The following is a 144,179-nucleotide window of genomic DNA, read 5'->3' on the forward strand; positions in this document are numbered from 1 at the left end:
TGAATGGTAAATTGAATAATGTCCCCTGCTCCCCACACCCTGAAAATGTCCAAATCTCTGCAACCTGTGAATATGATACTTGCTTCATTATAGCAAAGACTTTTCAGATGACATTATAGTAAGGATCATAGAACATAGAGATTATTCTATATTATTCCAGTGGCTCCAGTATTACTGAAAAGATTCTTGGAAGGAAAAGAGGGTAGGAGTAACAGTGGAAGAGAGAGAGAGAAGTGAAAGCTTTTGAAAGATAGTCTGTTGCTATCTTTGCAGATGGAGGAAGCAGACACAAGCCAGGAATGTGGGTGCCACTGTTTTCTGTTACTGTAACAAATACTTAAAAACAATTGAAAAGATGGAAAGGGTTCTATTGGCTCACAGTTTAGAGGCTTCACTCCACAGTTGGCTGAATCTATTACTTAGGGTCCATGGTGAAACAGTATCGTGGCAGTGACAAATGCTGCTTAACTCATGGTGGCCAGGAAGAGGGAGAGGGAAGAGACAAGGCACATGTTTCTAGAGAATGCTCCCAGGGACCTTCTTCTTTCCCACATACTACTTTTGCCACCTCCTAATAACGCCATCACTTATGGGCTTAACCCACTGATCAGGCTGGAGCCCCCAGGCTCCAATCACTTCCCCAAAGTCCATCAACTGGTACCTAAGCCCACCATGCCTGGCCCTCTGGGGGACAGGTCAACCTGTAAAAGCTGGAGAAGGGGAAAACAAATATTCTCTTTTGAAGCCCCCAGAAGGAATGCAGCCTGGCAATATGTAAATTCCATAGAATGAGAGTAATAGGGGTTTTATTCTATTTTATTTATTTATTTATTTTTAGTTTTGTTTTTTTGAGACAGGGTTTCTCTGTGTAGCTTTGGAGCCTATCCTGGCACTCGCTCTGTAGACCAGGCTGGCCTCAAACTCACAGAGATCCTCCTGCCTCTGCCTCCTGAGTGCTGGGATTAAAGGTGTGGCCACCACCACCCAGCAGTAATGAGGTTTTTGGTCCGTGAAATTTGTGGTAATTTGTTATTGCAGCAATACAAAACTAATACAGCCACTTTCCTATTTCCTGTTGGCTTATGTTGAAAATATCCTTGGATAAAGGTAAGGTTGTCATCATCTGTTTTGTTGGTATATTCTATTTATCTATTTTAAAGTGGTGTGTGTGTGTGTGTGTGTGTGTGTGTGTGTGTGTGTGTGTGTGTTCATATACGTGGAAGTCAGAGGATAACCTTAGGTGGCATTCCTCAGGAATACTAGCTACCTGCTTTTGAAGACAGCATCCATTATTATCTCCGGCCTTGGTGGGCCTGTTTGTATCGATTCAGTGTTAGAATAACAAGATTGAGCCACCACACTTAGCTTTTTAGGTGGGTTCTGGGGATGGAGGTCCTCATCTGTGTGCTCTTTCCCTGCTCAGCCCATGCTCTACATTTACAGTTATCAGCCCTCTCTTCAGTTGTGCCCTGATTCTCAGGGCCTTAGCAGGAGCTGCTTTCTCTTGTCCTTGACGCCAGAGCAATCCTGCAGACATGATACTTACATTGAACAGCTGCAGAGAAAGGGATTTGCAGAAATGACTCTCAGCTGTTTCCACTGCTCCAAGGGGCCCTTTTGGTATTCACTAATCGATTTTATGCCTAAAACATCCCTTCTTAAGCCTAAGCTATGAATTCCTTGCCCACATTTCTATTCTTTTTCTGTAAGTTACTACTCTTCTCACCGGATCATCAGAGTACAGCAAAATAATTCAGTCCCTAATATAGTTGATTTTATTTATTCATGCATTTATTTATTATTTTTACACAGAATGCTTTCATGTAAGTGACTTGATGGACTCTTCCTAGTTCAGTGTTTGGCAAGTGGAAGGTTAATTAATGAGTATGCTCCTTGTACTTGAGAAAACATATTTTTGTTCCTTGCATAAAACTCTCATGATCCATGGTACATGCAGAAGTGTACAGCTCCACACACTCCAAATTCCTATATGGACTCCTGCTCATTTCCACACATCGTATTCAGCAACCCTTGCCAGTTAACATAGTAGAAGAGGCATCTTTATTCATGCCGAAAAGACAGCCTTTTTTTTTTTTTTTTGTAAATTCTGTCTATGAAAAGATCCCAGATGTTTCTAATTCCTTGGTGCCCTAAAAAGGAAATTTATAAGTAGATATTGTGGGCCTCCAACGAGATCTCAAACCTGGTCTTGGGTATTCCAACCTAAGGCTGGAAGAAGCTTGAGTCTGGAACTTTGTCTTCTGCCAGCTGCCCTGCAGCTTGATGTCGATCATTTCCTAAATCTCCTCTGTGAGCCTGGAGGCTAGAGCTGACACCAAATCCTACTGCGTCCCCAAAGTACACCAGGAGCCTCTAGGATCTGCATCCCATGGGCTGCAGCCAAATCAATGCCTGAGGCTGAGTTTAGTCTGTGTCAGCTTGCCTTTGGAGACTGTGTTCACTGCGAAGTTCTAAGAGAGGTCTTGGCAGTTGAAAAAAATGAACAATGCCTTTATGATGACTCTTGTGCGCTTAATACCGAACTGGGTTCCCTACGGGCGCGCAGTAAAGACCTGTTGCTGATGGATGGGCGACGACACCCCATCACACTCTATTTTCTGTTTTGAAACAGCTTTATTAGACATGTCCAGAATCCCGTTCTCTGCCCTTATTTTTTGTTGGACTAAAAGAGGCAAGCAATGTTGTCGATCCTAGAAGCCGAGAAAGATGGCTCCCCCAGCATCCTCACAGGCTTCACTTTAAATGAGTCCTAGCAAACATAGACCTAGGGGCCCTCTACACTGTGCACACTTTCCTGGGGCCCCAAACTGTATAAGCTCTCAGCCATGATGTGCTCTTTCTGAGCTGGAAGGGAGATTTACTGAGCTTTCTGACTCCCAACAGGTAAACTGGGCAGAGTTGCGGTTTGTTCTGTAAAGCAGTTTCTAGTGCGGGGTAAAGTAAGTCCCAGCATTTAACGCAAAGAACATCTTGTGGCAAAGAGAGAAGAGGTGAAAAGGAGGCTTTGGAAGGCTTGGGTCCCAGTGCTGTTGTTCAATGTACCAGTCACCTGATGCTGGACCGGCTGCTGTAGCCTGCACTTTGTTCACCCATCTTAGTGACTTTTCTATTGCTGTTGAAATACCCCGTCAAAAGCAGCTGAAAGAAGAAAGGGTTCATTTTGGTTCAAGGCATCCCTTCAACCCTTGAGCCAAAATAAATCCTTCTGCCCTTCAATTGCTTCTTGTCAGGTATTTGTCTGGAGAGATGAGGAAAGTAACCAACAGGTAACTCCATATATATAACTGATTGTTAGTTATACAACTTTGTGTGTATAACTGTAACTTACAAGGACTGATGGGAGCCTTAAGGATCTAAGAATACTGTCTGAATTTTAGTGGCTACAAAGGCTTGGTTTTTGCAGGCTGGCACATCTTGTTTTGACCCTTCTAATACAGAGCATCCTGTTTCATACTTACACATGGTCCAACTCTGTGAGCACATACTGGCTCAAGGATATTTTGAGTTAACGTAAAACTGAAATTACAAGCTGGTTGTTTACTTTTTGAAATTTGTTATTTCAGTGCTTTGTTTATTTTAAAGTCCGAGTCTCATTATGTAGTCCAGGGTGGACTCAAATTAATGATCCTCCTGCTTCAGCCTCCAGAGTACTAGGATTACTGGTGTGTGCCACTAGGCCCACCAGCCTTTAAATGACCAGGAGCAGGTGAAATTAACTTTGATAACATAATTTTACTTAGCTCCAGTATGTCAAAGTGTTATCCTTACAACATGGACTCAATGTAGGAATTATTAAAGAAATATTTACTTTTTTGGTATTACCCCCCGTGAAATCCATTTTCTGTTCTATATCTAAATCACATCTCAATTCAGATAAGGGTTTTTTTTGCCAGATGTACTGAATGGGTATTTGGAAATCATGAAATTTACAATTGAAGTTGGGTCTGGTGACAAAAGCCTATGTCAGCTCCTCAGAAGGCTGAGGCAGGAGGATTGTAATTGCCAACCCCAACCACAGAGTGAGTTCAAAGCCAGCCTGGGCAACTTAGAGAGACCCTGTGTCAAAATTAAAAAGTCAAAACTAAGGCTGGGGCTGTCGCTCAATGGCTGAGTGGTGGTCTAGCATGTGAGGCTCTGAGGTCAATTCCTTCTACTGGGGGCAAATTTATTGCTGAAAAATCAACTAATATATTGAAGTCTTTTTTTTCTTTGAACATGCCTAAACTGGATGGTGGTGGTGCATGCCTTTATTCCCAGCACTCAGGAAGCGAGGCAGGTGAGTTTGATGCCAGTCTGGTCTACAGAGGAAGTTCCAAGACAGGCTCCAAAGCCACAGATAAACTGTCTCAAAAAAAAACAAAAAACAAAAACCAAAAAAAAAAAAACCAAAAAAAGTATCAAAAAATGACTAAACACTTTCTAATAATTAAATATTGCCATAATAATTAAATTATGCCTTAAATTTAAATTTACTATGATAAGATAAAGATAATTCAGTGCCTCAAAGGCACTGACCACATTCCTGGTGCTCACATGATGAGCTCAATTGCCACAGATATCAAGGTGCTGAATTAGACAGTGCAGCTTAGAGCAGCATGAATTTGATGCTGAGATTCTAGCTCAGATGCACTTTCTAGGCAGATGTTGAGGTGCTGGTTAGAGATGTAGTGCTCAGGTTTGGGGATCTATTTTTAAAAAGTATTGATACCCCAGTCGTCCTGAGTTTATGGGATTGAATGTGCTGGTTAGAAATGTCATGCTCAGATTTGGGAATCTACTAAAAAGTATTGATATCTGAGTCGCCTTGAGTTTATGGGATTGAGTTTGAGCGTGCCCACGCTAAGCATGTGTATTATCCAGGGTTCTCCAGAGCAGCAGTTCTCAACTTGTGGGTTGAATGACCCTTTCACAGGGGTCACATATCAGATGCCCTGTATATCACATATGATACTGGAGTTTCCTTTAGCAGTTTGGCCACAAATCAGCACATAAAGACATATATTAATTTATAAACTGTTGGCTGATGACTAGGGCTTCTTATTGGCTAGCTCTGTCTTAATTATTAACCCAAAACTACTAATCAAGGTTATTTCTACATGGCCTTACCTTACCAGAGAACACCTGGCATGTCCTGTCTTCCTGGTCTCTACATGGTGTCTCCTCACAGTCTCTCTCTGCCTACTTTTCACATAATTCTCCTTGTCTACTAGTCTTGCCTATCTTCCTGCCTCTATTGGCCAAACAGTGTTTTATTCATTAACCAATAAGAGAAACATATATACAGAACAATGTCCCTGATCACACATGTTTAAATTAGGAGTCATAACAGTAGCAAATTACAGTTATGAAGTAGCAATGAAATAATTTTATTTTGGGGGGGTCACCACAACATGAGGAAGTATGATAAAGGGTCACAGCATTAGGAAGGTTGAGAACCACTGAGCTGGAGGAACAGAAGTGATAGAATGACTGTATTACAGAGGGGAGTTGGATTAGCTCATATGACATAATCTAGGTGGTCCAACAATGGCTGTCTGTATACTGGAGAGACTGAACAGCCTGTTGCTTCTCGGTCCATGATGTTGGATGCTGCAGCAATTCCAACCTGACAAGAGAGGCCTGGGGGCTCCCTGGAGAGCTGTTGGTATTCATACTGGGAAAGCCAGAGAAGCTGGGTTCTGATGACAGTGAAGGATGGAATCAGCATTAGTGGCAACGTCACCATCAGCAGCAGCAGCATCAACAGCAGCTTTAGCATCATTATCATTAAGATCATCATCATCACCATCATCATTAGCAGCAGCTGAAAGCAATAGACTAGATGCACACATCAGCAAGGAGTAAAGACAGGTGGGCAAAAGCAGCTATACTTTTCTCTCAGATCTATTTATGTCTGTGCTTCTGTGGGAAGGTGCTACCCACTCTGGGAAAAGTCTTCCCTCTACAGCTAATCTTTCTAGAAAGTTCCTTCACAAACCAGTCCAGAGATGTTTCTCTCAGTTGATCCCAAATCCAATCATGTTGTCAACTAAGATTAATTGTCATATCATGAGTATTAAAAAAAGATTTACAGATGATTCTAATTAGCAGAAAGTGAGTTGGGGTTAATTCATAGCAAAATAATAATTTCTATTGACTAAGCAAACTATGGAACCATAAGCAAGGAGTAATTGTGACAAAAGAATTCTGTACCTTAAAGAATCTCCTGTCTCAGAGCTACAGACTTTTAAAATAGTGTGTGTGTGTGTGTGTGTGTGTGTGTGTGTGTGTGTGTAGGCCAGAGGTTAGGTATCTTCCATAGTTACATCTTATTTTTTGAGACGGTGTCTCTCACTGTACTAGGAGTTGACAAGTGAGCCCCTGGGATCCTGCTGTCTTTGCCTTTCCAGAGACTTTTTGCATGGGTCCAGTAGGATCTGAACTCAGGTCTTCATTGTGTAGTAATCTCCCCAGCCCAGTATTCGAGTTCCTACCAAATACGAGACCTGCATGAGTATCTTCTGAGCTGCTTTATTATATAAATGGAGTATTTAACTGTGGTCCGAATTGAGCCATACGTGCTTGCATCTCTTCCCATGAACATACTGTAGCCACTTCAGCTCAAGATGTGCGGAGATGCCTTTAGTTCTGTCCTAATGTTTTTGCCTATACTTTTCTTTGTGAACCCCATGATCCTAGTGAGATCGTGCATGTCAAATTTTCAGCACAGAATTTCCTGCCAACACATATTGACAGTACGGTTGATCAGCCTAATTGGTTTTGGCTGCATGTCTGATGTCACTGCAGTTACAACATTCTGGCTGAGCTAATTTGGGTGGGTTCCATAAAGATATTTTGGTTCTGTATTTGAATCTGCGAACTGGCTGTTTATATACCTGTCCTAGTTATCAGTGTGTAGGCATTTGCATTTCTTTGTTAGTTTGCTGCTTTTATTTTCAGAAACCTGACAAAACTTCACCAGCTCAATCCAAAAAAATAAAACATGAAACAAAACAAAACAAAAAACTCAATAGTGCATCTACAAGGCTTCAGACACTGTACTATGTTTGACTGCAATTAGGATTCATCATTTTTTTTTCTTTTTTTTGCCATCTTCAGTTGTTGTAGTCACTGTTTTGAAAACCATCATTATTTCATATTTAGGCTCAGTAGAAAAGAAGGTCATGATTGATTAATCATGTCTGCCATACATATGAGAGGAGCGGGCAGGGTCCTGTCCACAAGATAGTTGCTACTGGTGCTAGGAGCTAGTGATACAAAGATAATTATCAGTCATTTCAGCAGGGGAGATAGAATAAAAAAAAAAGGAAATCATGTGATAAGTTCCATGACATTGGTTTATAGAAAATGACATCTGGAAGAAAAAGCGATTTATAAATCCTGGGTGAGGGCAGTGGTGTGTGGGATCAGGAGAATACAAAACAATTGACACAAGGGTAATATTGCTCTGGGAAGCACCTGTACCCTTCCTAAGAGACTTCTGAGGAGCAGGGCTTGGGCAGAAGGCAGAGAAGTTGGCTCAGCCAGCATCTACACAGAGAGCTTAGGGGTCTGCAGGTGGGTGCAGCCAACTGACCTCCCAGAGTGCCAGTGTGGCCACAAAACCAGAGACTTGTTTATTAAACTGGAAAGCTGCTATTCTTGGTGCCAGCTCTCACCCTGCCCTTTAGAAAAAAGGAGAGAAGCCAGCTAGCCAGGTCTAAAAATACTTAGAACTGACAACTAGCTCTGGGCAGAGAGCGCCTGGAGCCGTTTGGGAAGAACTGAGTTGGGCAGGCACAGTGCATCATTGGGCTCACATGAGAGTGCAGAGCACACACCTCATGTCATCATTCCTTACAATTGAAAATATTTTGTAATATGAATGGCAAGACCCCCGAAAAAGCATTTCCTTGTTCTTTCCAAGGCAGGATCTTACTAGGCTGGCCTTGCACTCTGTAGCTGAGGATGACCTTGAACTTCTGATCCTTCTATTTCTGTGCTGGGATTACAGGTGTGCACACGACCGTGTCTTATTGATGCAGCATTGGGGATGGAGCCTAGGGCTTTGTGTATGCTGGGGAGTCACTCTTCCATCAGAATCGCACCCGTTCTGAACTAGTGTGTACATCTAGTACTTGGACACTTGGACCCTCACGATATCCCCTAGGGTGAGTTATATAATCTTGCCATTTATGAGGGAGCTGAGTTTTAAAGACAGGGAACTTGGGTCTAGTCTGCCTGAGACAGGTTAATGGTTTGGAATGTTCTTCAGGTGACCTTTGATCTCCACCCCTCTTCTCTGGCGGCTGATTTGCTTGGTGCTGTTTTCCTAGTTGTTAGCAAGCCATTTTCTCTCATGGTCTCCAGGGAACATTTTGATCATTGGGCCTCTCCGCAAAACCTGTCAGTGGTGACATGACTTAGAGCTTCTGTTGGATACGTGTGTCTCAAGCTCAGATGGGCACAATGAGGCCTGCTTTACTTGCAGGGATAGTGGCCCCTGCCACTGGCCAGCAGGAGACAGACAAGTGTCAGTCACATTGCTCGCAGCTTGTCTGAGCAGAAGATGATGTTACCCAGGGATCAATGGCACATCTGTCAGGGCCAGGTGCTTTCTATCTGAGGATCATGCCAACGTGTTTATAGGCTTTATCTTAGGTTTGTTTGTTTGGGCTTTGGTTTTTGAAGACAGGGTCTCTCTGTGTAGCCCCAGCTGTCCTGGAACTCCATCTGTAGACCAGACTGGCCACCAACTCAGAGCAGAGATCCACCTGCCTCTGCCTCCCAAACGCTGGGATGAAAGGCTTGCACGGCTGCTGCTGCTGCCACCAACGACTGCTGTCACCACCACAGCCTCCAGGCAATAGGATTTGTCTTTATTCCTGCCTGTCTGATTTGCCCCACTCACACACTGGGCTCCTGGAAGATTGAAAGATTATAGGAATATACTCAATGAGGATTCAATCTGAGCTTATTATATCCTCCTGCTGACACAGTTACTGGGTGTGTGCGCTCATTTTTTGTCCTGAATTTTAACTGCAGAGTGTCTCAGGAGACACAGAAGATAAAGGGTGGTAAGTTCCTGGCTGCCCTCTTGAAGGCTTCCCAATCCAAATTATATTTCTTTGGTTGTGATTTTCTTTTCTTACAGTTTTCCGATTTTCTGCTTTTTCTCCCCTCCTGAGCCACCTCAGATTTCATGTGGAAGAGCCTTGGGGCACATTAATAAGTAAGTAGCATCAAGCATATGCTCAAAAATTATGATAGTCATTCCTTAGTTTAAAAATAAAAAACCTGAGAGCCTGGCGATGGTGGTGCACACCTTTAATTCCAGCACTTGGGAGGCAGAGGCAGGCGGATCTCTGTGAGTTCGAAACCAGCCTGGTCTACAAGAGCTAGTTCCAGGACAGCCTTCAAAGCCACAGAGAAACTCTGTCTCGAAAAACCAAAACAACAACAACAACAAAAAACAAAACCAAAAAAACAAAAATAAACCTGCCAGCTACCACACAGTTCTTCGTGTGTGTGTGTGTGTGTGTGTGTGTGTGTGTGTGTGTGTGTGTGTGTGTGTGTTTGTTAGTCGTGGTGGTGGTGGTGTGTCAATAAAGCTAGTAACAACAGGCCGAAGTCTCTGGGTAAGTCCTGTTTAAATGTCTCCTGTGGCATGGTCCTACCACAGCTGGGCCCATGTTACCACAGGGGATCATGGGAATCACATGCTGAACTATGAGGGCCATGCTGAGCTGGTACTGACCTTTGCTGGCCCTGACCCTCATTGGTCACTGCAGGAGAGTTGTCCTTACACTCAGAAGAGATGGTCCCACCCCTTACCATGGGCATGGGAGAGCTGGCCTGATGGCATGGGCGTAGAAGAGCTGGCTCTATCCCTTGCCTGAGGAGGATGGTCCCAGCAACCTGTACTGACCAAATCAGCCACCACCCAGACCTGCATCCAGGTCTTTGAGTTGGCCCACCTCAGCATCAGTCCCATCTTCTGGAGCATGTGAAGAGACTGGCCCTGAAGAACCATAGCCACAGGATCTCCTTGAGTTGGGACAACATCAGGATATGTCCAAGAGGAGTTTCAGTGAGAGTCCAGCACTGATGATACACCAGAAGCCAGAGGCATTGAACCTCACCAACAACTATTTGAAAGGATTAGGAGGTGTGGCCTTGTTGGGGGTGCACATTGAGGTTTAAAAAGCTCAAGCCCAGCCTAGTGGCTCTCTCTTCCTGATGCCTATGGATTCAGATAAAGAACTCTTAGATACTTTTTTAGCACCGTCTGCCTGTGTGCCACCATGCTTTCTGCCATGCTGATAATGGATTAAACCTCTGAAACTGTAAACAAACCTCAGGTAAATGCTCTCCTTTATAAGAGTTGCTTATGGTGTCTCTTTATAGCAATAGAAGATTGACTAAGACAGACCACATCCTGCCCTGGTATCTTTCTGCTCTATGCTGAGTGGTGAGCATGACTTCAACTGGTTGGTGCACATTGTATCCTTGGAATACCTTTTGTCTAGAAAATACTCACTTAGGCCCAAAGTAATCTACACTGATTAACGGCAAATTGTCTAAGTGAATTCTCCAAGAGACCCCATGTCACTGGGGAACCCTCAGTGCAGCAGCCTCTGAACAACGGGGTGAGAGGGGCTGGAGATGGGAGAAGAGGGCACATAGATCCTAGGCCTGGGCGCAAAAGCTCCCAGGGAGCTGCCTGGTTTGGGGTGCAAGTTTTGCCCTGAGTTCTCCTCGCACAAGCTCTGCTTCGATATTTGACTCTTTGGCTTTCTGCAAATCAACTACTCAGAGCTGGGTGCTGGGGTATGACTCAGCAGAAAAGATGAGAGCCCAGGTCAGCCTGTTCTAGAAAGGGAGAGAGCCATGCCACACAGAAAGTCCAAAAGTGAGTTCTCCAAAGTGTTGGCTAAATGAGGGGAAAGAATGCAGACATCTCTCATAACCCTGAGATGTGTCAGCAGCTGTAAAATAATAGCATTTCTTAGTTACTTCTGCTGTTTCTCTCTTGAGAAGGGGCAAACCTTCCAAATAAAAATAATTTAATCTCAAGTAGCTCCAGGTCACCTCAGGACGTTTGAGTGACTAACAGATAAGCACGAGTTGGAAATATCCACTAAGCAGCAGCCCGTCACTCAGCATGTCTGCTCTCTTGGCATCTTCAAGTGATTTTATCTACTGAGAAAATGTGTTTTCCCATGGAAAGACATGAGGCCAACGGGGTAGCAATGGGGAGCGGTGTTCATGACCTTGGTATTTCTCGCCACACCCCTGGTTTCAGTGTCCTTTTTCCTATTGTGCTTTATTCTCTCTCTCTCTCTCTCTCTCTCTCTCTCTCTCTGTGTGTGTGTGTGTGAAGTGTGTGAATATATATATATATATATATATATATATATATATATGTTCATGTGTGTGCGCACATGTTTTGTGCATGCATATATGGAGGCCAGAAACTGATGTAGGTGTCTTCCTCTATCGTTCTCCACCTTACCTTCTGAGACAGGCTCTCCTGCTGAACATGGAGCTCACATATTCAGCAAGACTAGCAGGTCAGTGAGCTTCAGGAATCCCCATCTCCCCATCTGCCTCATCATGCTAAGACTACAGGTCTACACCACCATATCTGGCTTTTTTCCCTGGGTACTAGGGGTCCAAACTCAGGTACATAGAATCACTTTACTGACTGAGCCTCTTTTTTTCTTGATTTCCTCCCCTTCTTATTTCTGTCTTAAAATACCTTTAAAATCAGATTTAAACCTCCAAGAGAAAAAGTTTGTTTCCATTTGGCAGCTTATCCCTTCCTATGTGTGAGATAAAAGACAAAAAGTCCAAAAAGGCTTCTGGGTGTCAAGTAGCTGTTTGTCCATGCTGCATGAATGAGTTAAGTGCGAAAAAATAAGACAGATACAGATTAAATTTCACTAAAATCTCACACATTGTTTTAAAGTGTTGGGTAAATATGTCTGGTGCCAAATCTGATTTGGGCTTAAGAGAAAATTCAGGAATGTTGAGTAAAGGAGGAATCGTCCAGAAAAAGTGCATCTAGTCGTCTCCACCAGGGTCTGTGGGATCAGAATTCCTTCCTGGGATGACCAAAGCTAGGCAGTACTGAAAATGAATTGATGGGGACAGAGCAATGGCTCAGCTGGTAAGACCACTGGCTTCTCTTCTCTCCTGGGTTCCATTCCCAGTACCACATGGTGGTTCACAACCTTCTTTAACTCCAATCTCAGAGGAATTGGATGCCCTCCTCTGGCTTCCAGGAATGCCAGGTAGGTATGTGGTACACAGACAGACAGACATGCAGGCAAAACATCCATATACACAAAAATTTTTTTTTCAGAGAAAAAAAAATTGTCAGGGACACAGGCTGGGAGTACTGGAAGACACACTGCTCTCCAAACACCATGTAAGCCAGGCAGCCTATCTGTGGGAACATTCTGGTCACATTAGCAGAATAGACCTTCAGGAAGATACTTAGCCTTCTGTCCACAAATGACAGAAGATGAGATCCAGTCCCCATTGTTCTCATAGAATTTTTCTGGTGGTCCAACCATTGGCATGGAGCCCTTAGCAGGAATGTAACAGGCACCTCTTCTACTTTGCACCTCTCTGCCTTACCTCTGTTAATCCATTATGTCTGCTAGTAGAAGCCAGCTGCCTAGACTTAGCAAGGCTCTTGGAATTATCCTGGCCCTTGTCCCTACTTCAGGTCACATCATCTAACCAGCTTTCTGAAATCCCACCCGCAACCTTGCTTGCCCTCAGTTCATGTTCCAGGGAACATAGCATGAGATTCCTGGAACCCACACTAGCCCCTGGCATCATCTTTGAGACAGATATGTGTAGATTTCCATGATCAAGCTTCTTTCTGCTTTCATATCTCTTGACAACATGTTCTACTTTCTCCCCAACATTTCTTCATAGCCACTAGGACCTCCAGTGGGGGAAACTGTCAGCCAGCTCCTAGCTGGGGTATCTTGGGGGAAGTAACAGAGCTGCCCTGTACTTCTGTTTCTTCCTTTGTAAAGTTTGGGTGACGACCACCATTCATGGATGGTGGAGAATGAGTGTCTTAGGGTTTTATTGCTGTGAAGAGACCCCATGACCATGGTGACATTTAATTGGGTCTAGCTTACAGTTCAGAGGTTTAGTCAGTTATTATCATGGCACGAAGCATGGTGGCATGAAGACAGACATGGTACTGGACAGATAGTTGGGAGTTCTACATTCAGATCTGCAGGCAGCAGGAAGAGAGTGACACTGAGCCTGGCTTGAGCTTCTGAAATCCCAAGGCCCATTGCTAGTGACTTTCTCCAACAAGGCCACACATAATAGTGCTACTCCCTGTGAGCCTATGGGGGCTGTTTTTGTTCAAACCACTACAATGAGATAAGTGAACACATGTGCAAGCAGAAGCAGTTATAGACTGTCTTGGATTTTTTCACCTCCATTCTTGTGCAGCAACTCTGTCCCTCGACATCCTTCCCACTCTTTCTGGTCCACCCCTGTTCACCTTGAACTTTGCACTACTCCATCAATGCCACCCTCAGTAGTTCTCATCCAGAAGTTTTGTAGTGTGGGGAATCAGCATTTTTGGAGACCATATTGTATCACATGTGCCTATATTCCAGTGTGTCCCCACCCCAGACCAATCTGAGGGCAGAACTACCTTCTCAGTTTCTTTACACCCTGTAGCCAACACATATTTGAGAATGTAAAGAAAGAATAAAATTAATTGACCTTGCTACTTTATCGTTATTTCTTTTATATATGCATAAACAATTACTCTTTTCCAAATGAGCCTCAGGGAGGATATTTACCATTCTGCAAGAACCATTTTGACATCTGAAGAGGCTCCCTGTTCTAGAATTCAAAATGACCGTGTACTTCAAAATGTCATTGCAAGGTTGCTGGGGTGATTAGGTTTGCCTTTGGCTCATGCCTCTTTCTTTCTCTACCTATTTCCTGGTTCCATCACTGTCTGCTCTTCACTTAGCCTATGCTCCTCCAGGGTGCAGAGGGCAGCTGCAGGAATGAGCTCCAAGTTTAGGTCTCACGCACTTGTGTCTGGATGCAGGGTGGTATCTCAGGGAAGAGGGGATTTCTCCCACCCAGGGCCAGCTGTGGCAGCATTTCATATTTGACATGGCTGAAGGATTCCATCATTCGAGTTAGCCATGGCTTATTAAAATGCTTGGGCTGGCTGGAGATGTATTCCCACATCTGTTCAGCCTATAGGACTGTGGAAACAGACTAAAGTGTCTTTTCCCAGTGTGCCTGGTTCATCCATGGCCTTGTGGGATTGGAGAGAGGAGGAAGCTGTATGTGGAAGACACAGGAATATGTCAGAGAACTTAGAGCCTGAAATTAACTTTGGAGACCATGCTGTTTTGCTCAGCTTTCCCTATCATGCAAGAAATAAACACTCCCCCCAAAGCAAAACAAAACAACCTCAAACTCTCCTCTTGTCATTTTTGCATGTTATAAAAAGTTGATTTTAAGAAATTTTAAGCATATGTTTACCATTTAATTAGCAATGCATGATATTTACTTTCCATCAATTATATAACAAAAGTATGATTTTTAACAAGAATATTCACAAAGTATATGGTTCATCCCACTGTTTGAGAAAGTATTTGTAGTGATATATTATTTATGATTTATTAAAGCTTGCCTGATGATTCAGAAAGCAAAGTCAACCACAAACTATAGAAGCCAGGCACATACTTTTAATCCCAGCAGTGAGAAGCTAGGAGGTGGTGGTACTCACTTTTAATCCTAGGATTCAGGATTAAGAGATAAACGGATCTCTGTGAGTCCAAGGCCACCCAGATCTACACAAGAGTGAATCAGTCTAAAAGAGAATTATAGCTCACACCTTTAATCCCAACATTAGGGAAGTATGTAAGTTAGAAGCAAGGTCTCAGAAGGTATTGCTTCACCAGCTACACTGGGGAGAGGTAGCAGTTTGAGACTTGGTGAAGAGCTTGTGCATGGATCCGCCCTTTCAGTCTGAGGTAGTAGTAAGAGCTAGTGGCTGGCTGCTTTGCAAAAACCCTACCTTTATGAACAAGTGTTCAAAATCCCCACATTTTGCACTCAAGATCAGCTGGTTAAGAGCTGGAGTTTTGAGTACATTGCTAAGTGCTGACAAAGGAGATTTAGGTCACTGGCCACTTATTTCTTCTAAGCAGCCTCCTGGAACAGGCTGCAGCTCCATTGCCTGCAATGGAAGATGCAATCTGTATGTAAACTGTTTCCCACACTTAACGTTCTGAGATAGTGGAGGTAGTTTGAAGTGCAACCAAGATTTTTGACCAGATAAATGAAATTTAGAGATTAGGCTCAGAAAACTTACAAGTGAGAAAGCAACCATTATTTTTAGGTTGCTTGAAGAGTTCCTGTCCCTTATTTGTAGACATAAAATATCGTCTTGCTTGGGACCGTGAACCTAGATGCCATGTTGTGAGGGAGCTCCACAGCTGGCAAGGAACTAACCCTTGGCATAGTGGCCCCTGAAGAATTGAACACTGTGGAGGAAGCTAGAAGTCAACACCTCACCCCCCAGATCACATCTTGACTGCAGCCTGTGAGTAACCAAGCTCTTAACCCACTAAAATAATGTAAGACCCACTAAAATAATGTAAGATAATCAACATTGTCTTAATCCACTAAAGAATGTGTTTCAGTAAATAATTAATGTACACCAATACATCCTTGTGAAACTTCAGTCAGTGTCTCTGTTCCTCATGCTCTGATCCTCAGTCAATGGGTATGTACTACCTAGAAATACAGCTTGATTCAAAATCATTCAAAACTCTGCTGGTAGCATGGGCACTTCAACAACAAATCACTCATGTGAATCACCAGTGTGCTCATCTCTGCCTGAAACCATCACATAAGTGCATACAGAAAGCACATAAGGAAGCAATCAAGCTGTTGTGTTTGCTACAAAGACAAAATCGGTTCCTTGTGGTTGGTTTTTAGAAGATGCCACCAGGCAGAGGCTGGAAGATCATGAGTTCAAGACCAACTTGAGTTACATATTGAGATCTTTTCTTCACCATGATGACAACAGTAATAGCAACAACAGACAACAAAAGGTTAAGAGTAAGAAAGGTGTCACTGCCACTTTCCTGTTGTGAACTCAGGTGACAAGGGAAGGGATGAGATTGCATTCAGTTAACAGCCAGGAATAGAGAGTGGAGGATCTTGGGAAAGCCTTGGTGAGTGGGAAAGGGTTGGAGGAGGCAAAATAGTCCTTCTGTTCAATTTCAATTGGCCAGAAACAGTCACATGGCCACAGAATGTTGCAAAAGATGCTGGGAGATGTAGTTGAGTACTGTTTACAAAGAGGAGGAGGAGACAGATTCTTGTCAACAGGGTAGTGTCAGCCACTGGATTACACTTCAGTTCAATTATGTGAAGTTGAATCAAGCATTTACAATGCAGGGGTCTTTACAAGCAGCATCACAGGTCAAACAAGCTGGGGAAAGGCCTGCCCCAGTTGGAGACATCACAGTCCAGCAGGGAGAGGTTTGGAAGTGAAAGCTGAGGCTGTCAACCGCTGTCCCTGTGTGGAAAACAGCAGCTGTTACAGACTGTTCTACTCCTGGGCAGGACGGTACATGATAATTCTAGAGAGGTTTTATTCCCAAAGCCAGGGGCCCACAGAACTGCTAATTTTAAGGAGTTCTTTGTTGGAAATCATGAACATGACGGACCTCTCCATCCCCTGGTAAAGGACTGTGACTTGGAATTTCCAGGTGGCTAGAGTGGGGACCCATTAAACCAGTGTTCCAAACCCTGAGCAGCCCCTGCTTACAGGAATGGCAGCCTCAAAGGTGTTTACAGTGTTGTTTTTTTTTTCCTTTGGCATAAGTTAGGAAGTCAGGATGTAAGTGGAACAAGATGTTCAGAAAAATAACTTGCTGCTATAATCAAGTCCAGAGTAAATAAAGTGATGTGTACCCAGTGGCCCACAAAGTCCTTCTAGTTGCATACCTTGGGAATCTTTGGATGATGTGTACCTCTGTGAGAGTGTTTACTGCAACACTTTGTCATAGCAAAACCTGGGAAATGGACATCACAAATGTTCACCAGTGGTAGGATAAAGTATGGTCTTGTCCACAATGGAATATTACACAGCAGTGAATGTGTGTAAATGATAGCTTTAAGCTTTAATGAGTGGATCTCTAAAATATAATATTGAGTGAGAACCACAAGTCACATAGAAATGGATATGGATGAGTTAGTTTTTGCAGAGTTCAAGAGTATGAACAAGAGAATGCTTGGTGCTTAGGGGTGTCTGGGTGGTGCTTGTGTGGGTAGATGAAGACTAGGGTGGTACTACTATGTGTGCTAGAGGTCAGTTGGAGGTGTATGGTGAATAGGTCTGGCTTCTGTCCCTCTGTTTCTGACTTTTCAGCCTCATAAATATCCCTGGTCCTCCTGTTCCTCCTGCCTCTGTTAACCTCTGCAGCACTCTAGCAGGAGTGAAATTGAAAAGATAGGGAGACAGGGAAGGAGAGGTGGTATGTGTGTGTGTATGTACCTGTGTGTGTGTGTGTGTGTGTGTGTGTGTGTGTGTGTGTGTGTGTGTGTGGTGTGGTGTGTGTGTGTGTGTGTGTGTGTGTGTGTGTGTGTGTGTGTGTGTGTGTGTGTGTGATGGTTTGAGTAGGAAAAGAATTCAAGCTTCCCGGCTCTGCCCACAGACCTCAAACTAGAAACAAACAGACTGGATGTGTCTGCACACTGGACAGTGTCGAGCAGTTACTGTTGGTCCCTCCCTGGGCAAAGCAGTTCTTGCGTTTCCTCTCATTCCGTCCTCATAGCAGCCTTGCAAGTGCACACATCTGTTCTCCTTTTACAGATGAGGAGAGGCACAGATAGTTGCAGGATTCACTCAAGGCCACTCTTGTGAGAATGGAAACTGTGGTCATGAGTCTATGAATACCTAGGTACAGGATCCCGGAAATCTGTCTGGAATGCAACTTCATCTAAACTATTGCCCCTGGAATATCCTCATTTCAGCTTGACAACAACCTTCCCCATTTTGATTTACTTGAAAATTTTGCTCTAGGCTGTACTAGGTGGAGAATACATGAAATATGCAGGGCCTTACACGTTCAACTTTGCTCTAGAAGCCTACTCCCCTGAGAAGGTGGGTTGGTGCTTGAAGACATGGTCAACTTGGCAAATATGGCACACATTAGCCCATGGGCAGGACATACTATTACACAGTCCTAATGAAATTTGGATCTGCAGCATTCAAACAAGCCATCCAAGGCAGTGAGTTTCCTTGGCATTTTGTTGGCAGAAAGGGCCTGGAAGACACAGAAAAATTTCTATCATCATGATGTATTGAGCTAATTTCATCTTGTACAAAGTTAGCTGCAGTTGAAAGGTTGGGCAAGATAGCTCTTGATTAAATGAAAATTGTGTATGATGAGCACATAAATTATGTAGTGGAGCAGCAGAAGAATCAGGGAGAACTCTCATGTGTGCTGTCGCCAAACCAGTTTAGCTTGCAGCAAGAACCCTGCTTTCCCTGGCTTGGGGTGTAAGTACTACACTGTCAGGTGTTTCTTTGGAGGAAGACTGTAGTTGGAGGTTAGGTTTTGGAATTGGGCTTTAGCAGCTTTGTTTAGTGTCATGGCCATTCTTAGTGTGCTGTGTGTCTGTTAATGTACATGGTATGCAAGTGTGCAGAGGCCTGAGGTCAACTGTACCTCAGGAGCCAACCACCTTACTGGCCTAGAGCTCCCTTGCTAATAAGTAAGGCAGGATGGCTGACCAGTGAACCGCAGGAATCTGCCTATCTCTGCCTCCTAGTGCTGGAACTGCAAACACACACCACCATGCCCAGCTTTTCCTCCATTCCAGGCACGGAACTCCAGTCCTCATGCTTACAAGGCAAGCAGTTTATCAAACTGAGTCATCACTCCAGCATTCATTTTCAGTCTGACAGTTGTACACCTTTGCTTCATGCTTGTTATGCTGTAGAGCACTTTCCCTGCCATGCACACACCCAAGTGTTTGGTGTCTGCATCTGAGTTCTGGTTATTTGCTTGGTGTGACAGCCTTCACATTGCCCTCTCTACCCTCACCCGTACACCAGTATTCCCCAGACTACAGCACTTGGCTCAGGCATTTGGAATGGAGGCTTAGTTACTGCCAGCCTGAAGGACTGGCATGAACTCTGCAGATGAGGCTTTTAAGACTTTTAGGCTGTTGAGATGTCTCTTTGCTAGGAGTTCAGACTCCTCTAAGAGACAAGATGGAGAAGAAATGCCCTTGAATTAATGACTTGCATTTGCTCTTGGGAGCAAGCAAGGTCCCTCTTCAGGAGTCTGCGGCCCTCAATGAGATTTTTCTGGAGTGATTTTCTGCTTTGGCCCAACCCCCTGCCCCTCCTCCTTCCCCAATCAGATGACTAGACTTATCAGAATTTTGCCAAGACTTATTGATTCTTGGAAACAACAAAATATACCCCTGTTGCCAGTAACATGGTTCTGTTGGGAACCTCCCCTTCTCCAAGCACAATCATCCATGCCCAGCACAAATCTCAGTGGGGAACTCCAAGTCCTTGAGCCTTAGGCTCCAGCAGAAAGAGTGTCTGTTCATGACTGTGACTGTACACTGGCTTTGGAGATATGGTTTCCTAGGGAAAATGGCACTTTTTCTTACACTTGGTTTGTTGAAGAACAGAGAAGAAGGGAAAGATGCTAAGGGCTGAGAGGTGCTGTGCAGGATGCTGAGTTACTCTGTCTCTGCCTCTTAGACTGGGAGATGTTTTGGGAACCAAGTCAAGACAGAGGAATAGGAGAGAGCACACAGGGAACAGGGGCCCAAAATGAAAGCAAAACCAAAGACACAATAAGCCACAAAGAAACACTGTGTTTGTTGTTCCTGAGCTTCTGTTACATCATCACATACATTATTAATCCCACATTAATTATCATTATTAATAATAATTATTATTTATTAATTAATTATTTAATTATTAAATTAATTAATAATTAATTATTAATCCCACAAATTATTAATCGAGCATTATTAATCCCACAAATCTGAACTTTCTTTAAGGGAAATACTGTAAAACTTGGTTTCACACACAAAATTAAAGAAAATATTGTATAACATCACCTTTAGACAGTGCACAAGGCATACATGAAACATATAAATAATTTTCTCAAGTAGACTTGGGTTTCAGCTCCAAGATGTATGTATGCAAAGACTTGTAGGAGGAGTTTTCCTGTCCTGATCACCTGCTCCACATCCTGGAAGCTGCTTTAAAATTACCACACAGAAACTTAATAATTTATAAGTGTTTGGCCAATAGCTCAGGCTTATTATTAACTAGCTCTTACAACTTTTAACCCATTTCTATTAATCCATGTATTTCCCCAAAACTCATGGCCTTTACCTCTATACCATTTTGTGTGTCTAACTCATTTTCCATCTGGCTGGCATTTTCCTTGAATCTGCCCTTCTTCTTCCCATCATTCTCAGTTTGACTTTCCCACCTAACTTTATCCTGTTCAGCTCTTGGCCAGTCAGTTTGTTTATTTAACCAACACAGCAACATACATTCACACAGTATTAAGGGATATTCCACAGCAAAGATTCCCAACTCAGAGTGACAACAGCAGAGGGGACCTTGTTGCAGAAGGTACTTTTATGGGATGGGGCTTCTGCCTTTGGCCATTTGAATTACTTTGTGGAATCCTGTAACATTCAAGTCCCATGTTTGGTCTGTTTCTGTTTCCTGCTGTGTTTATTGAATTGCCAGCGAAGCTGGGGAGATGGCTCCATTGTGAAGTGCCTGCTATATAAGCTTGAGGACCTGCTTTCAGATCCCCAGCACCCACTCACAAAGCCAGACAGAGTGGTGTATGCTCATAACCCAGAATGGGGAGGTGAAGCAGGATGGAGCCAGGACTTCTGAAGCTTGCTGGCCAGCCAATCCAGCTAATTATGAGCTCCAAGTTCAATGATAAACCCTGATGCAAGAGCTAAGGCGGTGAGCTATAGAGGGAGATACTTGACCTCACTCTCTGGCCACCACATAGATGCATCCCACACACTCTCCATACACACGAGCAAGTATTTGAATAACACAATGTGTGTAATTCTGCTGGGCCCTCTTCCGTTTCTGTCTCTCTTCTTGTGCATGTATATATAAAAAAAATCTGTGTGTAGATGAGGAGATGGGTTTGTGGAAACAAGTAAAAGAGAAGCCAGTCTTCTGTCAAGTTAATGTTTGTTTTTAAATCAGCATGCAATATAATGGGTTTCATTTCATTTTGACATTTTTCTTTTTTGAGACAGGGTTTCTCTGTAGCTTTGGAGGCTGTCCTGGAACTCGATTTGTAAACCAGGTTGGCCTCGAACTCACAGAGATCTTCCTGCCTCTGCCTCTCAAGTGCTGGAATTAAAGGTGTGTGCCACCACCGCCCAGCAATTTCGGCATTTTTATTTATACTTATTTTCTCAATATGGTTTCACTTTGAAGCCCTGGCTATATTGGACTCACTATGGAGATCAGACTGTCCTCAAACTCATAGAGATCCATCTGCCTCTGCCACCCGAGTGTGCCATTATGCCAGTCTTTATACATTATTATATATTAATTAATTAATTATTATATATTATATAATTGTTATATATTAATATATATTAGTATATATATTAATAATCTAGAGTGAAACGGAATAAAACCCAGCATTTCTGGACTCCAGAGCATCTTAACTCAATGGTGCATGCGAACCTACAAATGTTATCCTAGCACAGATGCATAGGATAGGGTGGGATAGGGACTGGAAATCTGTGAGTCTAAAAAGCTCCTGGGTGCTGCTGCTGCTCTAGGTTAGAGGTTCCTATGAGTTGGAAGGCTTTGAGCAAGTCAAGAAGTGTATTCTGGGGATGGCTCCCAGCCATTTATGGTGTGGAAAAGCTCCCCAGTTTTAGGCTTGAGAACCATAATCTCACAACGGGAAAGGATAGAGCTGCAGGGGTTTGGGAGGACCCACTGAGATGGAGCTTCACTACACTGAGCGAAAGTGACAGGGGTGTGAGAAGGGTCACCTTTGTGTGGCATTGGCAGAAGGACTTCCAGTGTTTCTTGGAGGGTACAGGGCAACTTGTCATGGCCTCTTTGGAGGCATCCGATTATATCACCCTGTGGCTTCAGAGAGCTCTCTGCTAACTCAAATCAAGGACTTCTGGGGATATCAAGTTCTTGGATAAGGACATTCTAAGTTAAGTCCCCACTGTGTATTCTTCACACCTCTGGTTCTTTCTTAGAGGTGATCCTGAGAGATGATTTTTAGACTCTAAAGACTTCACTGGGCCGAGAATGTAGCTCAGTTGATAGAATGCTTGCTCAGTGTACTGCAAAGAGTGCTGGGTTCTTCTTCTATCACTGCATAAAATCAGGCATAGTGTTGCATGCTTGTAATGCCAGGACCTGGGAGCTAGAAACAGAAGGATCAGAAATTCAAGGCCATACTGGGCTACATGAAATCCTGCCATTCAAAAAGAAAGAAAAATAGATATGGTCTTCTCTTTTCTCCTCAAAATGACATCCTATTCTAGATCAGTGGGGTAGCAGAGTTGTCAGTCTACAGAAGAGGAAATCACAGCTAAGACTGTCAACAGAGATCTTCACAAACTCTAACATAATAGGGTTCGAATAGGAGAAGGAAACAAATACAATATAGAAAATTCAACCGATGTGGCTGGATGGGGGTCAGTTTGTAGTCATGAAACTTTAGCCTAATTTCTTTGGTGTGTGACCTATAATTAGATTTCTCAAATACTCTGACATGTGACTTGTCAACTGTCATTGGTGTGTGGGCATACATACATGTTACCTCATGCATGTGGAGGACACAGGACAACTTTGTGGAGTCAGCTCCCTCCTTCTGCCTTTACCTAGGTTCAAGGGATGGGCTTTCATGGCAGGTGCCTTTATCTTTGAGCTTCCTTATAAGCTCCAAACTGTCATTTTTATTCTTAACATCCATTTCCAGAATCAACCCGATGTTACAATAGCTTTTATTTGCTGGCTGGGTCTAAAGCAGTTTCTTTGGAAGCCATAAATTATTCTTTCCTTTTCAACCACATCCTTGGGCCCCATTAGGCATTCTGATTTTGATTGCTCTGTCACTCCATGAACTGGGATATTAGGCTGTTCTTCCAGGAATTATCGTTGTATTTTACCAATAAGGGCCAGGATGACTTTTAGCAAGGAGCCTTAGAAAGATTTGCATGTTGAGCCCTCCTGGCTCCTATGAATGTAACTGAGTGGCCAGCCCACGTGATGCATGAAATGAGCATAGACTCCTCATTTCATCCTCCTCTCAGCAGGTAGCTTACATCACCATCAGTTGCTGCTCTGGGGACCCTTGGCAAGCTCAGGACCATCGAAAGGAAAGTAGGTAGAAGGGAAAATGACAAGAGATGCTTAACAAGAATAGAGTGGCATACTGCAAGTGGGGTGGTGGTCAAATCCCATAATTGGGCAGATAAAGGAGAAAGCCATGCTTGTTTGTAAATGTTTCATATTTACATGCTCATACAGCTCATATTTTCATCCCTTATTTTTGAGACTCTTGTGCAGCTAAGCTCATGCAGCTACAGATAGAAATGTAGACATGCCTGTGTGTTTTTCTTTAATACTGCATTCTGCACATCCAAATAATTAAAGGAACTTTTCCTAACGCTCATCTGAGGCATCTGTTGCATCTGTGAGATGACTTTCGTTTTTATCCATCTGCATATTCACTGCCTTGGGAGGGACTGGTTCCCCAGAATGGACTGTCTGAGCTTCGGGAGATCCCATTGGCTTGGGTTATGGGTTCCACTCTTTGATAGACCTGCTGCCACGCCCCCAAGGTAAAGGTGGGTGAATGGGAGCCATAGTCAGGAAGTGTTGCTGCACCATTGTAACAAGGTCAGTGCTATGAAGCATCTGATACAGAGCAAGTGCTCGGGAACTGGTGTCCATCTGTTACATCAGAATGTCAATCAAGTGTGTGCGCCTTTGGAGTTCCTCTATTTGGAATTCATTGACCCTGGAACTCTGTGTAGGCATCTGCTCTGCCAACTTTCTGGAGAAGCCCCACAGTGGTAACAGTAGTCTTCTTTTATTGTCATGGCTCTATTCACATCAAACCCTTTATCCCTGCCTGGTCTGGTCCCTGAAACATGTATCTAGATAATGCCTGCTTTCCCTACCTAGACTGGAAGCATCTGATGGCATGAATTTTAAGAGCTTTGCATCCTGCTATGTTTTCAGCATCTTTCATACCTCCTGTGATGAAGCTTGTGTTTGATAATAGATTTCCAATGAATGAATAACTTTCTTGGGCCACAGAGGTGAGAAATACAAATTTGGATGATACACTATTCTAATCTCTGAGAGAATGGTTCTGGCACGTCCTCTGAAATTTGTGACCCATTTTCTTAGACTAGTTCCCCTGCCCCATATTTCTTTCCTTAAACTCATGCCCACATAAACCAACTCAATTTTCCTATTGTCATTTCAAGATCTACTTGACTCTAAGAACATATCAACACCCCAAACAGTAACAGTAACGTCTCTGGTTATAATAGACTCAACATCTTGCTGCATTTCTTCCTCTGCTGATTTGCAGAAAATCACAGTGATGAGAAAGGCATTTTTAAAAAGTGTGAGTGGGACTCATGCAGGTTTGTTGAGAGCAGTTCTGCTTCCTGGCCAAGTCACCTTGGCTACAGAAAGAAGACAAAGCAAGCCTTTGTGTGTTCCCTGAAGAGCGCCTGTCTTTCTGCCTCTGCCTACTCATTCCCTGCCCTGCCCCCCTCCTCACTATTCTCCTTCCGGAATCTTCTACTGTCTGATATTGTCAGACTGCCTTTAAGACACTTGGTCCCAGGGTGAATGGGTCTGGGCTCAGATGGGGGGTGGTGCACATATGAGAGGATAGAGACCAGTAGTGATTGATGGGGTGATATGGGACTGGATACATCTGATTTCTCACTTCCCTCCACAAAATAGCATAGTTGCCTTTGTCTGAATTTTCGACGTGGGTATCCCAAGGCTGTTTTTCATAGGATCTCCAAGACCCCAGTGAGATAAAGCAACTAAGGAGCTTAATGTCATATCTCCTTAACAGAGACGCGCAACAAAGGGAGGAGAACCTGATGCCTCATTTTCATGTTCCTGGATGATTTCCTCTGGACACTCTTGTCCATTGAACAGTTGGTTTGGGGTCCCTTTGGGATGAGTGTACAATGGTGTTGCCAAAGTCCTGCACATGGAACATCATCACAATTTTAATCTAAAGGATCATAAAGTCATATTTCTATGTTTGTAGGTTTTGGGTGCAACATTAAATCTTGCCGCTTTGATGAAGTGAGGAAGGGCCAATTTGTTCAACACATCTCAAGGCAATTAGTTTGAGAATATTCTGTCGCACAGGGAACTTCATGAGTGCAGATTTGAGTGGAGAATTTAATCTTCCTTAAATACATACTGCAGTTGAAACTGAGTTAATGAGTGTTACCTGGTAGGGAGATCCTGCGTGAGACTCAGTTAAGAGTGACTATAATTAGTGATTGTTGGTCCTTGCCAATTGAAATCCTCTGGTATTCCCAGAGAACTCAGAAGTGCTTAAAACAGTCTGTCCTTCCAAGAACCTTGACAACATTTCCTCAGCGATCTTGTTAACACAGTTAATTAACAGTTAGAACAATAGCCACAGAACTTTGTTACCAGCCAGGCTATTCCCAGCACTTGGCCATGTGAAATGCAGGTGAAAGAGTGGTACCCCACATTAGAGGAAGCCACTATAGGTCTGAGGAGAGATCTGGTACTAGGGAGATTTCCAGAGACCTACAAGGATGACGCGATCTGACAATCCAGGCAATGGTGGAGAGGATAACCTAAACACCCTTCCCTAAAATGAGACTGATGACTACTTTATATGCCATCCTAGAGCCCTCATCCAGTGGCTGATGGAAGCAGAGGCAGACATCCACAGATATACACTGAACTGAACTCTGGAACTTAGTTGCAGAGAGGGAGGAATGAAGATCAAAGGGGTCGGTACCAGGCTGGTGAAACCCATAGAAACAGTCCTGAACAAAGGGGAACACAGTGACCCCAGATGCTGTCTGGGAGGCCAGTATACGACTAATCCAGACCCCTGAACATGGATATCAACAAGGAGACCTCTGCACTCTAGGGGGCCCCTGGTGGTGGATTAGTATTTTTCCCTGGTGTAAGATGGGACTTTGAGAGCCCATCCCACATGTAGGGATGCACTCCTGCCCTGGACACATGCAAAAGGGCCTAGGCCCAGCCCAGGAAGATGTGGTGGACTTTGTGGAGCCCCTGTGGAGGGCCCTACCCTGCCTGGGGAGTGGAGGGTGGATGGGATGAGGGGTAAGTGGGGGGGGGTTAGGAGGGGTGTGGGGAGAGAGAGGGAGAAGGGATTGACATGTGAAACAAGCTTGTTCCTAATTTGAACTAATAAAAATAAGAGTGGTACCCCATCAACGTATCTGGCTAGGAACAAGCTGGGGAAGTCTTAATAGTTACTCCAAGCATCTCAGCCATCTTCTGTTCCAGATGGCTTCATTTGTCCTATGAAACTGTTTTCACTTGTCTTATCTCTAATGTGTTCCTCTTGATCCTGAATAAGCCATTAGCTAGAGGTTTATGGCTTTTGAGGAGCACTGTTCTCAACAACTGAGTGTGAGTGTCCTGTCTGTGGATATATGGACCTTCTGGACTGAACATATTAATTAACTGGATGAAAGCAGTTACAGAGGGGGTGTTTGTGTTCAGTATCCTAGTGCGTTCCATTACAGACAGCTTTGTTTGTGACAGCTTACTGAAAAACACAGAAGGTGGGAATAAAAGACTCAAGAAGGACATTTGGGGTGAACTGCGGGATGTATAAACATGTGTCTCTGGGAACCTTGTAGAAATCTCCTAGGCTGCAGTCAGGACTGTGGCCGGTGTGTGTCTTTGTTTCCAGGGTCTCATGTTTGTCTCTTTCCTGGACTTGATTCAGGTTTGCTGGGCCGGGACTGGGTCCACCAGATAGATAGATGCCTTTGCCATTCCACTGCTCAAATGCACTCAAGCCTTGCCAGCTCCTTGGGGAAATTCTGAGCTCCTCTGCAGCTGGGTTCTCTCTGTCACAGGATAGTGGCTGGGGAAGGAGGCCCTGCAGCAGCGGAACAGCCGGATTCTAATGAAGTGGACATAACCATTGTGAAAGCTGTAAAAGGGGAGACAGAAAGAGCAGAGAGGGGGAGGAGGGAGGATTAAAGGTGGATTTGAATTTGCCTTGTCTTTTCTTCTTTCGGGAAGGTACTCAAAAAGGGAGGACTACATGGGGTGTTCTAATAGAAGTCCTCTGAGAATTTGAATGCAAATTCTACATTTTCTGGCCCTTCCCCAGACCAGCTACCTCAGATAACCTGGAGCTGGGGGCCAGCAGCCTGTGCTTAAACAAGCCCTTTTGATGATTCTTTAGCAAAAGTTGTCCTGAGGCATATCTCTCTCTCTCTCTCTCTCTCTCTCTCTCTCTCTCTCTCTCTCTCTCTCTCTCTCTGTGTGTGTGTGTGTGTGTGTGTGTGTGTGTGTATGTATGTGTGTATGTATGTATGTAGGGGTGTGCGTGTGGATGGGTAGATATGATGGACTGCAGAATAAGGCCGTGAATTCCTCCCATTTGGCATGTACCTTCAAGAAGAGAGGAGTCTGCACCTCCATCATTTGAATCTGGCCTTGACCGTCTGTTGACCTCAGCAAATATGACGAGAACAAGAGGCTTATGAAATGAATGTTCATGCATCGAGGCTTGCCCTCTTTTTGCTCTTGGGAAGCCTGGATCATGGCCATGTGAATGACACAGGCTCACCTCTATCACCCAAGCTGATGTCAATACAAGGCCAGACTTATTGGAGAAACCACTATCTAAGATCTGTATCCAACCACGGGTGAGCCCACACAGTCTGGAGAAACCACTCATTTCACACACAGAAACAGGATGAGTAGCATTATTTAATTCCTGAGCTGTGGGTGTAATACATGAACATATTGTAAAAATTGCCCCTTTGTTGGATACTTTTCTTGGGAAACATTCCTGGGAAGAAGCTGTAAGTGAGAGTTTAAGATTATGACTTCTTAGGTTTAGTGTTTGCCTTACACGATTCCCAGATGGGATTTGTTAGCTTTCTGCTCCTCTCATCTGCTGAATGGGCAGCTAGAGTCCAGAGGTATTAGCGTGGTCATGAGGCCTAAGGGAGCTGATGAGCTGACAGTTCTTTGCACTGTAACTAGCTGGCAGTAGATACTCTACACTTCTTTAAAAATGCTATTGTATTCATTGATTTATTTGTGTGTGTATGTGTGTGTGTGTGTGTGTGTGTGTGTGTGTGTGTATGTATGTGTGTGTGTGTATATGCACGAATGCATGCACACAGGAGTGTGTTCTTGTGTATAGGTAGAGGATAATTTGTGAGAGTCAGAGTTCTTTCCTTCTACCACATTGTTCCTGGGGTTTGAACTCAGGTTGTTGGAGTTGGTGGCTAGCATCTTTACCCATTGAGCCATCTCACTGGGTGACTGTCCACAGTGTTCATCATCATGTGTCTGTGGACATGATCATGCTTTTAATCACTTGCTAGACATTTGAGAATATATGCTTTTTTGTAGGTCAGGGTTGGGTTATGCAAATTGTATTGTACTCTGGTACTCATTCACCTTTTATCTTGGGATAATGGGTTTAATCAGGGAAATGAATAGTGAAGTCAGCTTACAACAGGGGTAAGGAAGGAGTTATAATAGAGGAAGGAAGGCTTGGCCAGTAGGATGGGTAGATTTTCTCCTCCAGCTACCTGGAAATCAAAGACACAATAATGTTCATATATTCCCTTCATCCTATAGAAGAGGAAGCTAGTCCCCGCAGGGAACATGTTGTTGGTTCTTAGAACAGCAAGTATGTTTCCCAGATGTTTCTTCTCCAGCTTGGCCTACCCTATCCCCTCCTCTTCCTCCCTTACAGAGCTGTCATCCCTCTACCAGAACCTAGGGGCAGTGAATTGCAACTTGTTCCTCTAACCTGCTAAAATCCACAAACTTTATCGAAAGATCAAGAATGATGACAGAGCCTGGAAACATGGTTGTGACTAGAAGAGAGCTTTGTCAGTCAAATGCTGTTGTGTCGGAATTTCCAAAGATGACTTCAAAGCTTTCTAGTGGGAAAAAGATACTTTCCATGGCTTTATCCTGCCTCATGTGGGTGGCTCACTCAATTCTCTTATGTTAGCCCCTTGGCCATTTTGAATGTTGTGTTCACCCCTCCTGTAAAGAGACATTTAAAGGAGATAGGCCCTCAAACTCCTGGTGACATCTTAACAAGAGTTACAAATACCCAGCAATGCTGTTCTTGTTGGGCCCTCTGTCCTGGATTTCTTTACTTGGGCCTGGCTGGTCTCCCACAGGCCCTGGTTTAATGATTAACTTATTATAAATGGCTTTCCCAGCCAGATCTCTGTATGGCTGGAAGCTAATCTCTAGAGTTGATAAAGACATTATAGTTTTTCTATAAAACCATTCCATTGATAGGGGCTACCAATGCAGAGTCCTGGCAGCTCCTGTTGTGTGTCTACTAGAGTCTCCTTGGGTTGGCACCAGTTCTTCTACAGGGCTTTACTCACCAGCTCCCCTCATCACAAAGAACACTAAATCAGACTAACTGATTGCCAAGGAGCTCTTGGATTTTCCATTTTCTCTTAAAGTGGTCAATCCTTCCTTTCTATGGAGCACAGAATCATCTTTAAAACTAAAATCAAGCACAAGCAGACAAAAACAACAGCTTGCTTTTTTAAGTTGAAAATTCATGTAATATATTCTGATCTCTTTCCTCCCAGATCCCCCCACCTTCCCACCCACTCAACTCTATGCCTTCCCTCAAAAAATCAGAGTACAACAAAACCAATACACACACACACACACACACACACACACACACACACACACACACACACGTGTTCATGCATACAAACAAAACCCATAAAAACACAAAATCAGTAATCGTAAGAATTTTTTAAAAGCCCAAGCAAAACAATATGAAACAAAAATTCTACCAAAACATTATTGAGTTTGTTTACTGTTGATTATCTACTGTTGGGCATGGGACCTTCCCTTAAGTGTGGTTACTATACCCAGGGAGATGCCCTTGTAAAAAAAAAAAAAAATTCCTTTGTAAGTGGTCATCAGTTGGAGACAGCTCCTTGGTTAGGGGTGGGAGATTATATCTACTTCTCCCTCTCAGTGCTAGGAACACATATGGCTTGAGCCTATGCAGGCCCTGTGCATACTGCCACAGTCTCTGTGAATTCAAATGTATATCATTCCTGCTGTATTTAGAAGATGCTGTTTCCTTGTTGTCTTCTATCCTCTCTGGCTCTTAAAACGTTTCTGCTTCCTCTTCCACATAGCTTCCAGATCAATGAGGGGAAGGGTTTGATAAAAACACCCTACTGAGTTCCAAAGTCTATCACTCTTTTGCACATTGTGGGTCTTTGTATTGGTTCCCATCTACTGCAAGAGATGGGATGCTTCTCTGAGAAGCATCTGAGGCAAGCTTCTCTGATGATGGCTGAGTGAGACACTGATTTATGAGTATAGCAAAATATCATTAGGAGTCCATTTATTGCTATATTCTTTTAGCCAAACAGGAGTTTTTGGTTTTCTTCTCTAGGCCCATGGCCTATCTAGTCTCAGGTTGTTGGCCACAGGAGTAGTGTCAGGTATGGGTTCTGGCTTCTGGAGCTTAAATGCAATCAGATAGTGGTTGGTTACTTCAACAATATTTGTGCCACTATTGCACCAGCATATCATGTAGGCAGGCCACTGTTATAGATTGCAGGGTTTATAGTTGGGTTGTTGTTTACTTTTCCTTCTCTGGTAACATGCCGAGTACCTTTCAGTACCAGGAACACTAGTTAGTAGGGGTGAAGGCTCTATCTAGTTAAGTAACAGCTTGACATCTCTGTGTTCAGTGTGTTGTGTAGGTTTTGTCTTAGCAATAGGGCTTCATGTACAAAACCCTAGGTCGGGGCCTAGCCCTCCACATAAAACTGGATATGGCGTATACCTTAAACTTGCTACCTAGAGAATTCTAGGCCAGCCTGGGCTACATGATATCCTGTCTCAAAACAACCACCACCACAACAAAGAATAAAATGGACTTGAAATTTAGGAATTCTTCTGGTTATCACTAGTCTCAGATTCAGCAGTCCTAAGATCCTGAAGAATTTCAGTCTGGCATGTCAGACACATCTTGTGCATGAGCCAAAACAGAGGGCCCCAAGTGGCTCTTCAGGACCCCAGCCCTCATGAGTAATTGATTCTGGTCCTGGGACTTACTGCTCCAAATTTGTTCTGTCAAGCCTGAAGCCAGTCACATGCAGGAGACTCCAGGGTCTTCCAGCCCCTCTTATTCCATGGTCATCCTGTCTCCATACCTAGGTTGTCTATTTCTCCATTGAGAACCCCAACAAGGAGGCTGCACCTTATTTGTCCCTTATTTGGGGCTTGGATTCAATTTTTCCCCAAGAAAGGTCCATTTTCTTTCAAAGTGGATGGGTTTCTTGGACAGATGGTGTTTCGGTTTCCTGACTGCTTAGATGCAGCCCAGAGACCTCACTGGGTGCTGAGGCCGGGAGAATGAGTCAAAGGGGCTTGGATAGAAGTAGACAGCTACTTGGAAGTTGCCAGAATAGCCCAGGTGAGAGGTGCTGTTGTAGGTTAGGGTGGGAAGGAGTCTGAGAATGCTGTAGGAGTAAAAAGGAACAAAAGATTGGAATTGGGCCTGGGAATGAGACATAAAGTTAGTCATGCCTTCCTGAGTGTCAAGTCAAGCCTTTCCTGGGTGCTGAGTCATGGGTTGGGTGCTGAGTCATGGGCTGGGTGCTGAGTCATGGGCTTAGTGCAGAGTCATGACTTCCTGGACACCGAATCATTCAGACACCATTTCACGGAGATGGAAGCCCCAGGGAATGGCAAAGCAGAGTTGGCAAGTTGTGTGGTGTGTATGTGTGTGTATGTGTGTGTGTATGAATTTGTGTGATTGAGATGTATGCATATTGCTTTAACTAAAAGTGAGAAAATAGATTTTTTTCATTTATATAGTCCTAAAATATTAATATTTGGACATGTCTGAGAGGAATGAAGAGACAGATTTCTTTAAAATATTTTTGACAAAGTGTTTTATCATGTATATATATTTATCATGTATAACATGTTGTTTTCATATATGTATTTATTGTAGCACGGCTCTCTCAAGCAAATATATGTGTTACCTCACAGACATATATATATATATATATATATATATATATATATATATATATATTTTTTTTTTTTTTTTTTGTGGTGAGAATATTCAGACATGCTGTTAACTGTGGTCACCACACTGGACAATAGACATCTTAAACCTACCCCTCTAACTGAAAATTTGTGTTCATTAACCAATGCTTTCTGACTCATTTCCTAGAAGACCCCTGTGACTACTCTCCATGTCTGCATGTGTGGGGTCAAAGAAGAATCCAGCCTTTTTGTGCCTGATTTATCTCATCTCAGGGTAGCATAAGGTCATCCAGGGTCATCTTTGTCAAGGAGGAGATGGCTTTGTCATCTTTTATGCCTGGTCTTTGTGTGTGTTGCCAGTCTTTGGTAGTTTCTGTGTGTTTTTCCTGTGTGTCCTCACTGCACTGCAGGCAGGTATTATTAACATTAGAGGGGAAATGAGACTCAGAGAGGGAGGTAAAGGCTCTGAATAGATGTTATCATAGCTCCCTTTTGGGTACCATTTATTTGCTGAGTACCCAGTTAGGCTGATACATTTCTAGATGTCATAGGACACCGAGCTGAATCTGGTACATGGGCAGGATGGGTGTGATGCTTTTTCCTGCTCATATCTGTGGGCTGTTTTCACACTGGGTGGGCAGGGTAGAACCAGTTGAGCTGTAACAACTTGGCGCAGTCCCAGCACTGCCATGGGGGATTGTCTTAGTTACATTTCTATTTCTGTGAAGAGACACCATAACCAAGGAAACGCTTCTAAAGAAAGGATTTAACTGGGGGCTTGCTTACAGTTTTTGGGGGGGTTAGTCTGTGATTATCATGGCAGGAAGCAGACAGGTATGGCCCTGGAGCAGTAACTAAGGGCTTTACATTCTGATCCACAGGCAGCAGGAAGAGAGACACACTAGGCATGACTTGGGCTTTTGAAATCTCAAAGCCCACCCCCAGTGACACAGTTCCTCCAACAAGGTCACACCTACTCTTACAGGGCCATTCCTCCTAATCCTTCTCAAACAATTCCACTAACTGGGGACCAAGCATTCATACATATGAGCCTACAGGGACCAGTCTCATTCAAATCACCACAGGGATTGAGGGCATGACTTGTAGCTTCTATCAGTAGTGATGCAAGTTTTGATGGCTTAGACCCCAAGAGCATCTGTACCAGTGGTCAGTAGGTGCTCAGAGGTTCCCATTCCATCTCTCAGGTAGGGTTCTCTCTCTCTCTCTCTCTCTCTCTCTCTGGACAGTCTTGAACTTGCCCTTGAGCTCAAGCTCCCTAAATTTCAGGCGGCTTGGGGCCTGGCTCCCTAATCAATCTTGGATTTGACATTCATCTTCTTCACTTTGACCCTTTCCTTTTGGCTGCTAATCTAAAGCCCCCACTCAAGAAGGGCTGGGCAAAGTCTAGCAGTGAACGGAATTCATTCATGGTTGTTGTAAAGGACCAGAGGGGACAGCAACCACTGAGTTCTGTGGTACTGAAGTGATATGTTCATGAGTGGCTCTCAAACAGTCCTTCTCATTAGGGTAATAAAAGACAGGGTTTTGTAGCCATTTGTCAGTTATGATAGTGGTGTTATCAAGGCCCCAAGGTTGTCTCTGAGCACCTTGCAATTTCTGTTGCTGAAATGTCTCCTGGATAATGCCTTTTCTGTCTTTGTATTTTATTAGCCTGAGGAATCCAGTCCCTTCCCCTTCCCCTCCCTAGTTTCCAACCTCAGAAAACTCTTGGATATCAGAAGAGGAGTCACTCTGGATCTCTTCTTTAGACCTCACCATTTAGTCTTTATTTTAGGCAGTTTATTTCCATTATACATATATGTAATATACATGCAAAGACTGTAAAATCTGACTTTATAAGAACAGATAATGGTTTGATGTCTTAAGATGGAAGAATGAGAATTAAGAAATGCAATATTCTGATGTTACAGTTTTCATATAGGGAAATGGTGGCAAAGGAAGGGGAGATGTGTCAGGCGTTGGTGGCACACACCTTTAATCCCAGCACTTGGGAGGCAGAAGCAGGCAGATCTCTCTGAGTTTGAGGCCAGCCTGGTTTACAGAGTGAGTTCCAGGACAGGCTCCAAAGCTACAGAGAAACACTGTCTTGAAAAAAGCCAAAAATTTAGAAAGAAAAGAAGAAAGGTAGGGGAAATGTGTGATTCAAGACTCCCCCAGCTGGTAAGTGGATCCAATGCCAGATCCTCCTTAGCCCATTAGCTCCTCCATTTTCTGCCACTTCGTAGTTTACTATTGGCTGCAATCCCTCTGTATTAACTGTTGCCATCATTTTTAATATGGACTGTGTCACTTCTCCCAAAATCTTAGGGCCAGGCACGTTTCAGATTTCAGTTTCTTTTTCAGATTTTTAGTATTTCCGTATGCATAATGAGACACTTTGCAATTGTGACACAAGTCTAAGTATCAGTTGGTTGATATATATATATATATATATATATATATATATATATGATAAAATATTTCTTAGTGTGACCTGTCATTGTAAGGTCAACTGTAATACTTTTCACTAGTGATATTATGTTGGTTGGTAATCAAAAAGTTTTGGAGTTCAGCATATTTTGCATTACATATTTTTGGATTAGGGATATTCAACTAATCATTAGTAACCCCTCATCCTAAGAGAATATATCAAGATACAAAGGGGATACCCCAAACTGCAGATCATACTGAGCCCTGGATAGACACACTGTGGTACTTCAGCTGCTGATCTGATAAAGAGATGACTAATGGGTGACTAGCAGACCCTGCATGGATATGCTGGACAAAAGGATCATTCACATTCCAGATGAGACACAGCTGGACGGCGCAAGATCTCATCCTGGAACCAAGAACGGCAGGCAATTTAAAACCTGTGAATTATTTATTTCTGGAATTTTCCATCTAATGTATTCAGACCACAGCTGACCAAGGATAGCTAACACTATTGGGGATTGTCTGACATTGGCCACAGCCCAGTCCAGCCCAAAAAGGCTTGCAGCCTGACCCTGGATGCCCTGGTCCGGGCCAACAAGGCAGAGCAGGTCGCAGGGCCCGATTCTGTTCCGTGCAGGTCCATGTGTGAATTCAGCTGGTCCTCATGGCTACCTGTGACAAAGGCATTTCTGTTGTCCTATAATATAGAAACAAGACCCAAGAACATAAAAAAAAGTTAGCCTGTGTCACCCATCTCAGAATGACAGGACCAGGACTTGGACCCATGATATACTTGACCCTGTGAGGCTGCTGACTCAGGATAGCCAGGGTTCTAGAACCTCCATCTGTTTTGAAGAAGAATTTGGCATTTCAGGAATAACGTAGTACATCTGGATTTTGGAAAAGCTGACCTACAGGAGATTAAGACACTTGCTTGTGTTCCCGATTATTTCTGCCAAATGTAGGTGCAGTGTGCTCTGTACACTTAATCATTTTTGAGATGGAGAATCTGCAGTCCGTTCATTGCTTTCCCTGAAGTAGACTCAGCCATGCAATCCTGCCCTGCCCAGTAATTTAGAAGAATAGCAGTAATGACGACAACCAGAGCCAGCCAGATCCTCAGGGAGAGTCCTGGGAGGCAAACTATAATTATCTCAATTAGCCTCTGAGGGGAACGTCATTTTACAACCTGTGCTCTGCCACAGAACAGAGTGTTAATAATGTCTCTTTCTTGGGAAGGTGTGGCTTGCAGGCAGAGCCTCCTGGCTAGAACTTACTTAGGGAGCTCTAAGTATCTCAGGGTAGTGATGATGATAGAGGGGCCCTCCAAACTTCTGAGAGTTTCCATGCTAGAGATGGAAAGGTTTAGGCTTTCCCATAAATTAATCCCATAAATTAGGTTTTCCCTAAATTGAATTAAGAAGCAAGCAGTCTTTGCCTCAAATCAACAGTTGCCAGGTTGTGGCAAATTTCTAGTGATTTTTCTGGAGAGGGTTCTTGATCCCCCCATGGCTAGATGCTGAGGGTAGATGGGTAGCCTCAACAGCCGAAGGAGCTTTTCTACTTAAAGGCCCATGGTAGGGCAAATTTCAAATTGACACACAGCAAAATTACAAACACAGAAGGCATATGCTGAATTCCGGCTCTGCGGTGAAGCAGATGTATGCTTAACTCCAGGCTTGGCCACTGGTTGATTGTGTTGTTCGGTCTGAGTTACCTAATCATGCATGCCATGTGATCTAAAGGATTTGCCAATACTATATTGAAAGCCCTTACCACAGGTTAGTTGGCTTCCTCCTGCACTAGCCTGTCCTTTAGGGTAACCACAGGTCCCACATGTAGTTTTTGTTCAAGAATGGGCGATACTGTAAAAACATATGTGTGTGTGTGTGTGTGTGTGTGTGTGTGTGTGTGTGTGTAACAACAAATAATGAAGAAAGAGACCATGAATTTGAAAGAGAGCAGGGAGGGGGGTACTGGAGGGCTTAGAGAGAAGAAAGAGAAGGGGAAAATGATGTAATTATATTATAATCTCAAAAATAAAAGAAGTAAAAAAAAAAAATACTAGAAACAAGCAGGACAGATTTTGTCCCAACCACTGTTTACAAAGAAGAGAGGCTCTAATTTGAACTGTGTTTGACTCTAATTATAAAGCAAGAAAATGGAAGAACAAAAACAGACTACTGAGTAAGGAAAGGAGGATTGAAAAAGAGTAAGTGGATACCCATAATCCCAATACCTGGGAGGTGGAGGCAGGAGAATTAGGAGCCCAAGGCTAGGCTAGGTTGAACTGTCTGTGATGACAGAAAGAGAAGGGATAGGTGAGTGGGGAGAGAGGAGCAGTGATATACATTCAAATATATTCCTAAAAACATAAATACATCCTGCTCAGTCTGTATAATGCTACTTGTATGTCTGTGTTTTCAGGCTGACCATTAGGTATTGGATAACCAAATAGCGTGCTCTCCCCTGGGAAGACTATTTCTCCTGCATTTCTTAGTTGCCTGTAATTCTTTGTGTAGAGTTGAGGCTTTATGGGATTTCCCTCATCCACTTCAGCATGTCTATTGGTGTTGTCCTTGTTTGGCTTGTGTTTAGGCAGACATGTGGTGGGACTTTATGGGTGTAGCTTCTGACATTCCTAGGAGAGACAATCTCATAGCAGACCTCCTGATCTTCTGGTTCTTAAAACCCCACTATGCCCTCTTCCACAATGTTCCCTGAACCTTGAGTGCAGGAATGTTTTGTAGATGTGTCCTTGGTACTACTGGGTTCCACAACTCTGCTTTTGATTGGTTGTGGTTTCCTATAATGTTCTCCGTAGGATGTAAAGAGAATTTTCCTTGTTGACTGGTAAGAGCTACCCTCTTTTTTCTTGGTTTTGTGGTTTTTGGTTTTTTGAGATGGGGTTTCTCTGTATAGTTCTGGCTGTTCTAGAACTCACTCTGTAGACCAAAATGACCTCAAACTCAGAGATCCACCAGCCTCTGCCTCCTAAGTGCTGGGATTAAAGGCGTGTACCACCACCACCCAGCATAAGAACTACACTTACCAGTGGGTATAACGTCCTACTTTTAACACATGCCAAATGCTTCTGTGTTGTCAAAGGCTCAGCTCCCTGACCTATAAAATAGAGATGAGTGTTTTTCTCTTAGTTATATACCCTTCTGTGATTGGTGCTGTAAACATTGTAACACCATGTACCACTGGAATTTGTCTTGCACCATAATAGCCATACTTCTTAATATGTGCAAATATTGTTGGTATATTGGGTGAAAAAAAATGGACAAAACATTCCAAATTCTCAAATGTAGAAGCAACAGAAGACAGCTCCCAATTACCGCAGAAGGGAGAGAGATAAGGGTATCTTCAAAGAGTGAACCACCTGTGCAAGGCAGGGTTGAGTTAAGAAGCATAGCAGCCAGTGGTGGTGGTGTGTCAGGGCTCATAGAAATGGCTCCGCTTCATCTTGACTTAAGGTCAGGGAGTTCAAATCCACTATTGCTCTCTCAAAGTCAAACAACAGGCTATTTGGCCTAAGAAGTAACTAATGGATGTTTTACCTTGACAACAGGATATTTAGCCTAAGGTATGGCTTTTGTGTATCTTGACTCGACAACAGGATACTTGATGTGGTGTGGTTACTTGATGTTTTGGGTATTGAGAAGGTAATTATGTTTGCTTGTTCTTTGTATCATGTTAAAGAAGTTTTTTTTCCCCCTTCCCTCACTTTTGATTGGGGTTTATAAAAACTGTGTGTAATAAATTTGAGGCTTTTTTACAGTATTCGTTAGAGTGCCCTCCCAACTCTATCTCTTGTCTCTTGCCTATTTCTTTCCTCAATCCACACTCCCCCTCTCAGGAATGAACCAGGCAAGTCCTTGGATCCAACAAAAGCCCCCGAAACAATGTGGGCTACGACAGGACAGTGGCACATTGCCTTTAATCCCAGCACTTGGGAGGCAGAGGCAGGCGGATCTCTGGGAGTTCGAGGCCAGCCTGGTCTACAAAGTGAGTTCCAGGACAGCCAGGACTGTCCTTCTCTTACACAGAGAAGCCCTATCTTGAAAAGCAAACAAACAAACAAACAAAAAGAAGCAAAGCAGTCTTAAAGCTTGAGACTGGGCCCGTGAGGGGCTTTGAATTCACATCTTAGACAATAGGAGAGTTGGAGTTATGAGGTCAGTTTTTCTTACTGAGGTGGAATACTTAGCATGATGTGGGGTCACTGGGATAGAGAGGGTGGTGGGGCTTCTAGAAAGAATCCTAAGAGCAGTGCCAAGCACAAAGCAGGGACAAGTTTTCTGGTCTAGTTACTACGGATAGAATCAGTCTAAAGGGGCTGGGTGGAAGAAGTCCTAACATCAAGGCTACTCAAGAAAACCCTCAAGCTAATTGGAAAAATGATGGTAACTCCCACACGATCACTTACCTGATCAGACAATATTTAGAGGACTTTACTTTTAGAGCTTTAGAGGTTCTAAAAATAATCAGATTAAAATTAGAAAATGAAATATCACAGTGATATCTATTAGAAAGGCATACGATACCAAATAAAATCAGCATGGAGATCCAGGACCATCTGTGGTGATATCTTGTTTATATTTTAACAAATAAAGCTTGCCTGAAGATCAGAGGGTGGAGCTAGCCACTAGCTAACCATAGAGGTCTGGAGTCTGTACAGACAGACAGGAAGTAAGATGGCTGGGCAGAGAGAGGAATATAGGTGGGGAGGAGACAGGAACTTAGTCTCTTTTCAGTCTGAGGATTTCGTAGAGGTAAGAGCTCTAGTGTGTGGCTGCTTTGCTTCTCTGATCTTTCAACTTTCACTCCCTCATATTTGACTCTGGGTTTTTTATTATTAAGACCGATTAGAACTCATGCTACAACCATCTGTGCTGAGTGCAGATACTTCCTGAACTATGATGAGGTTAGTTATGCCAAAGAACTCACTGTAAGCTCAAAATACAGTGTGTTAGAAATGTCTTTCATCACCTGACCTACATAACCACTGCAGCTTAGCCTAGCTCATCCTGAGTGTGCTCAGAACCTCTCATTAGAGTATCGTTGGGCGAAATCACCTAGTGCAAAGTTCATTTTATAACAAAATCAGGATGGTTATGTTTCAGTTCCTGAACTCTCATCATTTTGAAAGAGTCTAAATCAGAAATTGTCTATATAAACATATGAGGCTTTCTACTTTCATTTCTGGTGCTGTGATAAAATACACTGTCAAAAGCAACTTAGGAGAGGACCAGGTTCATTCAGTTTACAATTCTAGGTGACAATCCATTATTGTGGGGAGGTCAAGGCAGGAACTTAAGGCATTGCATCCATAGCCAAGAGCAGAGAGAGAATAAACGAATCCTTTCTTGCTTGCTTTCGGTATCTGTCTCTATTCTTATATAGTGTATATAGCATATGCCTGGGGAATGTTGCCACCCATAATGGGCTGTGTCTTTCTGCATCGATTAACCATTAAGACAACCTTCCACAGACATGTCTTTGACATGGCCATTGGTCGACCTGATCTAGAGAATTCCTCATTATGACTCTTATCCCAGGTGATGTTAGTTAGTTAGTTAATTAAAACTAACTAGCACAAGGAGAAGCCAGTGTGTACCTGGACGTCTGGACAGAGATGTGGGTGGTCATCGTCATGATGGATGCTTGTGAGGGGCCAGGCTAGATTGTCAAGAGCAATGTATCCAGGTCTTAAGGGCAGAGTGAAAACTCTGGGAAGCACAACGAATCATTAATAGCATCTATATACATCAACAGTACACTAAAACAAAATAATACAGCATCGGAGCAAGTAGAATGAAATGGTCATTCATAGGAGAAAGAGTTGGGGACTGAAGTTGAATAAATGAGAGGAGCAGAGCTTGTATGGTTACATTTTGGGAAGTGAGATTGTTAGGGTTACATGCCTCAGCACCTTATGTTAAAATACATGTGTGACCAAAGCCGCCACTCTGAGGTGAGGGAATCCCCTTTTGTCTGTTTGTTTATATAGTCACTTTCTTGAGGTCTGACAGGATGCCACATATTTTTATTTTGTATGGATGGATGTTTTGCCTGCAATTATGTCTATGCATCACATGAATTCAGTGTCTGCAGAGGCCAGAGGGGAGCACTGCACTCCTGGAAAGAGTTACAGTTGTGAGCTGCCATGTGGGTGCTGGGAAATTGAACCCAGGTCCTCTGGAAGAACAGCCAGTGCTCTCATCCTCTGAGCCATCTCTCAGGTCCCATGCCCACATATTTTTAAGAAGTGAATTTTAGTAATAATCTCATATAGTGCTGATAGGGTTTTCAGAGCTCACTCCTGGCGTTGGCTAGGTAGGACTACCACCTACGGAAATGAGTTAGTGGGAGTATTTCTAGAACATGAGGAAGACTGAGGCGCAGGTGGCTGAAGTGACTGGGAAGTTTCAGCCCTGTGACTCAGACCTGTATCTCCTGGTCCAGTCCAAGGTCCCAGCAAGCATCACAAGTGGGAAGTGAGTGCTTCTATGAGGACAATGGAGCAAAATGTTACTGGGATTGGGCCACATGCACTTTTTTAAAATTGCTTTTGTTTTCTTTAGCTATTGTTTTTGTTGTTGAAGAAATTTTGCTGTCTGCACTAAATCCCAAGTCAGTGGTTAGCTAACAACATGCTGTAATTGTTTCAATGCAACCATTAGGAGTTATTTTTAATTTATAAGCATCCTTATATAATTTTATTTCAAAAAATAACTTCTGCCCCAGGGTAACTCTACTTTATTCTTTTGCCTGTCAATAATCATGTACTTCAAGTTTTCAGAAGATTTTTCTAGATTTTTTCCCCTCTAAGAAACTGAAAGTTGAATTTCTTTCTGGAGCAAGGAAAAGAGAATGCATCCATAACTGAGCTAGGATCCTGGTGATGGAAATTGGGGAAGATGGGGCCAGTTTAGCCAACTCAGAGCATGTGTCTCTTGTGGTTGGGGGAGGGGGTCAAAAATAGTTCACTCTGCCTCCACAACATGGTGTTCCATGTTTAGACACAGCTGGACTCTCCAGGCCGGAAGCTAAGTCCCTGGAGGGACAGTGCTCTTAATACTGCAGACATAACGTGAAATCTGAACAGTTGGGCAGGCTCTAAGTTTGCTTGAGAATTTTCTTCCTAAGTGGAGCTCAGCTTCTAGGACAGTCCCATCAAAGACGAATTCCTGCTTGTTCTCTAACTCATTCCCAAGGGACTTCTCTTGCAGGCTCGTTGGTGTTCTTGGTAGTGGGACAACAGATTTATTCAAGGTTGCCTGGCTTTGAAGTAACAGTACCAGAATAAACCACCTGTTTTTAGTTGCTGACTAAACATATGGAGCTTAACCTGTTCCTGATAATTTGATGTTTGTTGGCTGCAGAAAGCATCTCTGATGTGTGGGTTATGATCATAACAGAAGATAAAGACTAGTCCAAACACCTCTCTCCAGCTCACAGATATCTCCAAACCTCATTCCTTTGGGGTTCTCCTGCATACCACTAGGCAGGCATGATGGGTTAGTCTCAGTGACACCTTTTAAAAATTTAAATAACTTTCTTTTTATTTAGTTTGCATGCCAACTGAAGTTTCCCCTCCCTCTTCTCCTCCCAGTTCCCGCCCCTCTTCCCATCTACTCCCTCCCCCTCCACTTGTCCTCCATCTCCATTCAGAAAGGGGAAGGCCTCCCATGGGCTTGAACAAAGCAGGCTCAGTGACACAGTGATTTGATGATTGGTGACCATGATGATTAATACTGGCTATCAAGTTGACTAGATCCGGACTGAACTAAGAACATCCGGATGTTGAAAGACACACCCTCAATGTGAGCGGTACCTTTTGGTGATAGTTCAGATATAAGCACATCCAAACTTTTGCTTACCTTGTCCTGCTTGCCTTTATGTCTTGTTGACAAGTTCATCTACTCTGCTTGCAGGGTCATATACTTATTGCGCCTGCTGCCACCATCCTTCACTAGCATCAGAGCCTGGCCATGTTGACTTTCCAACATGAACTGAAGACCCGTGGCTCTCCAGGAGTCAGACAGGCCCTTGGTGCCAGGTTTGGACTGCTGTGGCACCCAGCTTAGTGGAATGAGAGCATCTATTGATTCTTGTCCCCTCCAATGAGAAGATAGCCATTGTTGCCTCATGTCTTGCATGAAAATGTCCTTATGCAGCACAGTGCCATGTGTAATGAATAAATACAATGAAAAAATTTTAAAAAATGACGAAGAATTTCAAGGTGGTAGCCACAGAACATCAACCCCTAAATATGGGGTCCTACCTGACTGCATTTTTACATATCTATGAAGCCCTGCCTTATCATGGCACAGAGACATGTGGCCTTCAGCTCTCCTTTCCAACTTCATTTCCTTATCGGCAGGTGAGCATAAAAATCCAGGCTTCCAAGATGGCAGCATAGATACAAGGAAGTCACATGGCTAGAGAGAGTTGATAACCTTGTTTCAAGTCCTGACATCATGCTTTGTATTCTTTCCACATTTTGTTTGCAGCTGGTGGGTTCTGGCTGCATCAGAGCCAGTCTGAGTCCCTTTGGTGAGCAGAGCTGACTGAGGGCTCAGAGGTCTGGCAGGATCTCCAGGTCACAGACACTCCCATTCCCATTTCTCCATTTCCTTTGACGAAGAATGACCAACAGCTCAAAGGACATTTCAGTTGGTGGGTCAGTCTCGAAGGACCACTGTTTAGAGTACATTGGGTACCTCAAAAGTGATGGTGATCTCCTCCTCACCTTTCTTTGCCTTCAGGAAAGTGGTTCTGCACTGCAGGGTGAGGCTCCAAGAAGTCACAGCCATGGCAGATGCTCCATGACATTTGAACAGTACCTCAGATTGTCTATGAGGAAATACCCAGGTCTTCACAGTTTCTCAGGTCGCAAACCATCACCACACACAGCTCAAGCCATGCAGCTCAAGCCACACAGCTGTGATGCCACCCTTCCTGAGACACTATGAGTATCCCCTTTGTTGGGTGAAGAAAAAATGACCCAGAGAAGTGAGAGGGCCTTCTTGGTGAAACACAGTTAGACCTTCGCACATGTGCAGTGGTGTGATTGTGTGTGTGTGATGCCCATAGACACAAACAAACACATCAATGAATATATGAATAAATAAGTCCATTAGTTAATGAGTGAATTAAAAGCTGGATATGACAAGGTAAACATACAATCCCAAAGCTTAGGAAGCAGAAGTAGGAGCCATCATGTTTGATGGCTCTATAGTCAAGCTGAATCTGCAATTCGTGTCTCAAAAAAAAAAAACAAAAAACAAAAACCGAAAAACCAACAACAACAACAACAGGGAAGATGGGATGCACTGAACATGATCAAAGTACACTATGTGCATGCATGACATGGTCAAAGAATAAATAAAAAACATTAAAAAAACAAAACCAAGTTGGATGGCACACACGGTTGACTTTTTTGCCTCCACAGGCACTCACACACACAGCCACAGACACGCAGACATGAATCTTAAGTGTGTTCTCAGTACAGTGGCTTGACCATCTCCATTATTCATAAAAGCTGTCAATACCCAGAAACCCTCACCTTCCTGTTGTGATGCCTGAACAGAATCAGAAAACTGGGGCCAGATGCCCTGCTCATCACTGCCAGTGCCCGTCCACATCTAGCTGTCAGTCCCTTCTGTGTTCTATCTGGGTCCCCAGTCTGTCCCAATGACAGTACCACACCTCTTCAGGTGACCATAAGCATAGGAATGTGGAACAACAGGGTCTTAGGCCCAGCGAATTCAGTAGCCAACAGCAGAGACTATCCCTACAGCTGTGAGATGTGCTTCAGGCATGGAGCTTCCAACCCAGTCTTTCCGGGCAGAAGGCTGTTCCCATGTTTCCTGTGACAGATGCGACCCTATCTTTGATCCCTCTTTCCAAAAAAAGTTTCATGCTCCTTTCTTCAAGCCCTTTGTTCCCAGCATAGCTCCGTGAGGAATCTGAAGAAAGGCTGTGGGAAGCTATGTGGATATAATCCCTGGTTGGGGAAGCAGCTGCCCCTCCAGCTGGGTCCAGGTGGTGAGGATACAAGATGTGGCGGGTTGGGCTAGGCTCCACAAAGCCAGGCTCTGTGGGCCGCCATCATTATCATTGCAGACAGCCTTCGGAACAACGGAAACCTCCACGCCCTCAACTCCCCAGAAGAGGGAGAGCAGGATGGGTGCACCACCTCCCTTCTCAGGATGTTTTTAATAATGCAGACCAGCCCACACAGGGAAGCAAGACCTTGGGAAGCACACAGCCCTCCCCTGCAGGGCTATGGTGCAGGGCTATTCTTCCAGCCGGGTTCCCTAGTTTGTATGAATTACAGAGATCCTCATTGCTGCGTGTATAACAGACTTCTGTGTGATGGTCTGGGTGTGATGTGTAGTTGATACTGGGAGGAGTGTGTCTTTCTTGGCTGTATCTCTGGTGTTGTTTTTGTTCTTGGATGGACTCTTTGTTCTATGACAGAGAGTACCTACAGACGCTCCAAGATAACAGATCTGGCAGGAGACACTTCCTGGTGCAATCTAGATTGCTTCTCATAGCACTGTAGTCCACGATCCGATGGTACATATGATGGCAACAAGGAGTCTCAACTCAGGTGACCCTGTTTTCTGGCACTATTGTCTCCCTATCACCCAAGCAAGGGGTTCTTGCTCCCTTCTGGTATCCACTGCATATCTGTGCTCACGTGAGCACTGGGTGAGGGTGAGCTAGCATGCATGTCATGTGTGATAGGTCACCTATGAGATGCCGCACACACATGAGGTGATAAACCGGTTAGCAGATATAAAATAGGAGAGCCAGGACTACACAGAGAAACTCTGTCCTGAAAATCCAAACCAAACCAAACCAAAAAAGGCAGAGGTAGATGGAGGACACCAGGGAATCAAAGTCTTCTAAATACAACAGGACTGGAGCACATATGAACTCAGAGAGTGTGGCAGCATGCACCGGGCCTACATGGGTCTGGACCAGAAGTGGTCCTAGAGCTGAAAGGAGAAGTGGACTCAAGTCCCCATCCCTAACTCAGAAGCTATCTCCAATTGATAGCCATTTGCAAGTAAATAATTAGTTTTTTTCTCTAAGAAAATCTCACTGGGAAAATAAGCCACTCTTAAGGGTAGGCCCGATGCCCAAAAGTAGATAACCACCAGAAAACGAACTCCACAGCATCATTGGAGGTTCTTTGTCTCATATTAAGTCAGGGCAATTCTTTTTCTACTGTACAGATCCTTTGTATATATATCATGGCTTCCAGTTTTGGATTTTTATAGGATTCTTGAGTGTGAATATGTGTGTCCCTATATCTATATGTGTTTCTTTTATTTCTTGGGCTTTTTCTTGTTTGGTTGTTTCATCCTATTCCAATTTGTTTGTTTTTGATGTATCTTAGTTTATTATTATTCCTTAGGTGCCTGTTTGCTTTCTAATGAGAGACAGAAGGGGCATGGATCTAGATGGGAGGTGAGGTGGGGAGGAACTGGAAGAGCAAGGGGATGGGAAACTGTGGTGGTTTGAGAGAAAATAGCCCCCAAAGGGAATGGAACTATTAGGAGGTGTAGTCTTGTGGGAGGCGGGCTTTGAGGTCTCATATATGCTCAAGCTACACCCATTGAGTCAGACCACTTCCTGTTGCCTGCAGATCAAGATGTATTAACTCTCATCTCCTTCTCCAGCACATGTTTGCCTGCGTGTCCCGCCATGATGATAATGGGATGAACCTCTGAAATGGTCAGCCACACAATTAAATGTTTTCCTTTATAAAAGTTGCTGTGGTCATGGTGTTTCTTCACAGCAATAGATAGCCTAACTAGATGAAACCATAATCAGAATCTATTGTATGAAAAAAATCTATTGTCAATAATAATAATTTAAAAAGACACACTCAGGGCATTAGTGAGACACACCTTTATGTGTGTGTGTTTGTGTGTGTGTTTGTGTGTGTGTGTGTGTGTGTGTATGCTTGCAAAGATTAGCTGAATGGAAAAGATATTCCTGAACCTGAGTGGCACTATTCCATGGGCTGAGGTGTCAGACTGACTAGAGAAGAGAAAAAAGAAAGTTAGCCAAGCATCAATGTTCTTCCTCTGAGGTGTAAGTGGTTAGCCTCTGACCTTTGTGCCTTCCTGCCGTGGGGATGACATTCTCATCGTGAGACTCTCCTTACTTAAGTTTCCTATCAGGTGTTCTGCCCCAGTGATGAGAAAAGGAAATAATACAGAAGGACAGCAGCTTGAGATCCTATGGCCTTGGTGCAAGCAGACCGGAGTTCAAATCCTACTACCATCATTTCTTATTCATAGCTATGTCTACTTCTCTTTTTTTCTGTACTATCAGATGTGGATGGACACTCATGAGGACTGATCAGATGTGGATGGACACTCATGAGGACTGATCAGATGTGGATGGACACTCATGAGGACTGATCAGATGTGGATGGACACTCATGAGGACTGATCAGATGTGGATGGACACTCATGAGGACTGATCAGATGTGGATGGACACTCATGAGGATGGAGTGAGATTGGGAAGGAACTGGAGTTTTGTGGATCATGTCTCAGCTCCTCAGAATGCAGTAAGATCAACACTAATGGAGTGTTTATTGTAAATGCAGATTCTCAGGCCTTACCCCTGGATTTCTGAGACAGAATCATTTTACACGATTCCCAAGTGATTTGTGTTCAGATTGATGTCAGGAAAAGTGTTGATACAGGAGATCTCTTTGAAGAATTAACTCATATTTTGGAATCCATCATAGAGGTTCATATTTAAAGACTTCTGAGCTCAGAGTGGTACAGTGTGCCTAGAATTGTTGGGGAGGTTGAGGCAGCAGGGTCATGGGTTGGAGTTTGTGTAGCACGTTCTAAGCCAGCCTGAGCTACACAGTGAGACATTGTTTCAAAAAACTATAATATGGAATATAGGACAGTATAATATAAAATATTGTGTCCTGGCCAGTGATGGCTTTGAAGTGTTTCTTCAGGCTGCAAGTGAATCTCTTTCTTTGCCTGGGTTCATAGAGGCCTCCCAACCCTTGTTCTTATATGGAACCCACCCTACTCCTGTTCTCCATTTGTGCACATACAGTTCATTTTCAAGGATGCTCATCTCAGTAGGAAGGTCATTTGGGGACAAAACCAATTCTAATGCAGGTAAACAAGAGCTTTGAGTTTTCATGGAACATTTGAGTCAAGTGTTTTAAATGCTGGATGCTTCTTTCAGACCTCAAAAAAAAAGTGATTTCTTGGCTAGGGGTGGGGCTTAGTTGATAGAGTGTTTGCTTAGCATGCGTGAAGCCCTGGGTTCAAACCCAGCATTTAATGCACCAGGTATAAATGTACATTCTTGTCATCCCAGCACTTAGGAGGTAGGAATGAGAGGATCAGAACTTCAAGGTCATCTTTGGTTGCATAGGAAGTTTGAGACCAGCCTGGGAGATGTCTCTTTTAAATATTTGCTGAGTTTCTTTCTTTCTTCCTTTTTTTCTTTTTTTCTTTCTCTCCGCTGCCTCCTTCTGTATTCTTGTTTGAATGTGTGTGTATATGTTTGCACATGTGTGGAGCGACCCAAGGTTGATATCAGGTGTCTTTTTCTATAACTTTTACCTCATTCATTGACACAGGATCTCTCCATTGATCTTAGAATTTGATGATGGAGTTAGTCAAGCTAGGAAGTTTGCTGCAGGAGTCCCCAAATGCTCGTTGAGACACTGGAATTATAAGCAGGCCACCATACCCGCCATCATTTATCTGGGTATCTGAAATCCAATCTTCATGGTTACTGTTCGTGTAGCAAGAACTTTGACCACTGAGCCACCTCTCTAGCTCTCTCTTGCAGGTTTTATTTTACTCCTTGTCTTTAGTGAGAGTCATGTCAACCAGAGTCCTTGTACCTTGTCTTATGGCTTTAGCACAAAAGATCCACCAAAAGAGTAGAGCCAAAAAATAGCCAGGGAACTCATATTTTCAATCAACTACTCATTGCCCATTGTTTCTCTTTTTTCACCTGTCCATTATTGCTAATTATTCAAATATTTGTTAGGCAGTTATTATGTACTTGACTATTCTAAGGTTGCTACAGAATCCCCTTCTGCAGAGGGCTTCCCCAACAGGAAAGTAAAGCTTCTCTACTTAGGGCTGCACCAGAACTCCTTGGAGGGCTCCAAGGACTCAAGAGTTGAGGGGCCTCTCCCCTGAGCCTTCTAGTTGGTTAAGTGTTGGGCCTCCCAGGTGCTGCTGCTGCCCCAGGACTGACTTTGAGAACCATTGGTACAAACTCAGGAAAGACAATATTAGACATGCTAGTGCAGTTCAGGGAGGGGGTTTAGTACAGGGATAGGACCATCCATGTCTGAAGGCTCTTTTCAAAGAGACAGGCTTCACATAGAAGGATGCTTCAGGGGAGGCATCCCACGAGCCTAGAAATTCAGTGGGAGGAGAGGGAGGAGGAAGTTCCAGGCAAGAAAAGCTGTGTGGAGAATTAGAGGCAGGAAGACACATGACTGCTGCACTGGATTTAAGTGTAATTTCTAGATTAGTTACTTTCCTGTCGTTATGATAAAATGCCTCGGCAAATATCAGATTAGGGGAGAAAGGGTTTATTTTGGCTTACTGTTCTACAAGGATAGAGTCCACAATAGCTGGGAAGGCATGACAATAGTCAGAAAATCATGGCTCCAGGAGTGGAAAACTGGGTGATCACAATTTCATCCACACACAGGAAGTAGCAGACAGAGGGAGAGGGAAGAGGGAGAGGAAGAGGGAAAAGGAAAGAGAGAAGGAGAGGGGGAGGGGGAGGGAGAGGGAGAGGGAGACAGAGGGAGAAGGAGAGGGAGAGAGAGGGGGGGAGAGAGAGAGGGGGAGAAGGAGAGGGAGAGAGAGAGAGAGAGAGAGAGAGAGAGAGAGAGAGAGAGAGAGAGAGAGAGAGGGGGAGAGAGAACAGGAAGTTGGGTGGGGGCATAAACCTTTAAAACACTTTCTTCAGCAAGAATTTACCTCTTAATGGTTCCTTCCCCTCCCCAAAAGCATCATCAACTAGGGACCAAGTGTTTAAATACATGAGCCCACAGGAGACGTTTCTCACCCAAACCATTAGAAGAGAAGAGCAAACAAGTGGCTTAAATCCAGCAAAAACTTTTACTAAAGAAATCTCAAAGCAAGCATCCGTGCAGTTGGGCGGCTGCTTTGCCATGTTTGCAAAGTGATTTCTAGCCTCAGTCTCACACAATAGCTGCTTGAGTTCTATCAGGTTGCCCCAGTTTCAGAAAATGAAGGGCAGAAGTAAGGGGGAATGGTTAGTCCTTCTGGCTGAGTCAGCATTCCCAAAGGAGACTTGTCCAAAGCCTCACCCAGTAAGACTGCTTATACTCAAGTCGAAAGAGGTCTTCTAGCAGATCCTATTGCAGCCTTGAAATCCAGGAGAATGGATGCTCGGAAAACTGCCACGGTACACTTGGAGGGACATCAAATTCTTGGCATTTCTAGAACCTAAGGTGCCAGGGGCAGGTGGCAGAAGGAACTTGGTGCCAGTTCAAAAATCAGCAGCAGCTAGGGAAGGGTGGCAAGGCCTGAACCTCAGGATGGAAGAGGGGAGGTACCAACTGAGTCACACTGGGAACCTGCCTGGCACTGGGGTGCCGCAGGTCTTCATTCTGTCACGGTCTTCTTTTCTCTCTTTTCGCTTTTCTTCTCTGCTTTGCTTTCTCTCTCCTTCCCTCTCCTGCTCTCACCTTGCGGGGTATGTGGGGTGGGGTAAGGCAGAAGGAAAAGAGGAGACAGGAGCCCAGCCTGGCCTGAGTAAGGGTGAGCTTGAGAGTGACAGGGAATGACACGGAGAGTTACCGCTGGGAGACTGGTTGGAGGAAAGAGAGATCACTGCATAAGGTGGCAAGCATAGGCTGGAGCTCAGTCTACTGGGAAGATCTTTAAATCGCATCTTAATTTTATACTCTTGGCTCCTGGGCTAAAAGTTATCACATAAAATTCACTGCTGCCTCCATGGGTGAGCTCTGAGGAGTTGCTCCCTGGTGTGTCACAGTGCCCCATGTGAAATCCTAAAAGAGTCCTTTCTCCCTGTGAAGTAGGCTGCAGGAGTCTGTAGGTTTCTTCCCCATAGCAGAATTTACAGAACCTGCCTGACTTCCTTTGTCTGGGCATCCAGGAAATGTGGAGACAAATGGGTTGATTCTTGTGTGTTTTTGCTTTGGCTTTCTGTCTCTCTCAGTATGCTAATTGCTCTACTGGCTCTGTTTGTGCACATGGAACACCATAGGAAACCCAGTTGTGCTAAATGTGCTAGAAGAGGTGTGCAGGGTAGCTGAGGGGGAGGCAGTTTTCAGCAAGGGTTACTCAAGAGGGGCGGGTGCAGTCAATGTGAGCTGGAGAAGTGTGGATGGGCCCAGAAGTAGCTTGTTGTGTGGTATGTCTGTTGACTGTATCACTTTCCCAGGGGGATTGAAGCAGGTGTCCTGGTGCCTATGTGTGCATTTTGCATGTATGTATGTATGTATGTATGTATGTATGTATGTATGTATGTATGTATATGCTTATGATGTGTGTATATGGCACATATGTGTTTGTGGGTTGTGTGTGTTTGTGTGTATATGTGTCACAACTGGGAAGGAAGTTTGCTGGATGGGTTTCATTCTCATCCTCATGGCTGGACACTTCAGGCTTCAAACAAACACACATTGCCAATGTTTCCTGGTTTAGTTATTAACTTGAGACCAGAATTATGACTCAAGGGATTGATGCCAGTGTTTTTTGAAGTCTGCCTTCCTTCCTTCCTTCCTTCCTTCCTTCCTTCCTTCCTTCCTTCCTTCCTCCCTTCCTTTCTTTCTTCTTTCCTTCTTTGCATCTATCTATCTATCTATCTATCTATCTATCTATCTATCTATCTATCTATATCTATCTATCTATCTATCTACCTACCTACCTATCTACCTACCTACCTACGTATCTCTACACTTGACCAAGTGAGACCTACATATATTCTAAATTAGTGACAACACTGCTTTGAAGGGTAGATTCTGGTCACCTTTAGGTAATACTCTATTATGAGGTCTTGTTAGAGACCATACTTTGCCCTGAAAAGTGACTTCGATATTGAGGTTTTGATAATTTTCAAGTTTATCTGCTGAGGTGATGGATGTACAAAGAATGTTTGGTTGTATGTAAAGTAGACTTACTACTCTCTCTCTCTCTCTCTCTCTCTCTCTCTCTCTCTCTCTCTGTGTGTGTGTGTGTTGTGTGTGTGTGTGGAGAGAGAGAGAGAAGAGAGAGAGAGAGAGAGAGAGAGAGAGAGAGAGAGAGACTGATGGTTTCTCATGGCTAAACCTGCCTGTCTCTCCTATTTCACTCTACCCATCACTGACTCTTTAATCAACCACCAAACCAACTAACCAACCAGCCAAGCAGTCATGCTTCAGGGCATCTCTGTTTGATTTTTCTCTGCATTTTATGCCGACTATCCAGTGCTAAAGAAATATGGGGAAAATAGAATTTTTTCTCCTATAGAGCTCTGGTGCCTAGTTGCTTCTAGGTCTGAATTATATTTACATTTTTATCTTGGCCATATATCTGTCATTTCCCTCCTTTTAACAACCACTCACTCATCCCTTGTCTGTTCATTCAATACCACTTGATAGATGCATCTTCTCTGTTCTGGACTCTGCTGATGTTGGAGAGAGGAAAAGAGACAGAATTTCTGCCTTTGTGCCGCTTATCCTAAGCTAGTTCTTCTTAGTGGACAAAGCCATTAGCATTTTGGCATGTTAATGATTTTTGTGCTGGTTCATGGTTACAGGGCAGCCAGACTAATAGATCCCACTCTCCCTGCATCGACCTCTCTTCCCATTGCACAGAAAAAAAAATGCCCTCTCCCTTTCCCACGTCCAAGGGGTGCCTGTTGTTTAGACAATGAATGGTAGATGGGCTCTTCCAATGTTCCTTTCAAACCTGCAGTGTAGTAGACTGTTTCCCAGGCACCCTGGCATCCAGAATGGATTAGTGTGCCAGGGCAGTCATAACAAAGCAAATCAGAGTTGGTGGCTTAAGCAACAACAGTTTGTTTTCTCCCTGTCGTAGAGGCTGAGTGTCCTGGGTTGTGGCATCAGCAGAATTGGTTTCTGGAGAGGCTTCTGGGCATGAACAATGGTCACCTTCTTTCTCACTGTGCCCTCATATGGCCTTTCTAGCCTCATGTTTCTGACCCCATTTCATCTCAATTGCTTACGTGTTCTACCTATAAAAATAGTTATGTTCATAGTTAGGGCTTCAAAATATCAACATTAGGGAGCACGACTCAGTCCATGGAGCAGGGCAAGGTGTGCAATCTAACACCATCTAGCACACATACCTACTCCAGATCTGGATGCTGATGTGAACAAGGTGAGGCAATCCTACCTGCAGGTGTTCAAGCATGGTGATAGGGAGAGGTGGTGCTTGTAGGGCACTAAGTGTTCAGTGTCTGTTTTATAGTGTACGTGCCCACTAATGGAAAAAGCAGCCGCTGACCTTCCCAATGGCACAGCCATGGAGTGGCTCAGGGTCTCTCTCATCTGCTGTTCCTTCTGTACCATCAATCCTTCTCTCTGTGTTCTTCCTGCAGGCCCCATGCACTATCTAATACTCCCTTTTTATACTAAATGAGCTAGTTACAATAAATAATAATAACCAAATAATTTAAAAATTAATAATAAATATTAATAAACTTTTTCCCTCGAAATGAGCTGTGGATTCGGTGTTCTGCAACAGGGAGAAGCTTCCTAAGTACAGTGTTTCAAATGGTATGTTCTGTGTTCTGAGAAACATGTCATTGTATAATTTTGTCATTGTACAAATATCATAAAGCACATTAATGCAAACATGATATTGTCATGTTATGGTGTTGATATGTTTCAGTTGATATTGAAACAATAAATAGCAGATAAAATAGTAAAAAAAGTATGGTAAAGATACAAAAAGACATAAAAGAATGTCACCCTTGATGATGAAGTTTTCTGAAGTTGTTCCTGGTGAGTTTGAGTGATGAGTGAGGGACCTTTCTGTGCCCTGAGGTAGACTATCAATGCTGTGCCCTTTGCCTGTACTAAATTCATTTTATAGCATTTCCCTTTAATAGCAAATCAACCTTAGTTTACTGTAATTTTTTTTACTTCATACACAACTAAAATATTGATATACTGTAGATGGTAGTAAACGTTTTAATCTTGTGGGCTACTGTGAAGCATGTGGTCTGTCCTGGCTTTAGCAGTATCATCATGCAGATGGCTGTGTCATTGCATGTGGTGGATTCTAGGCAGAGTCTGGCACAGGACTTTATGGACACTCAGGAAAGAATCTCCTCTGTTCAGGTGCATCCATCTCCTGACTTTGGTATTATTGTGTTCACGTGCAAACACCTCCAGAGTTTGGGTACCACTGTGTTCCCATGCATCCACCTCCTGACTTTGGGTACCACTGTGTTCCCATGCATCCTTCTCCTGACTTTGGGTACCACACCACAGCACTTTGATGATGGCATCTCTTTTGCTGAGAAGACTCTTTGCTTGATAGATCTAGCAAAGACTCAACAACTGCTGGCTTAGTGTCCAGTAGCCTTTGTGAGTCATTAGCCAATGAAATATCATCACTAGAAGCTTATCCTGTTAGTATGAACTAAGATTTAGGATGAGTGGGTGTCCAGTCTTGGCTCTGTCTCTCTAGCATCTTATCTCCAATCTACTACTTTTGCCCTATGGGCCACACTTTCCTTAATATTAAAATCAGAATTAACCCTAGAGGTCTTGCTTAGCATTTCCCAATGCCTGCATAGTGGTTCTCCATTGCAAGCCAAAACACACTGATCTACTGGTAGGGAGGAGGGACATACTCCCAAGGATGTGCTCCTGTCACAGGGATGGATGTGGCCCCATCACTTCAGACACAGAAGTGGAGATTACTGTTTCGTGCTGTTTTATGCTAAGGAAGGAATTGATAGGGGAAAAGGCTACAATGAAAGCAGCTTCCCAAAGTGTGCTCTTCAGTGAAATAACCCTGTGCCAGTCTTCACAGAGAGGGTTCCAACAGGAAGCCATGTTGGGAAATGCTGCATACTCCATCGCATTCTTGAATCTTGGGGGTTCACAGTGACTTCAGCAGGATGAAGGCTCCCAGGAAACAGCTAGTGAGGAAGCATTTTAAGCAAACCTTTTCGTGAATGCATCTGACCATTTGACCCTTTGTCATCCATACAGCACCTGCTAGCATCAGGGGTAACACCACTTGTGGGTGGGGGTGGGTGGGGGGGTGGAGGCGGATACTGATCTGGGGTCATCTCAAAGCTTTGCATAATAAGGGTAGGACTTGAAAGATTCCATGCACAGCATTGTCTTTTTGTAGCTTCCTGTATTTTTAACTGAGGCAGAAGTCCCTGATTGTTCCCAGCAGCAGGAGGCAAGGATGGCTGGCTGAACTCCTGGTGGCCACATGGGACTGTTGCTGATATCAGTGGTGAGTCATGTGCTGTGCGGCCACATTTGGTACATGAGCCTTAGACGTGAGTCACAGGCATATGGAAACCTTATTCATCTCTACCTTCCTTTGGTCCCTAATCCTTTGTAATGCCTCCTTTTATGACATAACTTCAGAGGAATTACACTCAGGCAGCAAAATGACGTAATTAATTTAACTCGGTTTCAATTAAAGTCTTCCAGTAGTGTGACATCTGACTGTGTCAATTTCACAAGGATGATGGCAGCAGGTGGCTAGACCTGTCCAGGCGTGAGTGATTGTGCATAGACTCGTGTGCGTGAGCACATGCCAACTCAGAGGTTTGCTGGCTACTTTTATTCCCAACCTTAGTCTTGAGTACCTGGAGGTTTCCTGAAACAAATACTTGGCCAGTAATTTCCTTGCCTGGCTATTAACTTGGGACTGGACTGTAGACTACCAGCCTACTCTGGTGCTTCCTATTACAACTACTCTCTTCATAACTACATCTACTCTTCATTTCAAACAAATCCCAATGTTGGTGGGCAGCTGTGAGAGAGTCATTGTCATCTGGAGTCATAGCTAGCAGGTTAGTCTGCTAGAGGGCCTTTTTAGGGTGCAGGGTGTCTCAGCATTCCTGTATTAACACAGGAACAAAGGCTCATTCAGTGAAACATTTATGGAGCATCTGCTCATTCCTTAGGTGCCATGTGACCTTCAGTGATTGAGATTTGGTTATGACCAGACATGGGACTTCAGTGGGAGAATAGTAGAACCAGGTAGGCTTTGTAGTGGGAGGCATAGGACAGTGTTCAGGTGGAGTACATGTGTGTATATGGGGTAGTTCTAGCTGGACTATGGTTTGCGGAGGGGTTTTAAAAACTTAAAAAATTAAATTTAGCAATTTATTTGGTGTGTGTGTGCTGAACCATCTTGCTGCCTGCTACGCACACACACACACACACACACACACACACACACACACACATATTCCATAGCCATTTGAAACTAAGTTGCCCACATTGTGACTCTTTGCCCATATAATAGGCATAATCTCCATCCCCAGATTCCATTAAAAAATGAACACATCTATATCAATTAATATCTAGTTCTTATCTGCCTTTCTACAAGTCTTCAAAACGCCTGATATAATGTTCTTTACCTCAAGAAAGTCCTTCCCACACAACGTTTTTTATCTGATGTGCCTTTTAGATACTTTCCATTTAAGAAAACTTAAATGTATTTCTTCTCTGTTTAAGCCACCTGGAGTCTCTTCCTGTCACCGATAGATCTGGCCTGGTGCATATAACTTTCCATAATGCCCGGAAAAGTGAGCTTTCTTGCACTCTAGAGTGTGAGGATGGGCTGGCAGTCAGACTGCCTGTGATGGATGGAATGCCACAGCTAGCCGGTAGTGTGGGGTCAGCTACTTAACCACGGGGAGAATCTAATTCCTGAATTACAAGACCACATAATGATAATGGTGTCTGTTGCTTAAAATCATGATGAAGATGAAATGAGTTGGTGCTCTGAAAGGGCTGAGGACACCATTCAGATATAGTCTTTAACTGTGACATAGCCTCTTCTTGGTACAATTTCCCAGCTCCTTGCTCCTTATGTAACTTGTTCCTTTGGAAAGCTGACCCATGATCCATTTTCCACTGAAGGGTGACAGTAGCAGCTATTCTTTGTGAATGGTGCTCAGGGTTCTTGTAAGGAAAGAGTAGTACATTCTGTAGATGATATATGCTGGGACAACATTGCTACGATGTAGCCCACTGCAGTGTGCTTGTCCAACACGGGTGAGGTGCTGTGTTCCATCCCAACATGAAAACCAAAGTGTAACAGCAACAAAAAAAAATCTCCAAACTTCAAACCTATCAGTGTCCCCAATGTGCTTGGCCTAGACACCAACATGTCACTGTGTCATTACCATTCTACACAGGAAGAAACTGAGGCTCGCAGGTAGTCCCTTGCTTGTGTTCATGCAGCCAGTGAATAGGAGCACCGGGGTTAAAGCCTCATTCTGGCTGCTTAGAAAATCCCTTCCAGTAAGTCCTGTTAAACTCTCCTCTCTAGGAAAGAAGGGTCTAGTGTATTTGGCTAATTACTCCCCAAGTCATCTATTAAAAAGCATTGATTTAGAAGGACTTTTCCACTGTGGACAGGAAAACTGGGATCCAACCAGATACCACCAAAAGACAAGGAAAAGGTCATTCCCAAGAACACTTGATTGGCTTTATCAGCTGCAGCATCTCAGCTTCTGGAAATCACACTGACCATTTGGAGGGGTTAGTGTTGCTGGGTCACCAGATCACCTCAAACCCATGGAGAAGTCTGAGCAAAGGAGAGGAGTGAGTGAGGCTTTTAGCTCTCTCTGGGAGCTAGTTCGGTTTTCAGAGAGTTCATGGCACTGGGCTCCAAAGGAAATGCAGGCCTTCTTAGGGAGAAGTGAGCATAAAGAACTCACTTCATCTACAGTGGTGGATCTATCTGAACTTGCAGGTTTCAGCCTGAAGATGAGTTTTCTTTTGATTCTAATCTATTTTAGGTTTTACAGGGGAAAACTAGAAAATACAAAAGAACAAAAAATAATTTTCTTACAGAATCTATTCCCCCTCTCTTTTATTTTATTTTATTTTATTTACTCTTTAGACAGGGTCTCTCTGTGTAGCCCTGGCTGTTTTGGAACTTGCTATGTAGACCAGGTTGGCCTCAAACTTACAGAGCTCATCCTGCCTCTGCCTCCTGAGTGCTGGGATGAATGGCGTGTGGCGTTATTCCACGCCCACCCGTCTTCTTATAATTGCTAATCTTGTAATGTGGTGTCTAGCAAGCAAATAACTATAAGACTCAGAGTCAGCCCAGGTACTGGGGTTGGTGGTTTGAATGAGAATGGCCCCCATAAGCTCATGTGGGATTGTGCTTTATTACTTGGTCCCTATGAAGGGACCAGCTCCCCTTTCGGCAGTCATAGCGGCCGAACATGTGCTTGTATGACCTTGTCCTGGACACTAGAAAGTCAGATGCCTGCCTCGTGACAAGGAACCAATCAGAAGTTAGCTGGTGGCGCTATGCTTTACGACCCTGGGTGTACTTTATGGACAAGCACACAGCAATGACGCAAAGCATAGCAACCACCCTGGGAGGGCCTATAGGCCATAACAACCAGTTGGCCAATCAACACAGGGCAAGCCCTCCAAGGCTGGAGGCACAACAATAGTGAGCCTGTACATACCCCTAGACACTCCCCTTATGCTACCCTATAAGATCTCGGTCCTGTGGCTTCTCAGAGTCTTTGCTAGCCATTCGCCATGACGGGTGGGTGAAAGACCCAAGCTAACATGGGGTTAGCTCGTTAAATTACAATAAAGCCTCATGCAGTTTGCAGCAAGCTCTCGAATCCGCCTGGTGATTGGGGTGACCGCGGTGGTGGCCTGGGACCCTGGATACCTGAGTTTTCCGGGGGTCTAACACCTAGTTGGAGGAACTGTTTAGAAAGGGTTAGGAGGTATGGCCTTGTTGGAGGAGGTGTGTCACTTGGGGTAGACTTTGAGGTTTCAAAAGCCTATGCTGTTCCCAATGTGTCTGTCTGCCTTGAGGTTGCTGTTTCAAGAGGGAGCTCTCAGCTACTGCTCTAGTGTTATAACTGCCTGGCTGCTTCCATCTTCCCCACCATGACGGTCATGGACACTAACCCTCTAAAACCATAAGGCCAATAAAGTCTTTGTTCTATAAGTTGCCTTGGTCATGGTGTTTTATCACAGCAATTTAAAAGTAACCAAGCCACACAGCTTCACTTCTAGACTGTTTAAAGTTTCTTTTTAATAAGCTAAATTATTTTTTCCACAATATATTTTTTACAGATACCCTAAACCACTGTTTCTCAACCTTCCTAATGACCCTTTAATACAGTTCCTCATGCTATGGTGACCCCAACCATAAAATTATTTTTGTTGTCAATTCGTAACTGCACTTTTGCTACTGTTATGAATTACAATTTAAATATCTGATATGTAGGATATCTGATATGGGACTTCTGTGAAAGGGTCATTTGATCCCAAAGGGGTCATGGCCCACATATTGAGAGCCACTGCCCTAAACAGAAGCAGAAAACACGGGGGCTGCCCCAAGTGATACAAGACCTGAGATGAGAGCCTGGCTACTATTTCCCTTCCATTTGTCAAAAGACAAAATCAAAAGATTTAAAGATCTAAGTTGGCTTTCTGTCATAATTCCAGAATCAGGTAGGTTTCAGAAGCAGAATAGCTTCAACAGAGTCAGATTTGCAGTGTGGCTAGGAAGCAATTATGGGATAGACATTGGAAACAAGGAAGAGATCCGTTACAGATCAACATGCCGTTTTAGAACATGATTTGAACAACTGGCCACCTGTCATTGATTGAAACTTGGCTTCTGTGATTGGCTGGGACTCAATTATTTGTTACGAAAGTATACACTTGAGCCAAAAATTCAGTTAGCATGTAAATTAAATCAGATTATAGTTCGTCTCTGAAGATCTCCTGTATGAGGCTTCCCAGCACATACTTAGTTAATTTAATACCTCCCAACCCTCATCTTTCTCCCCTGAAACCCTCCATTCTTGTGGAATGTGATTTGGGAAGCCTTGCCATCATCTAACACCCATTTCTTCAAAATTAATTTCAGCATATGTTTAAAAATTGAAGAGAAAAAAGACAGTCTGAACTAAGACAGTCTGAATGAGGAATTTACTAAATAACTAAGCATTGACACACTCATTAAGTGTGTCGCATGTGGAACCCTGACAAAAGATGGATTGGGAAGCAGTTAACAACGGGAAACTCAACGCTGTTGTGGCAAGTTTTCTCTAAATCCCAACCCATTCTACAATTAAAAGTTTATTCTAAAAAGGGTCTATTCCATGACATAATATTTTCTAGTATGGGAAAGGATTTAAAAAAATTCAGCCTGGTCCTCTCTGGTCATACATGGAGCCTAGAGGGATTTAAAATACTGTGAGGAGAGTCTAGACATGAATTTATATAATCCATGTCTCACTTCACCAGCTTGAAGTACAGTAGAAAGTCACATCTCTAAAAATATACATATTAAGGACTCTCATGTCCCATAGGCTGGCCAGAGAATATTGCTCTTCCATGCCTTTGGCCCTGGCTGGATTCTGTCCTCAAGAGCCATGTGACCTGTGGCCTAGAAATCACAGTGAGTCTAGGAGACATGGGCAGAGGTCACGTCCTCCATGGTGCCTGCTTAGCTTATTGCCAGGCCTGGTGCCTAACAGCCTGAACTCTTTGAACTACCCACATCTCCAGACTATGAACGAATTCATGGCCAAGTCTACCATGTGTTCTTAGGGTTTGGGAAGTAAAACTGGTCACACAGCTTATGGATAGGGGCCCCTCAGAGAAGTGGCCAAAGGTGCTTTGACCAGAAGTAGTAAATGCCTTTGGTTCTGTCTAGTTTCTTTCTGGTTTTATCTATTATAATCCTAGTAATGACACTAGTAATCTTTGGACCTTGTGTCTTAATTTTATCATCTCCCCTCATTTATATAGTTAATCCACACTCAACATAGTCCTGCTATAATCTAGCTACCTGGGGTGCTTTTGATGTTCCTGTGAAAGACCCCTGCCCCTTAGCCCTTTCTTTCTCAAGTTTGTCTCCTCTTCCTCCTGTCAGCGGCTTCCCCGATCCCCACCCCCGGCGGCCTTCCCCCGCCACCCGCGGCACGCCCGGCACGAGAACAAGCACCAGGTGGGCCGGCCCGAGAACGAGCACCAGGTGGGCTGGCCCGAGATCGAGCACCGGGTGGGCCGGCACGAGGGCGAGCACCAGGTGGGTCGGCACGAGAACAAACACCAAGTGAGCCGGCCTGGAGCCCTGCCCCTGAGCCCCCGCCCGATGAGAAACACTCCGTCCCAAGGTCTCCGCCCCCAAGGTCAGCCATCTGGACGCGGAGGGAGGGGGAATTGAGTCTGTTGTACCAGACACCAGACCTTGAGAATATGCTGATCTGGAATGGCTCTGTGTCTCATTTGAACCATCCAATAGAAATGATTCTGTATTTCGCCTCATTTGAAAGACTCTATGTTTCACCTCATTTGAATAACTCTGTACTTTGCCTCATTTGAATAACCCTGTATAGCGCCTCATATACATTGACCAATGGGAATAGCTCTGTACAATGCCTCATTAGAATTATCCAATAGAATCCCTGCTCCTAGCTTGCGCCTTTTTCCCTATATAAGGACCCCTTTCCCTTGGCTCGGGGCGCTTAGCCATACAGAAGCTAAGTCGCCCCGGGTACCCGCGTCTCCAATAAAGCCTCTTGCTTTTGCATCCAAGTTCGTGGCCTCGCTGATTCCTGGGTGCGGGGACTCCTTCTATGAAAGTACCTCTTCGGGGGGTCTTTCACCTGTAAGGCCACAAAGTTATCTAGAGTGGAGACTACCCACTTCTATTCCCCAATTTCAGCCCATCTCCTAAATGATTTTAGGGTCTAAACTCTTAAAGGGGTGGGGGTGGGACTGGGGTTAGTAGCCTTGAAGGCCTTTGAGGATAGACCCTCCCTCATAGCTTTGAACCCCTCCTCTTTCCCTTGTAACAGCAGAAAGGAGAATATTGCAGTTCTCTCTTTATAGGCCTCCTGCTCAAAAGAACAGTATATCTCTGGCCCTGGGTGGAGACACAGATATTCCAATCTGTTCTAAAGATTGGAATATTATGTGCTTTAGAGTTTCTATTGCTGTGATAAAACACATGACCAAAAACAACTTTGAGGGGCTTGGTATTTCACTTTATCTCTTATAAGTCCATCACTGTAGAAGCCAGGCCAGGAACTCTGGGCAAGAACCTGAAGGAAGGAACAGGAGCAGAGACCGTGGAGGAATACTGCTTATTGACTTGCTCCTCGTGGCTTGCTCAACCTGCTTTCTTATAGCACCCAGGGCCACCTTCCCAGAGGTCATAAGCTAGAATCATCAGTCAAGAAAATGCCCCAGAAGCTTGTCCACAGGCCAGTCTGGGGTGGGGTAGGGTGGGGTGGGGGTGGGGTTCTCAGTTGAGATCCCCTCTTCCAAATGATTCTTTACTGTGTCAAGTTGACATAAAACTAGCCAGCACACATACTACTGTCTTCTTTCTTAAATTAACCGAGCTGGGCCTGTCAATCACCTGGCTAGGAGCCCGCCCCCTAGGAAAGCCGTTTCACCTGAAGACACTAAGGAAGAATAATTACAAGATGAAATCTTGTACTTAGGCTTCTCAGAGACCCCTTCCACCCTGCAGAAGCTTACGGAGCTTTCCGAGTGGCAGGACTGTTAAGCATGTATGGACTCAGAAAGATCTTTTCGTCCTCTTCTTCCTACTTCTCTTAATAAGGGCCCAAACACTAAGAGTGCTCTCCTTGACACTCAGGATATCTTTACTCTTAGGCCTAACTCAAAGGCACGGCTTCCTCTCTTCTTTCTCTCCATCTCCTTTCTTCCGGCAGCTGCTAAGGTTTACAGCTTGCATGGTGTTAAGTCTCAAACCCTGGGACAAAAGGCGAGGTACCTGTTAAACATATCAAAGTGAACCTGACCACCAGACTCTCCCATCATCCCTCATTCCCCACCTCTCCAGCCCAGGGGTCAGGCTGGCCTTCCCTATATTCTTCGAGATTTTGGTTATATGCTGCTCTTTCACACTCCCTCCCCTGCACCTCCTCCCTCCACACACACTTTATGGCTGAGGGTTTTGTCTACTCTGAACTCTCCCAGATGTCTCTGCCTCTGGTTATGCTCTCCTTTTTATCTATAGTAAACTTTCTTTTTCACCACACCTAGGACCGGCCAAGTCCTTTCCTTTTTTTTTTTTTTTTTTTTAATTCACCTGTTTTGTTGCTTTTCTTTCGAAGTCTAATAAAATTGTCCTGGAACTTGCTTCCAAGTCCATTTCTAAACTCTTATGAGACTGAGAACCTATGAAAGGAAACCCCAGTTTCCCTAGGAGCATTTTCTCCCTAAATTTCAACCGTATCCATTTCCTGCTCTAGCCTGAGTGGTATTCATCCCTTGTCTTGCCCCAGAGCACTGTTCTGTTCTTCTGTGGATGGAGAATGGCACTGTGCTGGGTGACTATGTGACAACCTGGAGACACTTGGCTAGGTCTCACATGACAGAAGAAGAAGCAGGGTGGTGAGACAGGCTGCTCCTTACACTGGCATGGTTAGTGCTAATGGCACAGTTAGAAAATCTAGAATCACAATGAGGGATCGTCTAGATCAGGTTCTGGGCATGTCTGAGGGAGGTTGTCTTGATTATATTAATTGACGAGGGACGACCTAGCTCATTGTGGGTGGCTCTGATCTTGGAGAATTTAAGAGTGAGCTGAGTGTGGATAAGCATGTGTGTGTTTATTTCTCTCTGCCCTTGACTGTGGGTTTGAGATGACCAGCTGTCATGAGTTCCTCCTGCTTTAACTTCTCTGCTATGGTGGACTATATCCTGGAATTGTGAGCTAAAGCAAATGCTTCCCCCCTGAAGCTGTCTTTTGTTAGGGTGTTTTTATCACAGCAACAGGAATGAAATCAGGACAGTCCGGCTGCATTCTAATCTGCTCTACAGTGTAGACTGGCGATTACTCACTATTGTCGCCTTCCTCCTTCCTCCCTCCCTTCTTTCCTCCCTCCCTTCCTTCCTTCCTTCCTTCCTTCCTTCCTTCCTTCCTTCCTTCCTTCCTTCCTCTCTCCCTCTCCTTCCTCTCTCCCCCTTCCTTCCTCCCTTCCTTCCTCAAGTTTTTGAGACAGGGTTTTTCTGTGTAGCCCTGACTGTCCTGTAACTCACTCTGAAGACCAGGCTGGCCTCGAACTCACAGAAATCCACCTGCATCTAACTCCTGAGTTCTGGGATTAAAGGCGTTGAAAGGTTCAGGTATTATGCTGGCCTGCCCCTGTTACCTGGTTGAACAGGCAATACCCTGGTCAGCCCAGGGTTCCATGGGAACTAAGTCTGCACGCAGGTGCAGAGGACCCCTTTAAAAGATAGGCCCCTGCCCATTTACTCTCTCTGTGCGCTCTGTTCCCGCTCTCTGTCCCCTCTCTCTGTTTCCCCCGCTCTGTCTCTCTATGGCGACCGGCTGTGTCGGTCAGCCATTTACCCTGTTCCTCTTCTTAGTCTCCCCATTCTGCCGGGCCTTATAATAAACTTATAGTCAATATGTCTGTCTCAGCATTTCTCTTTTCTTCTTTTTAAACAAAACAATAACAGGCGTGCCTTTCTTAAGAGCTAATCCAGTTGGGCCTGCCAGTCACTTGGGATCTTAGGTTCCTATTTCATCTTCCTGAATCACATTTTTCTCACCTGCAAAGTGGGATGTGCCGGTGAATCCCAAGGCAATGCTGGGGCAGACTCCTGCAGGGTCCCTGAGAGGACTCAGCCCACAGAAGCAGGGTGATCCTTTGGGGCTGGGTGGGGAGAGAAGCCTTGCTCTGCTCCTCTGTGTTAGTCCTTCTCCTACTCAGGTCTACCTGAGCCCTGGCTATGCATCATCGCTCTGCTTTTTCCCCAAAGCTCGTTCTGAGTTTGGGAGACTGCATGGTTTTGTTTTCCAAACTTAATTCCTTTCATTCTTCCTCTCCAAAGAAATCAAAAGGAATCACTCCCAGGGCCTTCCCAAGGAAGCGGAGAGCTTGTGGTCCAGGAGGCTCAATCCTTCTAGAAACATTCTTCTTCTTCCTTCCTTCCCCACCCCGTCCCACCTTTCAATGCACCCAAGTGTTCATTGTTCTTAAATGTCAGAGAGATGGGGGGAGGGGAGAGAGAGAGAGAGAGAGAGAGAGAGAGAGAGAGAGAGAGAGAGAGAGAGAGATCTTTTTGCTTCTGAATGTCACATTATGGTGAAGGGAAACAGCAAGAACAAATAGCTGAATTAAAGCCTGGCCCCTTTTTTTTTTTTTTCTCTTCCTGGCCTTATTTAGGTTTCCAGTCTGGGCCTCTCTTTGCTCTCTGGTCTCCCTCCGGTTTCTCTCCCCGGGCTGGCATTGAAATGTCAAATACAGCAGTTTGCAGCTGAAAGGGGGTCCCTGGTGGGAACAGAATGCCCTTCTAACCCTCAGGCCTAGGCTGTTCCTTCTAGCGCTTCTCTTTGCTTTTCTCTTTCTTGTGGGCTGGCTTTCACCCACAGATGTTGTTTGGAATGGAGGATGGGGGCCGGGGGAGAAAGGCTTTGCACCTGGGAGTGTGAAGGAGGCGGGTCTCACACCCTGGGCTCCTTCTTAGCGTTTCTCTAGCCCCTTGTCTGAATTGAAAGAGATGTTTCCCTGGAGTATTTGCATCCCTCTCCCCCCACCCCAGAAGCTCTTGATATTCAAAATGCCTGGTTAGTCCCTCTCCCTGAAGGGCTTCTGCCCAGGCTGGAGATAGTCAGCGGAAAGCAGAGGAATTAGGAATGGCTTATTAAGAATGTGTAAGGCAACAGGATATTTTGCAATACCGGAGTTGCTAATGGTGTGGAGAACAGATGTTTTCTTAAGTTTCTGAGGGAGAGATAGTAAATTGATCAAGTCCTTCCAGGAGGCTTTTTGGTTAGATAGATTGGCACTCTTAGAAAAAATGTGCAAGTGTCCCTAGCTGGGTGTAGTGGTATGCACTTAATTTTAGTACTAGGAAGGCAAAGGCAAGTGGGTCTCTGAGTTCTAGGCCAGCCTGGTCTACATAGTGAGTTCCAGGATAGAGAGGGACATGTAGAGATCCCTGTCTCAAGGAAAACAAGCAAGCAAACAAACAAACAATGCAAAAATCACAGCAATTCCACTTGTATAGATATTTTTTCCCTAAGAAAATAATTACCCAAGAATGTGAAGAGTTTTGCCAAAGACTGTCTGCCCCAGTAGATGTTTGTAACATGGCTTGATTACAAGCATCCCAATTCTCAGTAGAGGATTTAAACAATATGATGGCATACTGTCTGATGAAGTAGTATGTAAAGGCTGGAGAGGTGGCTCAGTGGCTAAGAGCACTGGCTATTCTACCAGAGGACTCAGGTTCAATCCCAGAATCCACCTGGTAGCTCACAACCATGTATAACTGCAGTATCTGATGTTCTCATCTGGCCTTTACAGGTACCAGGCAGGACAGTGTTCCACAACCATAGTGTTAGACCCCCGGAAAACTCAGGTATCCGGGGTCCCAGGCCACCACCGAGGTCACCCCAATCACCAGGCAGATTCGAGAGCTTGCTGCAAACTGCATGAGGCTTTATTGTAATTTAACGAGCTAACCCCATGTTAGCTTGGGTCTTTCACCCACCCGCCGTGGCAGATGGCTCGCAAAGACTCTGAGAAGCCACAGGACCGAGATCTTATAGGGTAGCATAAGGGGAGTGTCTAGGGGTATGCACAGGCTCACTATTGTTGTGCCTCCAGCCTTGGAGGGCTTGCCCTGTGTTGATTGGCCAACTGGTTGTTATGGCCTATAGGCCCTCCCAGGGTGGTTGCTATGCTTTGCGTCATTGCTGTGTGCTTGTCCATAAAGTACACCCAGGGTCGTAAAGCATAGCGCCACCAGCTAACTTCTGATTGGTTCCTTGTCATGAGGCAGGCATCTGACTTTCTAGTGTCCAGGACAAGGTCATACAAGCACGTGTTCGGCTGCTATGACTGCCTTGAAAGGGGAGCTGGTCCCTTCAATAGATGTAGGCAAAATATCCACACACTTTAAAAAAAATGTTAATGTAGCATTGTATCTGCTGATGGGGAAGATGTGCGCACAGTAGCTAATGGAATATACCAGGTTATCAAATTAATAGTTCTTAGAAACAGAGATTACATTTGAATAAAAAATGTCTGTGTTTGTGTCTGGGTGGTAGAATTCTGATTAATGTTGACTGGCTGTCTTCTTTAGAATTCCTAGCAGTTTGAATATCTTTTATATTCACAAATATTCAAGTTATAATAAAATTAGTAATTATCATTTCCTAAGAATGCAAGCTAGCTTTTGCCATTAACCCCATCTTTTCTCTATGCTTTGCAAATAAAAATTTCCTAGTAATTAAAATGTGTACTTCCTAACAGGAAACTAGAGTATAATTGTTTCGGATCCCCAGAGAAACAAAATATTTAATTCCTAAGAAACTGCAAAATACAGCAGAAGATCTTTGTCATTTCTAGTCCCATATTATTTACACCAGACCCTTTCCATTAAGATTGCCAGACATCAGACAGGTGGTAGTGGTGCATGCCTTTAATCCTAGCACTTGGGAGGCAGATCTCTGAGTTTGAGGCCAGCCTGGTCTACAGAGAAAGTCCCAGGTCAGCCAGGGCTACACAGAGAAACCCTATCCCAACCCCCCAACTCCCTGCCCCCCAAAAGCCAAAACCCAAAAGAACATTGTGGGCCATCACTGCCTTGCTTCAAGCTGGCCCTGTATCACCTGCCTCTGCTCTACCCAGACTTGCTTTGCATGGGACCAAACTCCCCCTGGCCTCAATGTCATTTTACATCATCCAAGCTTCCCCTTCCTGACATCACTTCTAGAGCTGTTGGATTTTATGATTCTGCTCTTGCAATCTGTGCTGGTTAGGTTTTTTTTGTCAAATTGACACAAGCTAGGATCATCTAGAAAGAAGGAAACTCAATTGAGAAAATGCCTATAGGCTAGTCTGGGGCTGGCGGGGAGGGCTTTTCTTGTTTAATGGTTCATGTGGAAAGGCCATACCACTGTGGTTGCTGTCAGCCCTGGACTGGTGGAAAGGTAGCTGAACATAAGCCTGGAAATCAAGGCTGTGCTTCACTTCCTGCCTCCCAGCTTCTTTTAGTTCCTTCCTCAGGGCTTGCTTGAGCTCCTGTCTCCAGGCTAGCTTCAATTCTTGCCTCCGGGCTTGCTTCAGCTCTTGCCTCCTGTTCCTGCCTCTCTTGAATTCCTGCCTTGACTTCCTTCATTGATGGACGGTGATAGGACATGTAAGCCAAATAAAACCCTTTCCTCGCCAAGTTGCTTTTGGTCGTGATTTTTTTCACAGCAATAGAAAGTAAACTAGGAAACAGTCAAAACTGGGTCTTACCTTGTCTGGCCTGTAAACCCTGGGCTTTGGCTGTGACCTCCAATGAAGGTAAGTCCTGACTAATTTTTGTCAAATATATAAGCTGGTTTTCCTTGGGAAAATGGGTTGATACACTTTGATTTTCTTTTCTTTTTCTTCCTTCCTCCCTTTTTATTTTCTCTTCTTCCTCCTCCTTTTTTTTTCTTTTTCGTTTTTCTTTTTGACAGTGTTTCTATCACAGGTTGGCTTTGAGCTTACGAAGTAGCTAAGAATGACCTTGAATGTCTGATCTTCCTACTAAGTGCTGAGATTGCATAACTGTGCCACAGTGTCATGTGACACTTGGGATTGAACACAAAGCTAGACAAGCTGGGTTTCCAGCCCCTGACTTACTTGTATTTCCAAGTTTTCCTCAGGTAGGAGTTGGGGAATATACTTCTGTGTATCTTCATCTTATTGATTGTTGAGTAAAGTACTGTTTGGCCAATGAGGCTGCAAGTTAGATGGGACTAGGAGTCAAAGAGGATTCTGGGAAATATAGTAGAGAAGTGGTGATCCAGGCAGGAAGTGACATAGCAAGGAGACTCATTTAAGCAAGGACAAACAGGAAGTGGTCCCCCCCCCCCCCCCCCGCTGTTCCTCCAGCGGTGATGTGATCCACCGGCAAGGAGGGACGCCAATGGAAGGTGTCTGATAAGATAAGTCTTATAAAATATATAGATTTATGATAATTAAGAGTGAGCTAGCAGATGAGAAATCCTAGTCATTGGCCAAGCAGCATTTGTACTTAATACAAGTCTCTCTGTGCATTAATTGGGGCCCTAACTCTGGCGGGCAGCTGGCGTAAAGCACACACGTGGCGGTGGGACTCAGTGGCTTTTGGTGGAAAGATTTATCGTAACAGGTAGGAGTGAGTGGAGAAGGAAAAGGAAGACACTGAGAGTCTTCCAGAAGTAGGAGGCTAGGGAGAATGGGGTGATTTATGGAGTCATGCTCTTCCCAGTCTTTGAGGTTGGGTAGCCTACAGACTACCAAACTACTACTACTCTCTCTCATAACTGGAGAGAGAGAAAGTGGGGAAAGGCCATTTGTAATTGTGCTTGCTCTTCAGCTGGGGTGAGTATGTAGAGATCACTGCTGCCATGCTGCCCTGACCAGGCCCCAGTAATCACCTTCATGGAACTGTGAGTATATATGTGGATACCTTTTGGTCAACTTCTTTTTGTTGGGGAAATGCTCCCTATGAGTCATGGAATGGAATTATTAATCAATCAATGAATCCTGCAAGAGATTAATTTAATCTCTTGCAAGGCCCTTTGAAGCCATGAGCAGGGCTTATGATGACTGAAAAGCTCCATCAGTCTCAAGAGGGTCTTCCTACACCAGCCCTGATACTTACCTACCAATCTAGAACCAGGTCAATACAGTGAGGATAGGGCTGGAGTGAGGGGCTACTGCCTCCCTGGCAAAGAGCAGCCTTGGGGAAATAAAAGCCAACTAGGTAACAAGACATAGGGCATGGCCATGACCCCTTAAGTGTTAATAGAAGCCACTCTAATAAGCACTAGAAGGGCTTTTGAGCATCTGTGAACTGTCCAGGGAACTGTTCTATTCCCATGAATTAGAAACACTTTCCAAGACTAAGATGTGGTCTGAAAGTTTCAAGGATTTCTTTCTTTCTTTTTTTTTTTTTTTGTGTTTTTTTCTTCTGATTCCTTATGTTTTTTAGGTCTTTATAATACTACATGGTTGGGGGAAGTCCAGGTTTTTGGGGAACCCAGATTACAAATTACATACATTTGTATATAGTATGTGGATTTGCCTGGTGATATGTTTCATATTTATAATGGGGACTGTTACACCAACCTACATGGGCTGTGGGCTCAAAGGGTTCCTTTTGATGTGGTACTGAGCCACCCTTTCAGCTCTCTGTCCTTTCTTCTCATTGTCACAACACAAATAGCTGCTTTTGCTCTTTCCTCCAAGAGGTCCTTCACATCTCCATCTTTGTCCTGGCTTGGGCCCTTCCTCTGTCTGAAACATGATTTCCCTGCTTGTTCTCTTTCTAGTACAGTGATACTTCTCCATGGTGTGGCCATGCTTCTGCTATTTCCCTTCATCATACTCTTCCTGTTTGGGAGAAAGCTTCCCTTCCTCCTCTTCCTCCCTTCTTCCTCCTCCTTCTTCCATCTTTCTTCCTTTCCTCCTTCCCTTCTTTTCTCCTCCCCCCCAAGCAAGGGCTCATATATCCCTGACTGGCCTTGAACTTGCTATGTAGCTGAGGGAACCCTAAACCCCTAATCTTTCTGCCTCCACCTCCCAGGTGCTGGGATTACACCCACTGAGCTATATTCCCAGCTCCCTCCCTTTCCCCTCTCTCCCTCTCCCCCTCCCTCCCTTCCTCCATCCCTTTCTCTCTCCCTCTCTCCTTCCTGATAAGGTCTTACTACGTAGCCCAGGCTGGCCTCAAACTCCCAGATTATAGGTGTGTGCCACTGCCCTGAAGGGAAAGCTTTCCTGGTAACTGTCCTTTACACTCTGAACTTCTTGATGGCATGGGGACTATGTAGCAGAATGACTATTGGTCTTTTTGTTTCTCCATTCTGAGATTCCTAAATTCCATCGATCATAATTAGTCAGTCACATGCTTATAAATAATTCTGATTCCCTGTCTTCTGCTCTCCCAGATCATTTCCATGGACAAGAGGCTATGCACTACACTACACTACACTACACTAAAGTTTTCTGTACTATAGGGAACTGCGAATAGTTGAAGTCAGTACAAGGTGGTGACCCAGGGGGTAGACTAACCAGCATATCCAGTTATCTTCTATGGTTCTTTCAAAATTCTCCATGGTTTTTCATGGGATTAGAGACATGTTTAAGGTCCTATTGGCAGGACACAAACTGCCTACTAGAGTCAGTGTCCCTAAACAACTGATCAGTGTTTAAGAGCTGTTAAGATTACTCACTCTTTTTGGGCTTAGTGATTTCTTTTTTAAATGCATTTGCTTTTATGAGCATTGATTGGTGTTTTATCTGCATGTATGTCTGTGTGAGGGTGTCAGATCCTCTAAAATTGGAGTTAGAGACTGTTGTAAGCTGCCATGTGGGTGCTGGGAATTGAGCCTGGGTCTTCTAGAAGAACAGTCAATACTCTTAACCACTGAGTCATCTCTCCAGTCCGACTTAGTAATTTCTTAATGTCACAAATACAGTGATTCTACTTTTAAGAGATGCAAGGAACTTACTATGTGTGAATTTCTTAAATGTCAGGCTTATGCCTAAGGTCTCATTCTGTCTTAAGCACCACCACTTGACAGGGGTACTAGAAATCTTTATGATCCAGATGAACAGATTGGGTTAAAGATGCTTAGGGTTGTAAGACTAGTCTAGTGAGCCTGTGATTGACACCCATGTCCCTTCCATCTGAGGCTTACTATTGTCCTGTGACAAGGTTATCACTATTGGGTTTCTGTGAGTAGCCTTGGCTGGCCTGGAACTCACTCTATAGACAAGGTTGGCCTCCTACCTTCTGAGTGCTGGGATTAAATGCATGTGCCAGTGCCCAATTTACTGATCACTATTTTAAGAAGGAATTTGCATCATTCAGTCTTCTAGAAACCATGTGGTTTGTAATGTGCTGAGTTGTACTGAGGATAAGAGACTGGAGACCCCTCTCCCCGACTCTATCCCTCTGAACTCCAAAGTTCATGAATATTGGTAGGAAGAGGCTCCTTCTAGCATAGTCCCAGTGGGAATGACCTAGACGCTTGTGGACAGCACTGCAAACTTCCAGGAGCAGAAACTCTAGGAAGGATGCCTTGAATGCATATGTTTTCAAGATTCATCCAGGTGATTTGGGGGAACTCTCTCCCAAGCATAAATACTTAGTCTGTGGGTTTAGATAGGTCCAAATGGGCATCCTGGTTACACTGTGTGATATTGGGCAAGTTAATTCAGCTCTTGAAGACCTGCTTTCCTCATTTGAAAAATGAGGATAATTATAGTTGTGGGGAGTGAAGGAGCTAATCCATGAGAAGTGCTTGGCACTGGGCCTGGCACCGGCTGTGTTCCCAGTAAATGTCACCTATTCATATATTTCGCTGACTCTGAGATCTTCTTTCTTTCTTTTTTTTCATATTAACATCTCTGAAATCAGCGTGCTTCTTAAAATTGATGGCACGTCATGGTCTCAATTGGAGGCATTTTTTTCCTTTTAGTGGGCTCTAAAACAATAGTGTTTCTGAAAGTAGATGCTGTTCCATCTTGGCAAAACATGGGGTGCATTGGGGTACAGTATTGTCAATCATAAGGGAGCTGGAATTTGGGGAATCCCATGTCTGTCTACACTGTGGTGTCCCTCTTCCCTGAGATCTCCCACTACAGGGGTGAGTCAATGAAAGTGACAATTGAGGTGGACAGGCATGTCCCATTCTGGTGGGAACCTCCAAACTACAGGTCTGTCTTCTTAGCTGACCTTTCCTGGTCTTGCTCTGGCTTCCTATTGGAACACTAACCCCGCTAGGGCAGATTTTTTTTTAGTTACTCTCCCCACTAGGCCCCATTTCTTGTTGGCTTCCTTCTCAGAGAAGATTGGAGAAGACACTCGGATTCCAGAAGGACCTAGTGAGTCTCTCCTATGAAGTTCCCCCCCAAATAGCAAGTCAGGAAGAAATCTATCCCCCTCTGACCTCCCTGCTTTGTTCTTTTTCTGCTCAGCCATATGATCAAAATGAGATTTGGCAGCGAGATAGCCATGGGGGAGGGAGGTTTTGCTTCTTGTATTTAAGGTGAACCTATAGGAAAGAATCGGCTTAATGAATGGTTTGTTTCCTTTGCAAAAGAACCATCTGGGTTTAGATTTCATATTTACTATTTAAAACCCTTTCAATTAGACCCTTGGGGTTTCTCAGGCCTGCCTTGGGGGGGGGGGGCTCCCTTCTTCTTTCCCAAAGCCTGGGACAAATGTTTGTTTTTCTCACATATTCATCAAGGCTAGGGCTTCAGAAAGCACAGAGGCCTCCGTATTGACATGGGAAGCCGGAGCCTGCCTGTGGAGTGTTCAGCTGAGAACAGTATTTGGCAGGCTTGCTTCCTGCCCCATGCTGCCATTCAGCCATTCACCATGGAGAGCTTTGGAGTGGCGGGTAAGGGGGTTGGCATATTGGCAGAGGATCTCACTGGAAGCTCTCAAGTTTTAGAGAAGGGGCTTTCTCATGGTGTCTCCCCCGCCCCCACCCCCACTCCCCAGTGTATCAATCAGTTTCAAGAAAACACTAGTGAGGAAAAGAGAGTGTGTTTTATCAGAAAAGGTAATTACAAAGGCCACCAGCTCGCTTTTGTAGCTTTTGTTCTTGCAGGCGCCTTGGTCAGAACACTGGGGCTGCCCAAACGCAGCTCTGCTTGCAGGGACCTGCTCTCCTGTGGTTCCAGGAGGAGTGAAGAGAGAGGGAAGAGTGCTGGGGGCGGCGAGGGGTGTGTGTGTGAACAGAGTCTTGGCTTTGCAATCTTTGGCCACATACTCCACTTTCTGCAGTATGACAATGGCGTTCCGCAAGTCTCGGTAGATCTAGTTGTTAATGTGTCAACAAGGGGTAACCAGTCCCTTTCACAGAACTGTAAAATTTAAGTAGGAGCGTCAGGGTCTGCTGGGCACCTCACTGGTGCTCTGTAAACACGAATCTCTGCTTTCAAGTCCCCTGCACTCTGTATCTAATACCATTTCAATGTAAGTTTTGGAATGGTAGTTAAGGCAGGGGAAGGAGGAATATTAAGAGCAGAATAACTTCACAGAATAAGCCCAGCTTGTTTAGACACCACGTGTGCTCGTGTGCTGGGGGCGGGAGGGGGGGCGGAGGCTGCAGGTTTGGTAGCTAGGTGTTATTTTGTCTTTGGAAGTCACCGATGGAAACTTTGGACCTGCTGCCCTGACACATAGCTCTAGGGAGCTGTGAAGGGTAGGGTTAAAGGACCCTTGCTAGAGTGAAGTGTTATATATGCCTTCCTGACAGCTGCGAGAAATGTTGGTTTGACAGGGGCCGGTGATGGGGGCGGAGGCACATGCAATTGGAATCGAGAAGGGGAAGGCAGGTCCCACGTGGGTTGCAGACCCTACCTACTGTTGTCAGAGAGATTGTATTCCTGTATTGGAAAGTGCTTGTTTGGTGTGGATTGAAAAAGCATGGAAGGGTAGAAAATGGTCTGGATAAAAACGTTGGCCCAACTGAAGGATGGCATACATGGCTTTGACCCTAATATAGTGAGTTGGATTTATAGAAATACCATTATAGTGAGACTAGCTTTTGGAGGCTGCAGAAGAGGGAATATAAAGAGTTTCTAATATGCAAATGAGTCTAGGTGTGAAGCACCTACAATTTTAAAAAAATTACACACACACACACACACACACGCACGCACACACACACACACAATCTCATCCATCATTTTATTAATGGGTGGGTCCCCGGAGCTGTTTTGAGACTTATCAGTGAGCAAATTAATTAAGCTCTCAAAAGGTGATGCAGAAGCAGCATCCACGGGCGTCTTGGCCTTTGACAAGGGGCACGCTGCTCTGGGTCTAATTGTCAGAGTAATTATTTTTCCCCCTGCAAATTACCTGTAGCAAATGCAGCCCAGTGCTTTTGTGTGCTTTTAATTATCTCCAGGGTCTGAGAGTGAGGGCTGTGTGGGATATGTGTTTGTGAAATATTTAAGCTTGTGTAGGTGTTAAACTACCTATTAATCCTTCCTGGCTGGATTCATTTATTTGAAACAAATCATGATGGTTGGACAGCTGCTTAGGGCATGGGGTTCCAATGAAGGGTACTTATTTTCATGATATGTGGGTTTTGTCAGGGATATTAACAAAACACAGCCAGCCATTCTCCAACTGTGCTTGTGTGCTGCTTGCAAGAAAGGCTTTTGTGGGCATTGCTGTAGTAATCGACATTAACCAGACATTGCAAAATATAGGCCAAGGAGCAAAGAGAACAGCTAAAGAGAAGCAAGAACTATGAGGTGGAAATAGAATCAGTTGTGTTAAAAAAAAAAATTGAGGCACAGTGCTATAAGGAAAACAATTCAGGAGCAAAGTTAGGATCTCTGATTTATCAAGCACTTTATTCATTTTAGTAGATTGTTGGTGCACCTAATGTATTCCAAACTATGATCTTGGTATGGGGATATGCAGTCAATGATTGCCATGGAAACAGATATGCATCTTTCAAATGGCTCAGAAGCTAAAGTGCAATGAGAGGGGAATACAAATGGAGGGAGGTGGTCCAAATATCTGATAAGTAGATGTCCACTGGATGACGAGTGGTGTGAGTGTGTATGTGCATCCGCTGGGGCACACAGCTGTGGTACTGGTGGCCATGAGGTAGATAGGTGGTTGGTGTATATGTTTGTTGGCATCACTGATTGTAGTATAGATAATAAAAACCCAGTGGCAGATATTGGGGTACAAGTTGAAGATCAGAAAAGCAAAACAGCCAAGCCAAGAGTGTTTAACCTCTACCAAGACTGGGGAGATCCTATCCTCATTGAGGCTGGAGACTAATTATCCAAAGCTGAATGCCTTCTCTGAGACCCTGGTCCTATCTTATATACCTCTCTAGTGCTGGGACTAAATGTGTAAGCTCTGTTTCTCTTTTAGACTGATTCACTCTCATGTAGCCCAAGGGTGGCCTTGAACTCACAAAGATCCATCTGCCTCTGTCTCTTGGGTCCTGGGATTAAAGGTGTGTGCCACCACTGCCTGGCCTTTATGGCCCTGGCTAACTTTGCATTCTGTTCTCCAGGCAGGCTTTATTAGGTCATAAACAATATATCACCACAACTGATGGAGTGTGTTAAACAACAGGAATAGTCTCATTGTTCTGCAGGCTGAGGTTGAAGTCATGTCAGTGAGGTTGATCTCTTCTGAGGCTTCGTTCTATAGATGGCTGTCATCTTCTCCCTGCATCATTCCTCTGTGTGTGTCTGGGTCCTGATTTCTTCTTGTAAAAATACCAGTCATGTTGGATTAGTGACTCCATTTAAACTCAGCTGCCTCTTTAAAGGCTCTGTCTCCAAGAGATATAGGGCATCCGGGGATGAGGGCCCTGATACATGAATGTGGGAATGTAATTCATGCCTTGGTTTCCTGCAAAAATAATCAAATACAGTTTCCAAGTCTCAAAATTGTGTGTTATACAGATATGACAACACACATTGTGATCCAAGTACTGGGGGTTAGGCAGAGGGATAGTGAATTCAAGACCAGTCTGGCTTAAAGCATGAATTCCAGACCAACTAAGGCCACATATGATTCTCACTCAAAGGTGCTGGAGAGAAGAAGACTCAGCAGTTAAGAGCACTGGTTATTCTCCCAGGGGAGCCAGGTTCAATTCCCAGAACTCATATGGCAGCTTACACCTGTCTATAATTCCAGTTCCAGGGCTTCTGACACCCTCACAGAGACAGACATACATGCAGGCAAAACACTAATGATCATAAAATAAAAATAAATTTTAAAAAATTCTGGCTAAAAAACAAAGGCAAATAAATGATTAAATAGAATACTAATAATAAACATAATTTTAGAAAGAGTTTAAAGAAATTTAATCCTATTCACTAGTAATTTCTCTGATTTTTTTAAAGGTTTATTTATTTGTTATGTATATAGTGTTCTGTCTACATGCATCCCTGCATGCTAGAAGAGGGCACCAGATCTCATTACAAATGGTTTGTGAACCACCATGTAGTTGCTGGGAATTGAACTCAGGATATCTGGAAGAGCAGCCAGGGCTCTTAACCTCTGAGCCATCTCTCCAGCCCTCCTCTGATTTTTTTAAATATTATTTTTAACCTTTGGTAGTGCTGGGACGTATACCCAGGGCATGCCAGGAAAGTACTTTACTAGTGAGCTACGTCATTGGTAATTTTCAGCTTTCCTAGAAAAGTACCATAGAGAAAAGAGCCAGATGAGCCCACCCAACCCAGGACTCTGAGAAGCACACACCTTGATATGTAGATGATAAACTCACAATGGTTCTTTATCAGATTTAAAGGGGCAGTAGTGGAGACCATATGCTATGAAAGTACTACAGGAGTCAAACTGTTCACCTTAAAATGAGTGACATCGTGAGGCATGCTTTTCACTCCAACAAAACAACTTCAAAACCTCAAAGGCAGCCACTGACAGAATTCTGGAAACTAGCATGAAGTCTGCAGCCTTGGTCTATGGGCAAGCTCTGATAGTCCATGAGGGCAAGTCAGAGCTCACACACTACATGGCGCCAAAGCCTCAGAGCTGAATCCTTATTAGGTCCAGCAGCCACAAGACAATGTAGGTGCTAGGTTGTTAAATGTAAGGATCTAAACTCTTACAAAGGCTGTTTAATTATATTCTTAATTAATGAATTATATTAAAAATAAATACATCATAAATGAATTTCAGAGGCTGGCAAGGTGGCTCAGTGGGTAAAGGATGATCTCTGCCAAGACTGAAGACAGGAGTTCAATACCTGGGTCTCACTTGATGGAAACTGAAATCCACCTCCAGCAAGTTGTCTTCTGCACCAACACACACAGAGAAACACTTACACATGGTAAGTAAGTGAATAAATGGAAGATAAAATAGCATAAATGGCAGCAAAATAGAAATAAGGACTGGGCTATCACTCTAGTGGAGTGTTTTCGGAACTGTACACACCCGGGTTTCAAGCCCCTGCTTCCCTGGGACAAAATAAAATAGCAACAGTGAAAAACAAAAGAAACAAAACTGTCTGAGAACTTTTAGCTGATGTGGTGGCATACACCTGGACTGCTAGGAATTGGGAAACTGAGGCAGGAGGATTGCAAGATTATGATTCTGAATTCAGCCAGGGATACTCTACAAAGGACTCCTCTGTGTCAGGGAAGGAAAAAGGTAGGTTTTTTGTTTTGTTTTGTTTTTTTGTTTGTTTTTTTTTTTAAGGCAAAAGCACCAAGTGGAAAATAGGAAGACATTTTTTATTGTCAGGTTGAATATCTTACAGAAGAAACTGTGAAATTACCAAATGTTGTAGTGTTATATAGACACCTGTGCCAGGTCTTATCTCAAAGGAATTAGACCCATTTCGGAGGCAGGGAGACTGAGGCTGAGAGACTTTCATAAGCAATTAGGGACAAACTCAGGGTCTGTTCCCAGGCCTGGTGCTTGACGGTTATACTCCTCTCATACATTCTGCAACCCGTGAAAGCATGTATTAATCAACTGTTGTTCACAGTGTAAGAAGTTAATGGTATTTTTTGTCTTTTGCAGTCTTAATCAATCTATGTCAGAGATGATTAAAAGATAGATCAAGAATTTATTAAGAGATTGTACATTTATTATAGGAACGATGCAATCTGTGTCCTTGAACTTCAGAGCCAGAAACATCAAAACTATTAATAAAACTTAAACAAAACATCCAATCACTTAAGAAGTAAGATGCTAAAAATCACCAATGTCTTTGTTGTTTATATAAAAAACAATAAAAGGAGACTATGCATTTTAAAAAGGAGTAGCCAGAGAGAAAATGATATATGTAAATAATTTAAATATTGCAAACAGAGAATAAAAATACTACCAACTCCCGCCCCCTATCCCTTGTCAGGGCTTAGGGAGCTGTCACAGAAAAGGTGGAAATAATGTAAGAGTCTAGGGTGGGCAGGCGTTGCTTACTGGGTATGCCCTGGCTACTGCAATGATGATCTCACAGCCCTTGGGGTGACCCGAACAACATCAAGTTAGCCAAAATTCCTCCGTAGATGGGGTTGATGATCTCCAAGCCTTGTACCGCTTACTGAGAAGCAAGCTGCTGGGGGTCGGGGAGGGGTCTGTAGCCACAGGTAGATTTCGAAGTTCCAGTGGATGGGCCTGCACCGATGCGGTACGGGCAGCACTGGTTAGACTTACTGGGTTATAGAAACAAACAAACAAAACAGCATAGAAAAGAAAACACAGAAAATATGGAGTTAGGAGGAGGAAGTACTGGAGAGGATATGGGAAGGCGTAGGAGGGGTGGGAATGGGGCTTGTATGTGATCATATTTCATTGTATACGTGTGTGAAATTCTCGAAGAATAAAAAAAAAACGAGAGGAACAAAACAGATGAAGTATCAAGAAAACAAGCAATAGGACTATACCTCAGAGAGAGGGAAGGAGAATATGACTGCAGAACACCCCAGTTTAGAATACAGAGAAAACCCAGGTGCTGCAGTTTGAATGAAAAATGACCCCCAGAGGCTCGTGTGTTCGAAGGCTTGGCGGCCAGGGGTGGCGCTGTTGGAGCCTTGCTGGAGGAAGTAAGTCACTGGGAGTGGTTTTGAGGCTTTTATAGCCTGGCCTATTTCCTGCTCTCTCTCCGTGCTTCCTGACTTTGGGCCAGCACCATTTGCCTTCTTCATCCGCCTCCATGAACTCCATCTCTCAGACCTGTAAATTAAAACGAACCCTTTCTTCCCCAAGTTGCTTTTGGTCAGTATATTTTACCATAGTGATAGTGTAACTGACAAATCTAAGAGCTGGTTTTCTGGTTGACCTTTTGGGAATAAAACTAACAGAGAAAAAAAAAAAGACGAGAAATTCAGGAAAAGGGAGTGATAATAACCACAGATTGGGTGTACATTTTAGTCTATAAAAGAACAGTTGCTAAGGAAGGATGGAATGTGTTGATGAAATGGGTGCTTTGTTGGAGACTTTGAAATTGTTCTGAGTTGATAAACTCTCTAGCAAACTAATATACAAGAAAGAAAACTAAAAATAGTTAAAGGATTAAGTCTAAAATATATACCAGGGCCAGATAAATTTCTGGTGAGTTATTTTAAGTTTTTAGAGAAAAACTCGTTTCTCTGCTGAAGAAAATAATGGAATAAACCCAAGTTCATAGAGTGGTGCAATCCTGATCTTAAGCTTTCACAGTAACACAAACTGGAAAATTATAAATAAGCATGTTGTATGGATATGCATGCAAACTTTCAGATCAGACTAAATTAGAAATTGGGATTCATATGAATTTGAGGACAGTTTTGTGTGGGGTTTTCTCTTATCACTTACACTATTAAGTCCCCTGAGGACTTGGTAAGAGCAGCCTATGCTGAAACACAATTGGTAAAACTTAATTCACTCACTTATGAACTTAACAGGCTATTCTCACAAGCATACTAATAATACCATTCATGAGTAAGCCCAAGCAAGAGTTGGATGGAATGTTGGAGAAAGAGTACATTAGCAAGAAAACTCATGCAATACTTAGGGGGGATGCTCCAAGAAATTCGTGGAAGCTTTGAGACAAAAATGCCCAGACTTTATTGACAGATAGAAAAGGAGATTCAGATGATGGGGACACACACCACATATCACTTACAGGATATAATGACATAAGGGTCTTAGTGATCACAGGTTTCATAAATCTCAGTCAAAATTCCCAGAATGACTCCGTGTGTGTGTGTGTGTGTGTGTGTGTGTGTGTGTGTGTGTGTGTGTGTGTAAAGTTGACAAAATGAGTCTACAGTCAAGGCCTGTGGGTTAGATGGGAATAAAAGAGTGATGATTGGCTATGAAATGTGTAAAACCACATTAATAAAATAGTAGGGCTGGGATATAGCTTAGTTGGTAGAGTGCTTGCCTAGCATGCTTGAAGCCTTGGATTGGATTCCTAAGCATCACGTGAAACCTGGTGTAGTGTCCCATGCCTGTAATCCCAGGACTTGGGAGGTACAGGCAGGAGGACCAACATTATCCTCCAACTACAGAGTGAGTTCAAGGCCAGTTCTCAAAACTGAAACAATAACCCAGTGATCCTTGGAGGGGCTGACTGGTCCTTAAGCATCTGCAGGAACTCAGTGCACACACAAGTGGTCCTCACAGCATGGGGAAGAGAGGGATCTTTCCAAATGGCATCAGCTCTTGAGGGAAACTTAAACCAAAGCCTCTTCTGACTTCAAACACCAAAGAAAATTCCAGATGGAGTGGAGATTGGAATGCAATTTGTGATTAAGCACATGCAAGTTAAAATGAAACCCCCCCCACATTAGCAGAGGTCTGACTGAAAAGGCATTGGATTTGGCCAGTGAGGTAAGGAAAAGAACCCCTAGACTCTTGCCATGGATTTAGAATGAATGATAATAGGTTCTAGAGAGGAGAGTAGTATTTGCTAAAAAACTAAAATAATATGTTCAAATCTTATGGAAGTCCAACAACTTCCATGTTTAGCATCTGACACACAGATATAGAGACAAAAACTTACTCATTATTTTATTGTAGTCACTTATAGCAAAATGGGCCTAATCATTGGGAATTTGTTAATCATCACATAGTTTTTAAAATGAAATATTATAAAGCCAACAAATGACACATTTGAAGACTAATGATAGTAAGATATTGAAAAAAACAATGTAAAATAAGGACGTTGAATATTATGTGTGTACAAATACATGTTAGAATTTGGACTAAAATATGTAAAATTACAAAGCATTACAAATAAATATAGGAAAATACCATTGGTGCCACATACAGTGAGGTTATGGGATTTTTATGTATTTCCCAAACATTTCTTTTTCACACAGGGTCTCTCAATAGTCCTGGCTGGCCTGCAGCTTGCTATGTAGACCAGGCTGCCCCCCAACTCACAGACATCCTCCTGCCTCTGCAGTCTGGGATCTCTGTGCCTGCTATTTCTCAAATTTTCTACATTGAAAATGAAGCACTTTGGTGAATAGAAAAAGATTTAAAAAGCAGCACCCTCATGGCAGGGTGATGATGGCACACATTTTTAATCCCAGCACTTGGGAGGCACAGGCAGACAGATCTCTGAGTTCAAGGTCAGCCTGGTCTACAGAGTGAGTTCCAGGACAGCCAGGGCTACACAGAGAAATCCTGTTTTGAAAAACCAAAAACCAAACTAAAATCAAAGCACATCATCAAATGAAATGATAAAAGGAGTTAAAGTTTAAAAACTGACACTAAAAACAAAGTGAAGAAAGACATAAATGCTAACTCTTCAGGGATGGGCATGAACTTTGAAGGCAAACAAGCAGTAGAGGAATAAACCTAAACTGTTTAAAAGCAAAACACAATTAAAAAGCTATCAACACATTAAAAAAACCCCTGCACTTTTAAAAAATTAACAAGGCCAAAATAAGCAAGATAAGCAACCTTGAGTATAAAAGAGCAGGCAGAAGGCAATGCTCTCAAGAAATCAAAGGTATACCTAGTAAAACTGCAAGGAGTTATTCTGCTGTCAAAAAATACAGACATGTACCAAGTAACTGAGAATGAAAAGCTGAACACACCATGCCCAGTTTTATGAAGAATGAAAGTGGAGCGGATGGACAGATGGATAGCAGTTTATGCTGACTGAAGTGAGACCAGTGTCTTTGGTGGTGGTCTATGGATTTGGCTCACAGCAAGTCCTACTTTACGAAAGTAATTATGGTATCTACCGAACAAGGAATGCTGCTGCTAAGGGAGGCAAAATTTGCCACCCTGGCTTATTTCTGTGGGTTTTGTGGGTTTGGAAAGTCTACTTGTAGAGCCCTGCCGTGACATTCAGTTAGAGGGCCAAGAAGAGCAGGAACTGGCCCTTGCTGGCTGGCAGGAAAGTGAGGTTCCCGTGGGCTTGTCTATCAGCTTCCCTGCTGATAAACAATGCTGGCCGCACCTGGTTCCTGGTGCAACTGGCTCATTGTGAAAGCCCGCGTGGGTGGCAGTGGCTGGGAGAAGTGGCAGCTATGATATGCACGCTTGGTATGCTCTTCGATGCCAGGTCTGAATCATCATTTGGAAGTCATTGCCACCCACGGGATCCTACAAACTGTAACGTTTATGAGAACAACCAGCTGCAACTCTTGATGAGAGGCTGGTTCTCATTTTGATGGTCAGAGGCTATGCCCATTGTCCTAGCAATACAAAAACCAATGGCCAGTGCTTTAGATAGAATCTAACATGATTTCCAGGGTGAAGATCGCCAGCCTGAGTGGGGACTTGGCCTTTGTTTCTTTTCTTATTACTGTGACAAGCGCAATTTAAGGACAGTTTTATTTTGGCTCATGGTTCTGACTTACAGTCCATCATAGAAGTCATAGCTGCAGAAACCTGAGGTCACGTTACATCCACAGTGACGAAGCCTATGAATGCTGATTGTAATCAGCTCATTTTCTTCTTTTCATTCAGAATGGGATCCCAGCCTAGGGAATGTTGCGACCCACAGTTGACTTAATCAAGACAATCCCCATAGGCATACTGTGAGGTATTTCTAAAGCTTGACAAGTTAGTATACTAACCACCACAAAACAAAAATCTCTGTAGCTGTGGTTTGGTTCTCCATAAAGGTGTGTTGTGTATACTCAGCTTTAGATGCTTGGTTTAAGGAGAGATGATGCCATATCCATAGCTGGATAAGGGCCCTAGCTGACCTCCAGTTACCTCTGAACAGTGCTGCCCTGAGGACCCCAGGCAAATCTACTGAGAAGCCTTGTTTGGTCATGGTTTCCACCATGCAGGATCCATTATATGAATATAGATACTGAAGGGCACTTAATGTAGATACTTGTCGGGCTCCAGGTGCCAGGACATCTCTACAAATAGCAGCTATTGTGCTTATGAATATGGGTATGAGTTTCAGGTGACCTGGGCTCAAATCATCGGTCTACTGTTGGCCAAAGTGTATGGTGGCAGCTTGCTAATGTCTATGTCCTTGTTTCTTTCGTGTACTGGGTGTCCATTGGAGTGTGGACACATATGCTTTGGATCAAGATAACCAGAGAGTTGCCATGAAGCTTAAGTGAGGAAACATGTGGTGAGAACAAGGACTGTCTACAATTTCCTAGTGCCTCATTCCTTCAATGGCATGGGGGATAGCTGAGGCTGCGCCTCTCCTGCAGAGGTGGGTGATCTCTGCCAGACTTCCCCTTAGCGGTGCAGGGACAGCAAACCTGTGCACCTCTTCTGGCTTTTCCACATGAGTTCTAAGGGTTGAACTCAGGTAACTGAGTCATTTCCCAGCCCCATTTGCCTTTACTGGAATAAAAGAGAAGCTGAGGGGAAAGGCTATTTAGTATTACTTGTCTCCTGTTTTATTCTCTGGAAGCTTAGTAAAGTTTGATCTCAGTGCTTCCTGCCTGATTTAGAGGGGTTTAACTCTTTGCCACTGGTCTCTGTCCCTGGTCACCCTCAGCTCCCAGGCACCTCACCTACCTGCCTGTCCTCCATCCTGTTCCAAAGAGGAGGAATGTCTGCCAGTAGCAAATCCTGTATTGTGGTCAGGGTAAACCCGCATGAAAATATACAGAGGCATCACACAAGGTGCTAGGATCGATTTGGCTGTCTGCCCTGCTTTCATCTAAGACAACCTGATTTCCTGCAGGCCAGGGAAGAGGGCTAGGCCGTGTTTGTTTTATTGTAGTTTTGGTCTTTTGTTGCTGGTGTTTCCCTCCAGCCACAAATCTCTTGGATGGATTTCAGCATACCTGGCCTGTTATGTCAGACCTCACCTCCACACTGTGGGGCCAATGGTGAACTTCCAGGTAGCCGACTTACTATTCTACCACCAGGTAAGTCTTCATCTCTTACCAGCACACTGTGGTGGGAATAAGTTCTTTTCTACTTTAAGGCTATATTTGCTTGGATAGGAAAAGATGGATATTTTCCTCCTATATCTATGAATGTTTCCAGTGGGAATGAATGGAGGAGGTCTTCCTTTTGCAGCAGAAGTGTGTTGCTTGTGTGTACTCACAGAGACACTCCCCACTCCACTCTATCTGGCTTGCATAGTTTAAGGTCTCAGATGCTGCTCAGAATTCATTGCATCTTTTTGTTCAGTATAGACAGTTCGGTGGTCAGTGAACAAACGCCTGTGGGAAGTCCGGGCAATGATGCGTGAGTTCAAGATGGTTTCTAGGTTCTAAATTCAGAGACACGAATACTAGTCTTGTGCTGGTCACTCAAGTCACGTGTCTTGAGTTCTTGAAATACTCTAGGGCTCGGCTGAGCACAGTGATCTCTGGCTCTACTGAAAAGACTTGCTTTCCTAGTTTCTTCTGGAAGTGGGGATGTGCTTTTGCGTTTGATCTGGGTTATAATCCGGCTTCTTCTGAGTTTGGAACTCTGGACTTTTGATCAAACAGCCATCAGTGGAGCCTGTCCATTAACCTTGTACATTAACTTAGGAAAAGGGCTCAGATACAAGAGGCAATTTTGCACAGTATGAGCCCAGTACAGGCAAGGCCTGATCTGGCATGGTGCCCATCTGGCAATTCCCTTAGTGTCCTGCAACACTGAGGCAGAACAACCGCTGATGATAAGGCCAGAGGAGAGGTCCAGGACTCTTGTGTGTGCAAGGCGAGCGAGCACTGTCAACCACTGAGCTGCATTCCTAGCCCCAAAGCAACTTCAGAAAGAAAATGAAAAGATCATTCTCAGCACCCTCCCATGGGACTCCTTAATCAGGGTTGTGCTTCCAGAGCAATGGACTGCTGTTGTTGGGTAATTAGTATCCTGGGCACAGCCAAGATGAGGGCACAGTGAGTGCCTTTGTTTCAGACTCATAAATTTCAACACAGGTTGGAAGGAACAAAAGTCCAATTCACGTAGGAGACACCCCCTATGGGATCGTGTGGATAGAGCCAAGGGAGAGACTCCCTGGCAGCTCCAAGGGTGAGTGGTGAACAGGCAGCTCAGGCAGTAGAAGGACGTGGAGGATGTTCAGGGCCTGGCTGGCATGGCAAACTGACTCTAGGAGGCAGAACCTGGCCAGTGCAGTGTGGCTGGGGGTTGAGACCATTCTTTGCCTTGGCAATGCCATCTTCTGAGAGATCTCAGGAAGTCTCCTCTACAATGAACCCCAACTGTATTTGTAATTTTTCTTATTGCAGAAACCAGATGCCCTACAAAAAAACAAGGTGAGGCTTGGCTATAGGAGTTTGCAACAGTTGGGTAGATAAGGAAGTGGGCCTGTACCCCATATCCCCTGGGATTCACTTCCCCCAGATAGGTTCTACCTTCCTTCTAAACATTCCACAACCTCCCTAACAGTACCACCACCTGGAGTCAAATGTTCGAATTTGTGAGCCTGTGGAAGATTTCTTACAATATGTACTCTACACAGGGAATTTCCTTTTGGACCAGTATACGTTCAAAGTCCATGTGAGTGCCAGTGGGACAGCTCAACGGGTAAAGATACTGGCCACCAAGCCTGATGAGCTGAGTTTGATCCTCAGGAACCACAAGGTAGAAGATGAGAACTAAATCCCATAAGTTGACCTGACTTCCATGTGTGTAATATAGCACATGCGGGTGTGTGCATGCAAGAGTGTGTATGTATACAAATAAATATAAATTTAAAACATTTTAAAAAGTTATTAAGAATCTGCATATGGCATACAATGTTTCGTCTGTTCTTTGGGGGGAGGTCATATGACCAGAACTAATATGTGTAAGTCCTTTTTTGGCATGTTTATGTGCCTGTGGTGTTTGTACATGTGTAAATTCTTGTTTGCATATGTGTATGTTAGTGTAAATGTGTGCTTGTGTGTGCATGTGTGTGTGCACATGAGTGTTGGCCCAAGGTTGATATCAAGTGTTTCTTGATCACTTACCATCATTGAGACAGGGTCTCTCATTTGAACCCAGAGCTCACCTATATGACTAGTCTAGCCATCTAGCTTGTTCTGGGGGTCCTGTCTTGCCCTTTCAAGCTCTGGAATTACAGGCGTGCCACTCTATCTCCCTAGCATTTCCATGGCTTCTAGGGCTCTGAACTCTAGCACTTTATCATGAGTCATCTGCTAAGCCCCTATTGGTCCTTCTGATGTGTGATTGGTCTGTGATGTGTGATGTGATAGATATTTTATTTACACTAACAGGAGGAAAAGGCCAGTCAAGCCAGACCTGCTGCTGTTCGTGCTTCTGTCTTCAAGGGCAAGTGGTGACAGTTCCTATCAGCAGGGTGCTGAACATTCACTTTGGGTTTGTTAGAGCAAGAAGAAAGCATGCCTGAGGTGCCAGAGGGCGAGAACCAGAGTGAGGGACCTTTTGTTTAGAAAAAAAAAAAAATTAGCACATTTGTGCCCGTAGAAGTGTAGGAATCAGGGTGGAATGGGAACTTGTTCAGGAGCTAGTTTGTAGGAATGTGGAAAGTAAGGTTCTAGGCTGTGTGTCTGTGTGTAGGACAAAAGGGAATGCATTTCTTTTGAGACTGGAGGTCATCATGTATCCAAGGCTGGCCTCAAGAACTGGCAGTGTGGCTGAGAGTGACCTTGAACTCCTGATCCTCCTGCCTCTACCTCCAGAGTGCTGGGATTATAGGAGTGCACTACCAACTTGAGTTTTATGTGATGTCAGGGATTGAACCCAGGGCCTTGTGCATGCTAGGCAAGTGCTCTAGCAACTGTGCAACACCCCCAGCTCACAAATATTGGAATGTGAATTTCATATGTCAGGAAATGTGATTAGGGATTTGTCTTTCAATTCTTATAAAATTTAAAAGCTGTTCAAATTATACTCCCAAAACACGGGACAGCAGCTGGATGTGAGCTGGTGGCCACAGTGTGCTAACCCCTGCTTACCTTGCACCATGAAGTCGCTTATCAGACACTTGTGAGGAGGTGAAAGGGGCTAGCAGTGAGCACCAGTGAGGAGGGCAGTGCTGAGTGCTGATAAGGTAAAGGGTCACTGTGGCTGCTTTCCCTGGGAAGTATTTACTGAGATTTACATAAGAACTCTCCAGACAAATTAGCATGTGCTGTCCTTGTTCTGACAGGCCTTAATCAAGTATCCATTTCCTCAGACAAATCACATGCCCCTCTTGGCCTCTCTTGATGCATGTTCATGAGTGTGTACGTGCATGCATTTGTGTGTCAAAAAGGTCTCATAAGTCATCTTTGAGTTTTGTTTTTTTTTCTGAAACACTCAAGATTCAATAGAAACTTTTTTTTTTTAGGCAAATTTCCCTGTTCAAGTTTGTTCTTGCTTCTTGCTCTGTTCCCTTGTCACAGATTCTGTGGGTCACCTTCTCCTCCGCACTCCTTAAGACATCTGTCTGTCTGTCTGTCTGTCTGTCTGTCTGCATGTGCACATGGAGATGTGAGTTGAGGAATCAAAATTGGGTCATCAGGCTTGGTGTCGTTCCTCGTGAGCCATCCCATCTCATCCACCCTCTCACTTTGACTCTGCATCTTTAAACATTCTTTGTTTTAAGGTTCATTGATGTTGTGTTTAGAAGCATGGGGGGGGGCAGGCAATTGAAACATCTCGGATAAGAAAAGAGAACAAGAGGTGGAGGGTAGGCGGCTGTTCTTTGTGTGGATGTGTAAAGCTACACGCCTCAACCATCTGGTGAAAAGGTTTTTTCCTGGTTTCTTTTCCTTGTGTTTTTTATGCTTTTTGAGAGACAAATGTAAGGTTCTCATGCCCCCATCCTTTTTTCTTTCTAAGATAAAAATAATAGGAACTCATTTTTATAGAGATTAATGAAATCTCCTCTTCTCTTATTGGCAACATGAGGTTTCACCAGATCTCTGATCTCACACTGAATGAAAAGTGAAGACCAACAATGGAGGCAGAGGCTGGGGGCTTGAACCCAATTTGGATTAGCATGCACAGCAGCAGGTATTCAGAAGTGAATGGCAGGACCCGGCTTTGGAGTTGGTACTTAGCATCAGCCCCCAGGACCAGGCTATTGTTCCACTCTGATCCTAGGCATGTTACCAGGAGCCTGAGCCTCATGATCGGATGCTCAGGGGTGACAGGCGGGCATCAAGCTGTCAGCCAGGTGGCTGAGACATGCTACCAGGCAATAGCCAGGGCAGACACTGAGCCGGGAACCTTAGAGAGAACTAAGTTATGAAGCCTGTGTCCTCTCCAAGTCTCCAGTTTCTCCTGTGAACTTGTACCTATTATGTTTGTGTTCCAGCCTAGAGAAACAGGACAGTATGGTGACACATTTGGGCATCTTCTTGCTTCTTTTTGGGTAACCACAGGACCGGAGCACTTCCTGTTTCCTATCCCTTATCAGTCTCCATTTCTTGTCATTATTTCCTAACATTTTTAGGGGGTAGTTGGCACATCTGCTGACACTTGTGTTTTCCCTCTTCCACCCCAGTGTCATGCTTTGTTACTTAGCACAGTCAGTCCTATGACTCCCAGAGTTCCCTAGAGTTCTTACACAAATAGCTGGGTGGACTCTGATGCTATATTTCCAGTGGGTTCAACAACGGTGTGAGCTGCAGGAGACAGTGAACCATGCCTGGTTTACCTCATTTTCAGACACTGTGCCGGCCTCACCCCGTTTTCAGTTGAGCAAAAGGCTGAGATTGTATTTCATCATTTGAAATTGCTAGCCAAAGACCGCCATGATGGCCCAGTGGGTAAAGGTGCTTAGTACACGAGCCTGATGGCCTGGAGCTTGTCTTTGTAAAGGTAGAAGGCAAGAACCAACTCCATGGAGTTGTCCTCTGACCTCTGAGTGTGTATCCTGACATGTGCTCCCCCCTCTCATCACATTAGTGCTAGTGCGCATGCCCAGTGACTTTCCCCAGAGACCAGGGAATGATAGCTCTTCAGCACTTGCAACCCTCACCAAAACTTGATGTTACTTGTTTGAGCTGCCACAGAGGTTCACAGGCGCCAGGAGAGAGATCTAAGAGAAAACTAGCAGCATAGCAGAGACAGACGAGGTGCATGTTCCCAACACCCTCTTTGATGCTGGACAGTGGCCGCTGCCACTGCTCCTACTTAGTCCTGTGACCCCAAAGGGAATTGAGGCAGCTCTAAGGAGGCTTCCTGTAAGTTGTGATGCTCAGCAGCTTGGCCTGGTTAAATGCATTTACCCTGTGATACTTTCAGCCTGACTTACTAGGATGCAGCCTCGGTGCAAGTCAAGGGGTTTTTGTGCTACTGGCTCCCAAGAGAAGCGCTTTCCACAGGCTGGGGTCTCAGGCTGAGCCTCTGAAGGCAGAGTAGATTGAGAGGAAGAAGATGGAAGACAAGGCTGAGGATACGGTAATAGTCAACTGTGGAAGCCAGCAGTTCTCAAAAGTTGGGATTCTGGTAGCAGAATTATTCAGGATATAGTATAAATCATCTGGTATTATTTGCGTGTATTTGCTTTACATTATTACAGATTATGATGACTCGAGGAGAGACAGGAATTCCTACCCCCCAAGGACACTGAGTATTAATGGGCAGTGACAATAGTGATGGTACAGATAGCTCATTCCTTGCTGCTCTGTTTAAGGTGCCCCAGCTCTCTTCATCCCATTCCCCCTTCCTTCTTAAGCTCTTAAAGAGATTATAGGAGAGGGTTCTCAACTGGTGGATTGAGACCCCTGTGGGGTTAAATATCTGATATCCTGCATATCAGGTATATACTTTACAATTCATAACAGTAGCAAAGTTACAGTTCCGAAGCAGCAATGAAATAATTTTATGGTTGGGATCAGCACCCCATGAAGAACTGTAGTAAACGATGGCTGCATTGAGAAGGTGGAGAACCACTGAGGTGAGACATTGTTTACCTCACTCATGTTTGATAAGACCTGGATGAATCCCCTGAGTGAGGCAAGGGGCACCAGACTTTGGCTCTAACTGCTCTGCCAACAAACTCTATTTTAATTATGTGCATGCCTGTGTGCAGAGGTCTGAGGACACCTATGAGAGCTGTCCTTTGTTTGCTTGATGATAGCTGTTCTGACTGGGTGAGATGGAATCCTCACCATTTGACAAGCATCTGACTTTTGTCTTTGCCAGCTGATAGCCTGCTAGTGTGTCGCTAAGTACCTGCAGGTAGACAAAGGTTGGGCAGACCTGTTTCAATGAAACCCCTGGAGAATGATTGGACAATTCAGTTCATTCTGTCAGTGTTTTCTTTTTAATATTTATCTTTATTTTATGTGCATTGCTGGTTTTGCATGCATTTCTGTGTGAGAGTATCAGACAGTTGTGAGATGCCATGTGGGTGGTAAGGGATTGAACCTGGGTCCTCTGGGAGAACAGTTGTGCTCTTAACCACTGAGCCATTACTCCAGCCCCCCCCCCCGTTCCATCAGTGTTTATTTTGTGCTTTGTGTTGAATGTCTGCGTGATACCCACAGGGTCTTCTGGCCAGGCTCTTTGTCCTCATTAAGGTGGAACCAAATGCTGCTTCTTCCCCGACAGCTGCTCCTTCTCCTTTCAAGCTGTGCCTCTGGCTCAGCAAAGGCCACACAGCTTCAGAATAGTCCTGGCGTTCATCTTTTCATGTACTCAGATGGACTTTATACTCCATGGACACTCTAGCATGCTCCATCCAGAACAGAGTGAGGATTGCAGGGGAGGACACACTCAGTGTTATGAATCAACTGTTGTTACAGAATCAATTCTGTTGATCTGAGAGTCTGGCGTTGCTTCTGATGTCTGATGTCTAGTCTAGAATCATCATTTCCCTCCTGGTACTCCATTTGTTCCACTAGGAGAAACGAATCCCATATGTGAGAGACAAATAGTAGAGCAATAATTTAAACTTTCTGATCATGTAGTTTTTGTAAACCAGTCTCTTGATTCTCCTTCTTAAATTTTGAGTTTTGTTTTGGAAATACTGCTACAGTGGGAATAAAAGTCAGAGCAGCCAACCCCGCTACTTTGGACAAGTTAATAGCTTTTGCTTTTCTGTCATTTGGCTCAGTTCCTTTTAATATACAGATGCATTATTTTTATGTAGCATCACAGCAGATTTGATACGAGTAATTGCAATAAAAAGTATATACAGCTGCCATTAATCTTTAATACTTGTTAGGAAAAGTGCTTCCCGTGTATTTGGCTTGTCCCATCAATCCCACAAGGGTTACTATTTACATTTTGAGGATGAAGAAACTAAGTGAATATAGTTCCTGGCTTTGATGGTTTAACTTAATAATTTTCAGCTTTATAATGGAATGAAAGTACACCATATAACCATTCTGTTTTTCAATTTCAGTAAAGCACGTGAGTTACTCAACCCTTCATTATAAAGTAGGTCTTCTTTTAGACAGTTTTGCCTACCAAAACTTAATGTGTGTTTTCTGAAGATGTGTAATGGGTAGGCTGGCCTAAGTCTAGATAGTATGTTAGGTATATTACATGTTTGGTTTATGATCTTTTGTACATGTTCTGGGTTTAGCAGATACAAACCTATCATCAGCTGAGACATTTGTATTAGCAAAATTTGTTTCTTCCAAGTCACATATTTAACAAGTAGTGGAACCATAGCCAAGCCTTATCTCAATATTAAGCAGAAGCCTGGCTAGAAAGCTATAATGAAATGACTGATAACATCAGACCTGAGGTAGACACATATACCTGGATCCTCTGCTCCCCTCAGGCACCTGCTGGAAGTGGCTCCTGACTTGAGGGTGAAGAAAGGAGCTGCTGGCCCCATGCAGCCCCAGGACAAGGCCATGGTGATGTAGAACTCTGAAGATCCTGTGGAGCTCAAGCTGGAAGAAGCAGTCAGTCCTTCAAGGCAAGATTATTACCTGTAAAACATCTAGGCATTTATTTCTGAGTATTGTGAGATGCTGGTGTTAATGTGACCTACCAGACTAGCAAAGATGGAATGCTTCCGGCTCAGTTCCACTGAACACAGCACCATGTGAGCGATCCTTACCCTCGTCATGCAGTCATGCACGGATGGAGTTTCAGGGTTTTGCCAAGTGCTGGGAAATAAAGATATACAGAGGCAAAGAGAGCTGAGGTCACAGGGTCACACTGAGTTCCTAGAAGCAGAGTGAGGCTGGAATCTCCCATCACTAAGCAAATGGGAACCAGTGGCTAGTAACTCTGCCCATTGTCCTTTTATGACTTTAGCATTTGATATTCATTACAAACTCAGTTTGTTGAATGGATGGGTGGGCAGATAGAATTGCTTGTTTTGGGCAGCTGCACTCTCTATTGCTGGAAAATGACTAAAATAATCGAGCTCTTCTCCCATTTTTAAATTTTCACAAATGGAAACTGGGTGTGTGAAAATAAGTGTGTAAGAATATGAGAGTGTTTATGTAAGCCTCTGTGTGAACGAATCATCTGTCTATCGTTATCGATTATCTATATATGTGTCTATCTATGTTTCTATCTGTCATCTAGCTTCTATTTCAGTGGTTCTCAACCTGTGGATCATGACCCCAGCAGGGGTCAAATATCAGATATCCTGCATATCAGATATTTACATTACAATTTGTAACAGTAGCAAAGTAACAGTCATGACGTAGTGACAAAATAATTTTATGGTTGGTGAATCACCACAATATGAGGAACTGTATTAAAGGGTCACAGCATTAGGATGGTTTCGAACCACTGATCTTTCTGATTGTGTGTGTGCGTCTCAGTGTGAGTATATGGGTATGTGCAAGTTGGTAGATGTGGGGGGAGGAGTGTTGACAACCCAGTCAAAGGCTCCTTACTTTTGTAGTGTTGGGTATAGACTAAGCACTAAGGAATGGCAGGCACCTTCTTAGTATTACATTAGTTAGTATTAACATCTGCGGTGTTATGCAGCAGAGATCATGATGTGCATTTACCTGACCTGATAAGATTCAGAACCATTAAGTACCCTGTCCAAGGTCATTCTGGGGAGTCTTGACCAAAGCTGGTGACCTTCTCACCATACTAGCCTTCCCATCTTAGCAAGACACTGCTGCCAGGCACAGTGTTTGTTAGGGTAGGGAGGCTGAGAGGCAAGCACAGATGGAGCTGAGCTATATTGGTCTTGAGAAATACTGGAAGAAGAAGTAACTTCAGGGTCTTCGAGTAGGGATTAAGTATTGGAACATTTCAGGGGATGGAAATCTCCACGAGTATCTGGTTCTATCTGCCTAGCTTTACATAAAACCAGTTTCAGGGCTGGTGCCCGGGAGGCCACCTTTATAGAAAACATCCCCAGTTGCTTGTTTGGTTCCAATAAGATTCTGGATGGAAGGTCCCTAACCCAGAGCAAGGATGCAGGCCAAGCGAATGAAAAGACACCGTTTTTAAAGCATAAAGGAAGCCCTTTACCCCTTTAGTTTTAAAATCTCAGTATCCATGACAACTGGACAGAGTGAAGAAAATGGCTGTCCCTCCCCTCTTCATTGTTTGACTTTCTGTTGCTGCAGCAACTGAATCTACTGGGCCCAGCCAGATTGTCCCGGGGCTTTCTTCTCTCTCAGTCCCCCTTTATTGCCGGCCCTCCTCGGTGCCAACATGGCTTTGTCTTACTCTGGAGACATCTGTGAGAACGAGGACGAGGATGGGCAAAGTGTCAGGCTCTTGATGCTGCTGAAAATCCTTTGAGATGGGAGAAATTGCTGAAACAAAGGGGCAAGGAACAAAAAGGCCTGAAAGGCCCACACCAGCCTCTGAGGGTCTTTATCATCTTAAACCTTGGGATTTAGAGCGTCTAGCTCTGCCTTTCCCAGGGAGGGTTTGGCAGGGATACGAAAAGAATGGGCCTAGGAAACTGGCTGCCTAACAGCCCCAGAATAGAGAAGTTCCTGGGAGACAAAGTCTGGTTAACTTTGCATAGGGCTGCTCTCTTCCTTGCCCCTCCTTCCACAGCCCCTCTATTCTTCTCTCCTATCCTCTCTTGTATGTTTCTGATTAATAATCTCCCACTTGGAGGAGCTCAAACAAGTAGGTGGGTCTTCAACATTCATCAATCAGCCCCTTTCAATAATTTGTCTTAAGTGAACAATCAGCTAGTTATGGGAAGATTTGTGGATCTGCACAGTGCTGGGATGTGGTGGGAAAATCTAAATGGACGTAAAGTGTGTCTGATGCACTGCACCTTGTTTATGCCTTGAAGAAGCAATGGCTTCACTCCTCCTATAGCTGCATATTGGTCCGGTGCCCGCAAAGCACAGTCCCTATCCTAGTTTCAGAAGATTACAGTCATTATTGAGGAGCAGTGGAGGCAGGAACTCAAAGCACTGTACCCATAGTTAGGAGCAGAGAGAGAATAAATGCATGGATCTTTGCTTGCTCTCCTGCTTATTACTCAGATCGTTTACTCTTAGACAGCCCAGGACCTAGCATGCAGTGGTATCGTCTGCAACCAGGGTGGGTCTTCCCAACTCAGCTGATAATCAAGACAACCCTCCACCCCAACTCCATGCCAACAGGCCAACCTGAGGTTGAGAGTCCCTTATTCTAGGTCATGTCAAGTTGACAATTAAAGCTAAGCATTACAGGTCTTGCCAGATGATGCAGACCTAAGTGCAGACCACAATTTGCAGTGAGTACTGTGATGGAAAGGGACAAAACTGGGGTGGGAAGATGGGGGCGGTGAGAGCATATTGGACACCCTTATCCTCACCAGCTGCTGGGAGAGAGTTCTCTAAATGCCAGTGATCTCAAACGTAGGTGTTGAGGATGCCAGCTTAGGTCTGTATGCTACAGCGGCATGTGCTTTATTGGTTGAGTAATCTCCCCAACTCAGGATATGTAGATTTTGGAGCTGTTCATTAGAAGAGGCTGGGAGGCTGCTGGACAGCCCCACCCAGAGCCTCAGGGAGACTACGGCCAGGTCCAAAGCACACTGAGGAGGGCCAAGCTGAGCCAGCAGAGAATGGTCTTCCTGGCCCAGCAAAGGGAGTGGTGAGAATGTGTGCACAGCTGTGAGGGTGTTTGCTGACTTAGCATCAGGAAAGCCAGGGATTTGCTGTCTTCTCATGGCTTCCCCTTTTGCAGAGGAGAGGCTGCCTACTTAGTGAAAAGGAAGGAAGTAATATGTGAAGGTGGTGAGGGAAGAGGGTTAGAGACTAGGAAAGAAGAAAGGTTGGTAACGTATGAAGGGTAAAACAAGCTACAAAGTAACATGTCTGGATCAGAAAGTTAAACTGTAGCATATGTGTTTAGGTGTATAAGAATGTTATGTATACATGTTCACACACACATACAGTTTCTGGTTAGTATGGTGATACAATTCAAAATGCTTTATGCTTTTATTTTCTTTGAGACAGTGTCTCACTTTGTAGCTCTGGCCTGTAATTTACCATGTAGATCAGGCTGGCCTTGAACTCACAGGAATGCTGGAGTGCCTCCCTACTTTATGCTTTTTCTGTGTTTTTCAAATTCACTAAAGTAAATATACACTGCTTTGACTCTCAAAAACAGACAAACAAAAGAACAAACCCTCAAATAGCTCCACAAACAGATTTTTTTCACAAAGGAGATAAAACATATAGCATATAAGATCATTTGCTTTCATTTTTTAAGGAAAACTTGTTTATTAACATATTGAAATTACTAGAAAATTAATCATTAAACTGTGACTTAAAACAGCAAAACAGGTATTTGTCAAAGAGAACTACCCTAAACTTAAGCAGTATGGTGAAGGCCATGGTGTGCATTTCAGGGTGACAGCCTCCTCATTGGAAGCTTTTCTGCCAGCAAGTCCAAGACTGATGTCTTGGCTCTTGGGGAGAGGCAGACAATGGCAGGCGTTCATGCTGCCTGAGACAGCCCAGAGTGTGTACCACCTGAGCTGAATCCCAAGCACTGGGTGGTACTTTTGATACCTCCAATGATCTTAAAAATTGACTATTCTAAAGTTTCTTAGACTTGAACAAGTTGTTATGAAAACCACACTTACACCGGGCATGGTGGTGCATGCCTTTGATTCCAGCATTTGGGAGTCAGAGGCAGATGAGCTAGAGGTCAGCCTGGTCGACACAGTGAATTCCAGGATAGCCAGAGCTGTTGCACAGAGAAATCCTCTCAAAGGGGGGAAAAAAGAAAGAAAACCATGCTCATGATAGCAAGTGTGCTTTTGCACAACCATCTAAACATGTAAAAACACTTGAAAGTGTTTGTTCCCTTCTTTCTTGTACCTTAGGGGCAATCTATACACATTGTTACAGACTGGAGCTAACTAGAGACACAGGCAAGGGAACTGCCCGCACACCACATGTTATAGATCTAGCTCTATAAAATTAGCCTTATCCTAAGCAATATCCATGAAATCACTGTTAGCTGGCTATGTATGGCTAATATGCATTCAAATTAATGCATAGCTACCCAAACATTTCCATTTGTACTATCCAAAGTTATCCAGCATGTGGCACACTTAGGGAAGTAAAGCTTCAGTGTAGAGCTTGAACATTTTGCACACATCTTGCTCCAAAATGCTTCTCGGGACAGAACAGAAGGGAAGCATGTGCATGGGATGACTTTCATAAGACCTAAAGGCACCAAGAGCCTGAGCCCACCCTGGGATAAGGGCATGAGTTTACAAACCTGGCTCAGCTGGGGAAGGACAGGGCAGAACCTCTTACTCTGCCCTCTGCTAGTTCCATCTGATGTTGCCATAATTGGGTCTTGTAACGCCACAGAGCAAGGGAGGGGAAAAAAAAGGAAATCCTCCCCTTTCTGAGATGTTGCTTTTCCTAATAGAAGAGGTCAAGAGGCTGGCTGCACAATCTTGAGATCAGACACAGTGTCTCTCCATCAGAGCTAAGGGGAAGCAGACCTAGCTAAGTTAAATTTAGGTCCTGAATCCCAGAATCTAGTAGTGTAAAGGGTTTAGCTAACCAGGTCCCATCAGGGCCCTGAGCTCTTGGCCACACTTCTGTGGTCTCTCTTTCCTCGTACATCGTCTGAAACACCATATCATGTGGCTTTCTTTTCTGAACTCTCACTCTTGGCCCATAATAAAGAGAAATCACCAAGAGTGAGAGCAAGAAAGACACATGAGAAAGTGTTCAACATCCTTAGTCATTAGGGAAATGCAAATCAGTGGCTAAAATAAAAAATACTAATGACAGTTTATGCTGGAGAGGATGCGGAGAAAGAGGAACACTCCTCCACTGCTGGTGGGAGTGCCAACTTGTACAGCCACTGTGGAAATCAGTATGGCGACTCCTCAAGAAAATGGGAATGAGTCTACCACAAGATCCAGCAATTCCACTCCTAGGCATATACCCAAAAGAAGCACATTCATATAACAAGGACATCTGTTCAACCATGTTCATAGCAGCATTATTTGTAATAGCCAGAAACTGGAAGCAGCCTAGATGCCCCTCAACCGAAGAATGGATAGAGAAATTGTGGTACATTTACACATGGAGTACTACTCAGCAGAAAAAAACAATGGAATCTTGAAATTTGCAGGAAAATGCATGGAACTCGAAGAAAACATTCTGAGGGAGGTAACCCAATCACAAAAAGACAAACATGATATGTACTCACTCATATGTGGACCTGCTTTATGATACATAGTAGTGACCATGCTTTATCAGAGCTGTTTTTAATCATGTTGCTCAGAATGGTTTCCTTCCAGATGATGACTGAGAAGCTAATTAAAAAAAAAATGGTGCCAAGTACCACAAGAGTAACAGAACTGTGCTGTTTTCTGGCATTTTGTTTACTTTTTTGTTGTTTTTGTTTTTTTTTAATGGAGTGTGCTGGATGTCTCTACAATTTTGTTCAAATGACTGCAGAACCTGGAAAAGTTGTTGCTGCTATTGATGCATAACATATTGCATATATATATATATATATATATATATATATATGCTAATTGAAACTCAAATATGTGATGAATCCAAGGTGTTTCAGTGAGTGCTCACCTGTGCATGCAAATTTGATTTCATCTTTAGTAAGTAGTAAACTTATATGCTTGCCAAAAAAAAAATAAGTGACACACTGGAAGACAAATGTCACACAATTTCAATTTTATGTGTAACCTAGAAATGATGAACTTACGGGAACAGAGAACAGTATTGTGGCTATTAGGCTTCAATGTGGGTTTTTAACAATGGGGAAACGATTGGGTTTAAGGATGTAAAGCTGCAGTTGGACAAGAGGCATAGACTCTGTGATGTCTTGAGGTCTACTGAGAGCATGATAAATATGGTTGATAACAATATGCTATATTTTAAAAGTTGTGAGATAGTATACTTTAAGTGTTCTCAAAACAAAAATGAATATGTGTGATATAACATCTTAATTGGTTTAATTTAGCCATGCCATTGTGAACATACTGTATTATGTACCATAATTGTGCATGACTTTATGAGCTAAATAAATGAATGGAAAAAAAAGAATTAGAGATAGGAAGAACAAAGACAAAAAAATAAAGCCATCATATCATGAGACAAAAAAAAAAAAAAAAAAAAAAAAAAAGGAGAGCAAGCCGAACAGTCCCGCAGCCTGTGATGTTTACCCAGTATCCACACCCCAGTTGGTGCAGAGCATAGGAAAAGAGATTTCTGGGAACCTTCCTAAGACACTTTCAGCCGCAGAGTCCTTTATCTTCTGTGTTCTCATAAACCCTCACATGCTGGTCACCGGATTTTTCCTGTTACTTATAAATTTTCCAGCCTCAACACAAGCCAGTACCCTCTACCTGGCAATGACTTCCACAGCACACAAACTTCTCATTTTAACCTAAGCTCCTCTGATGTGTGAATCCTGTTGTCCAACCAAGCGGTGGGAATTGAAGGTATTGAGAGGTTTGTGTATTTGTGTGTGTGTGTGTGTGTGTGTGTGTGTGTGTGTGTGTGTGTGCCTGTGAACATGTGTGTGTGTGCACATGTGGGCTAGGGAAAGCAGTGTAGAAAACGAACTGGTGTTCCTGAGTGTAAACCTCTTCTGGAGAGACAAATGTCGTCTGTCACCACATGGAGATGGATGGTAGCTGATCCACTCTGCCAGCCTCCTGGTTCTAATGGGTGGCTGGTATGTTCAGATGAGAGATTCTTTCTTGGGGTATAATGTGGGTTGAGAAAACCTTTTCTCTGAAGACACACTTGGCTACTCTAGTTTCTTTCAGAATATACTATATGGAGAAAGTAGGATTACTTCCCTGCACTTAGTTTCGTTTCTGAGTTAGAGCATTTGTAATTAAAAAAGACTTTAAATTGATCTAATGAATTATTAAAAATTATGACTAGGAAAGCAATATTTTGATCTGTAGTAGACGGAACCATTTAACAAGAAGCAGGGCCTCTGGGAGGAAGGGAGAGCACTGAAAACAACCTCATTTTCTCAGGCCTGAAATTCCCTTGGCTCGTTTATTGGGAAAGCCTGTTAGGAATTGAGGGGAGATGAGGATTCCCTAGTAAGAGATGGAACGTGCCGTGGCTCTCGCATGCCCAAGACCAGCCTGAGCAATTACAAGCAGATATTTCTCACCCTCAGGGAACTCTTTTTTTCCATTTAATACTTTTAAAATAATAATTATTCAAGCACATGGGGCCATTTGTATACATATACAATGAACTTAGAGCAAATTTACCCCCATACCCCATTGCTCTTCCCCTGCCTACTCCTCCTCAGGGCAGTCTTCTGTAGTAGGTGCTGTTGTTGCCCATTTTATAGACTTAGAAACTGAGACACAATGAAGCACAAAAGCCAAGGCTCATCCTGGCAGCCTGGTTTGCTCTGCATCCCAAGCTGGTGTGCTCTGCCCTGAAGAGTCTAACAGCCGGGGAGGCAGGCAGGTAACAGAAAGGGAGGGTCTGAATCATTGTGTAAGTTGAATGTCTGCAGAATTCTGAGTGGCACCCAGAGCAGGAGAGGCCCAAACTGCTCAGTGAGCAGCTAAGGTGGCCTAGTGCCCAGTGCCCAGTAGACTGTTACATGGAGGTTGAGCATAATTGCATGAGGTATTGGTTCTGCCTCCTCAGTTCACCAAAACTGGTCTTAATTCTTTGATTTTCCTGCACTGGGGAAAACTATAGGAAATGTGTCTGCCTTAGACAAGATTGTTTAGTGTGTGTGAAACTACAGCTAGAAAATAACTCCTATCGGTATCCATCCAGAGAGCTTTCTTTCTGAGGCTGGGGCCCAGCACACAGCCTGTGTCAATAAAGCTCTTCCAAGGAGATGGGTTGCCTTCCCTGTTAGCATCCGTTAGCTCCCCAGCAAGCTATGCTGTTTTCACTGCAATGCTGAGGGCCAACGGTGATGTTCTCATTGCCCACAAAATACACAAGAATCCAGTGAGCAAACAGCCTTGCTTCAACCTACCCAGCACCGGCCACAGGTATGCTGACAGGCTCACGGCTTGGATGGGGGCTGTTGCTAGTGAGAGCAGATCTTTGCTGCCTCATTGTTTTCCTCTTGCTGCCTTCTCAAACTTTAGGGTCTGAGTCATATATGGTCAGGAAATGCAGGCATATTGTTGCTCAAACTGTGCCACTGAGCTATATGGCTGTTGGCTTTCATCTTCAGATCCATTCCTTGGATGCTTTGCTTGGGTATTCAGGGACTGTGACTATGGTGTTGTGGTGGACTCAGAGGGAGAGGTCATGCATGGTTTTCATCTAAAGCATGGATACTTGCCATTTTAACACTGCTATTTGAAAAAAACATTGTGTCCATATAGGCAACCCCTAAGTTTTATTTCTTTAAAACAGGGTTTCTCTGTAGCTTTGGAGCCTGTCCTGGAACTCTGTACACTAGGTTGGCTTCCAACTCAGAGATCCCCGAGTTTGCCTCCCTAGTGTTGGGATTAAAGACGTGCACTACCACTGCCCAGCCAGAGCAATTTTTAATTAGCTGTGCTGAAACTCTTCCCTTTATCCAGCAGGGTGAAGGGCTTCCCTTTCACCTTCCTTACATTTCCCCATCTTATTATCTGCCACATGCCCACTTGAGTGATGTAATAACACCTGGTTCATTCTCCAGTAGGGATGGGGGACAAGGGATTCTCTAGTGATGAGGGTTGAGGACAAGAAGATTGCTGAATTGATGGGGTTGTATATGTTTCTCATATTGGTTGATGAATGAAACACTGTGTGGCTAGTGGTCAGGCAGGGATACCAGAGGAGGAGAATTCTGGGAAGGGTAGTCAGACAGGCATTTCCATATGAGCCCCAGAAGAGAGGACACATCAGGTGTTCTCCTAGACCCCAAGTAGGGCCTTAAAACCCCGTTGTCTAAAACCTTCGAAGATAGTGCGACACCATTGATCATGAATGTAGGAGTCTGAGGTTTACAGGGGTAACAATGGTGTCAATTTCACTGCATTATTTAGATTAATTCAGGTGGGAAGCCCCACCCTGAATGTAGGTGACACCACACCACTCTCTGGGCTGGGGCTGCTGACTAGGTAGAAAGGAGAAAGTGAACTAAGTAAGATCATTGCTCTCTGCTTCCTGACTGCAGGTGGGATGGGACAAGCTGCCTCAAGCTCCCGATTCCAGGACATTCCCCCTGTGATTTCTGTACCCTTGAATTATGAACCCAAATAAGCGTTTTTCTCCATTCAGCTGCTTTTGTCAGGGTTTTTAGCAACAGGAAAAGTAACTAATGCAAGGGGATGTTTGACAGAGGTCACTTAGGAAGGGAATCCATTCAAATCTAGTTCTTGGTCATTGTATCTGGGCCTGGCTGTGGTGTGCATAGATGGAGAAGTGGTGGAAGAGTTACAGGTGCGTTATATTTTAATTCCACATAATTTATAGATCCAACAATATACCATTTTTCTGCTTTAATCAGTCATCTTCTAAAGAAATCAAAGCTGTTATATGTTTACCCATTGTTCATTTCCGACAGTCTTTATTTCTTCTTGTAGAACTGAGTTTCCAGTTAGCATTGCTTCCCTTCAGCTTCAAAAATTGATCATCAGATTCCAGACAGGGAAGCTGACAGGCTAACTGAAGATGTTCACTTCTCCTCCAGATCCTCTAAAAACCCAGTCTCATCCCTAGCTCTGTGGCAGGCCACCTGCTGCAATTCCTCCTTCCTCTCTGCCTGGGGGAAATCTCCAGTGGATCATACAAATCTTCCCCTCCAAACCCCTCATTGCTTTATTCCAGCCCCCAACCTCAGCAGCCACTCCCTGGGAACCTGGCCAGCAAAGCAGGCAGGCTGACACGTCTTCACTGCTCCCTCCATTATTCCAAGTCTCATCAACAGCTGTGTAGCAGACCACCTCTTCTCACTCTTTGCCCCAATTCCTAGGGCACTAAGTAGATCCTGGTGAAACAACCTGCTTTCTTTCCTCCTGTGTACCCCCTCCCCCACCATCCCATCCCCCTTCCTAAGTGACAGCTCCAAATACCTAGTAAAACCTTTTACCTGGAATGCTCAGTGACCACAGCTATCAGGATCCCAGAAGAATTTCTTACCAGGCAAACACACAGCCATCACACTCTCCTAAGAACCAGAAAGGGCAACAGAAACCAAGGAGCAAAACACCCACCTAACAAAGACCAGATATCATCTCCTAAAAACAATTTTCCCAAATACAGATGCCTAGATATCAGCATAAAAACAAAATCAATAGTGGCCAGGACAATATGTTTCCACTAGAGCCCAGGAACGCTACCCCAGTAGGCCTTGAAATTTGTAACACAGCTGAAGCATAGAAAAACAAAGACCTTAAAACAGCCTATATGAGCCTGGTGTTGGGGGCGCACGCCTTTAATCCCAGCACTCGGGAGGCAGAGGCAGGTGGATCTCTGTGAGTTCGAGGCCAGCCTGGTCTCCAGAGCGAGTGCCAGGATAGGCTCCAAAGCTACACAGAGAAACCCTATCTCAAAAAAACAAAAACCAAAAACCAAAAAAAAAAAAAACCCACAAAACAACAACAACAACAACAAAAACAGCCTATATGAATAAGATAGAAGTCCTTATAAAGGAATGGAAAAAAAATCTCTTAAAGAAAACTATGCAAACAAAAACAGTGGAAGGAAATGAGTAAAACAGTTCAAGACCTGAAAGTGGAAATAGAATCAACAATAATAAACCCAAACTGGAAGAAATCTGGAAATGAAAAGTTTAGGAACTTAAATAGGAACCTCAGAGGTAAGCCAGGGAGACAGTATACTGTACAAACTGGACAAACAGGCTACAAAGGAAAAAGACTGCCAAGCTTTGCCAAGACAAGGTTGGACAGTCTTTCAAATTCCTGCTTTATGGAAAAGTCTTGTCGGATATTCTAGGCCTGTAGACTTGCTGGGGCCTGGCTTGTATCAGTCCCACACTACAGAGGCTATTTCCGGACTGATGTCCTTGGGGTCTGTAATCAGAGCCATCTGAACAGCCTCGGGTCCATCCCTGATTGGGGGTGCATGGACCTGGAAACTCCTAGCCACCCAATGGCAATTAAGACCAGACACAGGCATCTTGTCATTTCAGGAGGGCTGTCAGTCCATGCTGGAAACTGGAGTCTCCTGTTTATTCTCCATCCTCATAGCTTTCCAACAGTGGGGGTGACTGCAGAAGGCATCTACTATCATTTATAAAGCTGCTATCAAGTAATTCTTTTAACTCTAGCAGCATACCCAAACAGTCCCTACACATGCAAACAAAGCCCTCAGCACAGGTGCAACACACTCAGGGCCTAGGTCTGTTGTAATGCAAACTAGGAGACCTTCTCCACTGAAGCCAAGTGGCAATTTAGCCAGCATCTGCAAGACAATGAAGATTCAGGCTCCTGGAAAATTCAGTGGAGGTTTGGACCCCGGGAAACTTTATAATCTATAAGTTTTGGTCCCTGACATAGAGGGAATATGGATTCCCCAACATTGCAGAGGAGCCTTGGATAATTGTCCAGGCAGCCAGCTGCTTCTGTCATTTCTATAGTTTTAGGAGTTGTTTGCTTTGCACTCTGTTTACTCAGGTAATATTATAACCTTCTCTGGTCTCTGATGGAGTTGAAGATGAGATAGTTACAGTTTTCCTTGTTACCAAATCAGAAACTTGAATAAGTTTCAAAGTTTATAAAGTCAAGAAACACAAAAGTTTAAATTGTTTAAGAAAATGCTTTGAGGTCTAAAAAGATAATTTTGAGTTGGTAATGTAAATTAGGAGTGAAAGTAAATTAGGTATACAACTTTAGACTTGCCAAGGTAGGATAGAATATTTTCTCTGAGTTTGCCAACTACAAATGGACTGGATATTGTAAATGTAATTTTTTTTATTATGTATACAACATTCTGCTTCCGTGTATATCTGCACACCAGAAGAGGGCACCAGATCTCATTACAGATGGTTGTGAGCCACCATGTGGTTGCTGGGAATTGAACTCAGGACCTCTGGAAGAGCAGTTGGTGCTCTTTGAGCCATCTTTGTGAGCCATCTCTCCAGCCCTGTAAATGTAACTCTTAATTGTTCTTATTGTATATAGTTTTGCAAATAAAGCTAAATCCTTTCTTTTAATTTAGAAAAAGGGGGAGATGTTGCAGAGTATTTGTTTAACTATGTAAAGATGTGTTGCTGTTTTACCTTGCCTAAGTCACTGATTGCCCTAATAAAAAGCTGAACAACCAATAATGAAGGACGAGATATAGGTAGGACTTCTGGCCAGGGAGAGTAAGTTAGAAGAGGAATTTAGGTTTGAAAGAAGAAGAAAATATGCCGGGGAGATGCCATGGGCCAGTCAGCCAGACATGGAAGGAGCAGGAAAGTAGGACATATAGAATGAAAGAAAGGTAAAAAGCCCTGAGGCAAAACATAGATTAATAGGAACAGGCTATATTAAGCTAAAAGAGCTAATGGGACAAGCCTAAGCCAAGGCTGGGCATTTATAATAATAAATCTCCATGTCTTTGTCTGGGAGCTGGTTGGTGGCCCAAAGAAAATGCCAACTGCAAGTCTTTGATGAAATCTATGACCCTTCATAATAGAAGTCCTGGAGAGGTAGCAGATACAAGGGACATACCTCAACACAATAAAGGCAGTTTACAGCAAGCCCATAGCCAACGTCAACTTGAAATGGAGAGAAACTCAAAGCAAATTCCACTAAAATCAGGAACAAGACAAGGCTCTCCACTCTCTCCATACCTATTCACTATAGCACTTGAAGTCTTAGCTAGAGATAGACAACCAAAGGAGGTCAAGGGTATGCAAAGTGGAAAGGAAGAGGCCAAAGTATTTTATTTGTAGGTGATATTGTATGCATAAGTTACCCATAAGTATGGGGAAGGGAGGGTTGAAGGGGAGATCTGTGTGACCCACTGCAGATGGGGGCAGAAGGAGGGGAGGCTACAACAAGGAGTCTGTTGCAGAGCTAGGGATAAGACTAGAGGAATGGACTTGGAGAGGTGAAAATTTGAAGTTAGCCTACTTGCTTCCCTGCATAGGTGGAATCTTTACCCAACCTAGAATGGACTCATAATCTGCATGTTAACAAGGTCTGCCCATGATTGCTATGGACATCCAGTTTGAAAAGCATTCCTTCAAAGTAGTGTGGTATGACTTTGACATACTTTACAACCACTTGGGGAGTATTAAAAAATGCCTTAGTTCTTGGCTGTATTTGACCAATTAAATCTAATCTCCAGGACTGGGACCCAGGCATGGGGTAGGGGGGATGTTAGGAAAACACTACAGGTGATTCCAATTTGCAGAGAAACAGCACTTAAGGATGGATTAAATTTATATATATATATATATATATATATATATATATATATATATATATATATATCATTAGGTTCACCTGGCATTTGGCTAATGTCTGAAACCAAACCACACTCTGGACCAATTAAGTCATAGTGCCTAAGGGCCAGCATGATGCCAGCATCTGCATCCATCAACTTCTCAGGTGAGCATACTCGTAGTCTGGATAAAGGGTGCTTTGGGGCTTGGCTCAGGTCTCTGTTTCCTGGCAGCCCTTCATAAGGCATCTTCTCCCTCCTTCATGGGCCAGGCCTCTCCTGTGTTCCCATGGTGCCCTCTGCACAGTGTACCTTCTATCTGGTACTCTGTTAACATGTTTTATTTTCTTTTGTGTTTTTCACAGTGCTGGGAACACCCAAGAAACTCCTCCAGAAGTTATCCTTTCTCTCATTGCTTTTATTTTTATTTTAGCCCTAAAGTTCACCGAAGTTTGCCGAAGCAGAATTTTGACAAAGGGAAAGTGTTGAGTGTCAGGTGGTGCAGTTGTGAAGCTGACACAATGGGTCTGGGTGGGAAGTTGTGACTGGTTGAGCAAGGGTGGTGGTGCAAGAGCTCACAGGGAAGGGCCCGCTGAGGATGATCATCAGAAGGTAAAAATTGTTCTGCTGCTGTAACATAACAGATTTCTGTTGTCTCGGAGTTTTAGAGGCTCCAAGTTCAAGATCAAGGTTTGTCAGTAGGGTGGTTTCCTCTGCGGAGCTCTGAGGAGGAACCTGGCTTGTTTGCTTCTATTTGCTTCTGTAAGTTTGCTAGTGGTGCTTTGGTGTTTCCTGGTTTACAGCACATAGCTTGTTTATCTTAATATCTCCATATATGTGTGTTTTAATTCTCCCACCTGTGCTTTGTATTTAGTAAGTCTATGTAAATGTGTGTGTGGCTGGGGTGGGGTGTGTGTGTGTGTGTGTAGGTAGGTACATATGTGTTTGAAGGCCAAAAATCAATGTTGGGTATCTTTCTCCATCTTGGCCAGACTTTTCTGAGACAAGGTTTCTCATTGAACCTGTTACTTACCCATTGGTCAGACTGGCTAGCCAGGGAGCCCCAGGCACCCTCCTGTGTCTGCCTTCTGATGATGAGATGACAAGTACGTATGTACTATGCCATGCCTGCCTGACTTACATGGATGCAGGGGACCTATACTCAACCCCCCCCCCACACACACACACTTGCATAAAAAAACACTTTACTCACTGAGCCATCCACGACAGCCTCCAATTCCCTCTTTTCATAATGACACACCATGTGGGATGGCCCCATCTCTTAAGTGTGACTCTAGTCATGGATAACAGTCACATCACAGTCATTTGAAATGGCTATTTCTGGAGAGGGTTACATTTGGAAGTACTGGAGCTTAGGGCTTCAGTAACTGGAAGGGACACAACTCCATCCACAGTGTAATGAATTGTGTACTATGCAAGCACCTTGCCTCGGGTACTTTGGTTTCATCATTTTAGGGGTAAGCCAGAATTTTGCTATGAGGGCAACACACTAGTTTTTAGGCTTTTGTCAAAATCGTAACTCACGCAAAGGAACTCTGGGGATGCTGACAAAACTGGAAAGGCGAGTGTCATCATCCAGTTGAAGGCCAGCATGAGCTGAAGAAACACAAGAGAGGGAGAGGAATGGGGTAGACACCATTGTTCTCGTTTGTTCCTTCAGTGGTGGGTGCTTCTGCCTCTCTCAGCCGATGCTTTTGCCGTCTCAGTGCTAAGTGAGCTTTCTTCGGGACCACTGAGAAGTGAGAAGCGGAGAGATTATATGCATATGCCTAACAGATCGAAGGTGCTCCTTCCTTCCTCTCCTTTCTTTCTGGCTTCCCTTATTGTTCTTTTGTGATTTTGTTCGTGGCAATTAAATGCAGTGCAGTTTTGGTAATTAGCCGCTGTAATTAGAAACACTTTTGGGTTAGGAGGGCATTTCGTCTGCCTGGCTTTAGGAGCTGTCACTGGCTTTCTCTCAACAGTGCTTGCACTTGGTTGGTGTGTGTGTGTGTGTGTGTGTGTGTGTGTGTGTGTGTGTGTGTGTGTCTGTCTGTCTGTCTGTCTGTCTGTCTGAGGACTGGGCAGCTGTACACAATTAATGGCAGAGGAGGCTTTCCGCTAACAATGACACCTTGCATCCTGTACTCAGAGCTCTCTGTTGCAGCTGCAGGCAGAACTGAAAAGCATGGCGAGCTACTCCTACAGTTAATCATTCCCAGAGCCCTCTCCAGCCCTTGGGTGCGTGCTGCCGTGCTAAAATCCGGACAGTGTTACACAGAGAAGTCACTGGCTGAGAATGCTATCATCTTCTCGAAGATTGTCTTTTCTGCCGGCCTTTCCCTCCAGCAGGGGGCCAGGAGGACTTTTAGAAACTTCAAAACAACAACTTTTTACGTGGGACACCTGTATTTGTTAGAACAAAGGTTGTATTGGGGTATAGTGGCACACAGTTTTAATCCCAGCACTTGGGAGGCAGAGGCAGGCGGATCTCTGTGAATTCGAGGCCAGTCTGGTTCACAGAGTTGAGTTTCAGCACAGCTGAAGCTACATAGTAAGAGCCTGTCTCAAAAACAACCCCGAAGAAGAAGAAGAAGAAGAAGAAGAAGAAGAAGAAGAAGAAGAAGAAGAAGAAGAAGAAGAAGAAGAAGAAGAAGAAGAAGAAGGAGAAGAAGAAGAAACACACACACACACACACACACACACACACACACACACACACACACACTACATACACACATACAAAAAAAAAAAACCCATAAAGGTTGTAAAGAAAAGAAAAACCCAATAATGTTTCCTCTATAAGTTTTCCTCTCCTGAAAAGCAAAACAAAAAACAAGAAAATTCTAACAAACCTGAAATAAAAGCCTACAGTGAAACCCTGCAAGAGTGTGTCTGATTATCACAGTGGTGGGTGGTGGTGGGCTTGCATTTACAATCTGTTGTTACCAGATGTTGAGTCTCTGTGAAGAAATAAAAGGGCCTTAAACTGTGATTTATTTATTACTATTTTGGATCACTCTTGACTCTTTCTTTAACTTTTGGGTTTGGATTTCATTCAAGGGGCTTGCCTGAAGGCTTAGAAAGCAGCTAAAGAAAGTTCTTTCTGTGCTGGGGTCTGTAACTATTGGCTGGACATTGACACCTGTGAAACATAGAGAAACTAAAGTGGACTCTTCACCCAATCCCCAATTGTCGGGAGCCTCTGCCCATCCCTGGCCCTGCTGGGAGAGCCCAGCAGACCAGTGTATATCCAGAGACTCAGAATCACCTGGGAGGGCTCACGAGTCTACCCAGATCCACTCTGAACACCCCAAATAAACTTCCCTACCTCCGTTAGCCCTAGGTCTCAGGACAGGGCCATCTTTGACAGGGATCACCTCGGGTTCTGACATCTCTTCAGAATATTTTTTTTTTAATTGAAAATAATTCTCCCTAGTGTGGTATTCTCTTCCATCATATATCTTTTTTTTTTTTCATTTGAGGGGAAAGATGACATCCCCACCCCCACACCACGTTTGTGATTAAAATTAATGATCCTCTACAGATGGTACCTGTTTGCTATGACCTGGGAGAACTGTTGGTTGGGGGGGGGGAGCTGAAAAACAGCTACTGACAGGCACTCCCTTGAGGAACATAAGAAAAGCAGAATCATCATTAAACTGAGGCACAGCAGTGGAAAGGGTTCAAGAATTGCCTCATGTTTCTGGGTAACAGTGGTTGGCAAAGCCCTTGGTGTTTTGGTTTTTTGTTTGTTTTTTTGAGACATGGTTTCCCTGTGTAACATCCTTGGCTGGCTGTCCTGGAACTCAATTGCTTTCTCTGTTGACCAGGCTGGCCTTGAACTCAGAGATCTGCTGGCCTCTGGCTCCCACGTGAGTGCTCGGATTAAAGGCTTGTGCCACCATTGCCAAAGAACTTCTTTGTTTTCTTTTACCCCAGCCCTGGGGCACTGGGGCGATGGGGCTTTGTGATAGACAACTTGGGTTCCCAGTGGGGACTTACCTCTGACTTTCTTCTTGACTCTTTGAGTCTTTGAACTCCGTCTTTAAATGGAAGAACTAGCCAAGACCTTAAACATGTGGGTCCGATGCAGCAGGCTTCTGGCATTAGCTTGTCAAAGGCACCTTAATGTCCCTTGACAATTAAGAGTCCCTAGCAGCAAGTGGGGGTGGGGTGGAGCAGGGTGGATGGCTATGGATTCAGGAAGAGCAACTTGCCTGTGGTTGGCGTGTGCTAATGCTTATAGTCAAGAGTGCCTGAGTGACCCGTTTCCATCTCTGCTTTGCTGTGCCATTTCCTTGTGTATTAGGCTGGGTTCTCTACAGGATCAGAACTGATGGTCTATGTGTATATTATAAAGGATACTTAGTAAGATGGCTGACAGCAGCTTGGGGCTGGGTGGTACAGTAATGGCCGGCTGCCTGCTGGAGAGGCTGAGAACCTGGGGGCTGCTCAGGCTAGGAAGCAGAATGCTGCACCAGTCTCCGTGTAGGCTGAAGGCCTGGACAATGCCCAGCGATGCTCTGGTTTTTGGTCCACGAGGAAAGGAGAACAAACTATGTTGTCATGTTAGTACAGCAACAGAGGAAGCCAAGGCAGGCAAGCAAATGGGGCCACTTTCCCAGCCTCTTTATAGCTGAGTTGCTGCCAGCTCTGGAGGAAGGTCTTCCCTTAGTTAACCCTTCCTTGGGATGCCTTCGTAGGTCCACCGAGGGGGTGGATGATCTCTTAGTTTATTCACGATCCCATCAAACTGGCAATCAAGATTAACCCACACAATGTGGCAATATGCTGATGTGTGTGTATGGGGGTGTGTGTGGCGGAGGACATGGAGTAGGGCCAATCCTTAAGGACACAGTGACATCTGGTTGCTAGGAATTCTTGAGAAAGCAAACCAAGTCTTAACCTTATCTAAGTCTGACCTTTGTTCGCTACAGGAGGATGCCTGGGTTTACACAGATGCTTCTCTCCTCTCTCTCTCTCTCTCTCTCTCTCTCTCTCTCTCTCTCTCTCTCTCTCTCCCTGTCTCTGTTTTTATCAAGGCTGGGTTTCTCTTTGCAGCCGTGGCTGTCCTGGAGTTCACTCTATAGCCTAGGCTGGGCTTAAACTCACAGAGATCCTCCTGCCTCTGCCAAGTGAAGCATGCTTTTTGTTGTTTTCTTTTTTTTGGTCTTTCTGTATAGCTCTGGCTGTCTTGGAACTCAATATGTAGGTCAGGCTGGCCTTGAACTCACAGAGATCCACCCGCTTCTGTCTCCAATTGCTGGGATTAAAGGTGTGCCCCAGGCCCTGCGTGAGTGCTACCTCCACTGCAGTATCTGCTATAAATGGAGTCCTAAGCAGTTTGAATTTCTTTGTTCTTTCTTGGAAGAAGAAAACTTGCTAAGTGCAAAAAGCCCTTATGAGTTTGCTCAAATTTGGGATAGAACCACAGTGAAACTATTCACTTGAGTTCAGTGAGTCAAATGTCTCCGTTGTCAATAGCCTTGCTGAGATCCCTCCTGTGGGACCTTTATCTTTACAAAAGATGATAATGGAGATGATATTCAGCACACTGTCCTTCAATCTGATGCCAGACTTTATGCTGAACATTGAAGAGACTATGTGATGGAGACGCAGTAACAGAAAACTGAACTAGACAGCAAAGTTAGTTGTAGAAGTCACTAGCAGGTATAGCTCTGGCTATTTCCTTCACACTTTACAGGAAGGTGAAAAAAACAGGTGGAGTGGTTACAAGTTTTGGGCACTGATGGACCTTGATTTCCTTAGGTTAGTGGTTTCAAGAGACACTTGGCAATGTCTGGATGTTACTTATTGTAGCCATTGGAGTGGCAAGGCAGGGTAGGTGTTAGGTGTGGGGCTGGCACCAGAGATTTGAGGCTGGCCGGGGTTGCTATTGAAACTTTTGCAATGCATAGGGCATCCCCAAGCAGGGAATTCCCTGGTCCTCATGGGGACAGCATCAAGAGCAGAAGCCCTGCTGTAGATGAATCTTGACATCTTCAGGTTCTGTATAAGGGGCAGGCTCTGCTTTCATCAGGAAATTATACAAATGAACACAAGTCCTAAGTTTTACAAGTGCATCTATCTATGATCTCTCAGGAAAACAATATAGAACGTAATAGAAACCTAGCTTGCTCTCAGCATCTTGAGTTTCGTGTTGCATAGAGTGTCACTTTTTTAGACTAACAAGAATGTTAGTGTGTGTGTGCATGCGTGTGCACATGCACATGTATACCACTGATTTATCTTCCTAGCCCCAGAATGCTATTTCTAAAGAGTCTAATGTGCTTGCTGTGAACTTAAAACTGCTAAAAAAAATATGAGTCTATTAACAAAACATACTGCAAATGGAATAGTGGCTGTGACTAATGGAGCAATGTGTCTGAGACTCTTCTAAATTAAGGTCAAATGAGTTCCAGGAATCAAACATTTGAAAATTAGATTATTCAGATTTCTCCCATCTTTGTTAATTATCAGATTTAAAAAATTGCACTGTGATTTAATTAAGTGTGGGAATAAAACCTACGGTCTCTACTCTGTTCAAGGGTGATTAAATCCTTAAAACTGAGGCCAAATTAAGATTCTATGTTAATAATTCCTTTGCTATGAGCCCACATCAGCTCCTTTATTGGCCATTTAACTACCTTCATAGGTGCAGAAACCCCCTGAAATTACTCACTTATAGAGAATTGTTAAGTGAGTGTACTTAGCTGGGCTGTGAGGGAGGCATTTTCATGTGTGTGTGTGTGTGTGTGTGTGTGTGTGTGTGTGTGTGTGTGTGTATGAAGTCCATGCTTAGGGGAATGGTGAGACAGGAACATGCTGAGTGCTTGTGTCTTCTGGGATTCTGGTGACTTCAAGGCTACCACATTGTTGTCCTTTCCAATCCCCACAAATGTGCTTTTGTAACTTGTCCAGCAGAAGCAAAGATATTCTATCATGGCAATCTTACCAAAAACAATCTACAGATTCAAAGCAATACCTATCAAAATTCCAGCACAATTCTTCACAGACCTTGAATGGACAATTCTCAACTTTATATGGAAAGACAAAAGACTGAGGGAAGCCATAACAACCCTGTACAATAAAGGAACTTCAGGAGGCATCACCATCCCTGACTTCAAGCTCTACTATAGAGCTATAGTAATGCAAAGATATTCTAAAGAGACACCTGCGTCCCTCAGCCTTTTTAAACCGTTGCGGCAGTGTACCCCACGAAAGGGTAATTTGCTCAGGAATATCATGATGAGAGAAGGAAAACATTGGAAGCCTGGCACTAGCCAGCAGGGAAACTTGTCTCCCAGAAAAGGGATTTCACAGTTCTATCAGCCAGTCAGATTGACTACCACGTGGGATTGACTGAAGCTCAGACAGTGATGGGTCACAGGGGATGGGGCTGCTTAGATGTATGTGGCCCTGGCCCTGTATTTAACTTTAACCTCACTTCAGGATCTCAAAGATAGGCTGGAGCGGGAGATCTCAAGGTCTCTGTCTTTTTAATGTGGCAGCATGGAGTAGATTTCATTTTTCTGCCTTTTGTAATTATCTGTCTCTTTTAACTGTTTTCCCCAAGGACAAGGGAGACAGCCGAAAAGTGGGGTGGCGTGGCCCTTCTCCAAAGGACATTTCCTACTTAGATCCCTGTTGGTGGCCAGACATGTTTTAAACGAGGATGTGGAGTGAGTGAGAAGAGTAGAGAAGGGGACACTGGGAGGCTCGGGTGAGGCTAAGAAGGGAAGGTGCTGTGGTTCAAGTCCAAAGATGCATGGAATGCATTTCTCCTATGCAGCCATGTGTCAGGATCGTGAGGACTTTCACCTGACCAATCAATCTACCCGTCAACAGATTCATAGCTGAATGGACATAGAAGATATTGAAGACTCCAAGAGGTAGATTTTTTTAAAAAAAAAAAAACAAAACGGTATTTATTGACTTTTGTGTGCATTGGTGTTTCACCTGCATGTGTGTCTGTGTGAGGGTGTCAGGTCCCCTGGAACTAGAGTTATAGACAGTTATGAGCTGCTGGGAATTGAACCGGGGTCCTCTTGAAGAGCAGCTAGTGCGCTTAACTGCTGAGCCAACCTGAGAGATCTTGATTGGATCCGTGGGAGTTTGCCCTGGGAGGCTGTGTATTTTTCCTGAACCTCCTCCCTTCCCCCCTCTCTCTGTTTCCTGAGTACCATGAGGTAAGGTACCATTTTACTTTGTGACCTGTTCCCTGCCATATGATGTTCTAGCAAAGGAGCTAGGTAGTTATGGGCTAATCCTCTGAAACCATGAGTCAAAAATGGACCATCTAATCTTGTAGGTGGATTTTCCTCCTATGTTATTTCATCACAGTGACTAGTAACTGGCTAACACAGAAGGGAGACTGTTAAAGGAAAAAGGCTAGGTGAATTGGACATCTTTCAAATAAGGGAGAAGAGTCCAGATGACCAACACTGAAGTGTGGCGTGAGATCACTCTGATGAGACAAGGCATGGCATGCCTCTGTGTTTCAAAATCTTGAGTCCTCTTCTGCAAACAGAGAGAAGAGCACCTTCCCCTTTAACTCCAACATAAATGAACCTCCTGTTACTTCCATATTTGTAGGAATGTGCTTTTTCTGGATACCAAGGTGATTGAATATTGATTTGATCAAAAATAGAGTAGTCTCTGTTTAAAGCCTGCAGTCCATCCTCGCTTTCCTCCGACACATCACTTCTATCCCATTTTCTGAAGACCAGCTTAATTAAAAGTGGCACGCACAGCTTACTAAACTTCATCTGAAGAAGAAAGGACAAGAAGAAAAGTTCCTTGATACTGTAACCAAACAAGCTGGTAAATTGGAGACTAGGTTTCGGGAGAAATGAAAGTAATTGTTTAAATATCAGTTAATGAGAACATTCTGTTTTGCCAGTGCAGTGTTGGAGAAGGCTGTGTCTCTTTATCTGATGTTGGAAGAGCTTAAGAATTGCTTAAAGCAGTTTGTGGAAGTAACAACATGAGATCTACATGTTTCACTTGAACGGCCATCGCTCTTTGAGACCAGGAAGTCTTAATACCAGATCGGTTTCAGAGAGTGATTGATAGCCATACATCTTCTTTTATGTTCTTTGTTAGTGAAGACTGTTGTATCAGTCGATCATAGTGGGAAAATCCCTGAAATTTTGTCCCATTTTTTGTCCCTGAAAAAAAAAGCGAAGCCAGACTGTCTCCCACTACCCTGGGATGGGGCAAGGAGACTGGCAGCACACAGTGGCTCTCTTTGCAGCCCTAGGGAAGCCAGTGATGCCCACATCAGCATGGATGCCCCTCTGTGCTAGACCCTCTCCACTTTGGCACTATTGACATTTCAGGTTGGGAAATGATTTCTTGTAGGTCTGGGGAGAAGGCTCAGTTGGTAAGGTCCTTGCTCCGCAGCATGTGTACCTGAGTTTGGATCCCCAGTATCCATGAACAAAGTGCCAGGAGTAAAATGGCCCATGATTTTAATCTCAGAGCTGGAGAGGCAGAGACAGGGGAATCTTGGGGGGCTAGTCAGCGTAATTGACTTGGTGAGTTCCAGGTTTAGTGTGAGGCCCTGTCTTAAAGAGTAAGGTGGAGAGACTGAGTGAGACACCCGCCCTGCCCTTGACTTCTGGTCTCCACATGAGCATGCAATGTACACACATGCACCCAAATGCACACATACATGAGCACACATCCTTACCCTCCACACAAACACATGATTCTTCCTGGCAGGAGCTCTCTGGTGTGTTATAGGGCATTCATTAGCATTTTGGCCTCTGCCCTTGTACATGACAGGAACAGCTTACTTCCAGCCATGGTGATCAAAATGTCTCCAGGTGTGGCCACATGTTTACTGGAGGAGATAATTACTTTAAAGAAGTTTAGTATAGATATGTGAGACACATATGAAATTAAAATTTTTCTCGTAGTACATAAAAAAGAAACAGATGAAATTAATATAAGTAGTATATCCTACCTAATCTAATTATTCAAGATATGACCATCATAGCCATAATGAATATAAAATAAGTGTGGTGTTTTTTGCTCATTTCTTTTGGGGGGGGGTACAAGCTCCTTGAAATCTAGTGGGTATCCCATGCTTAGAGGGTCTTTTAAATCTTACTAACAACATCTCAAGTGTTATTAGCCATAAATAGTGAACAAAAACCATCTTAAGACCACACAGCTGTAAAGGCTAGCACAGGACTTTACCTTCTGACTTCTTGTGAAAGACTAGTTCAGGTGGGATTGCCTCTGTGGTGGACTGCAACCTAATACAAGGCCATGCGGCTATTCCTGTTTTTGAGGTCTTAAACATCCCTACTAGAGATCTTTGCTAGCATTTGTTCCTTGTTATGTAAGCTTTGGCCATAGTGGCTCACAACACTCCTTGTGTGGTCCAGAGATGCTGTTTCTGCCAGGACAGCAAGGCATCTTCCTGTATATCCTGTGATTACAGATTCAGCTCCTCTATAAGCCATGCTTGCTTGCTGGGTTTATGTGTGTGTGTGTGTGTGTGTGTGTGTGTGTGTGTGTGTGTGTGTGTGCGAGCGCGCGCGCGCTTTGACTATCCCATCTTCCTAAGTGGACCTTCTTGTGCACTGCTCTCGTGGGCTCAGTGTATTTCCTTGAGGCAGGAATAGTAGACACAAGTGTGAGATGTGTGCTCAGCTCAAGTTGAATAAGTGGAATAAAGAGTGAACTTTATTGACCCCAACTTGGGGTTGCAGGAGGGTGGAGGGAGGGACTTAATGCAGGGCTGTCAGTATCAGAAACTGACAGGGAAGCCTGGCCTGGTGAAGCATGTTTGTAACCCCTGCTGGGGAGGTGGAGATAGGAAGATTCATGGGGTTTGCTGACCAGCCGGCCTGGCTGAATTGGCAATCTCCAGGCCAACCAGTGACCCTGTCTCAAAAAACAAGGTAGGCAGCTCCCGAGGAACAACACCAAGTGTTGTCTTCTAGCCTCCACATACATGTGTCCGCACATACGCGCACACCTATACCCACTCATCCCAGAAATCAACAGATTTCACAAGGAAGTTATTTAGGGGTGTTTCTTTTCCTTGGAAGCAGCAGGGCTGCATAACTGGAAACACCTGGGACTGCAGTACAGCCTTTTACTCTAAGAACTAGAGTGGTGGAAAAACTCTCATGGCCTCATCCTCCTCTTCCTGCTATACAAGACTCAAGAGGACAGAAGTTAAATAACCATGCTCAGGGCCATGCTGCACCTGGGGTAGTTTCAGGACCTTAACCTGCTGTCCTGAAATAATTTTAGCTAGCCATGGAAGTGACAGTCCTAGTGCAGAGTTCCTGTCTATCCCCACACCCAGCTTCCTTGGTGGTGTCTCACAGAACGGCAGCATAGTCAGATGCCAGAAATGAAGAGTTAGTAAGATCCCTGCCAAAGGCAGACCTTATTCAAGTCCCGCCTCCCTCCCCATTTTCCCATGTATTTTTTTTTTCTTTTGAGACGTTCATTCAATGGAATTTCATTACATCTGTATAACCACTACCATCAGCAGAACACACAACTATCGGATCCATGCAAATAAGCTTCTCTGGTCCTGACTTTAAATCCCAGCGCTGAATGCTCCTTCATGATGTCACTCAGGCATTATCCCAGGTGACCCTCTGGAGACACTCTTCTCTCACTCAGTACCATGTCCTGAAGATCCATCCATCCATTTGGTTGTGCACTCCAACCGTTCGTCCGTTTCTACTGCTGCATTGTATATCCTTGTGAGGACATGCCAGGGTTTGTTTAATCAATTACCCACTGAAAGATATTTGGGTGGTTTTCACTTTAGGGGTGGTTACCATAAAAAACAAAGACAAAAAAGAAAGAAACAACAGCAAAAATGTTCACTGGACATTATAGATTCACTTCTAATTGTTTTTCTAGTGCTGTGAGCTGAAAGCTGAGTATTAGTAATTATTATTTATTTGTATATTTGCATGTATGTAGGCCTGCAGGAGTATCATGTGCACTCCATGTGTATGGGAGCCTGAGAAGGCCAGAAGAAGGCATCATATTCCCAGGAACTGGAGTTACAGGAGATTGCAAGTTGTCATGTTGGTACTGGGAATGTAACCCAGGTCCTCTGCAAGAGTAGTAAGAGCTCTTAACTGCTGAGCCACCTCTCTTTTGTTTGTAATTACTTTTACCTGTCTAGCAGAGACAGAAATGATAGGAAGAAACACAGGCTGATCACCCAGTCTCAGACACATTCATCACCAATCCTGTTGACTCCATGATTGGACATCTCATCAGAGAAGAAATATTTAAGTAAGGTCTATGGTTCTTAAAGAGGCCGTGACCACACATCTAGTAAACTTTCAGCCATCCCAAGTCCCTGACCTGCTAAGTCAGTAATTATGCAGGTGGTCCAACAATCTATGTTTTGCTCTTCTGAGAAAAATGGGTAAGAAAACAGCAGCAAGACCTCATGTTTCTCCCAAAAAGGAGAGGGTTAGAGAGGTTGGTAGTGTGCAGTGCTCAGGCCAGGCAAGCAGGGAGCTGATTTCCCACTATGTTGCCTAGACACTGACCCAAATCCCTGTTTTTGCTCGATTTGTGGGGCTGAGAATGTTTGGCTAGTGGGTCCACACAATCTGCTACATTTTAGTATAATACTTGTGCAATTTTTTTCTTTCTTTCTTCCTTCCTTCCCTTCCTCCCTCCTTCCTCCTTCTCCCTTTGTAGCTCTGGCTGTCCGAGAATTCACTATATGACTAGGTTAGCCTTGAACTCACACAGATCCACCTCTGCCTCCCAAGTGTATGGATTAAAAGTGTACATCACTATGCCTGGCCACTTGTACATTTTCAATGTTTCCCTTTCCTCCTTTGGACAAGGAGGACACACACACACACACACACACACACACACACACACACACACACACACACACCCACACCCCGCACCCTCCCACATATCCCCCCCACAGAGAAGAGAGAGAGAGAGAGAGAGAGAGAGAGAGAGAGAGAGAGAGAGAGAGAGAGAGAGGAGAGGATATCTTGTTATACCAAATGGTTCCAACCCCAAACAATTCATTCATATTTTAGATGGCTTTTCACAACATTAGATACACCAGGTATGGGATAACAGATTAAGATTCACTCTGACCTTTGGCCTCATTAAGAAGCAGGAGAACATTGTGTTTGCCAGCTTCTTGCTGAGTGTTGGATTCCCCTTGTACCCAGATTCCTTGCAAATCCCCGCCCCCCCCCACCCCGCCAATATCTAGTTTCTCCTTCCTTGCCACCTCTCCTCATCAGCCAAAGCTTACATCTTTCTTTGCAAATCCTTTAGACCTCTCCTTTACTGGTGACACTAGATTCATCAGACAAGCAAATTCCTCAATTTTGTGTTACATTTGGTAGCTCAGTCCAGAGACATGCTGTTACCCACTCCAAACTCTCCTGGAGGCTGGCAGAGAGAGGCAGGCATTTCTGGCATGCCATAGGCTGTATGTCTTCTTCTCTGTGTTCTCTATAGAAACTAGAAGATGTGACCAGTCAGGGTTTTCTCCTGCTGAAGTTTTCCTGGATTCCTGGGACTGAGTGTGCCTGAGTGTGTTCAATGGAGGTGATCCTGGATAGTGGGGGACAACCAGATGTCTTCTGGAGAGCAGAGCTGGGCTGTTTGAGTCCTTCAGTTGCCCTGCTCTGGAATTGTCACCTGTTTCTGGGTAAGGGGTAGTGGTTCAGGTTAGCATAATCCTGAATATTTCTCTTCACCTCCCCCCCGCCCGTGCATTCTGTTATTTATTTAATGATTACTTTAGCATTTATTTTGCCTTGTTAAAAAGCAAAAATCCAACAATTGGATAATGCTCCCAAACCTCCAGTCCTTGCTGGGGGAAGGTTTTCCTCCAGCCAGTGAGTGGGGGCTGCAGGTGCGGTTGTTTAATTACCAAGACAGACGGGTACTCTCTGCCAGGTCCCAAAGCATGGAGGGATGAGGGGCCATCTCCCCGGCTTTCTCCTAACTCCTCAATAAACTTTTCAAAAGAGCCTTTTGTGTGTTTGTGTGAATTGGAATTCCAGTGCCCTTCCCCCTCCTCCCTCTTCCCCTCCCTCCCCCTTCTCCTCAGCACAGGGAGAATGGATGGCCTTCACATGCCCGGGCTGCTTCTCAGGGCACATTCTAATTTCTGAGTGTGAAGTCGGCACTGATGTTTAAAGCAGCACTATTATTTCATCCAGTTTAAAGCCCTGCCTGGTGTTGAATGGGCGAGCACCTAATTTCACCTTTGGAGGCAACTGGGAAGCTTTTTGTGCTAAAAGAAAGAAGAAAAGAGGATTCTGAAGGATAATTGATTGAAAATCCCTTTAAGGTGCCAGAAAACGGCTCCTTTCCAAAAGGGGATGAACGAGGTCAAAATATATTTGTCAAAATTGTGGGGGCCATGAAAGCCTTAATTATTTCTTTGGAGAATCATGTCTTCTAAAGATTTAAACAAAAGCTTCAAGAAGGTAGAAGCTTGGGGAAGTTGCTTGCAGCTTTAGAGAAGGTGAAGTCAAAGGCAAACAGTTACTGGTTAACAGTGGTGGGTTAGTTAGCTGGGAGAGAGAGCATGCCACCAACCAGGACACCTGCACTGGCAGGAGACCTAGGACGACAGCCTGCTGGCCTTGTCTGGTCTTTGCATGGGAAGAAGTGGGGGCAGCAGGAGGTATGGTTGGGTAGGAGGACAAGTATGGTAGGCTGGCTGGCCAGTGAGTGAGCTGCAGGAACCAGCTGGCCTCTACCTCCCCAGTGCTGGGATCACAAGCCATGTCCCACCATTTTGCAATGTCTGGCTAATGTTGATTACTACAACAATGCCCACAAAAGCCTTTCTTGCAGGCAGCACGCAAGCACAGTTGGAGAAGGCATTTGGCATCTGCCCTAAGACTGGCAGTCCTGGGAGGAATTTTCATTCCAGCCCCTTCATGTCACTCCCTTCACATTGCTGGGCAGCACTGTCCTCCAGGGACATTCTGCAGGCACTCTCTTCCCTGGAGGGAGCCATCTATCCTGTGCCCTCTCCTTGCTGTGTACCCCCTTATGCGTACTCCACTCTGTGCGTTTATCCTGTCCTGAGATTCATCCAGGAGCTCTTTGTTTGCCATCAGTCATTTATCATGGCAGGAACTGACAGTCCAGCATGAACCCTCTCATGGTATCTTCCTCCTGCTTAATTGACAAGCCTCTTTTCCAGCTGGGCCAGCACCCTTTGAGGTGTTTCTGGTTAACAAAGCTGTGGATTAGCAATGGAGAGGTAGGTTTGTGGGTGGGGGCTGGGTAATGCCCTCTTCAAGTGACCAAAAGACTACATGGAACAGACAACATAGCTTGGCTGAAAACAAACACCCACGAGGTAATAAAATTAGCATATGCAAAGATCTCTGGGAGGATATAAAGACTGGGTGACCTGCTTGGATTCTGAAGAGACCATTCGTCTGGAACCTCTGGCTTCTGCTACCCTTACTGGTTGGGAAAGTGAGCACGCATTGGACCTCTGTCTTCGTTTCTCAAGTAAAACAGGGCCTTTGTCTAGTAACAAGTGGCAAGAAACAGCAGCTCTTTCTGACTTCCCGATTGCTTAGCCAACGGAGGGGCACTTTCTGGGGGATGTGATTTTCTAGTTTGTTGGGAAGGCTTCTGTTTAGTTTCTTTTCTGTTGCTGTGATAAAACACTCTGATTAAAAGCACCATAGAACGGGTTTATATGGCTTACATTTCCGTCTGTCTTTGAGGGAAATCAGGGTATAAACTTGAGGCAGAAAGAAGCTATGGAGGAATGTTGGTTACTGGTTTGCTCATAGGGCAATGCTTAGCTAGCTTTCTTATATGGTCCAGGACCACTTTCCCAGGGACTGGTGTTACCCACAGTGGGCTTGAGAAGCTCCCACAGACATGAGCACAGACCAGTCTGCTCTGGACAGTTCCTCTCTTAGGTCACTCTTGGCTATGTCACTGTCAAAGCTACTAATTAAAAATATGAACAATTGACTTCTAGTGGGCAGGTTGGATTTTTCTGGTTAACTCGGTACTGGGCATCTTGACAGGAAGAATTCTAAGACTCTTAGAATTGTGGCAGCTGTACTTTTATTTTCTAATTGTGTCAACCACTCCATCCCACTCTTGGGTGCCTGGGATATACATCCTCAACTTCTCGCTTTAATTTTAATTCTTGTTTTCTAAATTGGTAGCACTCAGTTTCAGAAGCATATGTGAGCACTGTGTAAGGAAAAAAAAGCATTAAAAAATTACTTTTTTTTTTGAAAATTTTAAACAAGTATACAATGTATTTTAATCTTATCCACTCTCCCACCGCCTTCCTTCAGTCCCCCTCCAGGGACTACCAATCTGTTTCCCACCTGACTTGATGTCTTCTTTTAAAATTATCTTTATTAGTAACAACTTTGAGTCCCATTAGTGTTGACCATACACACATGGGTATAGGGTCGCTCAGTGGAAAAGGGTAACTTACCAATGGCTACATTCCCAAAGAAAAGTGACTTTCCCTCCCTCAGCAGCCATCAACTGCCTGCCTCTTCAGTTAGGAGTAGGGCCCCTAGAGAACTCCTCTGCCACCCATGCTGGACTTTTGACTGGCTTGATCTTGTACAGGTCATACGCAAGCAGGCACAACTGCTGTGTATCAATGTGTGTGCATCAGCCTGTCATGCCTAGGAGTCAGCATTTCACAGCTCTTCTCCCCATGGTCCTACATTTTTTTTTTTTTTCTGACTCTTCCATGAAGTGCTTTGAGCCTTGGGCAGGGAGAGATGATATAAATAACCCGTCTCTCCCTGAACACACAAGTCATTTGTTCTAAACACTTTGAATTGTGAGTCTGTGCATTAACCTATACCCATCGCCAAAGGAAGCTTTTCTGACCACCAGTCAGAGCAGCGTAAATCTGTGGGCACGCACATGAATATAAAGAAGGTGGTTTGACAGCATGACCATTGACCAAACCAATATCAGCAGGTTCTCCCTTGGAGCTATCCTCTCCCCAGGCATAGAAAACAGTTTCTCTAATTAAAGACATTTCTAACTTGAGCTCTTTGCCTGGGAAATTCAAGGCTGTGCTAGCGGAGGTGGAGTCCCTATATTCTTAGGAGACTGACCCTATCGTGAAAAGGAATTCCTAAACCTTGTTCCTCCTTCAGTCACCGTGACAGCAGGTGAGTGAGTGGCATATCTTGTAGTCTGCAGACCTGTTTGGAGTTGAGGTTTAGAGTTTGCCTTGTTCTAACCCTCTCCAAGTAAGTCACCTCAGACAGTTTGCTCTAGGTTTCCTTTTACTCTGAGAACCTAGTAATGACAATTTTTAAATGAGACTACTCTTTGACAGTGGCCTCTATGAAGCTTATTACTGGAGATGCCCTTGTTGTGTATGCCTTTCTCAATTCTCTCGGGAAGGGGGGTTTCTGTCAGGTGTGTAAGATTCCTGCACCCTCATCCCTGTCTCCTCCCTTTCTCTTGTTCTCTCTTCATTTTATGGCTTCTTTCTCTTTTGTCTCTCCCCACTCTCTCTTCACCCCACCCAGGGTTAAGTGCAATGGCTTGAGTCCATTTTAGCACAAGTTCATGTGCTAGAAGTTTGGTCCTCCCCCCAACCCCCCTCCTCCCTGTGTTGATCTGAGAAGTATGAAAGTGATTGAGAGGTAGTTTCATCATCACACCATTGGAATGTGGGTCCCAGGGGCTCAAACGGGACTGAATTCCATAAAGACGCCAGGCCATCACCTTGTGTTAATACAGGAACCAGAGACTCAGAATGGTTTCTGAGGTATGTAGGACTGGGCTTTCCAGCAAAGCCGAAAGGTTTGCAGGGAAGCCCTGGTGGCAAGGAGTGTGAGGTGGCCACTCATGTGTGTCTGTGGTCAGGAAGCAGAGATAGATGAATGCTGGTGCTCAGCTCATGTTCTTTCACACACTTTTAAAATGTGTACTTTGTATGCGAGTGCTTGAACCTGTGCAAGGGCCACAGAGTCTAGAGGAGGATGTCAGATGTCCTTTTCTGTTGTTTTCTGTCTTATTCCCTTGAGACATGGTCTCTTGTTGACCCTGGAGCTTGCTGTTTTTCCTCTGGGTTGGTGAGGAGCAAGCCCTAACAGTCTTGGCTTTTTATGTGGATGCTGCAGGATGGGAATCTGAATTCAGATCCTCGTGCATGTGCAACAAGCCCTCTTACTTACCGAGCCAGCACCCTACTCCCACTTTCTCTTTTATTTTTATCTTTTATTTTTGAGTCTTGGACTCCCATCCTTTTAAGGTGCTGCCCACATTTAGGGTGAGTCTTCTTACTTCAGTTAACTCTGCCTATAAACTCTTTCACAGATATGCCTAGGTGACTCCAGACCCCATCAAGTAGACAATGTTAACCATCATGGGTGGGAAGGTATCTTATTCTCTTTGAAAATCTATACTAAGAGTTTGTTGGTATACTGCGTTATACAGGGCTGTCACCTAAAGGAAGCCTATAGGATGGGGTAACGTTCTTAACCTAAAAGAAGCACCAAGAACAGAAGCAATTTAGCAATTTGTCTCTAAAATAATACACAGCTATTCCTAAGTATTGAGGGGAAATGGGCTTCATGGCCACAGAGGAGGATAGCAATATCCATGGCTGCCAAGTCCTTCATGTTTGTGGTTTGTCTGGAGGGACAGTTGACTTCTGCTCACCATGGTAGTTTCGCTATGGCTGAGTGTAGAAAGTGACCTCCCTGGGCTGGTCACAAATAAGTGAGCAACTCCCTGATTATCTAGCTCAACTCTAGAACAAAACTCACCCGCTGTCTTGTGTCCACCCAAGGGAGTTGGGGAAGAGAGATGGGCAGCGTGATGACAGGTGTGAGCCTGTGGACTCTGAGCTGGCCCACAAGAGAACTCAGCTGCTCCTTTTATGCTTCTGGGCACCATCCTTAACCAATCAACTCTCAATGCCCATACATTTTAGCACAAAGGGCCAAAGACGTGTGTGTAAACGGAGACCTGGCTAGCAATGGATTCTGGCGGTACAGGATCTGTGCCCCAAGATGGACATTTGGTTCTGTGTCAGCTCTCTCAGTGTGTTCTTAAATGTTTTGCCACTGACACAAGACCGAGGTGGTGGATGAGAGTTCCGGAGTTCCGCGCAGTGACAAGACTACTCTAGGTCAGTTATCCAGACTGGACCTTCAGTCACCTGTTTGCTCACAGTGCTGGAAGGTGAAAGTCCAAGATCAAGGTGTAGAAACTTGTACTTCTCCTCAGGCCTTCTTTTCTGGGCTTAGCAATGGCTTCCTTCTTGGCTGCCTTGTGCAGCCTTTCCTCTGGGCACACATGTATCTCTCCATGCCTCACATTCCTTCTTGGGGACACAGTCCTATTTCACTATAGTCCCACAGGAATGCCCTAATTTAACCTTTTTTTTTTTTTTTTTTCCCCAGACAGGGTTTCACTGTCTGTCCTGGTTGTCCTGGAACTCACTCTGTTGACCAGGCTGGCCTTGACCTCAAAAGAGATCCTCCTTCTTCTGCCTCCCCAGTGCTGGGATTAATGGTGTGCACCACTACCACCTGGTCCTAAATTATTATTTTTTTAAATGCTCTGTCTCCAGTATAGCCACCTAGGGGGATCAGGTCTGGAATCCATGACTGGCAGGGGAACACAACTCAACTATAACACGTTTCTGAATGGTTGTCTGCACTAAGTCTTTTCTACTGTGTGCTAATATTTTCTCTGATTTGTGGCAAAGTGAACAGGATAAATCATCTGCTCTTCATTCAGCTGAACTTGATTAACCCTTCCTTCTTCCCATACCTCCACTTCTAATAACACATTTCCTCTGATGATTTCTTCCTGCCAAAACTCAAATCTACAGCATACACTAGGATTCATCCATCCTTGGCTTGTGCAAACTCTTGCTATGCCTTCCTCATCCTGGATACGCTCATACAGCAAGGTACAGAGAGAACACACAGACAGAGAACAGACATCTTCTCCACAGATACACACACACACACACACACACACACACACACACACACACACACACACAGAGAGAGAGAGAGAGAGAGAGAGAGAGAGAGAGAGAGAGAGAGAGAGAGAGAGCGAGAGAGCTGCATCTTAGTTCTATGGTTGTTCATGTTTCCTCCTTTAAGGATCTGTGTCTGGTCACAAACACAGGTCCACTTGAGGGTTATCACTTGCTGGTTTTAGCACGCTCTTTTAGGACAGAGTGCTTCGATTGGCCTCTCTGCCCGAGCTCCACACATCTTTAAGAAGCTAGAATATGCTGTATGCTGTCTGGCCTGATGATTCTCATTTATGCGAGTCTATCTCCATGGTCCCCAGGGACCTATGTCTGGGTCTTATGGAAACAGGGCCATAAGTAGACCCAGAAGTCATTGAATAAAATGCTTTGGCGAGATTGGTAGCATAGTTTTATTGCTTGACTAGGCTACCAATAGCATTTGGTATAAAAGTGGGAGATGGACCTTATCATTATTTGCCAGGTAGATGACAGTGCCCCCCAGGGATAGTGGAAGTGATGGCCAGCAGGCTTGGTGGTCCCTAGTGGGACATCACCCTGTGGTGAGTCAGTAAGCAGTATTTTTGGCACGAGTGTCTCATCTGTGGTCATTGTTGTAAAGCAAGAGCCATAGAGACAAACTGTTGGGCAGCAGTGGCCTACCTTTGTACCTGGATTATGAGGTTAAGGATGAGGTACCTCGTGCGTTTTCTGTTCATTTGTTGTGGGGAGGAGGGGAAGGATGGCTTCCTGGGTCACCCTAAAATAGCGGGTCTGGGGCCTCTGACATACCATGTCTGAGTAGAAAATGACAACTACATGTGGTCTGCCATTACTGACGTGGGCGCAGTTTACACGCAGAACCTCTGTGGTCTTAGAAAGCCATCGCTACCAGAGGACAGCTTGCTGTGGATGTCATTGATCTGGGACTCTAAGAGGAGGGGCTATCTGAGGAGAGTTTTGGAAGATGGCAAAGCTGTGCAGCTGAGAAGAAAGGCAATTCCAGAGGCCTAGGGGTGTTCTGGAGAGCACTGTCCTCTGCAGCCTGAGCCTACATGTTGAACTCGTTTTCTTTTTGGATTATGATGCACCTGTATCCATCCCCCACCACCTTTTTTTTCCCTATAATTATATACTCCAGGCAGACTGTTTTAGAAAGGCAAAAGGTTTATTTTAGCATATAGTTTTGAACTTATGAAGTCTAGGGGACTCATTTGGTGATGGTAAGATGTAAGATGGGACAGAGCAAGAAAAGGGGAGCATGTCTGTGTGTGTTTGTGTGTGTGTGTGTGTGTGTGTGTGTGTGTGTTTTCTCCTGCTTAGCAATCATTACAGCTCCACCCTTAGCTAATTTTAATTACTTCTCATGGATTCCACCTCTCTGTCCTGTGCAGCCAGTGAACTTTCCACCTTCTCAATACCTCTTGGAGAGAAAACCTCAGTACTTGAGGGCATTCTCCATGTCTCCCTGGGCCTGTCGGATCTGGGGACAGAAATTCATTACACCACTATTCTACTTCCCAGGGCTTTGGACTGCAAGTCATGAACAGTCCACAACATTGTTTATTAGGAAGTTACAGAGGATTTTTTGTTGCCTCGAGGTCACTTGCATCTTGGCCTTGGCAGTCACCTTTCAAAGTGTCTTCCTTTAGGGATGAGATTGGAGCCTAAAACTTTCTGACTGTTTCCCGATTAAACAACATTTCTTGCAGGATTCTTTGCCCACTGCTCCAGAATTCAGAGAGACTTTTGCCCATTCGACATGGTTGTTTAATAAGGAATCTTTTTTTTTTTTTAACTTTTAAATTTAATGACTGATGTATTTGTTCTCTTCAAGGGTCTGATCTTTGTGCATTTTTCAGTTTTATGAGCTTGTGCTACTACTGCACCAGGCTGACGCACAGCAATATGACAGCTAAGCTAGCCTGGCTAGCCCCCTTATGGGCCAGTGCATGTCTTCTATTAGCATTTTTGAAATGCTGAAGGGAGTTGTGAACATTCTCCTCTCTGAGCTTTGAGGCCTCAGACTTGCAGGGTGGGAGCAAGCCCTTCAACTCCTTTTGAAGTTCTTCTGCTGTGTGGTCTGAGCGAGGGAGAGAGCAAAGCAGGGAGAGGCAGCCCTGTGTCCCATGTGAGGCCTGCCCTGGTGGGGTGCATTCCTGGCATACACGTGGTGACACCACAGTATGCGGAGGGGGGGTTAGTGCATTTCAGACCTTGGCCTTGAACTGACATGGATGAGGGCACAGTGGCCGCTTCTCCCCACACAAGATTACCAGTAACCTTGTTCCTTCTCATTGGGGCATGGGAGAGCCAGTGGGAATCAGGGACGAGGGTGGGGATGGGGGTGGGGGTGGGGGACGAGCATAGGGAAAAAGAGGCAGTGAGATGCAGCATGTGAGAACCAAGTTTAGGGCATCACCCAGGAGAAGAAGAAAGGTGTTCACTGAGAGAAAGGAAATCACTGAGCAATGGAAGTCACAAATGGAAGAGAGGGAGAGGGAGGTGGGGCAGAGGGAGGGAGGGAATGAATGAGTGAGCAAGTCTGTTCACCTTCTTGTGTTAGAATAAAGTGCCTGTACCTTTTCTTTTCTGTCATCTCTTCCCTTCCTCTCCACTCCCTGCCCCCGCTCGCCCCCCCCCCCCCGCCTCTCCTTTCCCATCTTTGAAAAAAATATATGTAAAACTTTACTTTATTCACACATTATAGAACAAAACCCATGGATATGTTTCATAGTAGACTGGTGATTTATTGCAGACAGTTTTAGCCACACATTCAGCCATTGTGAAATTTTTTCTCGGCCTCAATGCTAGTTAGGGGATAGCATGCTTGTCCTCTGCAGGGCTTGAAGGGCTGCTCTATGCCTTGTGCATTATGCCTGGATTTCAGAGGGGGCGGTGTGGTGGGTGGGGGCGGGGGCACTTGTCAGGAGCCTGGCGGGATAGGTGTTGCTCTATCTGGGACTGTTTAAGTGTAGTGGGCTGCTTGTTGGCACACAAGGAAAACAGAGAACAGAGCAGGATCCCCCCCCCCAAGCACTGCTGCCCTCTGGTCTCCAAAAAGCCTGGGATCGGAAGAAGATCCCAGAGCTCACATGTTGCACCATAAAATCCCAGGAATGCTCCATCTGCACTGCAGGCCCGAGAATACCCAGTGTGACAGTGTAGAAAAAAAAAATTCCTCGTTTATGCTTCTTAATACCAGTCTGCAAAAATAACAATCCAGCTGCGTGAGATCATGGGGAGTGTGTGCTGGGCCATATGCTGTGGGCTGAGCTGGTGCTGACTGACATTGTGAGGCTGAGGTCCTGTGGGACTTGGTTTGGGGAAAATCAAGAATCAGTCGGAGGGTGTGAGGAGCTGGGAGCGGAAGCAAGATAGCAAGGAAGAGGATGGGGCATCTGTTTAGTAGTAGAGATGTCAACACGATTACTTTTGTTAATCTGTGGTCTATTGGGGAATAGTTATGGACTTTTTATTTTGTTTTGATATTCTCTACAGTATCAGTTGGGCCTAGGAAGCCCTGTTTTCCAGAGCAGGAAGGCACCCTTCAGGTAAAGTAAGTAATTACCAGTGCTGGAATAATGGAGACAATATTCAACCCCACGTCTTTTTGGTTCCTGGGCTGTGGCCATTATCATCATTAGTCTCCAGTCTTCACCTTAGTAGGGCCCCGGCTTCGTCAGTGAATTACATCTCAGTAAAGCTGGTACAAAACATGTAATGGGCTCTACTCCTGCTACACTGTTTTAGGTAGCTTGTGCGTATCTCAGCTCTCACAAGTCTCAGGGAATCATAGATAACTCTGCTCACCTTGTAGCTATTTCTCCAGCAAAGGGGAGGGACATTTGATTCAAGAAAAAAAAAAAAAAAACCTTGTGGTTTGTGTGTTTGTGTAAGGCTTTCTATTAATGAAACTGGAAGCTGAGGTATGGTTGGTGCAAATTACAAACCACTATATTCATGCCATACCCAGGCCATGACCCACATCTGGCTATATAACACACATTTTGAGTCACCTAAGAGACATCCCTTATGCTACCCTCTGGTGTGGCATTCTTAGGTCCAAGGAAACATTTCTCCCTAATGGTCTTCCCTTGAGTACGCCTGCTGGTTATCATGGATGGATTGAGCTGGTAACCCGAAGAGGAGAAGGCAGAACCAGAGGCAGTAAATAGGGGCCATTGCCTCAGTGGTGTCAACAGCATCAGTGGTAGTGAGAACACAAGTGATCTGGTACAGAGACAGCAGAGAGGAGAGACACCAACGATGGCTGATGGTGGGAATCTAGAGAAGGCAAGAGAAGGCAACAGAAGGCAGAGAGTCACGACAGCTAAAGGCAGGCCCTTTGAAGACTGATGGCAAAGGAATGTTGATGAAAAGTTCTAGGGGACTGACAAGTCCTAATTAATGGGCCAAGGGTCCCAACATCCAGAGCCTAGGAGTTGTAACACTAGCACGTATGCAAGCATCCACCCTCCCTTCCCCCACCAGAGCTGGGAGTCCTGATACCAGGACTGTAGAATTAACAAATACAGCTGCTGCATGCAGCTAAGAGCCAAAAATGACCATTGCCAGAGCATCCAGCCTCTAACCCGAGCGAGCACCTAGACCTATTAGCCTCTGGCTTCCAGACTCTGGGAGTGGCAAGTTTTCAGTGCTCAGCACTCAGGGCTATGAGCCTCTGAGAGTCTGTCAGCCTGGCCTTTGGCACTAAAGAAAAAGAGCTAATCCTGGCCTATCTGAATGGAGCAAGGGCCTCAGCCAGGTGATTAATTTTGCTCAATTTAGTTGAGATTTGGACTCCATCCTCTGCTGTTGGAACTTTCCTCCCACTACTGACTATCTCATTTCAGAAGGACCAGAGAGCCTCCTGTCCCTTTAAGACCACTGGGTGTGTTCTGGTTACTACACAGGACCTAGGGCAGTAATTGTCAGCAACTTAATTGTGTTGAGAATTTAAAAGCCCAGCTGATCTAGCTGCTGATTTGCATTGCTCCTCAAATGGGAAACAAAGATTTTTTTTCCTCTTTGTTGAAAGTGGTTCAACTTAACTTTTTAAAAACAGATTTTGTAATAGCTTTATTGAGATATAATTCACCTGACATACAGTTCATTCACTGAAAGTTAAGGAGTATGTTTTTTTTTTTTTTTTTTTTTTTTTTTTACATTCTCAGAGGCACACATAACTCTCTCTACAATTTGTGAGCATTTTGTTTTCCCCAATACAACTTGTTTTTTTAAATCACAGAAAAGTAAGCATAAAACTGAGCAAAAGGGGAAGAGGTCCCATGACTCCATTGCCTTAACATCTTCACCACCACACACTCCAATCTCTATTTACCAAACATGCAGAGTTACCTGGTTACCGCCACCCAGCATATTGTTTTATGTCTGCTTTTTTTAAGTTGACAGTTTCCATGCTGTTCCTTTGCAGCTTTAACAGCCCGTGATATTCTCTCATTGATGTGCAATAATTTACTAACCTATCCCCTTTCCTTGAACCATTAGGTTTTTTTTTTTTAATCATAAATAATGTTGTAGCGAACATCTTTGCACATAAAACTAATGTCCCTTGTTGGATGTATTTCTCTGGGCTGCAGTCCCAAGAGTGGTATTACTGGGTCAAAGAGCAGGAACATATTATATTCTTTTCTCCCAGCCACCATCTCACCATTTTATTTCTGAACAGGTGATGCTATTTTTTTTTTTTTTAAATATGGCTTGGTGGTTCGCTGGGAAGTCCTCCAGCAAAGTCTCCCTCTTCTCTTACACACATACACACACACACACACACACACACACACACACACACACACACACACACGAAAAGTCACTTAATGTTAGTAAGGTTTCGAGTTCATTATGTAAGTCAGAGACCAAAAAAGAAAGAAAAACCTGTGAGGTCAAACAGCATCCATTTCTGGAAAGCCTGGAAAGATTGTCCTTTATGCGTCCCACCTGGCAGTTTAAATAACTTTACCATTTCCCTTAGAAAATTATTCCCATGGAAAATAATTCCCTTAACCTCCTGACCTTTATTGGCTGCTGCCAGCCTGGGGCAGCACTTTGTTTCCAGCTGTTATTAAAAGCCACTTCTACCGCATTTAACTCTTTGAAGGCCCATGGGGTGGGGGGCGACGACATGGGCAGGGGAATGAGAGGGAGTTACTGAGGATTAGGAGGGGAGAAGGGAGAAGAGAGGAATTGTACCTTTGTACCCTGGGATGAGCTGTGGTATTCTACGGAAGCCAAACCAGAGGGATGAACTCAGAGGTTGAAACACTAGAACATTTTTTAACTTGCTCTGTTAGTAACCAGAACAGTTTGGGAAGTTGGGAGGCCTTAGGTTTCACATAGCAAGGGCTGCCAGTCAAGAACGAGGTACCGACTTCTTCAGGCAGAGCCTTGGCAGGGCTGTTATAGACACTCCTGAGGACTCAAGCTTCCCAGAAACCAGTTTGGAACTTGAGGAGTTGTGGCCCTTCTTAGATGTCACCTAAAATGATCCAAGAGCCCTTCTGGAATCGTGATACTTTGTAATTAAGATGTTTTGTAAGATACAGAAAACCCAAAGCTGCCTAGCTTCAGAGCTGACATGTCATGGTAGAGACCAGCGTCAGTGCCTATGCTTGGCAGTTCTTGATCCAGAAGCTCTGCAGTCTTCAGGGCCCCGGCTTGCCTTTCCCACTCTCCACCTACATGCTAAGAACAGCTTCCCATGTGGTCTGTGGGTGGGGAGGAGTAGGGGGAAGGGAATGCATGCTTTGTCATTCATGCTCAGTGGGAGAGGGACATTCCTTCTTTTAACCGTAGAACTGAAATCTAGACTTCCCCGTGACTGGACAAACTTAGGTCCCGAGTTCATCTTTGAACCAATTACCGCCTTGGGGATATGTAGGTATGTTGAATAGTGAATCTTGGTTTTGACTATCAGGGCTTACTCAGAGGGGGCTGGGATCCCATCCTCAAAAATGTGTGGGGGAAGGCAGCCAGCAGCCATGTTCCTTAGAATTGTAGCAGCCTCTCAGATAAGCCTTTGCTGGTAACACTTAATGTCATGAACCTAATGTAAAGGAACGGACTTCTCCCCAAAAGATGTGGAAATTTGGAGGCATTGCTCCTGATTCCTGGAAAAACAGACTCAGCTTGGGGATTCTTGTAATGAGACAGAATGGACTGATCTACATGCAAACCTAACAAGGAGGCTGAAGGCTGGTGGAGAGGGCAGGACAGGCAGAGAGAAGGAAGTAGGTTCTTAGCCAACCAACTAGAGACAACAGGCATCACTATAGACATTTTCCTGAAACCTCCTCCTAGACTAGGTGACTAGTGGGTATTTGTGGAGATTTGTTGAAACATTTGCTTGATTCCTGAGTGGAACATCCATGACTTCTGACTAGATCAAATGTGTTTCACTTGTAAAAGTGTGGACCTGAAGCTGTAGGGCTCTGCCTGAATGACCTTTGTTTTCAAAGGTGACAGTTAGCAGATGTCAAGGGTCAGGGCCACAGCTGTGATGCCAAGTGCTAGCTCACAGGTACTGGTTTATTCTTTTGTAAATACAATAAATACTGTTTACTGCCTGTGTCTCTTCAGTTTTGCATATAAGTTGCCATTTCAACTATAAAGCCAGAGGAAGGCGACATGACAACTCTGAAATGGGAAGTTTTCCAGTGGGTCATGACAACTGGAGACCTGGCCCTCAGGAGGAAGGACTTTAGGGTCTTTAGCATGTCTCTCATCACTTAGTTAGCCCTTCATGTCCCCCTCTCAGAGCAGTCATGAGGATTTGGAGGACCTGGATGAGGGAGACAGTAGTTTTGATCCAGAAGCATCCAGAGGAGGGACCCTTCAGTGTGCTCCTGGCACACTCAACATTCTTCCTTGCTTTCTAGGTATCCTCCTGAATCTTCTGTCTTGGGAGCTATGGACCATATGAAAACAAAAACGAAATAAAAAGAAAAGGACATGACTGCTCCTAGGTGTGGTGGAGGAGAAAGTTTATTGTAGATAAAAGGGAGAACATAGCCAGAGGCAGAGACATCTGGGAGAGTCCAGTGTGGCCATGACCAGGCTGATCTGGTCCATATGAGGAAACCCAGGGAGAGGAAAGGAGAAGAGAGAGGGGGGGGCGGGGACCTGGAGCAGCAGCCAGTAGGTCAAAGGTACAAGAGGGGAGGGTAACCCAAATATCTGCATTATATAGGGAGGAGCCTCTGGGGGAAGGACAGCCCTGCCCCAGGACTGAAGAGTTCAGGGTAGGGGGCTGGGTATGTTTTGATCTATACCCTGTAAGGATCCATACCCTGTAACGGGTAGGAACTGAGGGATGCTGAGAGAACCTGGCAGCCAGGTCTGCTCTGATATGTTAAATAGGCACCTCAACCGTTTGTCCTACGTTTGAAACCTAACAGTCACACTTATAAAAAGTAGCTACAGGGGGCATTAAATTGTTATGTAAGAGGTGGTGCCAGGATGGGAGGGAGTCCAGGGGGACAGAAGGGTAGGGCATGAGGCAATTGCTAGTGTGGAAGTATGTGAGCTTGCTGACTCAGCTGCTGAGTAGAGAGCCTTGAGGTAGGCTTTCGGGACAAGGCTCTGGACATCTTGAAGTCTGGCTAGGGAGCGCTTTCGGGTCAGGAGCTACACTTAGAGGCCTTTGATAGCAGCCAGAGGTACAGGTTTTGGAGGCCTAGCATTAGAATCTCTGCTGACTCTTCAATGATCCCATCCAGGAAGATACTTCTTGGGGCCTGAGTGCTTGCTGTTAGCTTGTGAGCCAGTTGGTGCTTGAGCTCATCTCTGCAGCCTGGAAGCCGCAGCTAAGTGCTAATTGACGCTAGCTCAAGCGTCAATGGGCATCAGGTGTGGCCTCCCGCTGGGTTATTTGCATTTTATAATGCCCTTCTAGGAGACCAAAATTCTTTAGAAGACCCTTGAAACAATAGAGCCTTAAATGCAGAGGGGTGTGTGTGTGTGTGTGTGTGTGTGTGTGTGTGTGTGTGTGTGTGTGTGTGTATTTCGGGGGTGGGGATGTGGGGATGGGGTTGGCCTGGGTGGGGACAGTTATTTAAAATTTCTCATATCTTAAATCTGCGCCTGCCATATCAAATGGTATCAAAGATTTTATGACTCATTCAGGATTTTCAATCATAGGACCCTTGAGGCAGATGTACAGGACTTTTTTTAAATTTTAATCACATAATTCTCTGTAAGTCAACTGAAATGTCCTATATCTAGACAGTGTGACTGTTACTGAATAATACTTGAAATTGTAGGAGTAGAATATGACAGTGGAGGAACTAGTAGTTTTGGGGACACCCCAAGTCTCTTTAGCCTGGTGAGGCTACCAGCCCCCACCCTGTCATGCCTCCCACCCTGCCTCCCATCCCCTCCCTCCCACTCCCCCCATCCTTGTTCTTTTATTTCTGATCCCACATCTTCACAATAGGGCCCACCCCAGGCTTAGTACTCAAACATAAACATCAGCTGAGACTAGTCTGGCTGGTTTAGTGCTTTTGTGGCTGCATCTAGAACTGGGACCATAACAAGTGCTCAATAAATTGTTGAATTCTGCTATTGGGATCTGTTATGTATAGACGATAACAGATTGGGAAGAGCCTGACACAGTTAGAGCCAGGCCAGTTCAGGAGCCTTCGCCTCCATGTCCTGCTGATTTCTTCTCCTGCCTTGGAGCTGGAAGTCACAGGATGGGCTCAGCTTGCCCTCTGCTGCCCAGCCAGGGTCTGACTAGGGTTCTAGTCCCCTAGCTTTTGGCAGAGGCTGCAGGAATTTATGACACTAGAAGTAAACCACCGATGTGTCATCTACCACCTCTCACATTGCTCTTGTGGGAAGATGAGAATTTTGGAAAACACATCTGTCTGTCATGGAGAGCTTGATCATTTCTCAATACTTTTCCCACCAAGACTGGTAGTGGTAGCATCGGTTGTGCTGTGGTGGAAATGGTAGTGTCTAATGAATTATGCCCTTATCTGGAAGGCCATCAATAAGCAATGAGTAGGCCAAAGACCTATTCAGTGTATAGGATATAGCATGTGTTTTTACCCAACAGGGCACCAAAAAGTTCATCCAACAGTACAAGGCCATTAAAAAAAAATTTGCCTGGTGGTGGTGGTGGTGGTGGTGGTGGTGGTGGTGGTGGTGGTGGTGCACACTTTTAATGCCAGCACTCTGGAGGCAAAGGCAGGTGGATTTCCAGCCTGGTCTACAGACAAGTTCCAGGACAGACTCCAGAGCTGCCCCGCCCCCAAATAAAAAAAAGGAAAGAAAAGAAACTACTATTAAGTTCTGGTGCAGCACTCAAGAATAACATCTAAATTATCTGTAGCCTGATGTGATGGCATACCTTTAATCCCAGGCAGGGTGGATCTCTGAGTTCAAGGACAGCCTAGTCTATAGGTAGAGTTCCAGGACAGGTAGGGCTATGCAGAGAAACCACTTCTCAACCAACAATAAGACACAAACAAACAAACAAAAATAACAGGTAAAGGTAAACCTATATGTGAGAAAAGAAAATCAAAAGAATGGAATTCAGAGGTCTCTAGGACAACACAGTGAGTCTGGGGCCATCCTAAACTTCATAAAAACAAGAGATATTACAGCAAATTTCAGGCTCATAGTTGCTCTACTTGAAATTGTAGAATCGGGCAGAACTTCATTCATGAACCATGTGAACTGAGGGAAGAGCTTTCTTTTATAGGTAAAAATGGGCTGACAGGCCAGGCGTTGGTGGCACAGGCCTTTAATCCCAGCACTTGGGAGGCAGAGGTAGGTGAATTTCTGTGAGTTCGAGGCCAGCCTGGTCTCCAGAGCGAGTGCCAGGATAGGCTTCAAAGCTACACAGAGAAACCCTGTCTTGAAAAACCAAAAAAAAAAAAAAAAAAAAAAAGGGCTGAAAGAACAGCAGAAGTAACTGTTTGGTTGACATGGGGCTACTCTGGAAGTCAGATTGGCTGCAGTTAGTGATTTAGTGTGAGTTGGGCTGGGCATGCTCAGAACTTAGCAGTCACTCTCCAGTAACACACAAGCTAGGTGTGGTGGGCAAGCCGAAAGCCCAGCCTGGGCTGGAGACTCTGTCTAAAAGAAACCTAAAAAGGAAAGAAATAGAAACGGAGTGGTGACTCACGCAGTAATCCCACTGTTGAGGCGGGGATATTGTCATGAGTTTGAGACCAGCTTGGACTAATGAATGAGACCTTGTTTAAAAATCCAAAACAAAACAGAAGCCAATGGAAGAATCCAACTACCTTTCACCAAGCCAGACATTAAAAAGATTTGGAGGAAAAAAATACCAACCCCCCCAAAACAACTGCCTTCTTTCCTGATTTGGAAAAATTTTCTTTTTTCTTTCTTTCTATTTATTCTATGAGCCTTTTACATTGTGTATCTTGACCCCATTCATTTCCCCATCCCTTTGCATCTGCCCTCCGTGCCCCTCACCCCAATTAAACAAAATTTAAGGGGAAAAACCGGGAAAGGAAAAAAGAAAAAAGGGAAGAAAAGTTAAAAAAATCTCATCATGGAAGCTGCGTTGTGACACAGTCACGCAGTAAACCCCTTTGTCAGTGTATCTTGCAAGTGTTCATTGCAAAGACTCACTCACTGGTCTACTTTGAGGCCTCTGGTTTCTGTTACACCATCAATGCTGGGCCCTCACTGGGCCTTTTCTTGGATACCCTGTTGTTGCCCTGTGTTGTGGAGAGCCTGCAGCTTTGGGTCTGTGGGTCAGGTTCCTTCACATTCTCCTGCAGATCATAGATGGGGTGGATGTTGGTGTGGGTCAAGTCATAACGCTGGTTCTGGGCCTGGGCTGTTGCAGGGTTGGCTTGCCTGCCAGTTCTCCCGTCCTCCCACCAGGGTGAGTTCCCCAGCATTGCCCTCACCCTACCCCCATTCACCTCTGGGGTGGGGCCAGTTCTGCTTTCACACCTTCAGAAGCTGCTCTCCCAAACCTACATGTGTGTGTATGTGTGTGTGTGTGTGAGGGGGTGCAGTTCTATTGTTTTTCGAGGTACAGGGGCCACTATCCCTCTGGTGAGGGTCAGGGACAACACCCTCCCCTACTCTCCTCCTGCCTCAGGCATTGATGGGTGTTGTTGGGGGCAGGGACGGGATGGGGGGGGACGACACATCTCTCCTCCACCATGCTGCCACATGTCAGATGAGTAATGGGGACAGCTCTCCTTTGCTCATAACCTCAGAGCTGGGTTACCCTCACCTCCAACTACCTGGCCAGCTTTGCTGTGCTGTCTAGGTGAGTGCTGCAGCTGGCAAGGGGGGGAGCATCTCTCCCTCATCTACACTGCTGCAAGACAGACAAGCAGTGGGGACAGCTCATCTTTTTTTTTTTTTTTTTTTTTTTTTTAAACAATGTAGACGTTTCAAATTTCCACATTTATATATTTATGTATTTATCTGAGATGGGGTATTACATAACTCAGGCTCCCCGCCCAAACCTGGTTGATAATGTAGCTGAGGATGGCCTTGAGCTTCTGACCTTCCTGCTTCCACTTGCCCACAGCAGCTGGCAATGCTGGCTCATGGCTGCTGCATCCGGTCCATGATGAGGGTGAAGCCCAGTGTGTTATGATATGCATTCATTCTACCAACTGAGCTAACCTCAAGCTCTTTCTAAGTTGTTTCCCACAACTGTCGTGTTGATGGACTTGTGGCAATTAAAGTAAAACTTTTTGAAGACCTAGATGATGATGATGATGATGATGATTAATGTAAAGGGTACCTTCCCCTGTTGAAAGTTTTGAGCTGTTAATCCAGAATATGCAAGTAACTTCTATAAATCACCTGGGATGAGCTGTGATCCCAACAGGAAAAAAAGGCAAACAGGTAATTGGGTAGGAAAAGCAATTACCTATGGGGGGGAAGTACATAACACAAAAACAGGGTGGCCCCTGGGGGGTGGGGTGGGGCTGGAGCACATTGAGCATACATTTTGTTACTGAGCTACACCCCCTGCACTGATATTATTTTTTAATCTCCTATGTGGCAGAATGTAGGAAGTCAAAGAGTAGCAGGTATGGGTGGGGCTGCCAGGCTGGAGAAACAGTCAAGAGGTGGGGAGGGTGGGGCAGGCACAGTTATTTGGTTAAGCTCTGCACGGTGGGCTTTTCAATGACATGTGCACAGTCGTTATGGCACAGCAACTCCACCTTCCAGTACGTAAGCAAAAGACATTGCCACACACGAGTCATTTGGCATGCCAACTGTTGATCCCTGCTCTTGCAGTGATTGCTGGCTGGAAGCCCTCTCCAGATGTGCACACAAAATGGATGCATCACAAAGGATGTGGAACCGAAAATGAGGGTGGGGCAGCCGTGATTCAAGGCACAGTAATATATTATTGCCAAACTGGTGTTTTGCAATGGGCTTTGGTATTGCACTCTTACTAGAAAACTCCACAAACAGAATGGCTTAAAACAAGAATTTATTTATTCTCTCATTGCTCTGGAGTCTGGAAACCCAGATGGTGGTGTGGGCATGGCTGGTTCCTTCAGACATAAGATGTAAATGTAAAGAAGAAGGTGTCAGTCTCTGAAACTAGAGGGGTCTGAGTTGTGAGCTGCCATGTGGGTGCTGGGAACTGAACCTAGGTCCTCTGCAAGAGCAGCAAGCTCTCTTAACCACCCAGTCAGTCACCTCTCTGGCTTCTCTTCTTCCTGCCCCCTCTCCACCTCTTTGAGAAAGGGTTTCTTATTGGCCTGGAACTCACCCAGCAGCCAAGGGCAGGCAAGGGTGGCCTCAGGGATCTACCTGTTTCCATCTCCCCAGTGCAGGCATTACAGAAGAGCACTGCCATAGCTGGCTGGCATTTTAGTGTGGGTACTGGGAATTGAACTCAGATCCTCATGCTTGTAAGACAAGCACTTTACTGACTGAGCCATTTCCCCAGATCCTTCTGATGATTCTTTTTTTTTTTTTTTCCTTTGGTTTTCGAGACAGGGATTCTCTGTGGAGGCTGTCCTGGAGGCTGTCCTGGAACTAGGTCTTTGCTCTTGTAGACCAGGCTAGTCTTGAACTCACAGAGATTCGCCTGCCTCTGCCTCCGGAGTGCTGGGATTAAAGACGTGTGCCACCACTTCCCGGCTCTTCTGATGATTCTTAGGCAACAGTTTGGTCCTCAAGTACATTTGTAGCTAGAATTTATAGAAAACATTCCAAAGAGCCAAAGCAGAAGCTTTAGCTTAAAATAATGCTTCCTGACATTTGTCTTAATTAAACCCAAGTGTCCTTTGAAGGAAAAAAAAAAAACAAAAAAACAAAAAACAAACAAACAAACAAACAAACAAACAAAAACAAACCAAAAACCTTCTCAGGCCTCAAGGAACTTTCACAAAGTTCTTCAAAGGTGATTGAGGCAAGAGAGAATGTCTTAGTTGGATTTCTGTTGCTGTCACAAATTTCAGAGGCAGAAAACTCATCAAGAGACTCATTTTTGTTCCCAGTCTCAGTCTATGATCAGTTGTCTCCAAGGAGAAGCAAAAACTATCATACTGAAGTTGGACATGTCTACCCAACAGGAAGAAGAGAGCCCCAAGAGCAGGCAAGAGTCAGAGACCCACTTGTTCTCAGTCAAGATTCCCAGAAAAACATTAAGGTGTAGACCCCTGTAGGCACTGCACATGCCATTCTTTTCTGTTTTTCTTTTTTTCTTTTTTTCTTTTTGGTGTGGAGGTGCTCTGCCTACATGTATGCCTGCATGTCAGAAGAGGGCATCAGATCCCGTTATAGGATGGTTGGGAGCCACCATGTGGGCTGGGAATTGAATTCATGGCCTCTGGAAAGAGCAGCCAGCTCTCTTAACCACTGAGACATCTCACCAGCCCCCGTGCTAAAGATTCTTACGCAAACTAAGAACATCTTTTTTTAACTTGACAAAAGCAATTCCAAAAATGACCCATAGGGAATCTCACAGGGAGAAACTATTAGAAACATAACATGGAGGAACAAGATTGCTTGCCCTTGCAGCATCTTTTAAAACGTTGTGCTGAAACCTTAGTCAAAGCAACAAGTTAGGTGACTTTTAGCATAATGACTGTCACAACTTGGACATGGATATCTATTAGAGAATCCAAAGGAGCTACAGGAAATCATCAAAATAGGTGATGCTACTATCAAATGAATGTTATGAAACAAAACTGCACTAATATGTAGTCATTAGGGTATTTGATTTTAAAATAATTACAATAATAAGCAGGGAATGAATGGCACCTGAGGAGTAAATGTAAGGTCAGGCATTTAAGACTTTTACATATCAGATGCATTGAGCTTCATTTAGGTTTTTAAAATTATATTTATTATACGTGCATGGTATTTTGTATGTATTTGTGTCTGTGCACCACATGTGTGCCTGGTGCCTGTTAAGGCTAGAAGGTGGCATTGAATCCCGAGGGACTTGAATTACAGGTTGTTGCAAGCTGCTCTGTGGGTGCTGGGAGTTCTGGAAGAGCAGCAGATGCTCTTAACCTTTGGGCCATCTATCTCGAGCATCTTCATTTAGATCTTTCAGGAAGACCTAAATAAAGAAAAGGCACAAGTATTGCTGGGGGACTCTCAATCCTCAAATTGATGTCTGCAGTTTTATTAATTAGGCTCAGCTTGACAACATCATAGAGTAAGTTCTAAAGCTTTTGTGGAAGAAGAAGGTGCCAAGTGCTGCCATTGGGTTCACAGTGTCTTTAAAGAAAATGCCAAGCCAAATGTCTGATAATGTTGTATTTTGAAAGGTGCTTTTTAAACCGTTCATTCATTGAACAAAGATTCATTCAATACTTATGTGCTGCAGTGGTGAAAATAGCAGGTGCATCTCCGGAGTTTTGCAAAGTGCCATCAAATAATCACATGGATAAACATTTCAAGTTCTGCTTTGTGCTTGGGAGGAAAAGCAGAGTGGCATGAAAAAGGATTATCAGGGATGAGGAGGTTTCCTGAGAAAGCTGGGACTTAGGGGACCATGGACCAGAGATAAAATGGAGGTGGAGGTAGGGGGATGATGGTCCTGGAGGAGAGGGGAGGTGTGACCTGCTTCTTTGTACATTAAGGCACCCCTGTGGAGGCAGATGTGATTTCCTGTGATACAGCTATAGAGCAGCCTGTGTGCATTATAGAACATCAGGAGTCTGAGGGTTTTCTAGGTTTGGCGTTTCCACTGAGTGGCCTTCCCACACTGATGGCATCTATAGAGAATGCCCTTCCCTACCTGTTTCTGAGCATCTCTTGGCTGCGAACATGTACAGAAAGGTCTAGTTTTTCACTCTGCTTGGAAAAATACTCAGAAGCATGATGGGTGGGACCACAGAGGCTGCTGGAGTAAAGGCCAGGGATTTAGAAATAGAAAGATCAGGGTTGACAGGATTCACAGCACAAGCCAAGTTCAATCCCTGGAACCTACAAAAAGGTGGGCAGAGGGAACTGAACTTGTAGGATTGTCCTCCGACTGCCATATGTATATTGTGGCATATACACAGACTGTAACATGTGCACACACAGATGCAATAATATCTTCCTAGCCAGACTGGGGGGGGCAGGGAGGATGGGGCTCTGGGAGAACCTAAGCAATACTGAGTATGGAAACAGAACTGTGATCCATTCCTTGCTTTCAGGGAGATGGAAACAGGAGGATATGGCTCATTACTCTGGTTCTAAGGCTGAGCCTAAAGGAAGTGACAAGGCCTGTTGATTCGGGATTTGAACACCAGAATCCACCACTGAGCACTTCACCTCACAGGAATTGATTTATGCCTTACTTTCTTTATGCTGCCCAAGGGGCATTGACTTCTCCAGTGTTTGGGTAGGCAATGCATGTCACAACTAACTTGGTTGCTTTCCCATGGTGGCAAAAGAGGATTCCGGGAAAGCTCAAGATTTGAGTTTAAAGGCATGGTCTCTAGTCCCACCTTGGTCTGACCCCAGGTTAACACTTGATAATTGTAACTTTAGTTTAGCTGGCATTAAACCATGAACTTTTATGTGCTGAGAGTTACACTAAACCCATCTTTAGGAGTAGTAGTCACATTTTGTTGATAGGAAACAAAATAAATACATTTAGTGGTAGAATAGTGTTCCCATGATATCAATGTCTTAAGCTCTCATGACTGTGGGTGTGGCATGGCAGTGTGTGGGAAGCGGATAACGAAGGACTTCCAGAAGAAGTCATAGAAAGGGGAGGGAGGTTGACACATGAAGACAAAACACAAGTCACGTGAAGGCAAGGCAAGGATTAGAGTTACCCAACCACCAACCAAAACACATCAGTTTTAGTACCAGAGCTATTCCTACCCCAAAGAATGGTGTGGGATGGACTCTCCAGTGGAGCCTCAAAGTGGGGACAACCCCACCAACATCTCTTTTTAGACTACTGTGAGACAAGGAGTTTCTGTTCTTTTAGGTCATTCAGATTGTGGTATTTATTGCATTGTTCACTGGAGACTAATCCA

General features: G+C 44.3%; 1 long non-coding RNA gene across 1 annotated transcript; it reads left to right on the plus strand.

Annotated features, from left to right (window-relative positions):
- Window positions 1-32,051: 32,051 nt before the first annotated feature.
- Window positions 32,052-93,545, plus strand: LOC107979389. Its single transcript, XR_003483924.2, has 4 exons — window positions 32,052-32,126; window positions 47,207-47,445; window positions 77,803-77,953; window positions 92,702-93,545. It is a non-coding gene; the product is annotated as an uncharacterized LOC107979389 (long non-coding RNA).
- Window positions 93,546-144,179: the final 50,634 nt, after the last annotated feature.

This window comes from Cricetulus griseus, chromosome 3 (genome assembly GCF_003668045.3).
Source record: "Cricetulus griseus strain 17A/GY chromosome 3, alternate assembly CriGri-PICRH-1.0, whole genome shotgun sequence".
NCBI lineage: Eukaryota > Metazoa > Chordata > Mammalia > Rodentia > Cricetidae > Cricetulus > Cricetulus griseus.